Source organism: Pagrus pagrus (assembly GCF_965226575.1).
Source record: "Pagrus pagrus genome assembly, chromosome: 12".
Taxonomy (NCBI): domain Eukaryota; kingdom Metazoa; phylum Chordata; class Actinopteri; order Spariformes; family Sparidae; genus Pagrus; species Pagrus pagrus.
In genome coordinates this window covers 16125277-16269455 of record NC_140196.1, presented here as the reverse complement: position 1 = coordinate 16269455, position 144179 = coordinate 16125277, and the positions used below count along the sequence as shown (strand labels likewise).

Sequence of the window (144179 nt, the reverse complement as noted above, 5' to 3'; positions counted from 1 at the left end):
TCTAAAGGCAGAGGTATCGACCCAGGGCAAAGATAGGAAAAGATGTTTGAAAAAGATAGATCGACGTGGCTCACCTTCAAGTACTATTCTTGGCCTGATTATGATTATGAAAAATGTCTGACAGGTGAGCGTTGTTTTGTCTCACCTACAGGTCAGGCAGATAAAGAATAGCTGACTTCTCTAATGGAAATCTGTGCCAGCTCATGTGACACTCGTTGCACATAATTCTTAAAAGTGATTTTTGAATTAAGATCTTGGAGCAAATATACATTCCTTTTTACTTGATGTCTACAAAGCTGCCATGGTGAATTATAACTCTTACACAACTCTTGATACTTGTCTTAGCCTAGCAAACATTAAACTGAAGAACCTGTATTTATATTAAGCCTCTATGATGATTCAGTCAGTGGGAAACCACCATCATGCAAATTGAAAAATAGATTTTAGAAAAGAGTGTGAGTATGGAGGGACTGTGGTGACATCACACACTTTTATCACCCAGGAAGCTTCCCAGCTGTGACAGATAAAAGCCTTAACATCCAGTTTTCCACTTTTTTCCCCCCTAAAAGTCAAACTGCTCTTTAAATCACATGCTATGTGTTCTACTTTGAGAAAACAAATAAAATATTTATATTTCATATTTTTTCATTTCATGATGGCGCCCCTCTAACTTTGCATTCATTTGATGGAAACCGTTTGTTCTGCCTCTATGTAGACGGAGAACTTGAACGCTTGAGAACTGTGATGAAGCATAAAGGTGCAGTGGCAGCGCTATATCATAAGCAGACAGCAGCTTAAGTCGCTTTCTTATTTGAATTACAAAAACTGATTAAACATCTTGTCCTGCACCATTGCTTGTTGAACGACCAAACAAGCATTCACAGGGTAAGTTTACAAAAACAACCAAAAAACAATCTTGTGCTATAGTTTATATTCATGTGGTAGCAGTGATACCGAAGAGTAAGGACCACACCAGCAACTAGACTTTTTAAAGTGCCATGTTTTGTGGTGTCCATGTTTTCCTGAGCAGATGCACTGAGACACATTTAGATTAGAAGTTGGTGGTACTGACACTGAAATATCAACATCCTATTTGCATTGGATTGCAGCATCAGCCTTGCAGCTGCTGTCAATCATACCCTGACACAAACATGGCCCTTCAGCTAATGAGATACCCAAATAATTTGTTTTTTCTTTATGAGTGGTGATTATATTTTTGGTTGAGGTAGTCAGGTCATACAACAGCTGGGAGTCTCCATTGCAGGACAATATCAACTATAATCCTGTCTTTAAACATTATAGAATAGGTCAATCTTCCAGATTATGTTGTTACCTGACACTGACTGAATTGTTCTGACATTGTAAGCCCTATTTGACACATCAGGATATGCAAAATGGATTAGCTGAACCGTGGAAGCAATTGTGGTAACTGAACTATGAATAGTTCCCCGTTAAAAGGTCAGTCATGCCTCATTTAAGGAACATAATTGAATCATTTGCCTGGGGAATACATATTAATCTCTCATGAATGTCTAATTGATTTAATTTTAGACCATTAAAAATTAGAAAGTCAGAGCAACTTACATTTAGCTAAGATGTGCACATCTATACTGTACATTGCACAAAGGCACTAAATATATGCACACCCACATTGGCTGATCCTGAGACAATACAGTCGAAAAAAAACCAGGATAGTTGCTGAGTGACAGCTTTTAAAAATAGCTGACGTACACATCCACAGACACAGGCTTCTTCAATCTGTCCTAATGCAGAGCAGGCTGACAGCAAATTTGTCCCACCTAACCTGCTGCAGCAGCTAAGTGTAATGAAGGCGATGCCATCCCTGCTGTTAGCTCCTTAATGTCAAAGAAAATAAGGTTGACTGCCTGCAGTTGTAGCTTATTGCAGGTCACTGTCAACTTCTACTGCGTCCATGACTAATATGAAATTATGTTTCTTAGTTACATTAATGATGCTAACAATGTAGTGAATGAAACAAATCGGATGCTTAAAGAGAAAAATTGATCTGTCGACTCTGTTAAAGGAATTGCTCCACATTTCAGTGAATAAGCTTGGCAAGAGTAAATAATAAGATCAATACCATTCTTATGTCTGTGCATTAGAGGAGTGTGTAGGGTTAAAGGGCATATAGTGGTGAGGTTGCAGATTGCAACCCCTCGCCTTCTCTTTGGTAGCTGCTGAAAATGCCAAAAATGCAAAAGAGCCAGTGTTTTATCCATTCTGAGCTTCTGTAGAAACATGGTAGAAGAACATTGCAGACCCTGAAAGAGGACATGCTCCCTCTGTAGATGTAAAGTGCTCTTTCAAAGGTAATGAAAACACAAATATTCTTAGTTTCAGATTATTATACACTGATGAAAACATAATTATGAATATTGAATTCAATTTCTGCCAATATTATATTCCATCTCTGCCCTAAATCCTTCACAGTAAATCCTACACAAGTATGTAGTTGGAGCAAGGAGGTAGCTGATTAGCAGTGGGAAACATACACCTAAAAATCACAAGTTGTTGTTTTAATATTTCTATTTGTGTCTGGATTAAACGACATACAACATGTAATTAGTAATCTTTAGATTTGTCGGCAGGAAGGCTTTTGAACTTGTAAGAGAGCCAGTTTCAGTCTGTATGCTAATCTAAGATGAGCTAATCACTGCCAGCTCTACCTCCATCGCGGCCAGAGAAAGTGAACAAGCTAATCTCCTAAAAAACTGAAATCTTCCTTTGGCCCCTCTTCAACAATACTCACACAGCAAGACTGCATGATCATGAAAGACAATCACACTAACACAGATTCCCTTGCAAATAATAATACTGTACATTTAGCTGCTCTGGAACAAATCTGAGCAAGTTTGTCACAGACTGTCCAAGAGCTAACAAACCCCCTGGCAGAGCCAGAGATTTAATGAACGTGAAATATTATAAACATTAAAAAATTCATGTACAGCCAAATAGTAAGAGAGAAGGAGGCTGAGGAGGTGGATGGAGTTACATTTCTGAAAGCAGGCAGCAGTGAGGAAGCAGAACTCAGCATTCAGCTGAATGAGTACCATATGTTTATATTGAGAGATACACTGCAGGTCATGGACATGCATGATTCAAGGGCGTGTGGAACATGACTTTGAAATGACTTCCATGCCTGCCCGAACTACTGAACACATCACAGACAATGGTTGTAAGTGATTAAATAAAAAGCACCATATTTCTTTGATCATGCTCTTTTTCCCCACAACCCTGGAAGCTCTTTCCTTGAAGATCCAATCTGTTTTTACTATACCCACACCAAGGCCATGCCAGTCCTTCACACAGATCAATCTTTGAGGCTTGAGCAGTAGAAAGTTAATCCGGAAGAGGGGCCTGTTCGTCTATGCCTCGACATGCTCGGCTGTCAGTCAAAGATCTCGATGCACCTGTCCTGACAGCTGTAGAGGCTAACATCGCAAATGGCTCCTCCGGGACCTGTCCACCGTCATCCCTTTATCATCCATCGACCCCATAGTACCAAAATTACTGCGAAAGACTGAAAGCTGACCCAATATGTGACTGCTAATCTGTGTTAGATTTTACATTTATATTTTAGACTTTTATCTGACACGTGATTTGAGCAATTTACAATTCCATACTAAAAATGAGTCAGGGATATTGGATGTGCGTGGATATGCAATAAGTCAAATGAAATGTGTTATTTTTGGGCACCAAAAATATTAAATGTAATTTATTGCTGCTGTTCTTCTTGTCATTTATGATAGTGATGGTTTGACAAGCAGGGCTCTGGGTATTTGTAAATTAAAAAAAGGGTTTGCATAACTTTAATGTGGTAATTGTGCTTTTATGTGGAAAAACCACATCTGACAGATATCACTGTTCCAAGCATTTTTTATTTTAATGTATTTAAAGTGTGATGCACTAGTAGGGTGCTTTGGTGCATCCTACTGGTGATACATGGTTATAACGCATCTGACAAATTACTTTTACATATTTCACCAGCTGCCACTGATATAAAGATACGAAACATGAAGTGTGCCACCACTTATGTATGTGTAAGCATACAGTATATTCTGTATAGTATTACAACAGATGATCTGTTTCTTGACAGCTCTCTTCTTTTTTAAGAGGTTTAAATCCAATCCAGAGCAGCAAATATGAACTATGATTGGCCAGCTGTTTATGTCATAGCAGCGTTACTTTAATTATTCAGGCTATCCTCATCAGAAAAACCACACGGTCGACAGTGAAAGCAGCTTTTTACGATCCATAGTCACATTTCCTGTGAGGCGGCAACATCCAGTGTCTGTAGTGATTATCATGACAGCAAAGAAGGAAGTTCTTTGTTGATATAATATGTGTGAAACGTACAAATTGAATGTATTTGTGGTTTGCAAAAATATATAATGCCAACATTTTGTTCTGGCAACTGGGCTGTCAAATAGACTTGTTTAGCTGGGCATTTGAGTAGTCAATGAGTAGATGACAACCCTGCAATAGAGAGGGCCAAGGTCTCAGTTTGAAAAATAATGAACCAAGTTACTGTTTCTTCTGTATTCCTCAAGTCAAAGTACTAAGAGCAACATCAACTGAGCAGAACAACAAACAAATGTACTATATTAAGTGACTTTGTGTTTTAGTGGTATTGTCATGCGTGGGAAGAACATCACATTGTAAATCTGTAGCCAAACCGAAGCTAATAAAAAGGATGGATCGTCGTAACATGAGTCAATACAGAGTCAACAAGTCTGGGCTGTGACAGGTTTATTGAGCCCATTCATTCAGAGAGACGAACCCTTAGCTGCTGTGCACACAGATAAGGGATGATTGCAGAGGAGTGCAGCCAAATACAGAAATGCAAACCTGAGCAAGTGACATTCAAAATGAACACCATTGGTGTGGCGCATCGGTGTGAAGGACAAACACATCTCTTCAGCTGTATCTCTCTCCATCTATCTTTATCTATCGACACAGTCTCTGTTTCCATAAATTCAGAGATACCCTGCTTCTGTTTCCTCTACTTTATCTCCCACAATGAAATATCTGAGATGATCTCAGACAATAATTCCTGCCTCTGGGTTGAGTAATTCAGTTTGTTTATAGACAGTACAGAGTTTACAGTTGCTTTGATCACCCAAAGCAGCTTGAGGGGATGTGGCATTTATGCGTGTGTGTACTTTTTTTGTCAATATTTGCTGTTGGAAGCATTACAGAGGGATGTTGGAAAACATTTGTTGAAGTGTAAAGCATATTGGTTGTGTTGTGTCCTATTTTTAATGTTTGTTTTTTTTATTTGTTCAAGAAGTGTATTAGAGGCAGACTTGATTCCCACTGTGGCGACGCATGCATTAAAAGCTATGCACCGTTTTTTGCTCTGTGAGTAGATAATTGCTTCCAACTGTTATAATTCCATTAAAGTAAGGTCTCTGAAGAATCTTTGGACCAACACTTAATATAATCATTGTTTGTGCAAAGTGGATCAGCCTGCGGTTTCCATTTTAAAGCACTATTATTAGAGATTGTTGACAAGCTTGCTCAGAGAAGACGGTCCAAATTAGTGTTGAAAAATATTTTGTTGGGGTTGGTGTTAGGGTTAGGGTTTGGGGTAAGGGGGTTGGGGGTTAGGGATAGGGCCAAGCAATTCAAAGTTTAGGATTGCTGAAAAAGAACACTGTTCCTCTGAATATTACCACAATTATAAACACCATAAACCGAAAGGGATACCGTTAGAAGTAAATAATTTGCCAATACAGTGAGAGAGATTAGGAATGTAAAATGATAGCTACAGTTTGAAAGCATCTTAAACAACTGAACTCCAATCAATTAGCAACAACCACTGTACCTTGGTAACAATTTCACAGAAACCTGCAGAACTTGTCTCATTTCAAGCAAGGAAGAGGTCAAATTAGATTGTTGTGTTGAGGTTATCCTTCTCTAAAAAGTGAAGTAAACTGGACCAAAGAAATTATCATAAGAACATTTACCACTTAAAGGTTTTTGAACATTCGCTTAACATTTAAATCATAAATGTCATTGTGCCTTCATTAAATCCCACTTCCCTGACACATAGAAAAGATTAACACACATTTTATTGATCAAGTTGAGGGTCTGGGATCTAACAAATTAGACATATAATGAAGCAGATACTGAATGTGAGCGAGACTCAAAACAGTGGAATAGGAGGGCCCACAGGAGTTGTTTCAGGCCCCTTGTTAATTTAAGAAAAAACACCATTTAACAGCTTGTAAAAAAATCTTATAAAAGTTTTTTGTTTGTGTGTTTGTTCATCCTTTTAAGCAAAAGGTTGTCATATTAGGCACATTTGTGATATTGGGCTTTTTAAATAGAATCGACTTGACTATATGCCAAATCGAAATCTTGTCTAACTTAAGGGTTGCTTCTGCTTTGATTATTTGTACCTTTCTTGGTATACCAGTGCTCTTAAGACAGCAAAAAGAAGTTGGATGTAGAAAAACATTATGAAACTTCCACCCACGTCACATCTCATCACAGCTCTTTCAATTGCAGTTAAAATGGTATTGCATTTGTAATGGATTTTTCTGGGGTTATTGAAGTGTGTTGGAAGTTGCTAGCTACATTTTGGCAGCCTCACCTGAACCACTTCCAACTATTTAAATATTCAACTCTTTTGTGGTTTGATTTCTGTAAATGGGAACATTGAGGATCAAAGAGGGTGAAGAATGTCTGCTTTTTGGTAAAGATCCAGAGCAAAACGAGTCTGGGTGAGGAGGCTTTGGTTCATTTTCAAATTATTTTTTTTAAGTATCACAATGATGAAAGTACTATTTCCATGCTTACTCATCTGGAAAGAAACCCAATTATCAAGTCTGACATACAAAGGGAGGCCTACGATGGAGGCTAAATCTTGTCTTGTTATACTCTGGCTTTAAATGTAAAGTCTAAGTGTTCCCTGCCACCAATAGCTGTTAACTTTAATGACTTCAATCACCACAGTTGACTTGTTTTAGAGACACTCTGTGGCTCTATCTTGAACTCAAACTGTTTTCCACTGCCCTCGAACGTGCTTCGATTGCATAAGAGAACGCCTGATGGGATCGAAACTGAATTGATGTTTAAAAGCAACTTCTTTCCTCAGTTAGGTCTGAAATTGGCACAGGGACTGAAAGCTCCTTTTTAAAAAGTACCATTTCTCAGGACTGACATTTTGTCCTTTTTTTCCCTCTTTTTTTTTAACACAATGTCATCCATCTTAAAGTGGAAAGATCTGTTTCCCTGCCTTATTTCTTTCGTGGTTTTCCTGCAATGCCTGTCTTTGGCAGAATGTCTGAATCCCATTTTAACACACGTCGATAAGGCGATCTCCCACTCTTAAAGGATTAGCTCGCAGCTGTCAGGATGATTTGTAGCATCACATGCTATAATCAGAATAATCACAAATATGCTCTGTATTTCAGCGAAAAGGATATATCACACCTGCTTAACATATAATTTTATTCTAGTCCTTTTGTGTTAGCAAAGCTAGTCTGACAGCTACAATCATCCACACTGTTGGTCAGCAGATGTTAATGTTTGTACTGTAATAAGGATAAATAGGGGCTTCCAGTGGATGTTCATAAAAAGACCAGAGTAATTATGTTTCTCATTTGGGTGATGGCTAATGTCTCGCAAAGAAGAAGTGTGTGTTAAGTAGGACTTCTGAATCATTTCTATATTTCACATTCAGCTTTCTAAATTGGTCTGGGTTTATTTCCTCTAGCTTTTATTTGTTAATTTCAACAGCTGACAGGAAATACATTTCAACCCATGAAACACACTTCCAGTGAACGGGAATAGGTTGTTAACACCACATCACTGCAGTGGTGGAAGAAGTATTTGATCATTTATTTCAGTTAAAGCATCAATACTGCACTGGGAAAGAACTCCACTACAAGTAAAAGTCCTGCATTCAAAACCTTATCAAAAGTACTATATCTAGATGCTGTATTAATGTGTATGTTACATCTTACTGCTGTAGATGTTAAAGGATTAGCTCATTTTAACTGCTTTACATACTGTTTGGTAGTTTCAGCAATGCTTCATATTCTATCATCATATGTTTGTAGCATCGTTGTCCATTGAAAACAACATATCTCTAAAAATGTCAAGTTTTCATGAGCTCAGAACAACAGCCCTGTTTTCAGTGATGTATTTTCCACTAATCCAAGAGGGTTTATAAATTGTTTATTTGTCTTAAGAAGTAGGAGGATGTTCTCAACTTATAAAAGCACACTTAATCCTTCAGTTTATTGCAAACATTCAAATTTAAAGCCACTAAATTCAGCAAATAGTAACCAAAGCTGTCACACAAATGTGGGCTACTGGAATAAGGGAAACTAATTCTCTCAAGACATCTGAGGCATATCATGTTGTGTCAACTGAAAACTAGCAAACCCCCTGCTTATCTAATTGCGCTGATTTCTCTATTTAAAAGCAATTACTCACACTGTATTGTCGCCACTATTAACTATTCACCCTCGCCCCCACTGCGTTTATGTGCATGCTGGGATGTCTTTATTTATGAATCAATTGCTGCTGCATGTTGTGTAGTGTGTTGCTTTATATTTCATACTGTTATGTTGTATTTCTCCTGTAGGGACCATCCCCCAAGGTAGTGGTAGAGTTTGTTTATGTTTTTAGTCAAACTTTGTATGACGCACACAGCATCCAACTAATATTAAAACTGCTAAAGCTTAAGATGCAATACGATATAATTACAGAGCAGTATGTACTCCAGGTGATACGAGGTGTGAAAGCTGTTAAATAATTCAGAATTACTCAAACACATTAACTGTCTTGCTTCTTCACTTTAAAGCCCCAGAAAACTCGGTTTCAAACTGAATCGCTAAATATTTCAGGACTAAATAAGAAAGTTAAAGTTTTTGGGAAAAATATAAAAGATACAAGTTGTATAACTTGTATAAAATGCGAGAAAAACAAATTAATAAAAGTTTAAAACTGAACAAAAATATCTGTTGACTGTGCTAACTCCTCAGTCTGTTGTTTAAATGACATCGAGGCAGATTAATTAACTTAAATGTATGGATATTGTATTCAGTATACCTATTCATAGCAAATAGAGTTAAACAGCTGGCATTAATGAGAAATATTGCACGATTGTGCTACATTAAATTTGTACACTGTGGCCGATCAGTGGTAAGAAAACCAGGTTGATGATTGTCTCAGTGTACTGAAAGACAAGCATCTTGTTCTTATCAACCCTGATTTAAAATTAGAAAATTATGAGCACCTACTCACTGCAAGTACATGCTGTTTGATGCAGTGTTACGATTTGATTAGTGGTCCAGTTTTAGGTCGCTACTCTTTGGGGTTGTTGGACAGGAAAGATGATGATGGTACACTCTCTGGTCGAGAGCTGCTCCACATAAACATTGTTCATTGTTTGTCAGTGAGAGGTCTACAAGCACATAATAACTGAACAAGAGTGTTGCGCTAAAGCAAGCACACTAATAAAGAAGTAAAACATGAGTGAACAAGAGTTTGCCTCACTGAATTGAGATCACTAATGACAAGAAAACAGAATTTTGGCTGGTGGCAACGTTTGTGGGTTGGCAGGGCCGTGGTTCATTGAGCTCTAGTCAGAGGGAGCCCTTTGTAGGTGGTAGCGCTGGAACATGTTGGATGCACAGTATTTGTCTAATCTCCTGTCAGGATTTAACAGAACCCTGTGGTGAACCCACATTCCCAGCTGGGGCAGGGCCTTTCTGTTCAGTTTGTACTCTCTCTTCTCCTACCATTAGAGTCATGTCGGTTAGGTTAAGTCCCCTGAACTGGTGTTGGTTCCTATGACAGATTTAAAATAATAATACTACTAATACCTAGCAAGGTAGCTGTAAGGCTGCCTGTATGGTACTAAACTTGCAGATACAGTAATACCAGAATTATAGAATCCAGATGTAATGCCTCTCAATGCTTTAAGAAGCATCTCAGTAAATACACGGGCAACCAGTGCACTCTAGGGATCAATATCTCAGGAGATCCATACTGTATTACCTAAGGCATGGAGTTGCTGTTGCTACTTCTCTGACCTTTAGGATGCCTTCTGTCAGGCTGGCCTGCATTGATCTGACCTAGTGGAGAGTTTCAACACCGAGCCTTTCAGAGATTGAGCTGTGGGCGGTCAGTAGTCCTATAGTGGATATCCATATAGTACTGTGTCCATATACTGTAAGTTTGTATATTCAAGCATACTCCTGTCTACTGTATGTACATGTAGTGTAGGGACACATGGGCCAATGCTGATGATTGCCTTTGGGCATGCAGCAGAGCATGATTAAAAAAAGTCTCCAAGGTCATGACACACAGTGTGCAGTCACACCTCTGAGCCACAAAAAGGCTCCTGAATAAGTCAACATCCACATGAGTCAACAGACTGCAAAAGGTGTGAGTCTTGCCAAGGTAAATGTAGTCTGTATTAAACAGCAAAATCCTGTGATCAACACACCAATGTAGTGGGAGGATTTCACTTGTTTACATTCGTCAGTGTCTTATAAGCCACATCGCTCACCTCTAGGCATAGTTCACAATATTTTGACCTTGGAAGATGTGTTTTTGGACTAACTGCTACATTAAATTGCTTGGAAACAAATGTTTTACATATTGAAAGATTTAACTCCCTCATAAGAGTGAGAACAGAAGCATGCTTTGGTCAAATCTGGCTCCTTGAGAATTGTGTTTGCTTCATAATTAACTTCTATTCTTGGATTTCAGTGCATCTACAAAATGGTGTTTGAGAATCTCATTGTTCACAGAATTCGTATCCAATTCTTATCTTACCATCTCTTCACTGTGCATAAATAATCCTATTTTTAGCACAAGTACATTCTGATAAGGCGTGAGATGATTTAACTTGTCTCCACAGCTCATAAACTTGTTTGGTTTGACTTGAACATTTCTGGCATCAAGTGAGAAGCTAATCTTCTGTTTTCTTGTTGGGTTTTATTCACAAACATTTCATATCTCAGTTTTCATCCAGCTGCATTAAGAGATTAGTCAGCTATGAACAGGATGCCAATTGAAGGTGGGACTTTGTTAGCCTGGCTGCTGTTGGTTAATGCTATATAATGAGTGGGTTCATCACCTGTTATAAGAATTTGCACCAATTAATGCTTCCTCTTACATTTTATGATGGACAGTTTCTCGAAAAAAGAAGAACAAAACAATGTTACTGCTCTCTGTCCTTATTATATTAGCACATTATTATATATATTATACTAGCACTTCATTGATCTCCTCCAGGGCATTCATTAAAAAAAGAATTTGTATTCATTGCAAATGTAATGCATTCTAAATAGTAATAGATAAATACCAATACAATTTAGATGAGGAATACCATCACTTTTAAAGGTTACTGTAATCTGCTCCGAGAAAATTGGTTAACACGTTATTTGAATGGATATGTATTAGACTGAAGTGACACCTGTTCTTATGAATGTTGTCAGTGAGTGTCATTCTGTAAGTTATGTAACTTTTAATGCCAAGTTGACTTTATTTTATTTAACCAAAACAACATAACCTGTCATAAACAGGTTTGCCAATGACATAACAGCCAATGCCAAAACCATCCACATATGGCAGTTGCACTAAATAGTTTCTTTAAGTTTGATAATTAGGTATAATAATTGCTATGACATGTTTAAGACAAGTTAGTCTTGGTTCATGTCAAGTTGTCATAACAACCCAAACAATGTCAACTTTGCATTAACATGACACAACTGACTACATGACACTTATTAACATCGATCATTGACGTACATAATGACTCCCTCATGTTCTCGACAGGTGCCATGTCTGTCTGATGCAACACCCCTGCAAGTATATGAATGATTTTAGTACTTAGTTTAGTTTCTCTCCTAATGTATTTAAGTGTCAGAAGGAGTCAGTAGATGGTTTTGGATTTCCAGTCTTCACATTTAGTGAAGCCTTTTAGTGCAGATAATCTCCCATTTTAGGTAAAAGAAACAGCCCAATCACCAGAATAAAATGCTGGCAATAAATGTTTCTCCAAACCACTGATACGTTCCCTTTTTTGGATGTGTAAAGCTATGTACTAAATTGGAATTTCTAGAAAACATGACTCATCATGTTCACATTACATTTTTATGACTTTGCTTTTATATGGCGAGATGGAGGTAATTGTGGTGGAGTTACAGCTCAGAGGGCTTCCAAGCCAGTGACCACAGTTCTAGACTGTGATTCAACTTTTGTGTGACACCACTGGATATTTTTAAGGAAGGAAATCTCCAGCCTATTTGTGGTAACAAAAAGAAGTATTTTACCAAAGCATAAGCACAGGGCTGTCACAAGATAAAATTGAAAATGGTACCTAAATAACCACAAGCACCACAAATCTTCTCTGCCCTTCTTTGTTGGTATTTAACTTGTGCTAGTATTCTTGGGTAATAAAAAACATATCTTAGCTATACTTACAGATAAATTTTACAATAGTGTTAAGAGCTGCAGTTGTACTGATGTGCCTCGACATGGCCCTTGTTATTTCTTACACAATTAAATAAAAATACATTAACTTATTGTGTAACGGCTGCCAATGAAGTCCACCGTCAATATTGGTATGTATGCTTTCAAGCCTTATTAGACAGAGCAGCATTGTGACGCAGGCCAGTATACTCTGATGTTCTTCAACAGAATCCAGTCAAACTAAAGCCTGAAGCTTTTACGAGCTGTTGTCATGGAGTACAAAGTGATATTTATGGCTCAAAGATGCTGTCCTCCTCCTTATTGAAAGTTACCGTAAGATATCTGTTAATGTGATAAAAGTTCTGACACTGATGTAAAACAAGTAAAGGTAGTGCAGGGAATGTGGAGAAACCTTGGTCTCTTTGTCCTTTTAGAGGACAATGAAATAAGTCTTTTTTGGCAGAAAAACATTGTTGTCCTCAGTTCTATGGATTTAAAGTGACGCCACAATAAATCAAATCAATGCAATGCTTCTTCACATTCGAGGTATTTCAGTGTTTCTTTTTCGTTTGCAGAGCACAAATACACAGAGCACACTGACTTAATGAAAACAATACTTTTATTTTGGTTATGTATAACTTCTTATTTACACAAATGAATGTTTATTAAATTAATCTACTGCTGTCTGTATAAATGGATCTTTACCATTAATATAGCGAGAGAGGAGGGGAATGGGATGTTGTGCAGATACAAAATACACAGATATACAGTTACAGTAAAAATGCTATTAGGATAGCCAACATTCATGCACATGAGCTGTTATCCCGGGCTTACAGAACGTACTGCACTGTATAAGGCATACAAACTGTTGATGAAGTTACAAAAAAGCTGAGATCTCAAAGTACTAAGTAAAAGGCAAGCAGATGCTTAGTACTCGAAGACACCCCATGACCTGGATGACTGAGAATCTTCATAGACACAGAAAAGCCAAGTACAGTAACTACACAGGTGCATTATGGTTCACCACATTTCTCATTGTCTTGTACAAGGTCAAGTGCAAAAACTTTTGAAAGGAAAAGTACAAAGACAAATTGAAAGCTAAATGGAGGCAGTGAAAAGCAGGAATAAATTAGCAGATGATGATGAATAAGTGGCGAGGAAAGAATAGAAACAAAATGAACAATTAGTGAATACAGTCAAAATATGAATAAATTACGGGGCATGAATAAATGCAGTTCTAAATGAGAAAACCATCACAAATGTGAAGACTTCATTTCGGAAAAGCTTTTCTCTCTGAGAGAAAAAGGAGCTGCAGAAATTACTGGAAGTTCATTGTTCAGTGTTTCCAAAAGTTGCTCAGTAAAAGGGCCATTATTTAATTGAATGTGTAACGTGCAATCTGCTCTTAATGCACCAAATTTGTTTTAACGTTGTGCTGTCATTCATTTTCTTTTCTGGAGAAAGTGTCATATTTCCATATGGACAATATCTTAATTAAAACTCATGTGAAAAGAGGGAAAATGGTGATTAAATGTATTTAAAATGGCCAAAACTAATCAGATAAATTACATAAATAAATGACTTAAGATTAAGGTAAAAATATTACCCATTAATTAGTTGCTTATAAGCATGCACATTGGTACCATACTCTCTTAGGGGTAGACTGATTATCGGCCCTGGCTGAACATTGGAATGGATCACTTTTTTGTGTTAAACAGTTGACCTTTTTAATGTTTGTGACCTGTCTGTTTGATGAGTGTGTTGCTGCTTTTATGTAATTTTACAAAGTTAACATTTTTCTTGAATCATTTGGAAAATAAATATTTAATGTGTAATATTGTCGTCTTGTCAAATTCTATTTGTCATTAGTGGATAAAAATAAATGTACGGAGTGATTAGGTAACACCTGTTTTAGAGGCTATTTTGCGTGGATATGCATACAGGTGGGCACAAAAGTTTTGAAATCTACTGGAATAGACTGTATTTATCGAGTGTTATTCAGGAAGAATGGCTGTTCTTGTGGCACTACCACCTTTTAAGGCCCACACAGAGCGAATCATATTAAGATAGTAATTCATGTACTTCCTTAGTTACTATCATAAAGCTTTAATTAGGACGTTACTGAGGGAAAACGGCCTGTCAGTTTGCATGCTTATAAGCAACTAGTTAATGATTAATGTATTCCCTAATAAATAAGAAGTGTTGCCAAATAAATAAATAAATAGATAAATAAAATTCATGAGAACATTCAAGCGCAACCATCCATTTATCATGTTTTCACAATTTCTTTCACGTGTACAGTATGATCGTCTGCTTAAGAATCGTCCTCAGTTTTAATGATGTGGAAAAGTGTGACATTAAACAGCACCTGGTGGCCGTTGTTCCAGCCGTAGAGGGCGCGGTCCCTGGCGTTGTAGTCCAACATAGACATGTGGAAGTACTGGTTATGAAAGGGAATGTCTGTATACTCGTATGTGGAGGTTTTCGTGGAGTAAGCATAGTACACCTTGGCGCCGGTCAGGTGGGAGTTGGTGATGTAGAGTGTCCCACAGATCATAAAAGACTCGCCGGCATTCCTCTTTGAGTATTCTGTGTTCCATGTGTTCAGGATCTGGAGCGTGTCGGGGTTCAGCTGGCTGATGACGATGTTCCCGGCGTTCTGGTTGGTCGCGTACACCGCCCACAGGCCCAGCTCGTCTGCCATCAGGTCGATGTCAGAAAAGCCCCCCCAGGTGTAGGGGTAAACGTTGTGGAAGCCGGCCGACTCCAGAGCCCTCTGGGTGACCACGCGGCCCGTCTCGAAGCTGTACCTCACTATGATGTTGCTCTGCATCTTGTTGTAGTACAGAGAGCCATTGTACACCACGTGGTTGGTTCCGGCCCATTTGAAGGGCAGATTGTAGGTTCTCGACTCGACTCCTGCCACAAAGTCAGCGATGGATTTGAACTCTTTCACTATCTTGTTGTTTGTGTAGCTGTCCATGTACCACACCTGAGGAGAAATAAAGACATGCCTGTGATGTTTAGTCACAAGAACCTCGCCAGCTATAAAACTAATATAGTTAGTTATAGTTATAGTTCTCTTTCTGTGCTCTGAAATTATAAAAAAAAATCCCCTGTACAACAAAAGATATGAAAACACCTACATGATAATATATTCCTGAGAACAATATCGAAAACATGACATTCAAAGGGGATGTGAAAACAACCGGTGGCCACACATTTGTTCGGGGTCAAACTTTCACTGACTTTTATTCTCCTTTTGTTGGTACTGAAAAGGTCAAACCTTTTGACAGAGAGGGCGACTTTAACATTCTTCAGGATCAAGAAGAGGCTTTTTGGATTTAACAATCACAGAATACTGAGTGGGATGAATAGTTGTCTTGTCGTTTTTATAGTTATTCAACTTTGAACTTTGCAACAGAATTATCTTCAAATGCTTCATATCCTATTATGCAAGCCAATAAATTTGTATTGCAATTGTGTAAAAAAACAATACTACAGAAAACATTGATCCAAAAATATTTCTAAATGTAGAAACATGAACAAAACAGTCCATAAGTTACTTGAACTCTGTACATTTTTCCACTGCGCCGCCATGTTTAACACTGCCCGTAACTCCCCGTAAGCCTTTCGGTGGTAAAAATAATGAATGCTCCAGCTATTTTGGTTTTATTTTGGATCCATTAAACAGCAAATCTCCTGCAGCTATTTTGGTGCCACTGGCACAGGGTCAAATCACATAGGGTTGGAAATAACTAAAAGAGAGTGGGATAAAAAAGGGTTTTAGTATTTCTGAGTTTTTACAGGTCCCGATTGGTACAAAGTAAGATGTCCTGTCTTTGATTATAAAGCAGGTGTGTGTGCAAGATAAATACTGTCGGAGTATCGTAAATGTTCAATCCGTGCAGAAATACACACATATTCAGAAACTGTGCCTTCAAACAAGTTGTCAGGACTTCTGTAAGGTTGTGATATCACTGCTATACAGTCACTGCCTTTAGCCACAGCCCCAGCATGGCTGTGGTAGCAAAAACGCCGGCAGAGCTTATGTGGAAACACGGTGTGTCCCCTGCTCGGGACTGTGAGAGATGACCAATCAGAGCAGACTGGGCATTTTTAAAGAGACGGGCACTAAAACTGAGCGTTATGACAGAGAGTGAGTAGAGGGTCTGCAGCAATGGACAGCATGAGAAAAATAATGTGTAATATGAACAAAAGCATGTAAACATTTTCTAGTAGACTACCAAACCTGAAGATTAGCATAATATCAGACTTTTAGTAGGAAAGAGTTTTCTTATTTATTTAGTCTGATTTTGATATTGACTGAGGGGTTTAAGATCCACTGTGGAGATTTTGACCGCTGCTCAACAGCTGCTATGAAAGGCAATGTTTTGATAAGTAGACTGGGTGTCTTTTATGTTTTTATGTGTTTGTACGTGTTTTTTTCTGTTCACGTACAAGTAGTCGGCTGACACAATGCAAACTCCTGCTTCATGCTGCTACACTGAATGACAGTTGATAACACAGCAAAGTGTGTCAGTGTCAGCGTAAGGCAAAGGGAAAAAAGAAGATTGATACTTTTATAGCACACATGGACAAAGGAGGATGAAGGAGTTTTGAAAATGATGATGGAAAGTCAGGTAAGGTTTTGTAGTCCACAAAACATTTCTGGAGCTTCACAGCAAAACGGTGTTGGAGTGTTCGCCTTAACAACTAAAGTAGATGGGGACTTGACAACACTGGAAAAAAAACTTAAAAGGGCTCTTTACAGCTTGTCTGGTGTAATCCAAGTCTTCAGAAAGCCCTGATATCAGAAATTGATTTGATAAAAGATGACCATTTACACCATTGACGCACCATTGTCGAGCTCAAGCACCCACTTCAGACAGGTGCATGCTAACGCTATTAGCTTGGTAGTTAAAGAGAAGTTTTCAGTTTAAAAAGGGTGTAAATTACATCTTTTCAAGTCCCCGTTTACTTCAGCTGTTTTGGAGAATGCTGTTTCATGGAATACGAAACCTCACCCGACTTTCCATCGGCAGGGGGGTGAATAGATAATGACAGAATTTATATTTTTGGGTGAACTTATCCTTTAAGTCACAGTTTGCTGCATTTTTATTTTGAAATGTCTGTGTTGAAAGTGCAGCATCTTTCAAAGGCTATCCATTAATGTGTCTAGTGCTCATTGGATAATTGATAAAGCATCAGCCCATTTGTGGTGTATGTAAAGGCTGTGCTTTTACCTACTCTGCAACACACGCTGATGAAGGCCCTGTGGTAAAACACATTAGTGTTTTAAGTTTCAAGTTTTTCTTGTGAGTTTCATGTGTACCCACATTCAGATAAAATAATAAAACTGCCTCATGTACGTCAAAATGTTCAGCAAGAGACATCAAGTTCTAAGTTTGATCTCAGCCGTCAGGAGTACGAAAAAAAAGGCTTTAGATAGAAAAATGTTGTAATTTGACATCATCTATCCGCCCGGGACTACAGGAGGGAATCAGTTGCGTGTAACTCATTAAACCGCTTGCTGTTGCTTCAAAGGCTTGAAACATACAGCAAAGCAAATTAACTCCGCTCACCCTGTTGTTTTTGGGGGGCGCCTGTGGGTCGGTCATCCAGGCTCCGAATCTGGTCCCTGAAGTTTTCACTGTCAGCGGCCCAGTGATCTTCATTAGCTTGCCACATGCTGCGAAACACATCACACAGCTCCGGTCACACACAGCACAGAGTCCACATGATAAAGCCAAAGCAATGTTTTGATGGAAAAAAAACCCCTAAAAAAATGGATACAGTTCTATATTTGGACTGTTCTGTTCTGACCACATGCTATTATAGAAATACTGTGGATAACCGAAGAAACTGCCACAATCAGAGCTGGGTTAACATTTATCCAACATGGTTTAATATTTGAAGTACTTGAGCTGCACTTAATTCATCTTGCCAGACACTTTAATTGTGCCAAATGACAGCAGGCTATCACTTGCACGCAAGCTTGCAAGTTCCCTATTAAGTATTTAACTGCTATTTTACCAAATAAATCAAAGCTCGTGCACAATGAATGCTCAAGTAATCATCTCGAGCTCAGACAGATTTCCAGCCACATCCCATTAGCATTCACATGTTAGCTATTTACGTTGACACTTTGACAGGCGCCTTCTGTGTTGATAACCTGGCAGTCGGTAAATTGGAGTTTAGTCATGCAAACCTTTATAGGAGGCAAAGCTGCTCTGGAGGCAGAATTGATTTTATTAGATGAGTTAAATCAAAGTGGGTGGAGCAAAGAAAATTGTTCTTTGTATCTGCAAATAGAATCAAGCCACAACATTATTTCTGCCTCTTGTAGCAGTTCCACTCTGTCTTCCTGCTCTGTATCTAAAATGCCAATCTGCTGGTAGCTGCAAGAATTGTGCCCATGATCCCTGTACCGCTGCATAATCTAGGGTCACCAGGCCTGGATCAGCTTTTTCTGCGGTGGACTTACTGAGCTTGTTCATACAGTTGCGGAGCCGATTTTCCAGGTTTAAGACCCTCTGTTGCAGCTCCTCGTAGTCGTAGGCTCCCATTTCTTCCTGGATGCCCATCAACACGCCAGACAGGTTCCTGATCTCCTCTTTGAACTGGGAGATGAGCTTGGCGTCTGTCTTGTATTGCTCCAGGACGGGGATCAGCGGCTGCAGGGACTCCATTTTTCCCTTTAGCTCCTGGAAAACACAGAGAATACACTGCTGCAAAGATGGCTGTCTTAACAAATCTCTAAATCGGGCAGGAAGAGATCAGTTTTTTTTTTCGAATATAGCTGTTTCTGGGTTTTTCTCTAGGGCACAAAGATCTTTCACTCAGGCAGTAGACTGTATAAGATTCAGAAAAAAATGAAGCATATTACCTCCTCCCTTTGGCACTAGTTTTCACCTGTGTAAGAAAATAACGATTCTAAGACTCATATAGATGGGCACAGTGGTGGAAGGAGCTCAGATTGTTTGCTTAAAGGAAAGTTCACCCAAAAATGAAAGTTTTGAATGCAGGACTTTTACTTGAAATGGAGTATTTTCCCGATGCTATATTGCTACTTTTTATTTAAAGGAAAAATTCACCAGAGTACAAATTTCTTGGGGTGACAATAGATGACAGCATCGGCTGGAAAACTCACATAAATCATGTACAAGCCAAACTGTCAAGAAGCATTTCAGCACTGAGTAAAGCCAAACATGTTCTGGATCACAAATCTCTCCATTTTCTCTACTGTTCACTGGTTTACCGTATTTAAGTTATTGTGTGGAGGTTTGGGGCAACACATAATAAAATTCACTGCAATCACTCTCTATACTTCAGAAAAGAGTCATATGGTTGGTTCATAATGTTGGATATCGGGATCACACTAACTCATTCTTCTTACATTAAAGTCAGTTCTTGGGGTAAAACTGTAGAACAGTTTGAATGTGGAGTTGAAGAAGGGCTTTTAAATTCACTAGGTGGTTATGATGGTTATTGTACTTCTCACCCTGGTGGGGTGGTATCTGTGTCATCCTCAAGCTGGGGTCCTCTACCAGAGGATAAAAAATATGTATGTGTATATATGTATATGTGTGTATGTATATGCATGTATATATGTGTGTACAGTATAAATGTATGTATATGTATGTATGTGTATATATCTATATGTATGTATATATGTGTATGTATGTATATGTATATATGTAGAAATGTATGGTGAGGGGTAAGCAGGTGCTGGGAGTAGTACATATTTATAGAAGACAAAATAAATCAATATATAAGCTATAACGCATGAGATAAATGGTCGATAAATTAAATTATTGATTGATTTTTAAATTAACTTTTGGTCACCTCCATGCCGTTCAAAAGTCGAGTAAGGTTTTGGAATCCAGGAAACATTTCTGGAGCTTCACAGCAAAACAGCGTTGCAGCATTCGTTTAACTAAGCAGCTACTGTGAAGATTTTTGTCTGCATTTTCCAACAGTTTTTTAAATAGTTAAATGTAAGAATGAAATCAAAAATTAAATTAAATCAAAATAACCAAATTTGGAGATAAATGGTTTTCATTGGGTAGAGTAAGAAAAATTGCGATCTTAAAATTAAATAGTAACTGAAGCTCCCAGATAAATGTAGTGGGCTCAAAAGTGCGATATTTACCTTTACATAAATACAGTACTCACATAAAGGTACTCGGTTACATTACACCCCTGGATGGGCAGATAGATGTCAAAAATATAGATACTGCTATAAATGCATCTTCTTGTAGTCGTGGGTGGATGGTTGGTAAATACAAAGTCACCGTTCCTCTCTTATACACAAAATGTAGATTCCTGCACTTACATTGTATAATTGTGTTTATTTTGTTTTTCTTTTTAATATTTGTAGGAAAGATTGTCTGTGTAACACCTTAATGATAAGGAAGAGCAGAGCTCCTACTAAAGGAGCAGGGATACGCTCTCATAAGACCCAAACAAATCCCACTGATGGATGATAATAGTAATGATTATTATAGTAATTGCTCTTGTTATTATTGCTGTGCAATGTCAGTGTCATTATGTGGAAATCTCTCTTCTGAGTTCTCCTCCATGAATAACAATATTGAAGATACCTGCCAGGGTATTACTTTGTGTCATTCTGTTTTTCTTTTTATTCTCTTTACTGTGGATTCAATTCTAACATCAGAATCTATTTCTGTCAACCTAAAGAATCAGGTTTTTGACAAGAAGAGGCAGCCATAACCTCACATAACAGCTGAGATTATATGAGTGAAAACTACACATCATAACTCGGTGCTGTTTAACATATAGGTGTCGTCTATTACTGCTGTAAAAAGTTCACTATTCTTGTGGTTAACAAACGGATAATGGAAATGCTTCATGCAACTATCAGATCTTGTCACTCTCACTAGCTTTAAGAATCCATGTCGGATGCTGCTTTCACAGCCTGTCTAGCTTCTCAGACAGTTCCGTCCTTGGCTGGGCAGTGGTAGACCCGAATCGATCTCATCAGGAGTGAAAGTTTATCAATTCAGATGCTTCTCAGGTATCTTTAGAGGAGATAATTTTGCAGCCTTTCCCTGTGATGTTTCTTCCAAAGTTCAACATCAAACAAAAAATGTACCTGAAAGTTTTTGTTGACGAGCGTCTTCCTGTCCGATTCGATCTGTCGGAACTTTGACCGCAGCCCTTTGATCTGACTCTCCATCCTCATGATATACTGAAAGTCCCTCTGCGTCCGCAGGTTCAGCACCTCGATTGACTGCGACATGTTCTGCACCTTTTGAAAAGAATGAAACAGCGCAGCATTGATTTTTCCGTCCACCGACAGATTAAAATGTCCTCCGTGTTCAGCCGTTCGGTAGGCCTGCCATGCTCCAAACTTCCCAAGGAACAAATCAACACTTTGACCTCCAACGGGATTGTCTTTTAACCATCCATGTGTGAGCTGAATAGAGCTTTGAATGGATTTGACATGGACATGGGACTTATATTTTATCAGTTATTTGCCTGTTTTTTTAAATGTTTAAATGTTTAAATGAATCTGCTTGGTTTGAAAACATACTTCAGAGTCCACGTTTGACACAGAAACATTCCAGTGTCTCTCTCTGGTTCAACAAAAGCTCACTGGGTTTATGGGGCATGTGGACAAGAAGAAATGTGCTCCTTTCTCTCTCTTCTCTCTTTGGCTCTAATTGTAACTAACCAACACTAGTGAGGCACATCACTAGCAAAGTGGCATAACACTCACACATTGTGTTCTGCATACTTTTCTGGCTCGGGTAGAGGGATCCTGAAATGGCCTCATTGCAGCCCTGCGGCAGCTTAGTACATTAGTGTCAAAGGCCTCAATAACTGACAGAGAACACCCTTTGGCATATAACATTAAAATGTAGGCTAGAGAAATGTTCCCTTATATGGCATACTAATTGAGGAAAGTAACTCTAGCGCTGTGTTTTTTGTTTGTTTGTTGATAATGCATTAAATCACTGCTGTCACGGGAGAAAAAAAAAAAAATCATATGGAATTAGAAGTCATGTTTCTACTTAAACCCACAATGTTGGATGTTTTTGTATTAGATCAACTCAGAATGCAAACGAGGTGCTGAAAATTCAAGTCCTTGAAAAGATGATTTTCTGGTAATTGTTCACTTTTCCACAAGAGTCCTAATCAAATTCTTAAAGTGCTTGAAACATTAACAACGGCCTTGAATGTTTTTTTGGCAAAAAAAAAAAACAAGCAGCAACACAGTTAATAATAACAGTTCTGTTAAGGTGAGAAGGAGAGCGTTCTCATCTCTTACAAGCAACCATCCAGCTGATGTCATCCATGTAATAAATGCAGAAGTGGAAAACAGGGTTGTGGACCCGGCTGGTGCAATCTCTCAAGGGATTTGAGCAACAAAGAAGCATGAATAATGATATAAATCAATGAAGGCTGTATGGATTTAGGTGTGCTTACAGTAAAACGTGTGTGTTAAGAGGGCGCGTCTGTGTGCTGTCACGTAAACAGAAATGCGTGCGCATACCTTCTCCAGGAGCTGACGGAGCTGCCTGCCTTTGGCATCCCTGGAGCACAGATTCTGTTCAGGTGCCACCACTGTGCAGATGCAACGCCCATCTGCATCCTGAGCTGAGCTGTACACCTGCCACCCCTCCTTTGGCCGGATGGTCTGCATACAGAAACAACAGGCGCAGCGGTGAATACACAGCTCACACACCTCCAGACAGACGCACTAAATAAATTCAACTCTGATGATATCACTGCCATGAAACTGCGGCACACAGCGGTTATGTCTTCTTATTTCTTTCCTCACGGGTCGCCCATTCTTCTGCCTTATGCCCCCAATGCTTTGACACCAACCAATTCCACTGACTTATAAAAAGTCTGGCCTTTGAAAGTGCTTTTGCTGTAAGATATTCCTCCACATGGTCTCCAGTGAATTTCCTCTTCTACAATAAATAGCGTTTCCTGGCCTTGATGAATAACCCGAGTGCTGAAATTCCACTGTTTCTCTTCGCCAACGCCTTAACTGAAAGTCCTGCTGGGAGACGCAGATAAACCTGATTTGTGGGAGCTTTTCCCGCTCTTTATTACATTCAATATGCTCCGCAGCTCCTGAGTATAAAGCTTAAAGAATATAAAGTTATGCATCATAAGCCAATGCGGCATATTTTAATGCAGCACCATCAACTTATGTCAGAGTGTACACAGTAAAAGCTGGTTTTGCTCCGAATGGTGATCAAATTGTCCTGAAGTGCTGGAGAAGTTGATAGCCATCAGACAGGCAAATAGCATCCGTATTTGAACAACAGTGGTGTTTACTGTCAGCACGGGAAATTAACACAAGCCTCCAGCCAAACACTGGCCACCTTTGACTGCCGATGGTAAATCTGTCCACACTACCAGCATCTTTGGCCGGCAACCAGCTATTATTTGGATTGTGTTTTACATTCTAAAACTCAATCCGGCCGCAGAATAACATGTGAGACATGTGAACTTTGGCACGCGTCAGCTTTTTAACGCTTGTGGATTTAAAAGTTAAAAGTGCCCTGCTTTTAATAGTGCAGGCATCCTTTCCTTTTCTCCCATTCATCCTCCCCTGTCAGCCTGAACAGTTTAAAGAGTGTTTTGAATCAGCCATGAAAGATCACGTCCCCTCTGAGCAGGCGAAGACGTCACACCAAGGAGAGAGCTCAGTCTTTGACTCACCATTTTGTACTTACTGAGACACCGCTTTTTAGGTAAAACCTGAACATACCAGTATATGCTGTATCACTGCCATAAAAAGCCCTATTTTAAGATTGAAAAGGTTGCAGACAAAACAAGACACGAGGACGTCATCTTAGTCTCTAGGAAACCTGTGTTTAATGGGTAACACTCTAAATAGAGCCCGACTGATACTTGATTTCTGGGGCCGATGCCAATACCGATACCTGTGAGTTAAAACTTCTGATATCAATTTATTGGCTGATATAGACACATTTTTTGTAATTTCCATGTTGTTATGAAACGCTTGTGGCAAATGCATGTAATGGAGACAGGATATCTTAAAGTTAAACAATAAACTTGCACTGAAAAAGTAAATTTAATTGAAAATAATTAGAGCCCGACTGATACATCTGTTGGCCGATATTACCAGATATATCGGGTTTGGCGTATATGTGTCGATATTGGCCGCAATGAAAACTTTTTTGGTTTTAAAGAACACAATGCAGAAAAAGAAGCTATGGGTGATTTATGATTATACAATTTATTGTGAGGTTTCAGTGCACTGACGACATTTTAGACGTTAAAATATGTGTTTATCAGCTGATATATCCATATCTGAATTTTTTTACACCCTAATATCAGTATCGACATCAGCCCCAAAAACTGCACATCTGTCAGGCTCTAATAGTTATAATTCACCCCAAGCAACCTTTTCTGCATTTGTATCACTAAAAAAAGTTTTCTTGTCGACGCATATCGGAAACAACTAATCGATCAGTTGAGAAAAAAATTAGCAGATTAGTCGTTAGTTGAGGCCCAAATTTAATTTGTATGTTGTGATTCAGAATGTGTGTTACTTACATCTAGAGCTGAGCGACATGACATCAAAATAATACCACAATACTTTTAGGCCATATCGCGATAGACTATATATACCTCGATATTTTGAAATCTCCTCAAATGCTCTTCATAAATGTTGCAACAATATTGTATGGAAGACTATTGGTGCTTTCACAAACTACTAACACGATGAGATTTCTGATAAATAATCATCAGTAATGCGGATATCATGAGTAAGTGGGTAAAGGCGAGTATTAGAACAAGTAGAACAGTCTAAGTTCATAAAATGACATCACTTTACTGTAATACAGCCTTTAAAACTAGGAAAAGACAACACTTATGCCATATCATCTGAGACATATATGTAAGAATATATATAGTCTTGTTGTGTCTCGATAACGATATATACCGTATATACTGCCCAGCCCTACTTACGACTCTTGCTGTTTTAGTTTCTGAACATCTGACACCTCTGCCACATCAGCTTGTCTTATCTTGAAGTCAAAAAATAAAAAAATACATGTGCTGTGCTATCAATCTCCTGAGCTTTCATTCTTTCCCCCAGCACAACTCTCTTATGTTGCCGTTATCAGATTGTCAGAAAATTGTTTCAGGTATTATCAAAGCTCTGCAGCCCTGATCTTTGTCCACTGCTATTGGTTGCTGGTAAAGTTTGTGATCTTGAAATGAAAGCTGATTCTACCGATGCCCTGATGCTCAGACAGAAGCCACGAAAGTAGCAGATTATGTCAATCTGATCCTAATTATGTGCCACCTCTGAACTCTGAATGCCTGGTGTGCATTTCATGAAAACTACACTGAAAAGCAGCAGGAGAAAAAGTGGCAGTGCATTGAAATGTCTCGAGGTCATGTGTGGTACGTCGTAGTAGAAATGATTAGAGATGCTGGGTGACTGTCGCTGAAATCTGCCTCTCTCTCATGGCATCATAGCTGAAGGGGATAAAAGACTCCTAAAACGGAGCAACTTTCACTAATCTGTTAAAATGCTCTTTCTCCTCTGTCTCTTGAGTGACGCACATCCTCTCCCCTCTTCTCACTCTCACATTTCCTCATATTAAAATGAATCTGTAGCTCAGCCAAGCCAGATGCACTCTCCAACTCGGCTTTTTTTTTTTTCTTCCTGCGAGGAACTCTACACAAAGAGTTTTTCTCTCATTAAATAATCCAGACAGCTGCTTCCCCCTTTGTTCTCGCCGTTCATTTAGACTTTCTGACAGATCTCTCTACAGTTCCCAGAATTGACTTAGCCTGTAAACATTTCCTGCCTTTGTGGGCAAATGAGAAAGACTCATTCTGCAAACAATTTTCAATCATGGCAAGGTGATAGTATGTGAGGACACTGCTTTGCAATCAAGACACTGGCGCAGGGGATTGTACCCTGCACGGGTGGGATGGACCTAATCGACCATTGTTCTTGTCCAAATGGCTCGGTGATCTGCAAGCTGCTCCTCCTAATTTGCGATAATGCTCCCAAATGCATTCCCACTCCGGAAGCCTTAAAACCAGGCAGGATGAATCACATCACATTCTTTCAAACAAACAGAGAACGGTGCAGGTACACCAACAGAGAGAAGAAGCAAATTATTTGACAGGACTGCATCAAAAATGAATGAATCCTTTCAGTTAAAGTCAGTTTAACAGAGTGAGAGAGAGAGAATATGCCTGTATGAAGATGTTTAAGGCAGCTTCCTTCTGTCAGAGAGGGGATTCGGACATAAGTCACAGCAGCACTGTTTCTTTAATTTATGTATTTATTTTTTACAATGATTGAACTCTCTTAAAAAGTGAGTTATATGCCTGGCAGTCCTCCAGGATCAATATCAGTGCTATGAGGTTGATGTAAGCAATAAACATGAGTGCCGTGAGGGTTCCTCTCCCTCTACCGACACTTTGAATCCAGTATTTTAAACGCAGGTTCTTTAATTAGAATTTTTTTTTTTTACAAATACTTTTGCATATTCCTGTTGCTGGAAACACGCCTGGAAACTGAAATGACTCATTTCTCTGTTGCCGGTCACTCACCAACCATTGTGCAGTGCTCCACCCAAATTAAAGACAGCCCCCCCTCCCTCAAAATCAAACTGAACTTTACAACAATGACATTGAACGCCACACTCGGCTCAAGTTTATCCTATTCCTTGTCTTTGAGAGGTGAGACGGGAGGGCAGTGAACTCACCACTGAAGGGCAGTGTCCGAACAGCAGCAGGAACAGCAGCGGGTTCAGGACCACGGACAGCGACCACATTCTGCCGGCTGCTGCTTCGACGCTTTTTTTTTTTTTTTTTTTCCGGGAAGGAAACAACAATTCTCACGCAAGTTTTTCCGCCCGCGGGATCACGCCACCTCGTCCACTACGCGCTGGTGAAAAACCGCGGCTTCCTGGGAGGGAGGAGGGGGGCACATCCATCCACTCGTCCCCGTTACGCACGCCATGTGGGCAGCGGAGAGAAACCTCGTCACTGCAAAGAGGGGGAAAAAAAGTTTGTGGGCATGCATGCGGCGAAAATCCTCGCTGCTGTCAAGGATTTAGGGATCCTTCTTCTGCTTCTTCTGCTTCTTCTTCACGGATGTGACATCACCCAGCTGCCCCTCTCCACTTGTAATGAATCCAGCTTGTTGTGAGTGAGGACTGGAGGAGGAACCACCGGCAGCTGTGCGGGGACAAAAGTTGCAGCTGGCAGTATTCAGCAGGAAATAGCAGACAGAGGCGCGCGAGACCAGAGCCGCCGCCGCGGCTGCGTTTTTGTGCGGGAGTGCACGCGCACAGAGAGAGAGAGAGAGAGAGGGACAGAGAGAGAGAGAGCGCGAGGATACTATGATATCAAACGTTTACCTTTGGAGGCTTATCATTAATTAAATGTTCACCAAAACATTTAGCAGCTCGTGTGTTATATATATATTTAGCATGTGGTATATGTTATATGGAAGTTCATTTGTGCCTAGATAAAAAAAAAAGGAAAATAGTTAACTTTGATGTGAGATAAGAGTGATGGAAATAAATGATAAAAAATACCAAATGATAAGTCAACGTTAAACCAGTTAAAGTCCAGTGGCTGGAGCTCTGATTGGCTAGCAGCTAGTGTTAACAAGAGTCTGGCCAATCAGAGCTCTTGTTGTTGTTTTGTGGGCAGGATTTCGTAGGATTTTTTATTTTATTTTATTTTTTTGTTGTTGAAAGCATCCTGAGATGGGACGTAAATGTTAAACTGGACAGGTGAATTGTGAGATGGGGTATAATTGGCGGATACATAAATTAGAAAACAAAAAATGTTTTATCTAAAATTATATTTTAAAATGAATTTTGCGATTTAAAAAAATAATAATGAATGAATTCATCATTTAACCAATTTGACTCATAAAAGTGTGCTTATAAGTTTTGGGAAGCACTACTAGATAAAAGGTGGTATAAAACCTTTCGTGGCTCCAGAAGAAGCTGCATGTGATCTGATAAACTGGCTCAAGTGAAGTCACTTTGTGGTTAAGTAGCATTGTGGGTAATGAAGGCTACAGTGTTTGAAAGGCTAAAGAATGTGTGGAATAAGGGCCAGTGTCCACATAGCATCTTTTTTGGTCAAAAAAGCGTTGGCTGTGCCGTCAGGAGCGCTGAAACGAAGCGTTTGTGCGCTGAGGGAAAAAAAACACTGCACGTGCGTCTCGTCTCTATGACAACAATGGCTTGACAACAACCATGTTGGGTGCAAGACATAAAAAAGAAAAAGAGCCACGGTGACGTCACCAGCGCTTTTCTGAAGATTTTCAATTTTCTCTGGGCAGCCTCAGACACTCGCTCCCCATTGGGAACAACTGAAAAAGAAGATGCTGGCGCTCAGAAAAAAAACGCTATATGGGCAAGGTCCCTAAAACAGGTGATATCTCTGGTTCTGCTCTATGAATTTTATTTTTAAACTGTCAGTAATACATCTAACTGCGTCAGTGGAGAGCAATGCTAGGTGGTGCACTGCTTTTCAAAACCTGGTGCCTACATTTACCACAATGCCACTTAGCCACTGCGTGACATCACTGGTATTAGTACCCCTTAAGCCCTGTAAACACAATCTAACGAGAGAAATAAGCCTTTAAAGACAGATTACATACAACATAATCTCATATCTTCTTCTATTTTTCTATAATACAAGTTCTGACTTGGTATCTCATACCTACCTTGAGTGTTTTTTATGTTTGTCATTCCTGACATTGCACCTATTTTCTTCTTGAGAATCAGGGGTCATGCTTTACTCTGAACACTTTTGGAATATCTGCAGTACTAAAAGTATTTTTTTCTTTCCCTGGCGAGACTGTTTTCATGTATCTGACCATTCAAAGCCTACCTTGTTGTGGACTCATTTACTTGATTTTCCAGAAGAAACAGTACCTATAAAAACCACACACAGTAAAGTCTTTGGATAATCCAGAGCAAGAGGGGCACCACGTCTGGAAAGAGAGAGCCTGCAAAATAAATGTTTCAATGCTGTGACCACTACAAACAAAATCCCACTGGGATAGTGGCAGAAAACTCAGATGCACGTCTCGAGCCTTGACAAATCAAACCAAAGCTAAGCACACCTCTATAGCTTGTGATACTTTAGTATTATGAGCGAACCGACCCTTTAAACAGGAGGAACACGGCTGTTTACCAAGACCTCATTTCCATATAAGAATTTAAAATCTGTCATATTACTGAAACAAATGACACAAAGCTTTCTGTGGCGTTGTGCTGTTATAATGTTCCTCTCCGGACAAAGCCATTACTCACATACTCTCATATGACACAGTATTTTCTCTGCGTAAAATAATTGATACGAGAGGTATTAAATAATGTGTGGAACACTCATTCCGAATACGAATGGGGTTCACAGTTTGTGCAGGAAGCATTACACACAAGGCTGTTTATTCAGCTTTTGCGCTCAAGCTGTTTTACTCCAGTTGAGATTGATAGGAGACCACTGTTCAGTCTGAAAATCAACCTTCAGACTTTGTTGTTTTGAAGCAAGACTGAAAATATGTTTTGCCAAAAAATAATACTTCAGGTTCCTTTTTGTTTGACAGTTATCTAATTTCTCCTCACCATTTTTTTTCCACACAGTTGTTCACGAACACTTTCTGCAGCATTTGAAGAAGTGACTGTGATAAAACTACACAGCAATTTGAAAAAGAAGAAGAAGCAGTAAAACGTTACCTATAAAAACACTTTCAGAGTATGAGAGCCTTAAAAACATTTGTCATTTTATATATTGTGCTTTATAGAACAGATATCACCCTTTTCAAATGTGCATCTCTTCTGCTAACAAAGTTCTCGGTTGGTCTGGAGTATATTCCTTTCTTCACCTTGACTTGAACTCGAGCCATGGCTTCTGTACTTGGTCTGCCGTTCAGACCTTCCCCCGGAGGATGGACTCACCGGCTGCAGCAAGAGCATGTCCTTGACTGCACGAGTCACCTTCACCGCAGTGGGAAGCCTTTTCACTGTGGTATGCCAATCAATTTTTCCCCTTTTCTATGAAAAAGGACAGATTGTTCTTCTTGTCTTTGTTTAGACAGCAGAAAAGCAGCGCAGGCGACAAGAGGATGCAGAGTGCTGTCAGGTCACACATTTGGTCTCAGACATGGTTTGGGTGAGGCGGTCAGCTTTTCTTCACAGGCGTCTTCAGGCGATGCTAATGTAAGAGCACAGCTTGTGCAAACCTGAGGAGACCTGAGGGGTGGGGGTGTCTCCAGGCCCTCTCCAGATCAGCAGTCTGCAGCAGGTTGGGATGAGGTGATGGGCCGGGCAATGAAGCACTGTACTGCTGGAGTGTTTCCCAGTGAAACTGTTTGAACAGGGAATACTTAAGCTCAAGGAGTGCCTTTGACAGGAGAAGGAGACAGAAGTTTCTTGGCACACTTGAACAAAGGGTTTTTCGTATGCCATGACCTGCATTCCTGATGAGATTCTTTCCAGCAGTAACAGTGACTGCTGCCTGCTTTGTGGCTCAAGCCAGTTCAAATTGGTTATGACACGTGGTGAGCCCAGGGTATCTTTTGCAGTTCAGATGCACGTTCATAATTGCTACAAAGAATGAATATAGTGGAGTAGTGAGGATAATCGATTGACTACTGAAAAAAATGTTAATGCTGCAAACACAGCATGTATTGCGTCTGTAGGAATTCTGTCTGTCAAGAAAATATCAACCGAGAGAACAAGCAATTATCTTGCTACGAAAGAGACGGCAGTCAATACAGGCTGTTTCTACTGTTCCTCTCCAAATAGCTGAAAATTACATGGTGTTAGGCCATTTTTTAAACTAAGTCAGCTTTATCTGCCTTTTATCCAGGAGCCTCAGTCTACACTTGTTCTTTGTTGCTGTTTGGCTTTCCAATACAACAGAAGTTTTCTACACTTGCAGTCACTGTGCAGTTCTGCTGATGTAGTTGGAGCGTTTCAGATTTTCCTCCCATCTGTCCAGATATCAGAAACCAACAGCTCACACAGTCAGATTGTTTGTGTTTAAGAGTGTCGGGATAGAAGTTGTTGTTTGTTGTACACAGATTGTAGATCTCTGTGAGGGGAGTTTGGTACTTGTGATTGGGCTCATTAAATAAGATAAACTTGACTGGAGAAGTGGAGTAACCCTATATATATATATATATAAAAATAGGAAATAGTTGTCTTATTCTTACTGGCAACTATGAGATCATTTGTTAATATGTTGCTAATGCTACTTCCATACATCCTGTATTTTATTGTTTCCCTTTGGTTTTCAATAAATATATTATGTTGGTAATCAATAGATTGCAATATTTTCACTATTCTTAAAATTTAAATGCCAATGAATTTACGTTGAAGGTGCAGTTCAGCAGAAAGATGGCTGATTGTTGAGTCTCATTGTAAGATTGTAAAATACCAATGCCTTGTATTGGTTTATGATCGGTTGTTGATGTTCAGACCTAACTAATAACTAATTGCTGAGTCTCATTCCCATGTTGCACATGCATCGTACAACAAAGCGATGGTATTTGACGACCTGCGATTGATACTCAACAATCAACAATCTTTCTCCAGAATTGCACCTTTAATGAACCAAAGAAAAGTACACAGGAAAATCTTAATGCTTAAGGAGAAATGTGTAAGAATTTTAGTTTAAAACATTAAAAAATTTAATACAAATATTTCAAAATTACTGTATTATAATACCACTTTGTATGTAAGCACCACCACTTCCCTGTGCTCCAAGCTCCAAGTCTGGACAGAGTCATGCAAGACCACAAGCTGCGCGGCTAACTGAGCTAACTCGCTAACGGCAGCTACAATTAGCAACGGCTTGCTTTTACTCTGGTGAGGCGCTGTCCCCTTTTTGTTCGGAGTATGAATTCGACAGGTGGACAATTCTTACAAAATTACATCCACCAAATAGCGAACTTTCTCAAGTAGCTGCAATACCATGCTAATTAACTAAGCTAGCTACATCTGCTAGTTAATGTAATAGGACTGCCTGTGCACCCTATGATAGCCATACTGATGGTGAGGTCCAGACATATGCCAACTTGGCTATTTTACTCAATTCTGGATGTTACAAAGGTAGTAAAAAACACTTTCAAATTTGACTGCGTTTTGATTGCATACCTTATCACTGTGTGACCTCAAGTCAACATTTGCTAGGTAGTTAGTTTAGGTAACAATAAGCGTGCACATTCAAGCTGCCATTAGCATTAGTCGACATTAGTCATTGGAAATAAATATTTTACTAAACAAAATGAGCCAGGATGAACGGTATAATGCTATCAAGTTATACTTAAAAACAATACAAATGAAATATAGGTTTAATATGTGATTAAGAGACACCTATGCAGTACTTTCCTGTGGAGATAATGGCACAGTGAAAATCATCAATCTTCTACAGGAAAGTTAGAAATAGCTTCATGAACATGGAGATTTCTTAAGGGTAGATTTTGTAAAAATGCTATGTACAGTAAAAAGGGAATAAGTGTGCGGGATGGCTCTGTATATCTTTTGTTTGTTTGTTTTTTTAGTGCGTGGGCTTTTGGCTTTTGCAGTTTTTTTCCCATTTAAAACCACCCAAGTAAGACGAAACTCCGAATTGTCTCATTGCCTTAAATGTGATTGTCTGTCTCTCCATGTTAGTCCTCAGACACGCTGGAAACTTTCCAGGGTGCTTTCTTGTCCTCTGGCTTAATTCATGCTGTGGCAGGGTCCAGCTCTTCATGACCCTGGAAAGGATTAAATAGGGAGAGAATGAAAACTGTGAAGAGGAGAATTGAACAGTTCCAGCCAAAAAAATACCCTCCCCTCTACTTTCTTGGAAACTGCCTCTCATCAGATGTGACTGCAGCCCAGGGCAGCTCTGGAGTTTTGACAGAAATTTTTAGGCATGTTGACCAAAGTGGGCATCCCAACAGATCGGCTGTGACTGGCTAGGATTTAGGCATAGGTTTAGAGTGGATAGGTTTAAAGTAAACAAGCGGCCCCTTACCCCAGCAACACCCTCTTGTTGGACTGCAGCCTTATTTTCCTTTTTTTTTCTTTCCTTGTTTTGATTCTGCTACAGCCATTTTCACCCTAACAGCACAAACATGTTGTTCTGCCCTCAAAGATGAGAAACAGGTGGCCCTGTATTAATTTAAAAAAAACGAGGAGCGAAAAAGAAGACTGGCCGTCAGCACAAGGAAAATCGTCAGGCACACAAAGTTAATGATTACTCATCACCATATGTGCTTCTCCTGACCAAAACATGATGACAGCATTCAGGTTTAAGAAGAGCACACACACACACACACACACACACACACACACACACACACACACAGCCCTGCTAACAGGCAATGAATCACAAAGCAGAAGGAAAAACAGTTTTGGAATTTGTGCAGAAAGCCAAAAACAAAACAGACCTCACAAAAGTCAGATGTCCATTGAAACTGTGCTGACAAATAGGGAATGACGAGGCTTTGAAACAGGTTTGTTTTTGTGATTATTCCTCTGAGTCAGTGAATATTAAGAGATTTGTGTTGTTTAGATACATCTGATTGTGAGCATGATAGCTTGTGTAGACTAAGGTCTCTAATGATACTAATGCAGTGATGGAATGTAACTAAGTACATTTACTGTAAGACTGTCCTTAAATACAATTTTGAGTTTATACTTCACTTGAGTATTTCCATTTTGTATTTCTTTCTACTTCTACTCCATTTTGGACTTTTTACTCCACTACATTTATTCCATAACTTTAGTTACCCGTTTCTTTGCAGATGGCCTGCTGCATCAGAGCCAAGGTAGCACATTTCTAAACTAATTTATTTTATTGGCGAAAGATTAAAAAAGTACTGATTCTGATATACAGTATAATATGATATATATGAAAATGTATGAATAATTCCCCTTTACTTGTAGTTTTGATACTCTTGATACATTTACTATCATATATATAAATCAGATAAGACTTTTACTCAAGTACTGTTCATATGGGTGACTTTCACTTTTGCATAAGTAATATTTTTAGACACGATATCTTTACTTTTAATCAAATATGACTTTTGGGTACTTTTTACATCACTGTACGAACGACTGATCAGAGAATCATATTCGGACCAGGTGAGCTGAAACCATAGACTGTATAAAAAGTCGACGATGCTTCCTGGTCCAAAAAGTGAAGCCAATGCGGAAATGCCTTAAACCTGCATTCTTTCTAACGGCCAGCAGGGGGCGGTGCCACTGGATTAAAAAGTCAGTTTTTATGTAAGCTTATTAGAAAATGTTCTCACTTGATTTATTACCTCAGTAAACAGATTCCTAATGAGTTTATGGTCTCAATCACTAGTTTCGAGTCGTCTTCACTACAGCACGATGTACACGCGATGAAGCAGGGTTTGTTTTAGGGCGACAGTCTTGTGATCAACAAGTTGCTACCACGCCGTGTCTTCGAGGTCTGGTCAGATCTAATCAGTACACTCCTCAGCTTCTGGCTCCAAAAAACTAGATGATGATGACTGAAACCAGCAGACCTAGTTTTTTGAAGATGTATGATAAGCCTTAAGATATGACAAGCCCAATCTAAACTTTGTTTATTGATGTTGACAACAGCCTTTCTTTGATTCCAAAGCAGTTTCTTTGAAAAAGGCGGCATTCTCCTGTGAGGATCTCTGTCCAGGCAACTTGACTTTAGCCAAGCCACCATAAATATTTAATGGCTGCCAACAGTATGTTGTTACATTTGATGCTGTACTAACACTTTATTGCCGTATATAAAGCCTGCTATGATACGTTTATTGAGTTGTCGTGACCAGATTTTTACAGTGGAGTGTTAATTGAACAATTGATCATAAACTTTTAGAAATTGTTTGAACATGGGAACATGCCATTTCTAGTCTGAGGTATTCCTGTTGTTGTAGTTGCATCATTGTTGTCATAGATGAGTCGGACGTGAATGTTGAAGGCCAAAATCCTCTGCAGCTGGAGAAATGATCGGTAAGAATGACAATGAAAGCTTGCTCTGGCACAAAAACTTAATTGAGACCGATTTTAGGATTGCCTTTTCTTGCTAACACCATTAATTGAATATATATCGCATTCATCGTCACGACAGGAAGACATGCATAAGAAATAATCCAGCTTTCTTGTTGTACCCATTTTTGGACGTGAGCTAAAGTCATATTCACTGCTGCCAAACATCTATTTTGTAAAGTCTGTCCCATGGTTTACATCCTTCATTATCATAAATGTAATCCAATTTCCACACTCCCCACTGCTAAAATAACAAACCCCCTGGGAAGAAAAGATAATTACTGTCAATTTGCACTTGCTGTGGATTCTTCAGCAGCGCACATGCTATGTGAGCTATTATTATGTATGATTATGTAGCAGATTACACTTGTGATACCTGAAAGGAATTCATTAAGCTGTAAAGAATAAGAATGGACAAACATCTCGGCTGCATATCTGTATGTGGATGTATGGAACTGAAGTGATGAAAGCAGCATGTTGTTTCAGAAAAGTGAAAGTTTTGGAGGTTGTCAGGGTGGCCAGCACAGTTTTCTCTCATGACAGAACATCAACAATGTGATAATTGGGCAGAAAAAGCTTCATTTTTGAGGCAGGGGTGACACACTCCTTATTTTTCACTGCACTGGGAACAATTTAATGCCGACATGTGGTCTGACTATTTTTCGACCAAAGCCAGTGGTGCAGTTGGGAAGCCTGATCAGCCCGGGGGGTGTGTAGTCATTCAGCGATTGCAAGTCAGATGTCAGCATGCATTGTGTAATCACGCATTTTGGCTCAACACACTGGTTCTATGGACTCAATTTGCTATAATTACATATAATTATAATCTGTAAGTGAATGCAAACGATTGCAGTGTGCATTTGGCAAAGCACCAAACATTTATTTCAGTTGTACATAGGTTGTAAACATACTGTAATTACACAGGTTTGAAAGCGACTCTGAAGTCGATGCTATCATAGCTTTAAGCTAAAGAGACGGAGATGCAAACAGATCTTGATCAAAGTCAAATCTGAGTCAGAGAAATAAAAGTGGAAGAGATCACAGTGCCTGGGCTCGGCAGAATCAATCACATGAGCCCAAACACTTGGAACCACTAATCCTCCTAATCTTAAATTATCATGGCGAAGGAAGGTAAAACGTATAAGGCAGCGCAGAATCACAATGAGCACTAATCATTTCAATAGCCAACAATACAGACGTTCAACCCGACATTTTTCAGAATCCAGTTTTAATATTTTTGAATGAACAATTCAAGGCACATGAAAACATTTTGTCCATTGTTACAAAGAAGAAAATCGACAGGGCTTTTTCAGACGAACACAAAAAATGTTTTTTTTTCTACCACAAATGATGTTCAAACTCGATTGTGTCTTAAAGATTTAAACATGGTTGAAGAGCCAAATATGTCGACATTTTAAGGAACTGAGGTACAGTACAACATCTGGGTGAATAAAGTTTGGAAGAATAAGCCCTTTCTTACAGTATTTATATTACTATCTATATTTATTATGGCTTAATATCCTGATGGGCATACCAAATGGCATGTCATGATAAAAGACAAAATGCTTTTAGAGTTAGGTGTTATGTTCCAGTTTGGCTTGCTCTCATAAAAATCAAATATTGAAAGTTATATTATTTACAAAAGGATTATTTTATACTTACAAATTGGAATGTTTTCAAAGGACATTACATTTCTTAACAAATTTGTTTTTTAACACAAGTCAAATATATTCATTGGAATTAATTCTATATCGTTTATCAAATATTACTTAAACTTTAAGAGCTGGGGCACATGCAAGTTTTTAAGAGTGGATTCGGAAAGGAACAATATTGTACAAAATAATAATAATAATTACAGTTTTATCAAAAAGCACTTTTTGTAGCACCTTTGAGTGTTTTGTGATTCTGCACAAAAGCACCTCTGTGGTTGTATTCAGAGCAGCACCTGGAGCACCCAGAGAGGGAGGCGTGGTGGGAGGGGAAGGACAAGGGAGGATGGGGCTTGGGGTGAGTGGATCCTCTCTCTGTTGCTGAAAGTGCGCCACTGTCCGCCACGGCATCAAATGTCCTTTTCCTGATGTCACTCCCATCACTACATGTAAGTTAAAGTCATGTGATTCTGGCCCTACAAGGGCGAGGAGTAGTTTCCCCTGGTCAGCGCTTTCATGACAGGGCCTGGGGGCACTCTTCTTCTCCGGGCTTGAGTGGATCTTCTCGGCAACATAAGAAAACACAGGTTTTTTTTTGCTTCGCGGGGAGAGAAGGTAAAGGTTGTCGGATCTCAGCGTGTGGGTGTTAATGTGTACCCTCTGACCCTGTCCTTCAGCGGGGAGTCGGGGCGCGTTTAGCCGAGGAAACAGACGGGGCCGACCTCGAAGCCAAACCTCTGGTTGGATTCCCCAAAGTCATTCAGCATGACGTCGATGATGGGCAACTGGTCGATGCGGGGAGTGTTGATCTCCATCACCGTCTTTGAATAGCCCTGCTTCAGCTGCGAACACAAAGGGCACACAAGAAGACACCTTTAGTAAGGTGATGGATGTATGTTTTTTTTTTTTTTGAACAGATTGCTTTGTAGATACGCATGAATAGAGAGTAGATGAATTGATGGACAGACAGTAGAACAGTAAATGCTCCCTCAATTCTCCTCCTCTGTACCTGTATAAACATGTCTGACATTTCTCTACGACAGTCAACATATTTGCGAGGATTAATGGGATTTAGAAAAAAAAGTTGAATTGCAAACTGGAAGTTAGAAAATGAGTGTTTACCGAGCAGCCGTCCATCAGCGGCTTGATGAAGGGATTATTGTCGTAAGACATCTCCTCATCGTTGGAACCCAGGAAGCGCAGCGCCTTGTCGTAGTTGTCGGCCTTGGCGTCGTACCAGGCCACAGACTGGTGGCAAATGTAGGTAAAGTTCTGCCGTGCCGAGGAGCTCAGCAGCTTCAGGAAGGTCATCTGCACTGTGTTGATGGTGCTTTCTCCCATGTCGACGTAGTTCAACTGGGGACAGACAGATGGAGAGAATGACGCAGGGAATGAGACAAGGACAAACAGTTAAAGAAGGGGCACAGGGTAGGTAAATTTAAAAAGTTGGGAGTAAAAAAAAAAATGGAGGGAAGGAAAGATGAGGGGGTAAAAAGGAAATTAAGAAAAAGGGGTGAGAAAGGTAAGGGAGGGAGGGAGAGTGAATGAATACTACTGCCAAATTGGAAAAACTTATCTTAAAAGGATGTGAACGTCTGCTGGGAGGTAATGGGAAAGAAAATAAGTAAATAAAAAGTCATGCGAGTTGACTCACAATTTTGCCACGTTTAAATTCACTGAACCATGAACCTGGAGCCTCCTTGGGCCAGTTGGATATTCTAACCTATGACGAAAAACAAGCAAAAAGTTACAAGGTTAATCAGAGAATATGTCACAGTTGCAGTAGCTGTACACAGATCTTAGTTAAACAGCAGCAAACAGCTCCGTCTGTTTTTAACCTGGCTGAATTCATTGAAAATGGATCAATATTGTGGATTCAACGGTCTTTAAATTGCCATTACCATAAAACACTGTTTGATTCAGGTGTTAACATTTGCTCATTACTTACTCCCGTGGATTTCTTATCAGGGAAGATGCACGTTTCTCCGCCTGCTGTGAAGTTGCAGAACACTTTGATTGCGTCTCCTATGCAGCCCTGGTTTGGATCAATCCAGTATTCACCTGAGAGACAAACACAGTCATGACGCAGGAGCAAAGCAGTGGTGGTGTGAAGCACAGCTTTGGCCTTCTGCAGAGTGAATACTACTGCTGTTATTTAACGTTCGCAATAAACAAAACTGCGGCACTCGTCTACAGGGAGGTTAAAAACTGTTGTTTGTTTTCTCCTGGAGCGTTGCTTTAGAGCTGCAGCGTTTAGTCAATTTGCTGTTTCTATAATGCTGTTTTAATGATTCTGAGCACGGTTGCTGTTTTATTCCTTGGTTTTTAACTCGCAATGAGAATTGCCTTTCTTTGTTATTGTCCTTTTATTTTTTAAACCGGTCTTTGATTTTTGATTGTACTGTAACTGTTCTTGTTTTTAAAAGTGTTTTAGAATTGGATTTGGATTGGAGTATTTGATTTTAAAATAAAATTAAGCAGCAATTATTCAGAAAATCTAGGAATTGTAACAGAATTTTAAGCCAAAAAGCCAAAAAATTGATTGTTTCAGGTTTTAAAAGGTGGGAATCATCTTCTTTTCATTGTCTAACTAATTGCCATCTTTTTATTTGATTTGTTTTTACATTTTTCTGTTGGTTTTATGAATCTAGAAAATACTGTAGATTAACGATAATGAAAATGATCTCAAAAAAGGAGAATTTATATACATTTACCATACAACAAAATTAAATTAATTGCCATAATAAAAAAAAACATGGATGCCATGTAACATGCTATATTTTATTTAGTATTATTACCTAAAATCACATTTAATACCCTACAAATAGCAATGTCCTTCACTGCCTTGTCTTAGATTGATGCTCATGTGTTTCAAAAGGATAGTAAATGTAAATAAACAAAAAAAAAAATCATCAAATGCCTGCACATGAGGTGTTTTAATCCTGAGTAGCGCCTGCAGTCGTTCTTTTCATGCAGCCCCAGCAACCTCCAGAATTATGAGAGGGCAGCTTGTAAGTACGGTAGCTTGAGAAGTAAACATCACTTGCTGCTGCTTGTAAAGCTCGCTGTGAGCTCACGGTCACACTTGAAGGTGACTCAGATGAGTTTGTCAACATTTGTGTCAACTCCTCTCTCTCTTTCTGCAGGATTTTGGCAGCTTAACAGAAGGCGGACACCGCTTAAAGAGATTTTAGTGAGTAAATCAAACTAACCTTTAAAGTTTTTGCAGAAATTATACCCTTGGAAATGCCACTTTCGGTTCCGACTGAAGCAAAGTGTAAAATAATGTGCTGAAATGACGCCTGACATATACTGTTTGTTTCTGCAGACCAAATTCTACTGCTGATCAATTTTGTCTCATTGTTATCACTACGATAAACACTGTCTCCATCCTACCATCGGGGTAGTCAGGCTGGCTGAGGTGCAGGTCGTTGCAGGTCCTGGCAGGGTTGTCTTGGGTGCCCATGGGGAACTTCATGCGCTCGATGTCCTGTTTGAGGTTGTTGAGGGATCCAAAGACGTCTTCCATTCCCTCCATACCCACGCCATCGACGCCGTAGTCCGCCATCGCCTCGTCGCCCTGCATCTCAGCCTGCCGCCTGGTCTTTCTGGAAGACTGCTGCATGGGAAGTGGCTGGATGATGTCACCAGGTGGTCCCTGAAACACGGAGGTCAAGGTAAAGCACATTATATTGTTTTAAAATACATTTTCAAAGAATAACATGTATAACAAAATGCTCGAGTAGATCTGTCTAAATGAATGAAAATAAACAGGTAACTTACAGGTGGTCCAGGTGGTCCAATAATTCCGTTGTCTCCCTTCTGACCTTGTGTACCCTGATGGAAAACAAGGCATCGTTAACTAAATTAAGAAGGAACTAAGAATAAAACACTGAAAAGGATGAAAACACAACTTACAGTCGATCCCTTGGAACCCTTCTGTCCTTGAGGGCCCTGTTGAAAAAGAAATATTAAGAGATGAGCAACAGTCGTGATGCAACAAAGTGTAAAAGTGCTTGATTAATCAAGAAGAGACTGAACTTACAGAAATACCCGGTGGACCAGGAGGGCCGAGAGGACCTTGGGGACCAACGGTACCCTTATAACAGACAATAGATGACATCAGTCAGAATGCATTTAAATAGATGTCTTATTTAAGATATGACACTTGATGGATGTATTTGTCTAAAGTGTCTTGCAGTTAGAGTTGGGAGATAAGGTAGAAATATTGGCTGATATGCAAGTCATTTTTCAATAGTGATATCAAAGTCAAAGTCAGCTTTATTATCAAAACCATATGTACAGTACACAGGAATTGAAACTTCAGTGCTCTCTAAATGTAATCTCTAATGTAGCACTATATAGAAAATATACGCAAAACTAACGCAAAACTACGCAAAAACATAAAATAAGAAAACTGACACACATGTAAAAATAACTTAATTTGTCTTAGTTTATGTTTAAATGATGTGAGAATCATGAAATTATACACCAGAAATCGATATAATTTCAATAAACAGCAACACCCAGAAGCCCTTCTTACCATGATATGAGTATAAGTGAGATAAAATAATTTAAAAAAAGGTTCCCTTTCTCTTCCCTGTTTCTATATGGAAGTCTTTTGGGAATTTAAGCTGTAGGTCTGGAAAAGTCGCACTTTACACATACATTTATGCAGCACTATGATATATAAGATTCACGTTCCTATGGAGACAATGGAGAGCATATCTGCCTGACACAGAGACTGACTTACAGAATCACCCTTGCCACCTCCAGTGCCCTGAGGTCCAGGCAAACCTCTGTCTCCCTTCTCTCCGGGCTCACCAGGAGGCCCGATCAGACCAATCAGACCTGGATGACCCTGGAACAGGAAGAGAAGAAGATAAAGAACAAGTGAGACAAAAGCATATAAATAAACCCCGAGAGCAAAACAACATTTGTACTAATTATCCATTGGACAAAAAGTAATTTTTGTATCTGCTAAAGTTTTAATTTCTGTTCATTCATCATCTGCAGAAAATCAAGGCAGTTTTTCAAAGTGAAGTAAAAATGCAAATTCACCAGCAGGTTTATGCACCATGTCTGGCCAGCAGACCTCAGTACTGTCTTATTTCTGCCTATAAATAATTAGTGTGTTTATAGTGGTCGTCATATTTAACAATGGTGCTGTGTCTCGGCACCTGCTGCTGGGCAGAGTTATGACCATCTGCTTCTGACTGCTGCATGCTGGCATTAAACCAATGACCATTAGAAAGATGATATTATTGAACTTATACATATTCATCTGGTGCTTTAAATCACTGTGAAAGCTCCTCGCAAAGCAGGACCTTTCTTCACTCACTGGGGGAGTGCGAACAAAGAGATAGGAGGCAATAGGCCTAGATGTTTGCTCACTGTGGAAGCTTCAGATAAGGCGCGTACGCAGATATGAGAAATACACAATAAAGCCGTTTGAGATTAGCATCATAATAATGTCTTGCCTTCTCTCCCTTGGATCCAGAGTCACCCTTCATACCAGGAAGTCCAGGGGGTCCCTGTGGTGGGAAATAATCAGATTGTCAAGCATATTGTGAGAAGAATTCACAGTATATTACAGTGACAGCCATCGCAGATCTCTGCATTCATGGTGACTACTCTGTGTTTATCCTGTGGAGATATGTCCATGACTACTTTAAGCAATGTTTTAAGGGTGCAACCAATGATAAGTCTCACCATCATTTAATCGTTTTTTCCATAAAATATCCCTAAAATGTGAAAAATGTTGTACATAAAGCCCAAGGTGACGCCTTCAAATGTCATGTTTTATCTAACAAATAGTCCAAAAATCCAAAGCTATTCAGTCGACTATCATGTATGATAAAGAAAAGCATCAGATTCTCACATTTACGGAGCTGGAACCAGCAAAAGTTGGGCATTTTTTGCTTAAATAAATAAGTAAATGATTCATAAATTATCAAAATATTTATTATTATTTTCTACTATTACTTATCACACTAAAACTGGTGGATTGTACCACCTTGTCAGCACATTGTCTGATTTAATTAAAAAAACAAAAACTTTTTTTTCCACTGAGGAGGTGAGAAGACATGTCTTACAAGAGGTCCAGGAGGGCCGTCTTGGCCAGAAGCACCAGGAAGTCCTTGCTCACCCTGAAAAAAAAATAGTAACAAGGTTTGGTTAATAACATTAGAATAATAATATTGCATTTTAGGCATAGGCATTAGTCAGGTTATAATGTGGCATATAAAAGTGATATTTATGAACAAAATGTACTCACAACAGGGCCGGGGATTCCACGCAGTCCGTCAGGACCAGCCTTTCCAGCAAGCCCCTGAGGTCCAACAGGTCCAGTTTTACCAACAGGCCCCTCTGCTCCAGCTTCTCCCTGTAAAACATTAGCACAGTTAGTATTTCATCATCATGATCTATAGGGCTCTGTTTCTTACCAAAACACGTTGTATGTTTCCTTTAGTATTAACAAAAAAATGTATTCATTAATTTCCTCAAAATAACACTTAAAACAGATGTTTTTGGAGATTGTTTGCACTTTTGTACGGCCTTGTGCAGCTGATACAAAACACTTGAGACTCGTTCTTCAAAACATTGCTCCACAGTGCTATTCTTGGTCTGAAGTTCAACGTGGTATCTTAAAAACTGTCACTAAAAACTGACAACGAGACCTTTATCCAACTTCATAATTAAAGCAATCTTGTGTCTCGAAGTCACATTGTTTGATGATTTGCAATGTTATTCTTTCCACCAAACCTCAGATTGGGGATTCAAGGATTTGCAACATCCAAACAGATCAAATGTTACTAGATCTTATCTATTGTCTCTGAGCATGAACAGCAAGTTTCTATGTATTGAAGTTGCAGAGATGTCATATCGACTAGGCTCATCGGAGGAGGGGATTAAATTGTTCTGACAACCAATTAGGCCTGGATTTGACACTCTAGGATCAACATGCAGGCTTTGTCTTGTCTCCATCAAATCAACTCTAATCCTTTACCTCAATGTGAATGGAATGTGCACTTTGTATATATGTGTGTGTGTGTGTGTTTGAGAGATAGCGAACGACAAAGAACAAAGGGAAGAGCGAGGCTATGTCTGAGATTTGTCAGGTTTTTGTGCCTGTGCATTTCTTTGAACCAAATGATTTGGAGACAAAAAATGTCTTCAAGGCTTACAAAGACTCGTCAACTGTGCAAACACTCGCGTGTTGTTGATTTTAACAAAGCAATTAAACCTGCTGATAGTCTCAAGAAACCTCACTGCTTCTTCTGGGTTTGAATCAGTGTTAACCCTGCCCTTTAGAACTACTGGACAATTATCATCATAGACTTTTGATTCAATGTTGTTGTCCGACGGCCATTTATAGAAACATCGTAAAGGTTCGCTTTTTGTAGCTGTCTTTGTAAAGGTTCAGTGTTGTTTATCTTGCACAGGTGCATGAGGATGCACGTGTGTGCAGACGGCGTCACACTATTTCAACGATCTACAGGTGGTGGTAACACGCCAAAACATGCTGCAAAGTGCCAACAATGCAGAGCAGAAGACAGCAAGCTGCTAAACATGGATGTAAACAATACTGGATTTCAATCACTTAAAAAAGCAGCTTAGCAAATGTTTAAGAGGTATTAAATGAACTTAATACATTTGTTTAAACTCAAAGATACACACAGTGCATTATGGTAAAAAGAGAACTCAAACGGGCCCCTTTAATCGCTAACTGAAATTTCACTGCTGGTGAATTTACAAATTAATTCATAGCATTGAAATATCTTGGTTGTTTACACCTTATAATTATGGGAATTAGCTGGAGTATCAAGTATCAAACCCCATTTATTTTTTAGGTCTAAAATATGGTTTTGACTTAAAAGGCCTCTGAAACTCAAATTCTTTTGGTATTTATTCATTAAGAAAGATAAAATTGGCTTGTACACCGTACATCTCTTCAATATATTGTGTGTGACATCTATGAAGCAGGTGAAGGACATGGACAGAGCTAAAATTATAAATGATGGAACACTTTTTGGGCATGAAAAAATACTTTTAGAAATAATCTATAATAAAGTATTTAAAAAAATATATATTAGTTTTTATTCTAAGGCTCTGTAAGTGCAAGTTTTTTGAAAATGCACTTCAGTATTAATTATTGAGAAGATATCAAAATCCTTGAAAGCGCAGCTCCATTTAAATTAATTTTTTATTGGAAAGTTTATTCTCCAGACTGTGCATGTGTTATTGCACGCTGCCTTTGGACAAATATCACATTTTGGCAAATTCAGTCAGCCTGCTGAGCGCCGACTCTCAAGGGTAAGCTAGCAAGTAGAGTTAATTTAATAAGTGGACATGTGCCAATTGAAGACTCCCTGTAATAAGTACGAAATTACATCTTTCTTCTTAGGAAACTTCATAAAAATTATACTGACCTCTAAAATTAAGCATTATATTTAACTGTGAAAATCAGCTATTTGAATTAATGTGGTTTGAATTCTCTTCTTTTTAAAAGGTAATTTCAAAAATGTAATAAATCAATTAAGAAAATTCATGCGCCTTCTCTCAAATGTGTGAATTTGACATCTTAGTGTCTTAATTTCAACAATCCAACTTGAGTTACTGAATATTTTGACTTAGATCTTAAAATGACCAACTGAATTACCTTTCTGAACCAAAATAAATAAAAGAGCATGAACTCAGACATGGTTTTCCAAGTAAATTCTGTTCTGTTTATATTTTATATTAAGTATTCAGTTGCTTATAAAGTTTTAACTATGACATCTCTTTGCTTATTCAACCCTGATCCCAATACAAATATAATAACAATATTCAACTTTAATAGCTGATGCTAATGTTTGAAGTCAGACGGATGACAACTCACCTTGGATCCCTTTTCTCCTTGTCTGCCCTCCTGACCTGCTCGGCCGACAGGTCCCTGAGAACAACAACAACACATTTGCAATCATAGTTTAGTCCATGAATACTACAATTATACAAATGAATCATTGTAGTTAACAAACTAACTTAACTATAATCTCTCATGTCAAAACCTTTCACGTAAACCTTTTCAAAAGGACGCAGAATAGGTAATTATTCTCTAAAAGGGGAATTATCCAGCATTTGCTGACAAGCTGCAGTTTTATGTACATACTTATTGTTCAGCTGATGCACGCTCTGACCTTGAATCTTTTTGAAGAGAGAGGGTTATGCACGGCCAGACAACATCAGCGCGAGTAAATTGCCCTACATTCCAAACATACTGAGCTAAAAGCACATCAGCATTTTCACCAAACAGCCTCTGGTCAGAAGCTTGTAAGTGGGCTGTCATTTGCCATTAGAAACCATAATCAAATAGACCAAACAAAAGCCACCGGTCTTCAATGTAGGTTATGAGTCCTGGCAACTGTGTACGTGCATTAGTGAATGTGTGTTGTGTGTGTATGCGGGCATGTGTGTGTGTGTGCACCCGTGCGTGCATGTGTGCTAATGTAGTCAAGCAGCCACATGCATCAATGAGCACCAAACCTGAGTCAATTTCGAAGAGATATTGGGAGAGAGACTAACCCAGAATTACCTTGGTGGGGGATGAGAAATCATATCGCAAAGTCCATTAATATGGACATGGAACTGGGGTCTAATTTGTTCTGTAGCCTCTGTCACCTGGATGCTATCCCGAGGAATACAAATTGTGTGTAGAAAAAGTGCTTACCATACCAATGTTTTTAAAAAATGATCAGCTGCATTTTAATTCAAGCCACAGCATCGCAGAAAAAACATGCAAACCGGTGTGCCGGATGCCTAACAAGGAAGATTTCTGGCAGTGAGGCATCAACACAGGTATATATGTATATATATATATATATGTATTTTTTTTATTTGTTAGACATTTCTGATAATGCTACTGTGTCTACCCCAATAGTCATCTTCTGTCATGCAACGTGCCGGACTGTATGGTCTTCAGAAATGTTAAATTATATTTACAATTTTTGGAAATCAGGAAAACGGCAAAGTAGATTCAGCAAACAGATCCCAGATCCCTTACTCACTCATGACCCCTGTGACCAATGTATTGTTAAACTGTATTATTAGATTGTTAAAGGAAAACTCCACCAATTTTATACATTAAAGCATGTTCACAGGTCTTGGAGAGTATAAATGCACTTGTGAAAAAAGTAGTATAAAGCCTTTTGTGGCTCTCAAGGAAGCTGCATGTAATCTGAAACACTGCCTCTAGTGATGTCACTCAGTGGCTAAGTTGCATTGTGGGTAATGTAGGTGACAGTTTTTGAAAAGGAAAAAACAATGCGTGGAATTAAAAAGATGATATCTCTAGTCTGCTGTATCGATTATGTTCATTTGTTTTTAAATTGTCCAAATTGACTCCAACACTGTTACTGGACCAGTGAACTGCTTTTTAAAAGCTGGCACCTACATTACCCACAATGCAACTTAACCACTGAGTGACATCACTGGAGGAATTTCTGAGACAAAATGCCTTACACTACTTTATTTCACATGTGCAGGAGTACTCCCCAAGACCTGTAAACACTTTGTGTTAAAATGATGGTGTTACCCTTTAAAATTGATGCATCATTGCATGAGTAGCATTTTACTGTTGTAGTTGGTCAAAGCAAAGCAAGTTTATCGGTCTCATTTACAGTTATTAGGTATTTTGCATAGTGGTTGCTAACTGAGGGCTTGCACACCCTCCAGTGGGTCACAATAAAAATCGGAGGGGTTTTGAGATGATTAATGAGGAAGGACAGCAGAAAAAAAAAGTTCTGCTACACAAATTTGTTTCGAACATTTGGACTACTCTATACACTTCCCTTTTCTCTGGTGAAATATTGTATAAGTTTACCTCTTTTGACCTCATTCGGGGGTTGAGAACCAGAAGGACATAGTGACGTTTTGGGTGGATATCAGTAAACACTGTTTTTTGTAGGTCTTTAACCAAGAAGGTTAAGAACCAAAGGTTTAACATTCATTAATAAATGTAATTTTTTATATATGCCTGTGCTGTTTTTTTCCATGTAAAACCTTACAAGTGACTGCTAACTATAGCTGTCAAATACATGTATGGAGCAAAAAGTAAAATATTTCCTTTTGTATTGTTGTAAAGTAGAAGTAGACAGTAAACATAAAAAGACCTCTGTTTGCCTCAATATACAGAGATGTCTGCAGAGCTTGTTGATACTGATACTCTGGAGGGAAAGTTAGAGTTAATTGAGCATCAACTCTGCTGAAGTAAACAGAACAAAATTAATTCACTCCAAATATCGAAGTTTCTTCTCTCTCTTGCCATATTGCGCCAGCCTTTCATACCCAACATTAATGGCATGCTTTATTGCTAACCGTAAAACATTATTACAGTAAATGGAAGGCATCATAAAAAATGCTACGCTAGTGAAATGAAATAATATCAGCTCAAGTCTGGTGTGACAGAAAGGGCATGGAGTGCCAGAAATTAAAGTGACAAGTTAATTCCCTGACATTAGCAGCAGCAGCAGTCCCACTGCTTTCACATTACTGCAAGTCAAACTCACAATATGTCAATATTCTCTTACAGGATGATCTTTATCTGCAATTACTGCCTGCTGTAGAAACTCAGTTAACTAATGGGCACCACTTTCTGTCAAATATGTATAAATTAATTTAAAATCCAAATATATAATGCCATCATAAATGTGCTTCAATCCACAGTGGGAGCCTGTAAGAGCACTGTGGATCTATAAATAGAGAGCATCTCGAGAGCTTAGCAGAAGTATCATCTCATGCATCAATTTGGAAATATACTCACCCTTTTGCCAGGAGGTCCTGGTACTCCAGCTTCACCAGATGGACCTGAAGGGCCCTAAATCAGAGTAGAAAGTACACTTAACCCCACTGCACAAAAACTGAAGTGTTTTGTTACATAATGAGATAACTCTACTTTTATAAAAAGATATCCATGTTCACAGATATTCCATGTCGACAGAAGAGTTGGCATACACATTACAGAATCAATGTTGCTGTATCCCTGCACATCATTGTAAACATACAGTAGGGAATTATTTTTAGCTGCTGAATGTTGATATTTCTGATTTGTTTACTACGGATCATATAAGACTTACAGGCTGTCCAGCTTCTCCATCGTCTCCTTTGTCACCCGGTAAACCATCAATGCCCTAAACAAAATACAAAAATGACAACATTAGTTGGGACCATTTTATATCAAATAAAAAAATATATGTACAAACAATGACAAAATCCTTCCAAACAAAATGGGAAAATCAAGAATTACACATTAGAAAAATGCATACATTTTAATTGTTTTTGATTTAATTCCCACCGTTACTTGGATTTATTAAAATCTATCTGCTTGACTCGAGGATAAATGTTTAAGATCAGGGTATTGTGTGAAAGTTTTATTTATGTTAAAACATTTTTGAAAAGTTTGAACATTGTCGGAAACATTTGGGATAATGTATGTAGACAACTCAACAAAACAAATAACACAGGTCTAATTGTTTTAGGTATTTCATTATTTCTTAAATGCTAAACTGTGGGATAATTAACGCAACACAGTCACTGAATGGTATTATTTCCTAAAAGTAAACACAAGATCGATTGAGGGATAAATGTAGCACTTACACCAGCACCAGGCTCACCAGGGGGACCAGGGTCTCCTGGGAAGCCGACAGGACCCTGCAGGGAGACCGAGACAATAAGAGTGAGCTCGACTCAAATATTTGATATCGTGTCCACAACAACTCTGGCAGGCAGACAGCTCTACCGCGAAATGTGACACGGTGATTCTGTTGCTGACAGCTCTAATAATGCATCAGTCATGACTGTGTGTGTGGCAGTGGAGCTGACATACAGGGTTACCCTTGGGACCATCATCTCCAGGGGGTCCGCGGGCACCGGCGGGTCCAGCAGCTCCGGGTGGGCCAGTTTCTCCCTTCTCACCAGTCTCTCCTCTAGGGCCCTGAGGAGAAATACATCAGACTTGTCATTGTGACGACCACATGAGTGCCATCCACGGCACTTTGATGACAGAATGCTAAATGAGCCACAAGACATATGTGCCATCAAAACTGTCACTACAACTGGTTTCAAAGCATGCACCGAACTGTCTCAAAGTATGGCTCGTACAGCCTCATAAAAACACCAGGATGAAACCCTTAAGTGTACTTTTTTCATCATTTGCTCCAGAGTTTCTTTTTAAAATCATACTAAATGATCACACTAATTAGTTTTATCATTACAATACCATTTTTTACTCTTGTAATAGCTGCATCAGTGTCTTAGAGTGTTGGCTATGAGTCAGAGCAGCAGTTGGAGCATAATTACAAGCCCAGAATCGTTATTTGGCCCATTAGAGCAGAGCGCTTCTCTAGTCGATGCCAGTGTGGCACCTTTAAAATTGACCTCGATGTGACGTGCAACACTGCCTCTATCTGTCACTGTAAACAGATATGTGGCAGCAGATGGATACGTCAATACGACCTGATGGACTCAAGGAGGGTGACTGGCCCATACCCATTACTCAGGTGAGGCCGCCCTGGTCCACACAACCAATGTCTACCGCTTACCATGGACTCAATGGCACTGCTCTGATGCCTACTGGGGACACTTAATCATGATTTATACCACTGGAAAGTAAAAATGAGAGGTCTTTTTGCGGGCAAACAGTTTACTGCATCATGAAACGTTATATGGAAAGATGCCCAGGTTAAATCAATGTTAAATAAGTTATGAGAAAGTAAACTTCTAGTCATTTAACACTCTTTCTTTTTTTGTTTTTTTTTACATTAAACAACAAAATCTTTTTGTGAAGAACTCCCAGCTATTGTGATGCTCCTGTCACCCTGAATAAATCCTGAGATATTTTGACTTTTGCCTCTAATAGCAGACTCGTAGAGGAGGTTAGATTAATGACACCACCAACAGAGGAGGTGTTGAAATGTTGCTGAGCTAATTATCTGCTGAAAAGCCCTCAGGTTGCTGGCATTGCTGCACATCAGCCTACAGTAATATGGAGGTGAAATGCTAAGAGTGTAACAGCCCCCACTGCTGAAGTGTCAAATAGTAAACATAAGTTAATTAGCTTCACTCTCACATATTCACAGGCAGACACTTTACATACAGGATGAATTATATGACTGGATTGTGTATTGCCATGGATTTTGAGTGCTCTTAACAGTGAAAAAATCTTTTCTGAAATAAGATGAGGGGCACTTCAGCATGATACTGTACTTACCCCGATACCAGGCTCTCCAGGTGATCCCGGGTTGCCAGCTTCACCAGTTTCTCCCTGTTGGAACACAGTGAAAGTGAGCATCAATGTGTGAAAACAACCCAGATAGTGTTATCAGCCGACTAAGGTTGCCAGCTCAGTGCTGTTGTTTTTGTATCTTCTACATTGATGTCAAACACACAAAAAATATGCTTTACACGTTAGTATAATCAAAATCGCAGTTTCCTGCAGGAGCAGAAAGAGAAACTACTTTACTTATTTTGAGGCAAGACGTGCTCGTTCTTACCTTCTCACCAACACCTCCCATTGAACCAATGCTACCAGGAGGACCTTGTGCACCCTGTGGATGAATCAGAATAAGGACAGATAGGGATTATCCGAAGAATGCAGGAATTATGTAAGAAAAGTGTGCAGTTTATTGTTGAAAGTTGAAAAGTTAATAAAAACAAAGCACATAAAAGCAATCAAACTTACATTGGCTCCACTGGAACCCTGAGGACCTCTGGGGCCTGGAGGACCAGGTGGACCCTGTCAGCAAAGATGAAGGTAATCTTCAGTATACAGTAGTAAAACATGGCTTTCTTCTAATGCTGCTGATAGCAAACTTAATGCATGCTCTACCAAAATATATCCAAAAGAATCACATGTTGCTGTAATGTTTGTTTTCAGTGGTTATCAGAGCCTGAATCAATATAAGAGATATTCACCAAACATGTGCAGGGCTGCAACTAATGATTATTTTCATTATTGATTAATCTGCTGACGTCATGTCATCTGGGTTTTTGCGGTGTTCCCTCCTGTTTTCTTGTGCTCCTCACCAGCTTGATTTTCCCTCCACACTTGTCTTTCTTCTGTCTCATTAGCCCAGCCCTGTTCCCAGTGTTTTCCAGCCTATCAGCTCCTTCCCTGTTCCTAGTGTTTTTCCACTCATAACCCTCACCTGTTTCTCTGCCTCACTTTACCTGCACCTCATCTTGTCGTTAGTTTAGTTATGTGTATTTAGTGTATTTAAGTCCAGTCTGATCAGATGATTGAAAATGAAACATTATAAGATGATATACAAATACACAAAAACAATATATAAAACTAAATTAACACAGGAAGTTAGTTTGTCTAATAAACGACATGATAATAAAATAAGGCACGGGATACAATTGTAAAAATCAGAAAAGTGCAGAATACACATGGGTATCTTCAGTACAGTGCACTGCAGTCAGGACGGACCGCTGCAGTCATTTGTCATATACTGTACTGCCTGCTATTATTTTTTTTCTTTTGTAATAGTGTTTTGTCAAAAGAAAAGCAGCATTAGTAATCTTATAAAAGAAATGCAGATTTGATTATCTTCAGAAACATTGCTCTGACTTTCTACTTTTGTTCTGTTTGATGGCAACTTCTGTATTGGAAATGGGGTTGGGACTGACCACTGAGCCTGTGTATTACTCTTTGATACTTGAGCTAAGTATGTATAATACTCAGATATCTGCTCCGTGTACCAAAGCCACGATCCCAAAAGTTCACAATGTGATCAGTTGTTCACAGACAAGCTCAGGTCTTTCTCTGTTGCACTCGTGTGCTAGTGAGACTGTATGCCAGAAAATCAATCCCCCATACAGTATTTGCACATGATACTACTGAGCTTTCCCTTTAGAGCTCTACTGAGAGTGCTGTTAGTCTAACTATATTGAAAAATTAATAAATGTTAGTAGATAAAAACTGCATGGGAACAGAGCATACAACACTCTCACCAGCAGGAGTGTTTGTGTCAATACATCTTCCACAGACTTCAAAAGCATCTGTCAAGTGGCTTGTGGGGTTGCCAAACTCAGCCACCAGCCAAAACTTCAGAGCAATCAGCACAATTTCCCACCTCACTGGGTTGTACGTGAAAACAATGTGAATCGCAGTAACGGGGAAAGAGTCGCAGAAAAGAGCGAAACTCACCATCGCGCCCACGTCTCCGTTCTCTCCCTTCTCACCAGGAGGGCCGGGCAGACCCTGCAAAGAAGACAAACATCCTTCAGAACAAAGCAAAAAGGTCATGTGAGGCAGCACCTGACACAACACTGCATATTTAAAAGGAATCCACAGACAGGTGCATAAATACATTTTTTGCTGCTCATTAACAGGCAATTTCAGATGATGTGTATTGAATAGTGAGCTTGAGGAGGCGATGTGATGGAGCATGCATTAATACAAGCAGAACCCCTGAGTGTAAACACACAATTAGTCAAAAAGGACACCTATTGTAATTAAAGGGTATGGGAGGCTTGGGTATAATCAGGCTGTGTAAATTACAGGGTGGGAGCTCCATCCATCTACGTCCAAGGGAAGGTGGAAACAAAGGGGGCAGTGCAGGCGGTGTGTATTATCCAGTTTTGGGATTCAATCATGTTTGACTAAAACAGTTTAAACACAACTCAAGACGGTGTACTCTATCTGCAACTAAAATGAAGGAGCTCTCACTTTCTATTGTAGCTTATTGTCCATCTGCATAATTGCAGTTATCATTTGTTGTGCTAGTTAGGCGCCGATGATGGAGCATGCATAATCAATAGGTGGGTGGAAAGCAGCGGTAATGATAAGTTGCTGTAAAATCAGAGTGACATGGATATCAATCACTGTGATCACATATGTGTAGTTTCAGCCCATTTTGTTGATTTACTGTACCTTTGCGTCGGCAGAGAGGGCTAATTTATAACAGATTCTGACTGGGACTTTAGTCACAGTAATAAAGCATGAGGGTAGTGAGAATGGAAAAATAAATAAAGCATCAACTTATTTCATGTATAATGTTTGGAAGTGACGGGCTCGTGATTAATGCTGGACTTGCTCGGCTTCTTTATAAAATATATGTTGGAATGGATTAGAAGGCAGGAGAGAGGAGTTGTATTTTAAGTTAAATTACCCTGAACACACACATGCGCACACACAAACACACAAATCATCACACAACACAAATCAGAGCAAATCAATAATGTTTACTTATGATTTTCCACTCTAGCTTCAAACCATTAGGACGTTATCAAATCTGATATTTACAGTCCTCTGGGTCCACATCTTGACCTCTTAATCTGAAGAAATCAGTGAGGACTCCAATAACTCCGCGGCAAACACAGCCCCGAACGATGGAAGCCTTTCAAACCGAAAGCCATTCATTCCCCACAGTCAAAAATCATTAATGCTACAGATAATTGCATTGAAGAGCTGAGCTCGCAGTGGCGGCTGCCATCTATTGAAGGGCAGCTTAGCCAAACATAATTAAAAGAGTGGAGATGGAGTGCATTATGCCCAATTAAAAGCCAATTGCACTTAATAACAACGTTATCTGGCCCTATTGACCAGCAGGGCTTCGCTCTAATTTCATCCTCAGTAAGTCCTTGGATAATTGACTTTGAGATTTTCTAAAATGTCTGATTTCTTTATTCATTGCAGCCAAAGCAAGTTTCTTCAACTTCAGCTCACTGGCTTAAATGAGCCAGTCCTTTGCCCTTCTGCTCTTTTAGTTTTGATAGAAAGAGAGCTGAATACTGCAGAGTAGAATAGGGTCTTAATCTGAGTATTACTTCAGGAGAACTTTGTTTACTCCAAAGATCTGGCAAAAGCAAAGACATAATATACTGTATACTGCGAGACTACGTAACTTTTGCTGAACAGTGACCACAGGAGGCAGTTACAAGATAATATCAAATGCTAAAACATTACATTTCTTTATCATTCACACATTTATTTTTTGTATTTCATTTCATGTCACTATGTGAATGCAAATGTATGCACATTTATACAGTGCATGTTACAACCCTCATGAATAGATGTACAGTATATGTGTGTTCTGCACTGTCAACACAATAATTCAATTCTGATGATTTTTACATGTATTATAATGTCTCCTTCACTATTAATAAATGGTAAATTTACAGGCAATTAAGCTTTAGTTAATAGTTATTTCACTGTTAGCAAACAATTATATCCTTTATTAACCATTTATAATCAACTATAAATTTAACATTTATTAATGATGGTTATTATAAAGTGTTAACATCTGGTCAAAAAAAAAAAAGCTAAAAAATAGTGTAACATTTGTCAGAAGTCAGTGACAACAGTGATGACTCAGCAATATCTACCAAAAGGTTGCCAACATTAGCTACTGCATCAAAGAAGGGTGCAATTTATTAATTATTGTTTTATCTTTTCTTTTGGAAAAGGAAGAATGTGTTATTTTTTCTCTAAGTTAGCATCAGTTTAATACAGAAACGGGTTGCTACACTCTGTGCATGATTCCAAGAAAAACACTCTATGAATCATTGATCTACTACATTAAAAATAAGATAAATAGCCATGGATCAATGTGTGTTGAACTGGAAAATAAAACCGCAGGTCATTTATTGGTAAAAGCCTTCAAACACAGCTCTTCCCTGTAGACTTTAATATGCATAGTCCATGTTTGTGTAGGCAGGATGTACTGGTGGTTAGACCATTTTTAAGGTCACAGGTTTGTTACCAGACAAAGAAAATGTTTCCATCCTTGAACTAAACCCCTGACTGCACATGTTTTAGACATGAAGCCCAATTTCTCTAAATCCTCTGGGAAATGAATACTGTTTGTGTAATATGTCTATAATAAGGCATATGTGCAATAGATAAATGATTTTATACTGCAAATTGATAAAAATATCCGATCAAATACAGGCTGCCAGCTCTCTTATTTGGGCCTGGGAGCACTGCAGGGAAGCGGTTTACTGCATGATAATGATGGAGTCTGAGTGGAAAACCAACGGCGGTCCCCCCTCCACCATTAACGCGGCGGCAAAATGCCAAATGCAAAATGTTAGCGATGGTGATGGATTTTTTGCACTGTCTATTCTAAGAAAAGTCCTTGAGGGGGAAAAAAGCATTATTTGCCTCGGAGCAATACAAAGTGTTATTAGGAGCCGAGGCTGCATTAATAAATTATGTTCTGTTTTGATGTAATGTAAATGATGTAAGGAGAGATGAAATGTTGTCGGTTTAAGGGGTGTGGAGGAACTCACTCTGCTCGGGTTGGCTCTGACAGAAGGGAGAGCGATGTGCATACCTACTAGGCTGCGTTCAACGTGATCTGGTTGTCATGTGTTAGAGAATGAGCGAGAGGATCAACGTGTGTGTGTTTGCGTGTGTGTGTATGTATAAAAGATGCACATTTGATGCATCCTTACCTGCAGTCCAATAGGTCCTGGTAAACCGGGGAATCCTCTGGGTCCTTCGTCTCCTTTCTGGCCAAACATACCCTGCTGTCCTCTCGGTCCAGACTCACCATCGCTGCCCTGCAGGAGGTCAAAGTTCATGAAATCCAAACATCTTTATTCTGATCCCAATTAGCCGGAGCTTCAAGTCCACAAACACAAGTATCTATGAGAATTTCTCTTAAGGGATTTCTCTGCCCTCTTAATCCCTTTCAAGGTCATAGAGTGAATCCAAGCTCACATGGTAGAGGGTGGGTCGATGCCAATATTCAACCACAGATTAGGATAGACAGTTACAGCGATGCCTTTTCTGAAGGTCATTTTATGGTGATTTCATCCATCCATTAATTCTCCACAGCCACATATTCTCACTCATGGTCACTGGGGGGCTGGAGCTTTTCCCAGCATGCACCATGGACGGGTCAACAGACTATCTCAGGGCTAACGCATAACCAGACATTCTTGTGACCCGGTGAAGACTATTTGACCATTTTGAGGTAAATGCAAACACAAAACTAAAAAGTACAAAGGTAAGGAAACCGGTCTAGCCACTGATCCACCGTGCTGCTGGGCTACCTTGGGAAACAGCAGCCACATTACCAAAGCTCCTCACCAGGGAGGATACAGCACAGTTTAGCCACAGGGATATGGTAGAGAGAATATGTGAAAGATGCTGACTTCATCTGTGAAGTCAGAGGTGCACAGGGCTACAGAGGATGGAAAGGGGAGACTACAGGGGAAGGAGTGAAGTGCTGACAAACTGGGAGTTTTCAGTTCAAACGCATGTCAGCACTTGAAAGTGCTTGTGGAGCTCTCGCTGAGCCCTGGGACATGTAGGCAGCCTCAGGCACTGCTAGTGAATGCAGAGCAGTTTAGGAGGAAATGTTAGGTGATTACAGGTAGCCTGAGTACAGCTTTGAACTGAAGAGCCGGAGACAAGGTGGACTAAAGTTAACTTTCACCAAAACAAGTCAGAAATCTGAGTGAACCCAGCAGCTCCTCAGGGATAGCAGACCCAGAAATGTGTGGGGCCGTGGAGTGTTTGAACTTAAATGCTGTGTAATTTGTCATTCATTGTAAAACAATCTCAATCAGCGCGCCTGGAACGGCACAGTGGAGCTCTTTGCTCGATGGTATTGGATGAAACCACCAAAACAACATGGAGGAAAGTCTGGAACAGTATCGATATCGATAAAACATAAGAAAAGAGTAATGACTTGATAAGTACTTCCTTTGGAACATGAATTATTTATGATGTTTTTTGTGAGTTTGCGGTTTATTTACTGACAATCTTATTGGTTATTCTTCTTACATTATTTATGTTTAACATGTTCAAAACAAAAATCTGATCTAAACATAACCTAATAGTGCCCTGCTTTCATTCAAAGTGCATGACCTTGGTTGCATCTTGAAGACAATACTGGTGACTGAGCTGTTGTGAACCTTATTACGCAAAAAAAATTTGGATTGTTCACTTTCTCTACAAACACCTACATTTTCCCTGTATTGGGAGGTGTAGTAGATAATATAGTCAAAATAACAGCATTAGGACTTGCAAAAATAAAAAGGGCAGATAATGTTGAAACTACACAGCGCGAGTCAGGTCTCAGTTATGAAGATATGAATACACATGAGCAGACTGGCTCACCAGGATAAACAACTGTTAAATAATTTGTTATTCAGCTTGGGTGCGCTACCTGCTCGCGGCAATCCGTCTCTACAGGTCTATCGTAGCCCCCACAGAGCCCTGCAGATGCTGAATTTTTGCTAGAATGGTTGTTAAGGCCTGATAATTTACAGCAATGAGCTGTTAGTTGCCCTCGGGCCATCAGCTATTGTGGAAACGCGACTGTTCCTGTTGTGTTAATGAGATGGATGAGTGGAGATGTTCTGCAGCATACAAGGCAGTATTTTCAGCTAAACCTACTGCCACATGAGGTTTTACATGTAAATGATTGACGGGCTGGTGTATCATTATGGTTTGTGCAACTCTTTTTAGACTGGAAGGTCGCTAGTTTAATTCAATGGAAGAACTGCAAAACAATACAAATTCCAAATTGGTATCTGCAGGGTAATTGATGAGTAGCTGCATAAAAGCTTTTTTACCAAAGCCCAAGCTGTTAACAAATGTGATGAATAAACTTTTTGTGGGGTACCCTTGTGTAACATTAGAAGATAAACAGACAGGGATTCTTAGATGAATGAGGATTACTGACAAAGTTTTTTGGACAGCAAAGGCCAAAGTAAAAAAGTAATATGGCTTGCATAATGTATTTTCTTTTGTGTAATCTACATGTATCAGACATTTTGTCATTGTAATCTACATATTTGGAGATTTAGTTGGTCTGTTCTGTACATGCAACATCTATTGCATATCTATCCATCCTGGGAGAGGGCTCCATCTTTTGCTGTTCTTGAGTTGTTCTCTGTTTTTTTAAATTTTCTCTGCTAAAAGGGCTTTTTTGAGAGTGTTGTACAGATTGTAAATCCCCCAGAGGCAATAGCATTTGTGAATTATGGCCATATAAATAAAACTGATGTGACTTCCAATCAGGCTATCTTGTTGCAACACTGATCTCCAACTATGCAATTATGAACAGTCCATCTATGCTGATGGAAAGTCAGGTGAAGTTTTGCAGTCCACAAAACATCTAATGAGCTTCACAGGAAGCATTGCAGCATTCTCCTAAACAACTGAAGTCACTGGTGACTTTGTGTTTTAAAACATAAAAAAAAAACACTTAACACTGTCACAACTCATTTAACTGATTGGCATTCCATCAGCCAGAGATAGTGAAAGTAAAAAATAAAAAGTGGTATAGTTTACATATTGCATTAGAAAACTAACTACTAACTTCAAAATAACAGTTTCATGCTGCAGAAAGAGACATGATTCTGTCATGGGATAGTTTCAGAAGAACAACACTTAATCTTTTAAGGCATCTGAAATGTTGGAAGCAAATGATTTAAAAAAAATAATTCAATACAAAATTAGTATCTGCCAAATAACGGCTGGAAACCTTTGTAATACATCACGGAGGAAAAGTTGACATTAGATGAACAGAGAAAGCGATACTCACAGCTGGACCAGGAGCTCCAACGACACCCTGGAGACCACTTGGGCCTGGTGGACCCTAAAACCATAAGTGACAATAAGATATTGATGATTGTTTACTGGGATCCCCATTAATTATTGCCAAATAAAATACATATAGTAAACAATATCTGGACTTATACTTCACACAGAAAACAATAAAGATACAACATTAACTTTGCATCCAATGATACCATTACATTAAAACCATACAATATATATCTACAAAACAAACATTTACTACAATTTATGTTCTAATTGCAGTTTGACCTATTAGTACACACAATATGGACCTGTCATTGACCAACAGATCAATGGAAATGAAACCAAAACAATTGCATGCTTAGGCTGCTTATCTTCATACACACTGATAAACCTGAAGGAATAAAAATATATTACTATATTTGATTTATTCTAAGTGATCCTTGTGATGACTAAAATCAAACTCAATTGCAAAATACAACTGTAAAGATGAGAACAGGGCACACTGTATTTTTCATTGGAAACTAAGTAAGCATTTAGGAAACACAGCAGCACTTCATTTAATATTTTATATGCTGCAGACTGTTTGGGGCAAGATAACCTCCGATGAGTCATTGCAAAGTAACCTTTTATTCAATTTATTCAGCTCATAGGAGAATTCAGCAGCAGCAAAGATTAGTGTTCCTTGTTCAATTAGCATGGATTATCATTCAAAACTGTAATATAAAAAGAATTATATAAAAAGGTTATGTAGGGGGAAAAAAAGACTCACAAGTTCACCCTTGTCTCCTTTGCTTCCCTTCTGTCCAGGTCCACCAACTTCTCCCTGCAGTGTGACACAAACAGCAGAGCTCACATCTCTCCTCTCCATCTTAAAGGCTCTTGACTCCCATGTTTTGTTAGTTCAATATCTTTAAGTGTCACCTTTACCACGATCGAGCAGTAAATATTTCTCGGGAGATTCTAATTTGATTGGCCCACAAAGACCTTGGGCGAGTGTTTGCAATTAATTGATTGGCTCCCCGTCTAACCCCATTGGCACCATGATTGACAAAATGGTACGATGGGCGACGTGACTTGGATCGGAGAGGCATGATGGTTACAAATGTAAAGATGCATCTCTGTGGGTATGTGCTGGCCTGAGGGTAAACAGGTAAACGAGCGGCTACTTCACTACATGTATTTGTTTATCTGTTTGTGTTCAGAAATTTTTTTTTAATTTTAATTAATTTTTAATGCTTCCAGTTTATTAATGTTTTGTGTACTGAATGCAACAATCTCATGATAGTTTTTTTCACTGTAGGCTTTAGGCCAAACAGAATAACTGAAAAACATTTTGTTTATGTGCGGTTTGTGTATTAAGTGCTGTATTTTCTATATACAGCTTGTATGACATTAACTGTAGATGTTTATTGTGGCAGCAGTGCAGCAGTCTATGTATAACAGCCATTGTGTGTCACAGGTTATTACAACAATAGACAGAAATATAAAAGAAACAAAGTGAGTAGATAAGGAAAGAAATGCAAATAACATCCTCATCTTTCTAGAGACATTTTGAAGACACTGATAGTTTCAGTCATGCGTTGTATTTTTTTATGTCACCATTGTATTTCTTGTGTCACAGAAAAACTTTGCAGGTGAACTACATCGCTCTGATCTCATTATGAAAGAGCTGATGCTTACAGATGTTGAAGTAGAACTCTGGGGACGTCTCCATCTGTTTTACCTTTCACCGAGTGCAGAGTGTTCTTTTGTTTTAAACATAGCCAATTCCCTGAGGTTGATATTTAAATCAAGGATTACTAACAGCAGCATTTCAGTATATAAAATCTTTACTCCACCTTGTCGCCGTCCTCTCCAGGGGGACCCTGTGGACCAGCCGGGCCTGGAAGACCAACAGGACCTTGAATGCCGTCACGACCAGCAGGACCCATGGGACCTTTCTCTCCCTTAACATTCAAGACAAAGAAGTGTTGCAGCAGTCAAGTCAACGTTTTTCTCAAAGAAGTGTTTGATTGAGAAAGTGCGAGTTGGACAGAAGTACTCACAGGACCTCCTTTCTCTCCAGCAGGACCGGGTGGTCCTTGGGGACCGTTGCGTCCTGTCAGACCAATGGGACCTCCGGGGCCAGCAGCACCTCTCTCTCCAGGAGAACCCTGTCACCACAGAACAAAGACACATCAGTCATTGCTGCATCATGTTTTTAGCTCACTGGTGAGGCACATTTCCTGCAGAAAATGTGTGAAACAACGAAATGCTGCAAACAAGTGTGCTTGGTTCAAATGGAAGCACCGCATTATGACAGCTGTGCTTATTAAAGAGATTTTCACTTTCATTTTTGGGGTTTGTATTCACAGAAAAATACCGACATTCTTTAAACAGAGACTTATTTTATGTGCCCACAAACTCTACACAAAGACACTATTCACTGAAGAGTCCTTTTGCTACAAGCAAACAATAGAATACACAAAATGTAACCTTCTTATTTGATTACATTTTGATTTTACTGCTGCAACAAGCTGTACAGTAACTAACAACAACAATAAAATAACTAGGAACAATAGTAAGAGCCCACTTTCAGCCTCAAAGCTTCACTAGGATGAGCTGATGAACCAACTCTTATCTTACTAAAAGGATTCAGCTGCTTCCCTCTGCCAAGGCCTTATGGGAGGTCTCACCATTCTTTCCCACATCGGCGTGTCTTATTACCCTGCTCTTCACTACTCCCAGGTGGAGGCTCATTACAGTGTAGGTGGCCCAAATCACATAAACGGCAAATACGTCTTTGATCAGCAGGTCATTACGGCATCCTCCTACCCAGGAGAGGTCTGCGTTCAAATAAAACACGTGCATGTGTGCAAGCCAAAGATTCACCCTGATTCACTCACACTCACACACACACACACACACACACACACACACACACACACAGAATCGGCTGCTGATGTGAGCTGCCACCTGGCACTCATATGCCTGGCCCATTTCATAACAGACAGACACACACACACTCACACACACACACACACACACACACACACACACACACACACACACACACACACACACACACACACACACACACAGATCCAAACTGTCATCCCCAGTCTGCCAACATGCCCGCCAGGACACACAACACATACAGTTGCACACACAATTACACACACACACAAGTTTCTCTGACTCATATAACTTCATGCTTTCTTTCCACTTCCCTCATTTCACCATGTTTGTTGACAGTTAAAATGTTATTAAAAGTTTACTGGTGCGGGATGCAAGTCATCCATATCTTTCTCTATAATTTAAAACAAACAAACCAACAAGAACAACAGAACTACCATAGTATACTTATTTAAAATCACAATAAAAGTTTGTGACTCAACTTGTTGCAGTCATTCTATCTGTTTTTGCTCCTTTCTCGGTCTGCCTCAGACAACACACACAACCCTCTAAAAAGAGGATGAAATAGCAACATACACACACCACTCACAGACTTTCCCACAGCAGCTCAATCTCTGGCAGGAAATCGATGGAGGAAAATATCACATCTCTTGTGTGCGTGGGCATTGCACACCGGCCCTCTTTTTCAAGCAGTTTTTCAAACACCACCAAAAACTATCACATGTTTTCAGCCAATGGCTCACTTTCAAGCCAATTTAAGAAAACTATCTCATTCCGCAGTGGAAATGGCTTTACTCATTCAGAGAACACCCTCCTCCTCGCTTTCATCATCTTTTCATCCGTGCTCTGCATATCCGCTGTCATCTAATCTGGTGTTGCTCTGTCGCTGGCGAACAGGGGCAATTATCGGGAGCCTGCGTTTAACGCTTGAACAAAATGTCAGACAGTTCAAAGCTGCCTGTCAGTCAGCTTTCTGTACAGATTCACCACCGGAGCTCCCGAGGCTTTTCATTGCATATATCGCTAACTGAGGGGCTCAGAGACAAAGGCAGAGAAAAAGGGCCCCACTTATTTATGGATTACCCTGTCATTCCTTCTCCTTTTCTGGGTCCTAAACTATGTGAAAGCACAGTATTTATATACATATACAGTAGTATATAAAAGGATATCCTTTACTGAGATTAAAGGTGAATCAATTATGCAGAACATGCACTGTAAGTACACATAACACGGCGAAACATCCTAAGTGTATTAAGATTGATAATTAATTTAGTGAAAAGTTTAAAGTAGTTAAAAGGGTGCAAACAAGACTTCTTCTATCTTTGCCACAACAGTTGCTATAGCAACAAACTAAACATGAGAGAAAAACATCTCCGAGAGTCACATTACTGGGATTAAACTAGCTGTTGTTCAATTACGGCAATTCAGAAATGATAAGGCTGTGCTTCAAAGTGATCATGTTGTGTACTAGTTAGTTTCTCTCTGAGTTATTGTAAAAACACTATAAATCAAGCAGCAAATAGCATTTTATGAAACTATAATACACAAATTCATGAGCCTCTCATTTTAAAATGCTAAAAACGAATCTTTGTGAAAGTAAAATGCTGATAATAGAAGAAAATAGCAAAAGCAATTGTGTGACCATGGATGTGAATACTGTGTATCTTACAAGGCTTCACACAGTTTAAGATTCAACCTGTGTATTATCTGTTTTATTCAATAGCAGTAGGTGAAAGTGTTGTACAGGGTTTCTACAGGTTTCAACGAGTACATTTAAGACATTTAAGACCTACTTCATCACAAATAAATAAAATGGTAAAAAGGATTGTATTTATATAGTGCTTATCGAGTCTTGCGACCACTGAAACCCCTTCACTTGCAAAGTGACTGAATTTATCCACATTCACCACGGACATTAAACTGAACATTACTACACAGAACAAGATCGGGTGACAGCAGGCGTTTGCTGGTGGCTTTTGTGTGGCAGCTTCATGTTTTTCTGACTTTTAATAGGCTTAAACTGAACGCTAAATGCCCTGTGACAGATCTCATGGAGGTAGGACTTACCAATATTAGATTAGGTAACATTCACAGAAACTGTTTTTAACTTGTGACTTCTAGAAGTAGCTGTTTTTTTAAATAATAATAATAATAATAATAATAATAATAATAATTTTCCCACTCAAAACATCACGACACACTGGCTGGGTACACTTCGATAGATTCTGACCAGGCTGCACAGTTAGCTTGACATTTTAAGTGCTATATTTCAAATTATTGGTTGTGAGACTTTTTAAGACTTGTTAAGGACCTGCAGAAACCCTGCTTCTATTACTTTTGTAATCAATTTAACCAACTAAACAAATAAAACACAATTAAAAATGATAATAAATACTGAAATGTATTCATGTTGACCAACGTCTTTTTAACTATACTAGTCTTGATTTCAGTCACATCGCCCTGCTCCACTCTACCAACCTCTTAACTGTAGTTTACATTACACTGGAGAACGGAGCTCCGCACTGCAAGCTCAGCTTCGTTCTCCACAAGTCATTTTCACTGCAATCTCTGTGACAGGAGATGAGGTAACCATAGTAACAGGCTACTTACGATGGGGCCGGGGGGACCCTGAGGCCCTTCTCCTCCCTTTAAGCCACCTGGACCCTGAAAGAAGAGGACAGGAGAGGGTTAGATCTCGTTCACCCCAGTCCGCCACTCAATGCCATTTAAAGAGCAGTAATCACAGCTGTCAAATGGGCATTTAAATGTTACCGTGTGCGTGTGTGTGTGCGAGTGTGTACGTGTAGGTATGTGTGTATCGAGGGCTTAAATCCGCAACGACATACGGTAACTAGCAATTTGTGATCTGAATACAGTTCTAAAAAAGGGAGGACATCTTTTAAGTAGTTAGGTATCTCTTCTTTTTCGAAGATGGGTCCACTTTCTCTTCAGTAAACTTTTGTGAGGTCTACCTACAGTGTGCCTTCCAGATTGATGCACTGTACATGAAATCAAAGGGCAAATATGACATTTCTTTGAATTTGCGTTCATGATTGTCATGTGATTTGCTCTGAATTTACAGAGGCAGCAGGTCATCAAAGGGTTAGTCCACTCAAAATTAATTATAATAAAAAAAAAACATTGCAGATAGGTTTGGTTTTATTTTTCCAAGTTTAGCAACATAAATTTAAAGATTTCTTCTGTCACCCCAATGAAATTGAAGTGATTTTTTATTATGGTTCTCTTATGAGAGAAGCACATACTGTATTTCTTCTGAATTACTTGCTAGCAAAGAAATCCATATGAAGCCTGTTCAGAGCGAGGTCTATGGATTATCCAAGACGAAAGTGGTCGCTGTTCCTGGAGAGAACGGACCACAAATAAAATTCTATTTACATCCTTTGTATTGGGGTGGAGAAGGAAGTCGATGAAAAAATAATGAAAAATAACAGCTTGCACTACTCCAAAACTTAAACGACATACGATCTCTGTGTCAGCGCCGGAGCTTTGGTTCTTTGTGGAGACAGAAGTCCCAGAAACTTCTGAAACTTGAGCACATAAAACCAAAACTAGATGAGTAACAAAATAGGGAGAAAAAATAGGGAGAAATCAGGCAATAACAGATGCATTCTGTTAATGAGCTCGGCAGGCGGGAGTTTAGTTGTTGGATTTGTCTAAAAATCGGCAAACTCAGAAAATAAACAATGTAATAATGATGATAATTTAATGGTGCAGCTCAGAAATATTTATGAATAAATTTCAAAGATTTTCAAAATATTTAGTTTGGCTGCAGTACAACTTCTCCACAGAAAAATTGGCGATTCTTTAATAAATAATGATATAGCCTTATCAGTAGGCGTATCTATATTACTAATGCAAAAGGAGTCATTAAATGAGCTCTAAAGCAAATGGGATGAGGTTCTGGAGCCTGCAGTGGGCCACAAGATCAGGTATAGCCCATCTATCTCTGGACCCCCGTCATCTCCTCAAGATCCAAGCCCCTGAAAGGCAACGCCTGTGCTGCTGAATCATAGCACCAGGAGGCTGAGATTGCATATGGAAAACACAGTTCACCAGAGGCAGTAAAGACTTTCATTATAATAACTAATTTACAGGCTCCGACTGAGCCAGCAGGCACAGACGCTGCCAAGCAGGCCTCTCCAGCTCTTCGGCTTCCACATTTCACCATGGCTGGAATAATCTTTCTTTGCCGGACACACAAAAAGTTATTTATTGGCTCATATATTGCCACTGTGCCTTTCCTCAAGACTGAAAGACTGAAAGATTGGATGAAGAGCGTGTGTGTGTGTGTATGTGTGCGTATCGAAAAGAGAAGAATAAACTATTTGTGTTTGTGTGTCAGTAAACAGAATGAGATTAACTTTTATGTTCCTGCTCATACAACAGGTGCATGCATGTTTGTATCCTTGTCTTATTGGATGCCATCACTTTGAGAGACACTGGGAGGCTGTATTTGCTTGTGTAGTGAGTGTGCTGCCGTTATGAAGAGAAAGCCATCCCACTGCACACATGGGACAAACATAACGGTGGTAATAAGTCTGGGCAGTGCTGTCGTGTGCTGTCTTAATGGTCAGCCTTGAAATGAGCCTCAGCCTCAGTCCCTCAAGCTGATCCTCTAACAGCCTACCACTTTCACCTTGAACTTTTTCTCACACCCACACCCACTTCTTTTGAGAATTAATTTGGGTTACTCAGAGTGTATGTGATGTACTCACAAAGTCGTGGGTTTGAATCAGAATTAGAGGGCTTTGACTCATCGCCCAATTGAAAGCAAAACAGGAATTCCTTTCGGAGAAAGAATCTACCAGCGCAGCTAAAAATGTGGAATTATTGCAAAAATTATAGCTGACTAAAGATATATTTTGCAAGTTTAAATACTTTGTCAAAGCTGCATTGACAACAGACTACAACCTACTTCAACCTTGCTGAGATAAATGATGATAAAAAATGCAAATATTGTGTCTGGCTCACTCCTCTCTGTTACTTCTGAGTAAGCCAGTTCTGCACCTTTCAGTCTGGTCCATCGCCAAGCCTGACATTTGGTTTAACAGCAGGTAGTTAGCCTGGTAATTGGGGTTTGGAGTTAAATCCAACCGGGTGTGTGCTCGGGATGTGGGCTAAGAATACTTCTGTGTTCACACATGTGCATGTTTGCATGAGTGGGTGGTCTGTGTGTTACCATGGCCCCTGGAAGACCTCTTGCCCCCTGGAAGCCCCTCAGTCCAGCAGGTCCTGACTTTCCACCAGGACCTTGAGGACCTGGATCACCCTACAGATGGAAGAAAAAATAACATCCACTTAACTGACATCTGATATACCCTGAGGTAATCATTAAACACAGATTTGCTTTGGGTGAAGACAAAGAGCAGAGCAGAATATGGAGGGAGGAAAGTCAGAGAATTAAATTGATCTGCCTGACAAAAGCTGGAATTATTGCTTATTATGTGCAAACAACAGCAAGTGTTAAGAAGTAAAGGCAAAAAAGGAGAGATGTGCCAAGTTTTAATGAACAATATCGGAGGATAATGAAGTCTAGAATACACCAGATATCAAACAAAGCCATCTGATCTATTTTTTAAATTGCCGTACCATTGCACTTCAATTATCCTAAACATAACATTACTTGAGATTGTGAAACTGCTAAACTAGTAAGACACCCTGTCAGTTTCTCTTAAAACGTGTTCAATATTTAATCTTTTGAACCCATTCATTTTTTAACGATGACTGTTTTTTGTTACAGTGGAAATGCATGGTATGAAATCTTAAAGAGCTTCAAAAAGCATTTTAAAGACCATTTCTTATTCTGATGTTAGTTGTTAAAAGAGACAAGACAAAGAGTACATGTCAATAAACAGAAAAAGACTTCTACATCACGAAATAAACGTTGCATGACTTCAGATGTTATGAAAGTTTGATCTTCAATTACAAGATAACTGTGCAAAGTTGGCCACAACTTCAAGTAGTTTGTATTCCTCTTTATGATACTTTGTTATATTAAAATGCAATGGTTAGTACAAGTGTAGGACTAAAGAGGTGGTCAAAAACACCAAGCATGACGCATGGAGCTACTTTTGACTGGTGCATTTTGCATTTATAGCATACACACGCTCATTTACCTTTCCACCCTCTTTTCCAGCAGCTCCAGGTAGACCTTGCTCACCAGGTGGACCAGGAGAGCCTGGGTGTCCTCGCTCTCCGCTGGGTCCCGTCTCTCCAGTTGGGCCCTGTCAGACACAATGGAGACATATTAAGGTCAATGTGAAATAAAACCTGATTCCTAAAGGAGATATGATAACGATGATGACAGTAGTGGTGCATCAGATGTTAACGATATCTCACATTTGACACTGGTTAACAAATCATACTTTATTTTTCACATCCTTTTTGCTTTTTTCTAACTGTAAATTGAAGTCTTAATGAGGTGGAACAGTTGATATTCAGCCCCCGCTTCATTACTTGAAGACAAGAGAGCTCACTAAGAGTTCTTTATATAACCATTTGATGCAACTTGTGTACATTCTGTTGTACAGCTGTTGTGAAAGGTACATATTTAAATTTCAGTGCCTCATAGTTCTCAAAAAACAGAAACAGGATCAGTGAGGAGGTGCAATGTACTGTTTATCTACCTGTGGTCCAACCACCCCTCCGGGTCCTGGAGGTCCTGTCTTTCCTTGGAAGCCCTGGAGGGAGAAACAGAGATAAAGTTGACTGTACCCAGGGACTTGTATATAGTAGGTAGTGCCTACTTTGTGCTATACAGTATGAAAGGAATTTTTTTATTTTCCACTTCTTAAGAATAGTAAAAGTATCTTTATAACTCATTTGTCCTTATCAGTCTATAAGATTAACTTTTTAAGCAGGAAAGATCATTTCACATCCAAAACACCTCCCTTGTGTCAGGTATTTTCCTTCCAGTGGTGGAGGAAGTGCTCGTGTGCTTTATACATGTATACACGTATACATGTAGTTCATGTGTAAAATCTGAATGTACAAAAAATTGGGAATTAAAGTTCTCAAATAATTGTAGTGAAGTAAAAAGAACAATATTTTCCTATAAAGAGATATAAAATGCAAATACTTAATAGTACTATGTACCTCAAACGTACTTAGTTACTTTCCATCATTGTTTTCTACAAATGAATGTCTTAACCTGAAAGGCAGACGATTGCATCAGTATCAAAATGCGAAAATGACACTTGACTCCTGAAAATTACAAATTATTTACATTCTGAACAAATGATTTGATTTGATTTGTACTGTGAAGTTTTCCTAACCTATTGGCTCCTATTTCTCTAAGGGGTTGAATAACAGATGACATTTCTTGGATGGACATTTTTGCTGTAAGCATACTAAACCTGTAGAGCATTACTTACTCATCTAAGCTCAGCTGTGCTCAATTAAATTCACTCCAACTTTGCTGTCATTGAAATAAAGAACATGTACAACTGTATAACAGAACCGTTGGCTCTAAAACCAGCATAAAAAAGGTGTATGCTACTGTATCCTTTACTATCGCATCTAAAACTAATCTGTATACAACAAAGAGTGGATATCGTCAATAACCCTGATGACCAGTGACGTCAGAATCTGTCATCAAACAATCAATGATAAAGATTAGATGAGTGGCCATCAGCTGTTGTGATGATGTACTAAATCAGCACAGCTGTGCTGCAGTTCCCATATTCCATTTTCTGTTACTGGAGCTTCGCTTTAACCTGAAGAACACAATTTGTATGCTATTTCAGTGATCCTCCTCCTTGCCTTACTTTTATTCTACAACCTATCTGGGAGACTCAGTGAGGAGTGGGCGCTGATGCATGATGTTCAGGGTCACATGGCATGACATATTGCATTCGCAGACAAAACTACCCACTCACCGTCTCTCCCCTCTGTCCGGGATGGCCGGGCAGGCCATCTTTTCCTGGTGGGCCCTGGGGGGTGAACAGGTAGACATTTCATAAAAGACATCAGGTGGTAAGTGTGTATTAATATTTGAGAAGCTCATATGAAAAGTGTCAATGTGGACTTGTTGTGGACGGTGCTAACTTCCAGACACTTTGACAGCAGCTACTTACATTGGGTCCTTTAGGTCCGGGGAAACCGACGGGTCCCTGCGGTCCTTGAGGTCCCTTAAATGAAAAGAAAATGAACAGAGTGAGTAGAGAGAAGAATGGTAAGGAGCACAACACAACATCTAGATGGTCGTTTGTATTTCAGTTGATTTTAGTTGCCAAATCCAGCTTTCTTACTATGATTAGTGGGAAATCATTCAGCCACCTTTTTATTACAAATTTTAGTGATTTTATGTCAGTTTCAGCTACACAGAACTGGGTTTCTTCAGGTTAATTAAACATACATTTAGAAATAGTTAATTAAAGGCAGGTAACCAACAGCTACTGGAGGGCATATACAACTCTTGATTTATATCTGGTTTGAAAAATAGCCATAGTTCACTTTGAGTTAGGATTCAATGCACCCAAAGTACTTTTCTGTCACTGACTCAGTGCACAAACTTCAAAATTTCAAGAGGCACTGATCAAAAAAATGTGTGATACTCACCCTCTCTCCTGGCGGTCCTGGAGGTCCATCATTGCCTGAGGTGCCCTGAGGAGAAAGAGAAGGCGCAGGGAAAAGTTGTCATCTTTAGACAAAACTGTCAAAAAGTATGAAGTGTGAATAAAATGTATGCAAAACACTGACAGTGAGGTTATATAGCAAGCCTGCACATTTCTTTTTCTACATGAGTTGGCACCTAAGAGTTGTTTTAAATATGATTGATAGTTTTGTTTTTGTACATTTTTTATGTGATATTGACGAGCATGAGCAAAGTAACCTGTTCACTGCCATTGCTTTGGTTTGTTACAAAGCATTCCTACTACTGAATTTGTTCATTTTCACTTTCATGGTTACATGTTAAAAAACATTAATTATCATTGGCCACACCATCATAAATTCTAAAATGGCCCTGTCTCTCACCTTTGCACCTGGCTTCCCTGTTGGTCCTCTGGCACCGCGTCCGCCACGTGGACCCTATAGACATGGTATACAAAAACGATACAGTTATCTCTAGGGAAATAAAGAGGATTTTCGTTTTTTTGGTTCAATATAAGAAAACATAATGAAACAATAAGAACAAAGTAATTGTATAACGGGCAGGTAATCATCTGTGAAATTCAGTGCATATCCTCTTCAAAAGACGAGCTGATGAAGCCCGAACACAACTACACAAAGGAAGGGATTTTCATCTGAGCACAATAAATCATTTATGTGGAGGACTCGGGCTGAGTTGGCAGACAGATGAAATGCCTACCGTTGGGCCACGTTGCCCTCGTGGGCCTGCTTTGCCGGCGATTCCCTGAGAAAAGAAGAACATTAGCTTTAATTTGGGACGTAATCTTTCCTTGTGGTACTGTTTGATCTCTTTTTACAAGTTTAAGCTAAAGCAATTCTACAATAACAAATACACTCAGACAGGCACACATGCTGAAGGTGGTTTGAGAGAGGGACAAAATAGAACGATCTGAGCATCTTTGGACAAAAATAAATAATCAAATTGCTGCGGTAAGTGGTTACCCACAGGCACTTGACAGCTCGAACTACCTGTCAGTTGTAGCATGCCGGGGCAGGGGTGTCTGCCTCTCAGTGTCTGTCTGAGAGCAAAGACGAGCACGTCTAGTCAATAACAACCCACCCCGCCATTCTACATCCCTCATTGCTTCATGTGTAACCATCCTCAACCCGACCAATCTGCGGTCACACATCTTGTTTACAGTTTGTCCCTCATTTTCGTCTACCCTTGAATGCTAATTCCTGATTGCACTACAAGGCCAAACGTTTGTGAACACCTGTGTTCTCTTGCCATTTGGGTTTTCTTTTCATGATTTAGGCTCAGCTCCTTAGTCCATATTTCAAGCAGTTGTTTGCCTCCAACTTGGTGGTGAACATTCGGGAAAGTCAGAGTTGGATGTCGAAGAACTAGACCGAACAGACTCCTGACCTCTGCCCCATCTTTGGGGTGAACCGGAATGACCTTATTGCCTAATATTAGTGGCCGACCTCATTAGTACTCTTGTAGCTGCACTGTTGAGACATTTTAGGGATTCATTAGCAAACTTTAATGCTGACACAGTTGATTCCCAAACTGTGAAACTGTAAACATGACATCTATTACATGCTGGCCCATCCCTGGCATCTCTCCTCTGTTGCTCGTCCTGAGATTCTTCCAGTTTTTCCCCATTAAAGGTTTTTTTGGGGGAGTTTTTCCTTTACTGGACAGAAGGTCAAGGGATAGAAGGTGACTGTAAAGCTCCTTGAAGCCAATTTGTGATTTTTGGTGTGTGGCTATGTAAACAAAATGGAATTACTTGACTTAAACTGTGTACAATCATAGCATCATCATATACAGCATACTATTTATATCATTTGCCACTTTCAATGAACGACTCTAAAAAATCTTAGATTGAAACTGAATGACATTTCTGGCCTTTCTCAGTCAGGTCTAGCAGGAAATATCCTGGGAAGCAGACAAATATGCAGAGCTCATTTGCTCCAGCAGATGCGTCTGGTCCTTCTCCCATTCAGACAGATTTCCATCCAATCTGGTCCTTATTGGGCCAATCACAACCGTTTGTCTAATATCAAGCTGGTTTGATACAATGACGCTCCACATTTGAAAAGACACATGTCACACTGCTCTGATTGGTTGTAGGTCTATGCAATAGCGTCCAGTCTGCAGGACGGAAGAACAGAAGTTCAAAATGCCCGTCGTCACGTGATTCACGGTGACTTCAAATAGCTCCAGGAAGTTCTAAGTGGGTAATTTGAATGCATGAATACAGAGAGACAAAAGTACGATGTTTGTCAGTTCGTAGTTAATACTTGATTTATTCATTGATTGATTTACAGTACTGGGCTGCTCGTATTTGACGCTAAATTCCAGTAACTATTAAGAGGCTCCACAATCCGCCTTTGCTATTGTCTATTGGAGTAAACGGAGATGACGTGACTCTTCACTCAAGGACTCTGGTCCAGGCCAACAAAACTGAGATCAAACTGTCAAACGAGGCAGTGCTGATCAAATATGAATCAAGATTCTGCTACTGCATTGATTATTTCCCACATCAAATGTCTTCAGAAACACATGTTAGTGTTCGGTGTAGCTGTAATTTAAGAATTTGAGTTTGCCATTTTCTTCCAACTTGAAATTGGACCAAGGACTGAGCCAACTTGCAGGCGTCACGCAGCAATACGCCACACGTTTCATTGATCTGATTACTTAAAGGTCTAACCAAATTTTGTCCAGAGGCATTTTGGTCTCCACCTGTTGATTAAGCCCCTTGGAAATCAAAAGTGAATTGAGAACAACCAGACTAATATGCATTTGCAAATTAGGATACACTCGCCATCCTGTGTTTCAGTATTCCACTTAATCCATCCATCAAATCTACATTTCACTAATAGGACAGAGAATAATGAAAATTGTGGCTCACCCTTGCCCCCTTCTCGCCATTTGCTCCAGCAAATCCAGGGAAGCCAGTGGAACCCTATGAGACAAGTAAAAAAAAATGAGAGAGAAAAAAGGGAGTGACAGAAAGGGGGAATATGTTAGAGAGTTGAAGAGATAAAATAAGAGATGTCTGCCATAGTCCAGTAACAATGTGACGTGTGAGGTTGAAGACAAAACAGCACCATTCCATTTGGGCTTTACTGACCAAGGCTCATTAACAGAGAGAATGTGAAGACTTAACAGGAGTACCGCAAAGCTAGCCAGCCAATTGTTAGCACATGGCAGAAGTTTGTAGTTTGAGTTCCCACAGATTGATTAAACCCTTATTTTAATACTTAACAGCAGCTCAAAGACAAAGTTTCTCCCTCGCCACTTAAAGACTTTCTGACACACACAGAGGTGCTGGTGGGTTGTTAGCACAGTTAGGAAGCAAAACAGGAAGATAAAAAAGGCAGTGGGAGCAAATAAAGACAAAGGAAGGGGAAACAGGAGATCCCCCTTGATACCCATCAGCAATTTAGTTATTGGACTTTCGCAGGCTGTGCCCTCTGATAGTGGCGATGGTGCCAGTCAAACAAATACTGCGAGGGGGAAATCACTGTTGGATGAATAAAACTGAGCAGCGTACCAATACAGCCTCGCTTTGTGCAGCATTAGGTAGCTGAATATATATTAAACCAATTTAAGTTCAATATTTTTTTGTCTGAGCTGCTCGACAAGGTCATGTGCATGTCTAGAACTTACTCTGATGCAATGCACATCAGTAGTGCTCATTACCACTCACATGCATATGTATACCAGGCATTATACTGTTCAGTATAAGCAAGGGCACCACAACAAGGCAGCGTGGGCAGAATTGCAAGAGGTAAACAGCCCGACATCGTGGAGACAGCAGGAAGGGAGATCTATGCTGCTTAATTTGTTTTTCACAGAGGTGCAGTTATGGTAAACTGAAAGGAGAGCTGGTACTGGACAAGCCTGACTTGCGCCACAGAGATAAGACAGTCCACTGAAGCCTTTGCAAATGGCATCCAGAATTAACGGTGTGGGAAAGCTGTTAACAGAGAGTGATGGGGTGCAACAGCCAAAAACACAGCCAGTGGAGGGATTCGTGCACAGGCTGATTGAGGGGGATAAAAGCTGCAAACGGGCCAGGGCTTTGACCCTGAACCTACTCATGTAGACAATGTGACATTTTATAATGCTGATGTTGCTGTGCAATGTGCCAATCTCAAACAGTAAACGGAAGTGTATCTCTTAAATTGTATGAATCAATTAAGAGAAAAAGAAAAAGTTAACCTCCTGTAAAATATAAAGTATCTCTAAAATGTCCATTGAAGCATCCTCATTATAAGTTACTAAAAACAGCTTCCAACTTTGTTTGAACTTAGTGAGTGGGCATCACAAATCTGAAATAATGGATATCTCCCTTTTCTTTTTCGGAAAAAAAAAAAAAGAACCTCTTCAATCCAGGCTGTAGAGATGCCTTTGCCTTTCTACCATGCCTTTTTTGTCTCTCCAAAAATACTTTTGAAAATATTCAAAGAAGATCTGATCCTGAGCTCCAGTGGGAACCTTTGCTCAAAATGATTTATGGATACAAACAAAGGAATAGCCTTTGTGTTTTTGCTTTAGCCAAATACAATAACTACATATTTATAACACCGTTTTCACTAGTGACATGTTTTACTGGAGAGAAAAATATCCAGTAAATAGAAAAGTAAGACAATCGCTTGCATATTACTGGAAATAATATTGTAAATTGTAGAATTCTGTAATTCTATCTTATTTCTTCCCCCTCTCCACTTTATTTAATTTGTCCAAGCTTCGTATTAATTTGCATGCCACGCTCAGCTCAGATCCTGCTGACATTAACAGACAGACCTGGAGACTTGCCTATGTGGATGTTGTGAGAGTCGATGTATCTGACCCATCATATCAGTGCCAAGCTGTCAGTGCTGACAGCAGCGTGGAGGAAGCAGCTGCAGCAGCACATCTTGATTGCGGAGCTGTGGCCAAGACTGTTAGATAATGCTGGGAAGAGTCTAAGGAGAAAGGACAGCTGATGACTCCGGCAGGTGACCGTGCTACTTAGGCTTCTTGTGCCGAGGGTACAGTGAATGTCTGCTTGGGTTTGTCTTTATGTGAGTAAGGGTTAGTCAGCAAGTTAGTAGATTTTAGATGTGGATGTTGATCAGACAGACATGAATAGGAGGTTTGGTAGTGTGCACAGGCATATATAAACAAAAGCATAACAGCCTCATGATGAAAGGCAGAGTTTGTCCTTCAACTGTTCACATTACTGAGTAGGCAAACGTCTCCTCAGCTGAACTGGTCTTGACCAAGAGGGCGAACACCTACAGCTTGCCGTAAACTCTGACCTCCCAGTGGAGTGGGGGCTTACATGGGAAGAATTGCTCTGCATTGATCAGCAGAGTGCATTATTACTCTCATCACACACCTTCGAGCCTTGTCTGCCAGGGTACCCAGGCAATCCAGGGACTCCAAGTTTTCCCTAAAAAGAGGAAAAGAGAAAGAAAACACAGACGATGACTTCTCATTGTGCCACCAGAGACGTCGTCGTAGACTCTGCAGTAAAGTTCACAGAAGCATTGCAAAAAGCAATAAACGTATGACCATAAAGTTTTACATGTAGTTGGGGAAATTTTTTAATACCATGTTTATGAACATTACATCATCCGTGTAGAGGCCTTTTCTGCTTTTAATCCCAAATGTGAGGTCACTTTGGTCTATTTTGCTCATTTTAGACAGTGTTTGGTCATTAGGAAGCACACGAAATCTGATGTAACCACTTTGAAACTAAAGTCAAGTCCTGTATTCTTATTTAATTTTGAATTCAATACTTCTAACTCAGGTTATGGTAATTTATAGTTCTACTGTGCTGCTGCACTAATATTAAGCAAATCAGCATAGGGAAAAAGTAACATTCAAAGGGGAATGAAACTGAAAATGTATTTGTGGCAGGTGGGATTAGCTCATCGGTGTGGCAAATTATGACTTTCATCTTTCATCATCAAAATAACTGAAAAAATTACTAATTAACTTTGGAGCTTCAGTTTCCAGGCTCGTTTTACATAGTTTCTAATTATTTCAAGCGTTCACCATCCATGGTCTCATATATCAAATTTATTCTGACATTTATTCTAAAATGTCATTTTGGCTACGGAATGAATCGATCCAAGTCTATTTACTTTACAAAAAAGAGATCATTGATCAAAGCTCTGCTAAAGCAGTCATAAACTATCATTTCTTCTCAAAGGAATCACCTATATTTTAATCCTTTAATCTGAATGGAGAAGATCTCCTTGTAACCTTCAATACCTATTTGTCGGAGTGTTCGAGTGCTGAGTGTACTGCAGCACCATGAAGCAAGAAACACCATGGCAAGATCAAAGCTCTGTGGAGAAGTGTTGGCAACACAAAGCCAATTAAATGGGACTGTTGTAGAGCTGAAGAGGGGTGGAGCAAAATCTTATCAGGGCAGCTGTAAATCTATAGTGAACTACTCTCCTCAGACTGCTTTCTCTCCAGTTCATTAAAGACATCTATAAAAAAGAGAAATCTTGACCCCGCAACAGCGCGTAAACAGACCACATATGTTTACTTACATATGTATGTTGTTATTTTTTTTAATCACTAAAGCATTTTAATAGCATTTGTGTGTAATTATGGCATCCGATCGAACTTGAGCCTGAACTTCAGCACGTCAATAAAACACATCAATCAAATACGATACAGCACTTAGACATCACTCAAAATGAAAATCCAGTTTTATGATTGCAGGTATTGATTATTTACCTTCTCTCCAGCTAATCCCAGGGGACCAGATTCTCCGTTGGGTCCTGACTTGCCCTTGGGGCCCTCAGGGCCGTCCTCTCCTCTGGGTCCTAATACACCACCCTCACCCTTGATGCAAAGAGAACAAATGTAAACAGCGTGATTATTTTATCATTTTACCACCCCATCTCTTTCTGCAACTGCAAACATCAGTATTCTCTATGGAGATGATGATTCACCTTGTCGCCCTTGAGACCCATGTCACCTTTGAAGCCGGGGAATCCATCCTCTCCCTGAAGATGAAAGAGATAAAAAAGAGAGTTGAATGTTTTATTGAGTATCAAAGAGACAAAAGTGATACATTCCAGTAAAATGGTTCATATCTGAGATTCTTTGAATAGATGAAAAGAGGAATAAGTGACAAAAACATAGTGAAAGTTTATCATGACAGTCCTATTTCAATAATGGCAATCAAAAGTATAAGGGCTCGTTACGATAGTTTAACAGAGACACCTAGTGGCCACTTCATTGAAGCATTCAAATAAGAAGTTCTCAAGTTATTCCTCACTGTGTCTCTCTCGCGCTCTCTGTTCTTCTACTGACATCTGGTGGTTAAAATTCAGAATGCAGCTCTCAATCAGTTACCACTGCTTCATAACAGCTGTTTTCTCTTCATATTATATATAAACGCCAATTTTCTGACATGTTTTTGTAACGCATGAAACTACGAAGTAACTAAATCATAACACAATAAAATATGATAAGCATATAACCTAATGTTTCACTTGGGATTTAATGTAAGACAGAAGAATCAAAGTAGAAGAGCTTTCAACAACTTCAGTATTTCTAGGTCATCTCTGAAGAGCTTGCTGAAAATTGAGAGGAAAATCGATCCAGTGGCACTGTGATGGCAACAGGCTAAGTTCAACCAGAGCCTTCCAAGTAAACAATGGCAACAGATCCGTCTCCACTGAAACCTCCCTGCAAACAGCCTCATTCCCGTCTAATGTTCCACACTCCATTACAACTCAGTGGCATGAGGACTTAACTGCCAGCCTGATGGGCCTTTAAGAGTTTTTTCCACTTGCTGGATTCCAAGGAAGCCTCATTTGTGAGGGAATTACACAACTCTCCATTTTTATAGAGATGACAACTGTCAATCATGTTGAGAAAGAAGAAGAGACTGTTTACCTTTTCCCCTTTGCCACCTTTAAGACCTCTGATTCCCTCAGCACCCTGAAGAGAGAGGAAAATAGGATGAAATTCAGAGAAATTCAGGAAATTCATCACGGCAGGGTGGTATTGTATGACTAAGTTACTGCTTACTTTCACACCACGAGGCCCGGGGTAGCCGATGGATCCCATAGGACCAGGATGACCCTGAAAGATTGAAAAAAGTGTTATATCCATTTTTATATTGGGCTTTTTCGGCACTCATTGCAGCTTACACCATAGAACAATAAGGTGGCAATCAAAGAAAATAGCAAGATTATCCAATCACAGGAAGGAATGAGTGGTCCAATTTAGTGTGCTCTATTTTTGAGACAGTTTAGCAGATATTATCTAAATTGTGTGGTTATATTTAACCTCACCCTACTGGCACACTAAGCAGGCTAAACAAATGCTAAATCTAATTATTTGCCCAACCCAGCCTTTTCCCTGTGCAGTGACACATGATGATGATGAATCTTTGAGAACAACTGCAATTACATACTTTGCTAGAAAAATCCAAATTAACAACTTAACTACATCATACTTACAGCTGCTCCTTTCTCGCCTGCAGGACCTTCTTTTCCTGGGTGACCCTGTAAGAAAAAAAAAAGTCCAAAAGATTTAGCTGGATCATCATATTAGTTTGTGATTTTGAGTGAATGACGGTGGAGTCCAGTGTGCTACTCACAGGAGGGCCATCAGCACCAGCAAGGCCGGCCAGACCTTGTTTACCTTGAGGTCCCTACAAAGAGAAAGCAATAAATAAGAAGTTAAAAAGTCAGACAGACGGATGGATGGTAGACAGATGAGTGCACACCTCCCCACTGATAACAGAGTCATGGAGACTGATACAAGTTCAACTACTTGAAATATTATTAAAATTCCACAAAACCACAAGCAAACTACTTTCAGTTGGATAAGTATTTATGTAGGAGTAGTCCTATGGTAATATGCATGTTGTGTGTGTGAGTGCATGTCGGTGTGTGTGTCAGTCTTTGTGCGTATGTTTAAGCCTTTAGAGAAGCCAATAAAGGTCTATAGCCTCAAACAGCAGTGTATCTGCAGAATCACTTATGAGGTCTTAGCTGAAACATTCACTTATCGGTGCAGCAGAGCAGAGTTGTGGTAGGAGGACTGAAGGGGCTGAGTGGGTTCCCTCTTTACTTACTTTTTCACCAGGGGGCCCGATCGGACCTTGAGGACCAATGAGACCCTGAAAGACAATCGAGATAGGTCTGTTATTTTTTTAAAAAGTTCTTTTTTCAGTACATTTGCGGGAGAAGAACATGTGTTTTGTAAGTTTTGGAAAGTCTATACCTGTTTTTTATGATCTGCTGTGTTAGTAATTTGCTTATTTTGTAATGTGTTCATCTTCTTTCTTCTACAATTCCAGCCTTTTGTTTTTGCTGCTTGGCCACTTAATGCTGCTCATACAGATGTGTTCAGATGGGTTCATTCAGCTGTGCAAACCGAGGTTCAATCTTTTCTACTCTTATTTTCAAGTAACACATCTTGCAGACCCAATAAGGAATTAAAAAAAACTTATTAACAGTTAAAATAAGCGAGCTGTGTTATTTTTCTACGGGCCAATGCCTTTGCTGGAAGGCATCAATCCGCCTCTGGCCAGGTGTAACTAAAATGAAGTTATTTATCCAACCTGTATACCATGAGGACAGGTCCCTACTAATACTTTCCAGGGGAATGACGCCATCCTGTCCATGCTGTGAGCGTCAGCAAGGCTGAAAATCTTACCTGGCAGTGGTCATTTAGCCCTGGCTACAACATTGGGTGTACTGTTTTGTATTAAAGATGACTCCAAAGTGGAATATTTTTCACCGTGCCACCAACTAGACAACGTAATCGGGTTATAAGTGCTATCAAATCAGTACAATATGTCTCATCTCAGCAGGTCACAGAGGATGTTTTTCTTCTTCGAGGACACAGAGAACCAAATCTAATGAATATTTACAAAGTACTCTGCTCTATTTCAGTTTTAGTTTTGTGGAATGAGGCATGGAGAGAAAAAAGTAAGAGGAGGGAGAGCAAAAAAAAAATATGTGTGTGAATGTTTGATTAAGAAACCAGGAGTTCTTCCCATTGCACAATGGATAAGGCAATGAGGATGGAGCATGAAAAGGACAGAGAGGCAGAGAGCATGTGGAAGACTAGAGATGACAAGAGAGGGATGAAGAGACTGGGGGACACAACAGGACAGACGGACTGATCAGACAGGGAATGGAAAAAAGGAGATAAAAAGAGAAGGAGAGGAAAGATAAGAAACTTACATGAGGACCAGGCATACCCTGCTGCCCAGGAGGCCCTGGCTCTCCTTGTGGACCCTGGACAAAACAAAGAAAAAGAGGAGGGTACAATCAGTATTTCCAGTTGTTGTAAAATCCATTTTATTTTTTCAATTTTATGCTTTAAATCTTCAAAACTATTGAAAATTTAACACGATCGCCAAAGAATCCAGAGAATTTGGATGAACACAGCCAAAGATTGTATTGACTGTCAGTCACATGGCTCTGGGTTAGTTCAAAACTTTGCTTGAGCTTGCTTGGATATATTGATTGAATTGTTTTATCTAATCTATGTCAAGAATGTGAAACAACAAGGTGAAATTTTTGGGGAGAAATGTGATACACAGGCTTGTGAAGCAGAGCTGTCTGTGTTCTGCAAAGTTATGTGAAGTTCCTATGAAAGCCAACCAAATCTGATGGCTGGTCAGAATCTAAGTTTGGCTATGAATACAGTTTTCTCCAAATACATGCTGTGGGGCTGCACAACCATCTGGGTATGGATTAGGGCTAATAAGACTGACTGGAATGGTGGGTTGTTTGGTATCCCTGCAGAGATTTAGTGTGTCACAAACCAAACATATACAAAAACAGACAAGACCCTTGTGAGGCAATCTGCTCCAGCTGTTACAACAAACACTAAATACAAATGCTGGATTCAGTGAAGTTTAGGTTGCCTGACTGTGATTGTTAGCAGGACCTCGAGTGAAAAATGCAAAGTTGGGCATTCATTGAAGATCCAAATGCTGTCAGTAAAAACATTCAGGTTCTTCACTCGTAAAGGATGTCTTAAAAACATCCATATGTTAGGGCCATGTGTGAGTGCCAGAGGGCTTCATAAACGCTTAGCTCTACTACTGCGAATACTTTCAAGTGTTCTGCTTTGATTTTTAGAATATGCCGAGATCAATTTCAACTACATACTGGAGAAAGTAATGAAAAGCACAACATATTCCTCTTGTTTTGTGCCGCTTTAACAGTTTCTTCTTTCTTCAGCTCAGTGACTAAGTGACCACAGACAATGTGTGGGCTTGTCCAGCTGTCCTAACCAATGATCTGTTACCCTCATTGAGACATCCCGCTGAGACCCTCCAGGAAGCTGATTGTGAGATGGGACCACGCACAGACGGCCCTTTCTGTTTTCATCCCTCTTCATGGTGGCATTTTCAGTCTGCAGGCTTTGTAGTTAATGGAAAAAAAGTCTAACATAACAGCTATTATAAGACTATCCCCATCTACCATCTCTAATCAGCAAATGACCTATGACCTCCATTCTTGTGTTCACGTTACACAGGGGTGAAAGGTCACTGACCTTCAATCAGCCTCAGGCAGGCTAAATTATCTAATGATTGCTTAGGTGGTCTTGTGTGCAGGAACACTCCTTTTCTGACAATCTGATTTTATCCACACGCTGTCTGAAATATCAATTATGAGCAAAACCTAAATATTTCTCACCATGTTTCCTTTAGGACCAGCTTGGCCATCAAGTCCAGGAAGACCCTGAAGAGATCAAAATGTTATGATGAATCTCTTCAAAATACCTCAATATTTTACAATCACTTCATTGTTTTCAATTGTTTTTCTTTTTACTTATTTTTGAAGTGGCATTTTTTCCAGTGTGAAAATTGAGTGGTAAAGAAAATCTGCTTACACGCTGTCCTCCAGGACCTTGAGACCCTCTGGGGCCAAGCAAACCTCGGGGACCCTGCATGTCAACACAGAATAAAAATCAGGTTTAACTGCCAAGTCGGTTTTCACATACATGGATTTTCTTGGTATATTGGTGCGTAACAATAAACAGCATAAGAAAATAGGGTAGAGTATACATTTGATAAAAGATAAAAGCAAGTACTGCAAGTACTGTAAAGAAGCAAAAATAGAAAGTTGACCAAATCACATGAAGAAATAGTATAAAAACAATCAAAACAATTTGTACAATGAGACATTTTTTAAGTAAGACAAACAAAAGTTAAAGAAATTGTCATTCATGTTAATTTGTGTGGAAATGTTTTTAAAAATAGGCAGGAGATAAAAAAAAACCTAATGTAGTGAACGTCATGTGCACTAAAAATCTTTAAAACTGGTTTGACTTAAGTGTGTAAAATACTGACCCACTGTGGTCATATATGGTAACTGCAGGTGCATTTGAGGGAATGAGCACGGACGTGTTTTCTTATCTTAACAGCTTAAATCGTGCACTTAAAATCATTGTACTTACACATGCTCTTTCATCATATGGAAAGTGCAAGTGATGAAACACTCTGCAACTATTTCTTTAAAAGGGAAATGTTGGTTTGGGTATGACAGGGAGCAAGCATTTCTCATGCAACTCTATGGTCCATTTGAACTGAACTGGGCAGAATATGGCAATTTCTCATGGATAATGACAGAACAACACGTTTTCCCAGTTCTATTTTCTGATCTATTTTTCAGAGACATTCTGTCTTGGCAAGGTCAAGATTACAAACGGTACTTGCAGACAGGAATGTCGTTACAGTTGCGAGAAGAGAGGAGGGCGAGGCTGTGTGTTGAAATAATTGCCAAAATGAATGTAGCGGAAGGAATGAGGGGATTGGGCCTGTAGTAGCACAGGAAATGGCTAAAATCGGAGTCATATTCATCATATTCTTATCTTTGTCCTGAAGAAATAAGATGCAGTTTAACAATCCTGTCTAACCGTATCATCAGATAATAATAAATACACTTACACTCTCTCCAGCCACACCTCTCTGTCCAACCTGGCCATCTTCTCCCTATGGAGAGAAAGAGAAAGAGAGCATTATTAAGGAATGCAGGGTCATTTTGAAGACTGATGACAAGGTGGCTGATGTACTACTTACTCTTGGGCCATCCTCTCCTGGAGGTCCTGGAGCACCTGTAGAGCCATGTTCTCCCTGGAGAGAAAAGATCACAGGAAAGAAGTATCAACAAAGAGAGAGATGACCAGAGGCCAGGTTGTGTTCACTTTGTCTTAAAAGAGAGGCTGAAACAGAATCTGACTTCTTATTAAACTGCAAGAAATACGTACATTCGAGGGAGGTTTTGTATTTTAAATACAAATACTACAGTATATATCCTGATTTATCCTATATCCTGAGAAAGTCGCCTATCCACGTGGGGAGAAAAGTCAGTGTGCAGCAAAAGCTCCTAATTTTTACTTTGAAAAACTACGATATGGGTCAAAAATTCAGAAAATACGGAGAAATGATGCCTTTAATCTACAGTAAGCATGGGTCACCGCAATTGGCATGTACCTATATAGCTGCTCTCTATAAGCACTAGCCTACCTCTGCTGGCCCTGTAATTACTCAGTATAGGATAAGGCACGAGAGCCTGTCTAGAAATACCCTCTGTGATCTCTGTCCTCTCTACAAGGGCACGAATTCCACAAGCACTAGACTCAGCCCACCTCATTCGCCTCCAGGCCTGGTTAAACGCAGCCCAAGTGGTTCTGGAGTCGCTCCCGCCTTTCATAAGTGGGTCAAACGCCCTAATGAGTTCAGCTGGTTCAGAACTCATGTCTGTCAACACATGTCGGCACATGAGATGGATTGGACGTGGCCTTTGAACTACCAGTGCTGCTGTAAGGACAGGGCACGGTGCGGCAGTGCGACTATGATCAATGAGGATTTGGGTCCACAAATAAAAGACTGTAATATCTTATTTTTGGAGACGCATAGAAGTCTCTAATGATGTATGTTCTCTGACCTTGTTCAGTCACCAAAATCCAAAACTCTTGCTCCTCATACTTACTCTGTGTCCTTTTTCTCCAGGAAGACCAGGCAGGCCGTCGAAACCTCTGTCACCCTGCAACGGCACAGTGACAAGTGGTTAGTTTATCAATCACTTTAGCAGAGCAACAGACACCGATTGGTTTATTGGGTAACCTGGTGTGAGCTTTACCTTGGGCCCTGCCTCTCCGGGCATTCCTCGAGCACCATCAGCTCCGTTACGACCCTGGATGACACACAAATATCATGGAAAACACATTAGAAAAAAAATATTCAATTATCTTGAATGGCTCTAGAGAATAAACACAGGGACAATGTGATCATTTATCTAACTAGTTCAAAGTGAAATAAACACGGCTTTATGAATTTACACAGCACGCACAGACGATTATTGGGTGCAGCTGACTTATTTGAAATGAGGCCATGTTTGAAACTAGTCAGGCTCTTCTCTTTGGGCACTGTAGCTTTGATCCCTGCACACTTGTTGGCGTGACATATTAGAAATTTGGCAATTGAAACTTTATCTTCTGCTGCAACACGATAATGTTCTGGTGGAGATGAATCAATACAGCAATAAGCTGGTTGAGCATGGTTGGAAAGAACTTTTACCCTCTTTCCTGCTTTCCCTGATGGACCAGTTCCACCCTGAAGACCTCTGGGTCCCTAAAGGGAAAACATGATTTTTTAAAATTAAATAAAACAACACACATTGAAGACAATTTTAGAATTTTAAAAGTGAAAGAGATGCAGTAGTTAAACAAAATGAAAGTAGTTAAAGTACTCTTCTCACCTGTGGTCCAGAATCACCACTGTCACCTTTAAGTCCAGGAGAACCAGGACCTCCCTATCAAAAAATATAGGTCGTTCCATCATTTGTCTAGAAAACAATTATAATCCACACTCATTCATGTGTTTAAGAAAGACAGGTGTCTTTCTCTCAGGTGTATCTATATGAGGGAATAATGTCAAATCTGCTCACAGACAGACAGGAAGGAGTGAGGGTGGTGTTTGTATGAATGAGTGCATGTACATGTACTGAACAGGTATGCGTTAGGAAATGATAAATGCTTGGAGTCGATGCCTTCACAGGAAGAAATGCTGATCACCGAATGTGTTTTTCATAAACTGTGAAACGAATGGATGATACAGTAAGCCTATCAATGCTGTGTATGAGTCTGCGTGTCGAAGGTCTTCAAAATCTACTCACGACAGGACCAGATCTTCCCGTCATGCCCGCTGGCCCGGGTGGACCTCGCATAGCCAGCTGTGGATCAAACAGAAAAGAACCAATAAACCACCGGTCAGCTCACAATGTTGACACTCTTTCAGTTTCAGTTCTCTTTGTGGTCAGTTTATTAGCCTCAGGTGAAGTGACTCTAAGTCTGATGAAAAAAAAAAAAAAAACTGGATCTAACTCTTATAATAAATAATAATAATAATATTCTAATACTGCAAAACTCATTTTAAAAAATCCTACATTTAGTCCCTATAATAAAGCAGGAATTTGTGATTTTGAATTTGACACAGAATCCACTCAACTAACTGGGCTGAACACCAAAAGAAAAAAAAGGATAGAGAAAAGAAAACACTAATAATAAGCCACTCTTTTAGCCTCTGTATAGCCTGGAACCTTACAAAGTGCAAACTTCACTTTGTTCTTGTTCAGAGTTTACCACTCTGGTCTTTGTTCCTGTTCATGGTTGACCACAGGTTTGTACTGCCAGAAGAAGTTGTCTGGGATTTATTTGCAGTCTGATTACTGAATAAGTGAATTTGCTCATTTAAAAGGAAAGCAACTCAGGACTTGGGCTACTCTTAAGACCAAATCACACGCATTAGTTAGCGTATTTGTGGCTGCGTGCAAATAGGTCAAAGAGAATTCAACAACTGCTCCCTTCAATTCCCTTTACATTGTGACAAACTTACAACTCCTGCCATGTTTTTTTCTTTTTCCTGCCTCAGGCCAAACCTCTGGCATAAAACACAAATATAGAAAGGTGACAAGTGCTTTCAAGACATTACTAAACACCACTTCACCGGTTCTGACAGCCCTCCAGCTCCATAAGGCGTTGTGAATGTGTGAATATTCAGTGTTTGTGGAACGCTTAATGACTTCCATGTGTTCCACTATAGATCACACCTTACTTGTGGCCGCATAATTCAACCTGTTTTTCAACACTGCTATGGTTATCAGGACCCCTGAGTGAGTGTGAACATCTGGCGAGGCCTTTTATACTACCTAACCCAACACAGGTCCATATTTTGGAGTTGAGACAATTTATAGGATGAGTGGGACTTGTGAATAGTGATTCCCCCTTTGATTGTTTACTACACTTTCTGGGTCATTTCACCTTAATCCTACAGACCGGGATACCCGCTGACCCCAGATGTCTACTTTTTGTTACATATCACGTGGCTTTATTCATTCCGATCTTTCATGACTGTGTTGTTTTGTTTCCTGATAATTAATTTACTTACTGATATTGTTCAGAAATAAAGTAATATGTTATGAAGGGTGTTTCTTAAAGTACTTTATTCAGCAGTATTTTAAATATGTTGGCAGAATGAGGGTAAATTGTTTTCTTTTAAAACTTGGACTACAGTACTTGTTAATTAAAACCTCAATTTTGGATCTGAACTCCAGAACATTCAGTTTAAAGTTAACTAGAAGCTCATGAGAGTACACAGAGACACAGAAAATCATAGTGAAGTGTCTTCTATACTGGGAAAGATGGTCATATTAAGACCTGATACTTACCCTGGCCTGAGACAGGATGGCCTGAGCCTGAGCTTCCTGGGCTGAAACCACAGGTCCTTTGTGAGACTCACCGCCTGCACGGAACTGTCAACCACAAAAAAACACAATTAAAAACAAATTGACTTGTCTCTTTTCACAGAGTGGGACATCTTATGGTCTCCCCTGGCGTGTGTGTGTTCAAGTATTTTTTGTGAAACCTGTAAAGCTGTCACCATGCCACACACACACACACACACACACACACACACACACACACTTACACGTACATATGCTGGCATACAAGCAGAGGCAGCGCGCACACACACACACACACACACACAAATATGTGTCACCATGCATTCAAAGCCTCAGTCACTGGTTCCACTCCATTGCACTGGCTGACATTTACAAGGTAAGTGATTTGTAACCCAAAGAAAATAAGGTTGCGATCCCTTGGCCTACTGGTGATGCTATGAGGTAAACGTACTAAATGAAGCAAGTTCACGGGCGAGTGCCTGAGATGAAGAGTGTACAGTATGTGAGGGGAATAAGACAGACAGCCCAGTGGGTGCGTGGAAAGCAGGCAGAACTTACTGGAAGCATCAGAATGGTACCTGGAGGCCCAGGGACACCGTCGGAACCAGGAAGACCAGGACGCCCTGGAGGACCCTGAAGAATCAGAGGAGGGAGACAGAGTTTGTTCTTCTCTTAGTAAAAAAACCATCAGCTATTGTTGTGTTGTATACCCGTGTGTAACATTGCTCGGAGCAATTAATTGCTTGTGGTTAATAAGCAAGTCAAATATTTTCCCAAGGGATAACATGATTATTTGGCTTTTTCTCTATAATCCCCTGGAGGTGCTCTGCAAATTGAAAAGAGAAGAAAAGATAACAGTACTAACAAACAACAACTGCAGCAGTGCAGAGAATGAACAACTCATCCGTTCACAGAAAACGCCTTCTCTATCTATAACTATGAAATCAATGGGAAGGTACTTTGCTACACTGATGTTGCTTATTATGAATAGACAATTGACTAATACCACTGAGAGGAATAAGACAGGGGATTCAATCACAAGTAAAGGCAAAGACAGGATTTTCATGAAGCTGGCTTAGGGATATTGTCTGCAGGAGAGCACCAACTTTATAAGACCAGAAATCCAGCACCATGGCCATATTAGACCACAGTGCTCATTAGATTCATGAGAACAAAACTGTCCATTTGATGAAAAACGGAGAAAGTCCTGCTATTCTTAGATGTTTACCACCACTGGGTCAAAAAAAAGGCTCGCCTATGGGTGGCTCCAGAGAATAGGCAACATAAATTGCTGTAACATAATAATTAAAAAGGATGTATTTCTTTGCAGTGGCTATTTCTGGCTAAGCTTGTCAGACTAAGCTTAACTTTCATCATTCTAAAGGGCCCAGACTCAACAGACCTACATGAAAGAATTAGTGGCGACGAAGGCTGACTGTTGCATTGTCTCATATTGCCTGTGTCTTGGCCAAAAAGCTACATTTGAACACACCGCAGAGACTTCAGCTGACAGCCAACTACGTGAGAGGAAATACCTCTCTATTCCCACAGGCAGCAGTAGCCAAATTACAAACATCATTTTCTGACACCACTCTCACTGATAAACCTGCTTCTAATCAACAATATGTCTGATAAAAGCCGTCAACAAGGAACAACTAGCGCCAACGCTGCGGGACACCTCAACATTGGCCTATGGCCGAACGTTGGCCTGGTGTTTAACAGCCCTAACGCTCTACTCTATCAGGCTCACCTCACATTTGTCAGTTTGAGGCTGTGACTTATCAGCTTTCAGTTGTATTTCTCATTTGAATCTGCGCTCTCTCCGCCTCGGCTTTCAGACGAGATGTTTTTTTACTTAATGCTAATAGTAGCTTGCTAACATGCCTACCTTTGCATTTTTACAGGCTTAAGACTTTAAGAATGAAAAGCAAAAGGGTGTTGGTATTCTACGTTAGCACTGAGGTCAAAGCACAACTAAAGCGGAGGCTTAGTCTTGTCATGAACAAAAGCTTTGGACAGGTCATAAAGCATCTTTGGCAACAGATTAAGTCAGTGAGGCATCAAAGTCTTTAGGATTCATTCTCTGGGGACCATGGAAGTCTGTACTCAATGACATGGCAATCTATCCAAAACTCGAGATAATTCACCAAGACCAACTGAAATGCTTGGAGCAGCGTGTGGCTTAAAACTACTAAAACGCACTTGCATAAAAGTTTCTCTTACTGAATAATATGAATAGACAGTTGAATAACAATAAAAATATACTTTGTTTTAATAAAGACAAGAACTTATCTAAAAAGATCAATAGTAAGAAGTACCCAGTGTTTCAGGAGAAACCAGACTCTATTTAGCAGTCTTGTCATGTGCAGCAATCTCAGAATACTGGCTCAAATTGATGCCATGTGTTCCCATCTGTCTTTTCCCAGAAGTGGTAAATACTCTCCATCCATTGCTGTCATGGTAAGCGCAGCGACATCTAGTGTAAATGACTAGATGTCATGGCTGGGAAAGTGGTGTTTGGGTGAAAAGGAGGGAGACGGTGATTATGAGAGAAATGAGCCGATCAAACGTTGAGTCCAGGCGGATACTGCGCAACGGAAAACCACAAGACGACAGAAACGAGTTGCTTTTAATGCCGCTGTCAGTGCTCTGCAACACTGTTCTCATGGGAGGAAATAAAGGGAGGGGGGAAGGGGGGCGACTTTTGGACCAACAAAATATTTTCTGATCACCCTGTGGAACAATAAGATCTTTGTACAGGCAACGTCTGCTGGGCATGCTGGAGGGTTTTTTTGGGGGGAGCAATTAAAGGGTTAACCTCCAGAGACAGAAACGTAGATGTGTTAAAAGGGTGATGAAAGAGGGGTGCGGGGCATTCACCACATTTTGGAAAAAAACAGGCTGAGATCCAGCTTTCTAGAAGGGGACAGGCGCTTATTCTGAATCATCGCAATCAATCAAATAAATGGGTGGAATCCCACGGAGCTGGGAAAATTAAGGCCTCTACATATTTTAAAGCAAACTCCTTGAACTTCTCACAAGTTCTGTCACATACCATACCAACACAGCTGTTTCTCAGCACTTTGTTGGTAAATTGACAGTTTATGGGCATCTAATTTCCCTCTACCACTTCTTGCTAATCCCCCCTACTGCTGCAGTGGCAGCCTGCGTCCAATTGTGTTATTCATTTAATGGCATCCAGACTGTACTTGAAAACACACATGTATTGTAGGGGTGTTTATATGTTTGCTGACTCACATTATTCCACAAGTAAAATGAAAGGCTAAAGTTTCATTTCCATTTTAGTATCAATTATATCTGGAAAAATATGTGTTTTGGTTGATAAACAGCTTGAACTGATTGGTCGAAATATGTTTTATTTTATTGTCTTTCAGCCATATAAAACTAGTTGCTTAATTCGAATGTTCAACATGAGCAGAGAATGAGTGACAGAGTTTCTCAGAAACATCTGTAAACTGCTGTGAAATGAGGCCAGCTTTTACTCACCCTCTCACCGTGATCTCCTGGGGGACCTGGGGGACCCTGCAATCCTGGGGTACCAGGAACACCCTGAGATCACACACAGAGACACACATACACTTAGCATATTATATCCCACACTGCTGCTAACCAGCATTCCCACCACAGTCAGTCCAGTAATTCACATGCATAGGCCAACAAAGACAGAAGCAAAGACATGGGTTCAAAAAGAAATAAGCCTCAAAATAAAATACCCCCCCACCCCCCTTCTTTCTCCCTCTTGCTCTCGCACACACGCAGAGACACAGATGTACACACATTCATGCACAAATACACATTTTGACTGTCTCTCCCAACTCAAGCTTCACTGGCGATGAGGGCTGATGCTCTTTCCATAAAGACATTTTTTCCCTCTTTAGCTGTTCTCCATCTGTGAAAGGCAGACAGGAGTGAGGGAGAACGTGATACTCACTGCTTGGCCGGGGGCTCCTTGGGGTCCTTCAATAAGCATCCCCTGAAAAAGGAAAAGTGGATACAGTAGCATTATAGGGCAGCGTGTAAATCCACAGGCAGAAGAGAATGGGGAGAAAATGAGAGACAGAGGGTGCTTTGGTTTTTGAGGTTGAGGAGTTTACTTATAGCTACAAGCTCAAGACTTTAACAATTCTACAGCTATCTGATCTTCTGGTCTATAATGTATATGTGTGCGTGTGGTCAAGGATTTGGATGGGAGCCCTTTGGTGGTACAGAGGGTATGGGAGGAGGACGTTAACTGCATGCTATTTCAGTCAGTGTTTAGCCTGTAGTGGTAAATTGTTTAGGATGACTAAAAAAGCATATGTACTGTGGCATTTTGTTTACGCAGCGTTTTGTCTGCAGTCCTTAGAACAAAGTTGTTCGTTAAATCTCATCAGGAGGGAAGAAAGTCTTGCTGGTTTCACTCACTGCTTAGCAAAATAAACATGGCATTTAGTTCCAGTGGAAACTGAAATAAATTAACATATATAAACATGGATATAAATCAGATATGAAAGAGATTTTCTAAAGCACAGATAAAAGAAAACAGATTTCCTAGAAAATATTCAGAAATGTGACTCAGGACTTTTACAGATGTATAAATCTTTTAGGGACGCCAGTTGATAGGAAAATAATTTTGACACTAATTTTGAAATATGACACTTCTGTTGACTAAAAAAAAAGAGCAAAAATATATAAAGAATTCTGGCAAGCTAGACCAGACGGCTAAACAGCTAACAAAGTACATGGCTAGCTTGTTAGCTAACTAGACTGACAGACAGACAGACAGATGGATAGATAGAAGCAACGCTAAAGTACTAACTAATTATCGTTTACCTTAGACCCCACCTATCAAATTAGCTGTAACTCAATTCTTTCCTAGCTATTAAATTAGCTTTCGTTTCCAGGATAAACAACCACATGAATTTCACAGTAGAGTCCGTTCGCTAGCTAGCTATTTAGCAACTAGCTAGTGGTATATTATCTTAAAGTGTGAACATATTCTTTTTTTCTCTTATTTCCCCTATTCCTTAGGGGAATTTGTGAATGAGACTTTACAAATGTGAATGTTAGCTGTCTAACTTGTCGAGTAAGTTAGCCTAGCTTGGACAATCTGACTACCTGATAATAAAGTCGGGTTTTAAAAAAATTTTATTATTGGAATTAAAACACAGCAGTGTCAAACTTTACTTACTGGCTCAATGACAGCAGGTTCGCCCTTCTCTCCTTTTTCTCCCAGGTAGCTGTGACCTCCACTGACCTACAGACATGACACAAACCAGGTGAGCTTTTTCCACAGTAACAGGTCAGACATTTATATGTAAAGGCAGAGCAGCAATGGGACCAAAAATGGAAAAACCAAAGCCAGTGAGAAGCAGATGTCCTGTGCTGTTGGGTGTAGTTTGCCTAAAACACCAATGAAACAGCTTTAGAAAACACTGCAAAATGCTGACTAGTCAGCTGCATGCTTTAAAGGGTTTAGGTAGTTCTGAAGATGAAGAGCAGATTTTTTTATGCCTGCTGGAAAAATAAACCTCAAGAATAATTTTGCAAGAGGCTATAATTTAGACTTTGGTCTGACTCCTATTTATTAAGCTTCCTTAAAGCCAGGAACTGCCAAAGAAAAAAAAAAAAGCCCCCAACTGTGCGCAAATGCAAAAGGTCGTTACCTGACACTATCCATACAATGACTTCACATGAGAGGAATTCACAAACCACCTACACCAGTGTGTCCAGAAACCACTAGATTGTACAGTTTAGCCTGAAGGGGAAACTCATTTTTGAGAAAGTCATGAAACAGGGCTGTGGTGTCCTGAGACTGTAGAATGGATAGGACTAATAGAGCGGTTCAGATGAACCCAAAGCAGACAGATCTAGAGCCAACATCCAGACAGGGACAGTGTCACTTCCTGCCTCTGAAATCTGGATCCTGAGGCTAGGAAGGAGGCTGGAAACAAGCCACGATAGACACTGGCTCAGCAGATATTTCTGTCTGTTTTTTTGACATTGATCTAGATGGATTTGATGAGAAAACATTTGCAAAGATTTAGTTTGTCATCAGGTAATCCAAACAGATCTCTGGTGGGATAACCAGGGAGGAGCGTGTCAATAAACAGCAAAGGTCACTGAGGCCAAGAGGTTATGGGGGGTGTGTCTGCACTGACAGCTGGGTCCACATCTGTTTATCTGTAGGAGACTCAGATAGACAAGGTGTGTGTGTTTGTGCTTGCTTGTGTATTTGTGCATATGCATGCAGAATGCTCTAAGCTACAACCCGATACCATTAGAAACAATAAACAAAAAGGGCGCCCCAAACAACCCACCGAACGAATGCCACCAGCATCTTCTCTATCTTTCCACATTCCTGACCACCATTTCATACCCCTCCCCCCACCACCACTCCTAACCGCTCCAGCACTTACACTGATGTCGGTCTCCGCTGGAACACCAGGGCCAAACTCTTCCTCATATGTTGCAGATGTAGGCTTGGTGTCAGCGGTGCCATAATCGCCATAATCACCATATTCGTACGGCTTCTCTACAAACTCTTTGTGTTCATATTCCTTCAGGTCGTATTCTTTAAACTCATACACGTCAGTGGCCGGATCCACTTTCTCGTTGGGGTCCACTGGGGCAGCGGTTTCCACAGCAACAGTGGGGTCCACCCCGACCTGTTCCACACCGGTGATGTAATCATCCACTATTTCCCCATCATAGCTCTGCGATCAATCCAGGCATCGCAAAGAGGGGGCAGGGGTTGTTAAGACAGGAGGGAACATGGAGGTTTTTGGTTAGTGAAATGCAACCATGTGAACAGTTTCAATGATTCACATGTATTTGTAGAGCATGAATCACAGTTAAGACATTAGTATTTATCACTTAAATACACTGAAATTATTGGCGACCAACTAAGTGAAAATTAATCTTAGTTGTGCACACATTCATGTATCATATTTGGGACAGCATCCAAAACTCAACATATGTGAAACTCCACATATGTTTTGACAACAGCCACTGTTATTAATATTAACATATGTAATGATATTTTATATCAAGAATTTGTCTTTGCGAAGCAGTATGAATGTGAGATGTCCCAAACTATTGACACATTGATGTTTTAAAAATGTAAACAGTAAAATATGTCACAAGGAAAAACATATGGAGATATGGTGTGTGTAAAAAACTACACAGTGAAAAGTTTGAATGCATGTGTTAACACAAACAAGAACTTTCAAGCACCATTAAAAACCAGATGAAGTGAAAATGAAGAGCTGAACTTGTAAAAAGCACTTTGGTTTGAGAAGAAAAAAAGAAACACTAGCGAGGCTTTTACACGTCTGTGTTTGCACAGAATCTTAGGCACTAAGTAAAACATGATTGTACAGGAACAATTTCATCACTAGACATTCAATATTGTCTTTGTCTTGAGGGAGAATGCTGAGAAAATATCAAGGCTTCTAATGCAAAAAACAACTTGCATTCGATTGCAAAAACTCATAAAAGTGATTCACTTCATGGGATTTTATCATCAAGAGGTTTCTTGGGCAGAATAATTAGAGAGCAAATATTCCTTAAGAGTGCTTCCATGTTGTAAACAGTCAATAAATCAGGCATCTTTCTAACATACACAGGCCTAAAACTTCAAGTCACCAATCCATTTTGTTACATTGTGATTTTCTGGTAAATCACTCACTAAAGAATATTTAATCTTATTCCACAACTAGTCATCTGCCAAACCACAATCCAGGGCTAAATCTAGGTGTTTGTGATATTTTTAGCGACATGCTGAACCAGCGGAAAAATAGCAGTGCCTTCTAGCAGTGAAAGAGAAAGACACACAGTGCATGTTAAAAGCATCTATCAATAGTAGCGTGTCAGATCTAAGGACATTGTGACCTTATGGCGTTGTCTAAAAGTTGTGCAATCCATCACAGTTCTCAGTAATCAGACAAGTGTTTCAACATGGGACAGTGTACGTTCAGTTTCCGAGGTTAGCCTTCTGGTCTGTCATTGTAAATAAATGTGAAGCATCAAACCGACTGAAGCTTCGGTATCCACCTTAAGATACATCACAATGCAATCGGCAGACGTTTGGCTGGCGGAGCACACGGCCGTATTGTTTTAGTTTAACCCCCAAATGTTCCTCATTAAGTTGTGTTTAACGTGATGGTTTTGCACAAATTAAGACAGGATCTGCCAAATACAGGATATGGCAGAAACGTAGGGGATGCGTCTGTCTACTGATTTTCCATCGGTTACGGTTCATTAAATGACAAAGTTTTCCTGCAGAGGTCTTGATCCAGACTCCGTTTGATAGGGGCGGTTTCTCATGGAAATCAAGGAGCACGTTTTTTTTCTCTCAGCGAGGCCTTGCTGAGGTTGTTGGGTTTCAACCTCCAAAGGCGATCGTAAAAATATGTTTTGGTGTTTGTGATGCCCAAGCATTTTTGGAAATTTCATTTTTAAACCAGATGTCATTTAAACAGGAATGTAGATGTTAATTGGATGGATGATTGTTAAAAGTCAGTGATGCACAAAGAATCTTTCACTATAATAAAAAGTGCACCCCTCAGGGTTTCAACCAACCTCTCTGTGGTCAGAACCTTCCGGATTTTACAAAATGTAATAATAGTCTTTATACCAAATGATGTTGTCAGCTTACTACAAACTATCTACAGCTGTTACTTTACTATAAAAGACTTTGATTATCATTTCATATTGTATTTTACTGAGGCGCAGTTGAAAAGAAGTTACCTGGCCTTGCCCGGCAGTGTCAGTGGGAGTTTCAGGCTGATTTCCGTCCACTATGCTGTAGTCATACTCACCCGTGTAGTAGTCTCCACCCACATTTGTCTGAAATCAGGCAAGAACAGCACACAAGAAAAGCATTATATACTGTATCTGTGATGAGTAGAGTCAAGTTCAGGTTACATTCAAGAGTGTCTCGTATTTTGTTTCTTTCAAAAAACAAGGTGAATGTAAGGGTGATATGTTCTCTATATATTCAGGGATCTTTAAAACAAGTTTTGTAGTAGCCATAATATGTTTGAAATGTGTAATACACATTTAGCCACAAGTAAGATATAAAAAGAAGTTAAATAGTCAACTAAAGCTTTTGGAGGATGGCAAGATATACTGATAAAGCAGGAAGTGGGGGATAAAAAAAGGACAGCGAGAGGAGAAGAGAGAATTTAAGATGAAAATGAGGGACTAGAGATGGACAACAAGAGATGAGGTGCTTGTATATACGTCAATCATGGCAACAGTCATGATAACTGTATTAGTAAGGTGTTACCTCAGTCTTGGCTCCTTCAGTTGGGGGACTGTCAGTGGTTAACTCGCCTTCAATGTAGTCATAGATCTCACCATAATCATAGTTAGTGTACTGTAAGGAAAAAGGATGTAGGAGGGGATTAATTAGTACAATCATGTAAATAAGGCAGCAGGATGCCTGAAAGACATACTGTACATTATTTACATGGCATGTGAGTCAATTATTTTTAAACCATTAAAGATGCAATACATGAGGTAGCTGAGTCTCATTCACGACAAATCTCTGAACAATCAACAATCTTTCTTCAGATTTGCTTGTTGCACCTTTAACGTATTTTGTGTTGTCATGCTATTTTAAAAATAACATGGTCAAATGGTGAAAATATCACATCCATATAATAAAACTGAACAACTTTACATATGGATGACGGCAACAATCCCCGCTTCCCTTCCATCCAAACCTCATGAGCCTTACTGAAAGCTTCATGTGTGTAACCAAGAAAACAGCAATTAAGATTCTTGTTTGCTTCCAACAGGATGTCTGATGGTTAATGTACTGCCAGTAAAATGTATCTGCCTCTACCACTTAATTGTGTAAGCCAACAATGGCCCTGGGCTTTCATTAATGGGCTCTTTAAAACAGAAACCTTAAGCTGGGCTGACTCATCGCATGTTAGTCAATTATGGGGAACATGCAGAATACGGTAGCAGGGGGCAAAACCTTGATAGAAAAATATGGAGGGTGGTTAAACCAGTCTGTGACTTTAACATGTGTCGTCTTACTAATCTTTTAAACAGAATGTTTCTTTTAGGATCTCCAAAGCATTCCAGCAGGTCATAATGTGGTCTGTTTTGTCTATTATGTTGCGGTTTATTGACATGTGAGAATTAATTCGACCACCAAAGAGGAAACATCATAATAAACACCATGCAATGACATTAGACTTAAGTTATGTTACTTAAAAACAGTGGTTCACCAAACATTTTCTGGCACGCCTCCCTTCAGGAGCTGAAAAAAAGTTCACCCCATCAAATGGGGAAACAACTAATAAAAAAAGGATCCAAGCTGAGATTGAATGAAATAAAGGTCAGCAAGATAGCATCAGCAAACTCTTGTTTGTTTCTCCATAAATCATATTTATTCAACTTAGTTTAATAACTGCATACATTTCCCTGTGTCATCCACTACTTTAACTGAATTAGACATTTGAGGAAATACGCTTATTTAGTTTCTTCACAACAGTTAAATAAAAAAAATTGGTAGCACTTCTATCCTGTTAAGCCTGGACACAGTTAGCTTAGCTTAGCATAGAGACTGAAGCGGAGTGAAACCACCAGGCTGGCTCTAATTAAAGGGCAACAACGAGCATCTCTAAAGCTCACTTATGTGTTGTCTTAACACAAATCCGTACAAAAACTGCAGAGTAAAAATGTCAATTTGTGGTTTTACAGTTAGCCGTTCCCCCTGCTTTTAGTTTTTATGCTAAGCTAGGCCAATTGCCTCCTGTCTTCAGCCTCACAATAACCATACACATGAAAGTGGCACCGATCCACTCATCTAACTCTCTTTAAGAAAGCAAATAAGATTATTCCCCAAAATACACTAAACTGTTTCCTTAAATCATTAATGTCAGACAGGCATTTATTGGTGCTCATAGCCGATATAATACTAAGCAATTTAGCCACCTTAGCTCGTTGTAAAAACCTTAAGATTCCTGCTGATCTGCCTTTTTCTTTGAGTTCACCGTCACAAAAAAGCGAGGTAGATTAAGTTAACAGACCAGCCCCTGATATACATCGCTCTATCAGCAGCAGGAATAAATATTATTCCCTGGACGGCTGCTAAGCTCATAAAAATAATACAAGATCCACGGGCTGCTGCAATGCTGGCCAGGCGTCCGCTCAGTGGCCCAGAGAGAGCGAGAGGTCACACAAGAGTGAAGCTCTGGCCAGACCGACTGAGAGGAGAGAAGAGGAGGAGAGGGTCAGAGAAAAATACAGAAAAAGATTGAGAATGAAGGAAGGATTTATGGTGTTGAAGTGCCTGGCTGAGCCGAAGGCCTTCACCACAGACTCGGATGAAAGGCGTAAATACTGAAGAGTGCTCATAAAAAAAAAAAACACCCCTCTCCTCCTCTAGCATCACTCCCTCTTCCTCTTTTAACCCAGCTGCAGACATGTGGCTGACAACTGCAAAGGCTCCAGGTCAAGGAGCATCTTCAGAGGTTAAGGTTACAGCCACACTCAGCGCCTTTGTAGAATTATCAAAGTTTGGAGAAAAAAAATTCTCAGGGATAAAAGCTGAGACCTCAAACTACACAAACACTCTTAAGGTCTACTTGTACAGCAGTGTTTTGTCCTTTGGAGGAAGTATTTCTCAGTTCTACAGAGGGAAACCAGTTCTTGAAAATACTGAGTTGGAATGTAGGAAAAACATTCCTGTTACAACTGTACAGAACCCGACGATGAACAAACCAGATTTACAGCACTCTTGTATCCAAACTGCTCCCTGCTGTCTATTTAGAATTGACAAGCTCCTTGACTTGGCGCTGAAGATTAACTTGATGATGAAGCAATATTTTCCAGGACATGGTACCCACTGTACAGCCAATATTTTCAAATAGAACCGGCTTCTGATTTTTTCTTGAACCAGGGATCTCAAGTCCAGTTTTCCAGGTACTGGGAGTCTAGCTGGGGAAGGAAAAGCTTATATTTCCCTGGGAGTCTGGGCAGAGCCTGCAGAACTCGTTAGTGATATAAATCACGGGGCCACTCCAAAGTGGGCTCAGACTTCGTGGCAGGGAAAAAGGAAAAGTTTCCAGTGTGAGCTCATCAGTTATTTAGTGAAATACTGAAGGAAAATGTCAGCCGACAAAATGGCTTGAACTGGCAAAATAACACAAAATGAAGACAAGGAAGGAAAAATGAGGCTCGGACACAAAGCGCTGTATTTTAATTAAGATTTTTGGCTGAAGAGGCTACAAGTGATGTTGTGGAGCCAAGGGCAATAAAATTTGAATTTTCTGAGCGTGGGCTCCAAGTCAGCCATATATTTTGATATGTCAGCATGTTTCCAAGAGTATAAAACACAAATCTAAGAAACTGACAGATAAGAGTTGACACAGAAAGTCATACAAGTCAGTCTCTGTCAAACTTTTGCCTTGAGGAATGTTTGTAAAATGTTTTCACCCAATTTGTGGAAAATATGTTCAGCTTTTTGTCTTTTTTTCTGGCAGACAAAAGCTGCACTGGCTTCAACCAGGTCAAATGTTTTCTACTGTTACTATTAGCTGTCTCAGACCATTGTTTATATTACAGAAATGTCGGGGGTGGGGAAACAGAAAGCTGCTGCTTAGTCCCATCTGTGATTTTGATTCCCTGTGTTACACATGTCGTTATTTGAATGACGCGGTAATGTGTGGAGTGCTGAGGTTGCAGGCATACCACTTGCTTTTAGTTTTGACAGTCTTGTCTTTGCCATCATCACAACTGGACCCTTGAAAGACAGACAGCTACTACTAGCTAGACACCCTACTTTTGTTCATGATGGACAAATGAAACACAAAGTTTGCTGGCGCTGCCGAGCATTAACTTAAACAAAAAGTAGAGTCTGGTTGGACTCGGTGGTAACATTAGCAAGCTTGGCTAACTAGCTTTTACTTTCTGAGAAGGAGCTAGCTTGCTAGCATCCTAACATGTTAACTTCATTAGATATCTCTGCAAGACAGTACATAGACTTCTTGGACATGACGTCAGACTTTTATTTCTTTACATTCTGTTGATCATTTTAATACAATTTTAAATGTTTTAGTCTAAAAATTCTTACATATTGCACCTTTAATTTCCACCCCTCCATGCATCCTAACATATTCTCTTCCTTCATCTTCTTTCAGTAACAACACCCAAGTCTGGAGGCCTCTTTCCAAATTCCTGATATCATCCTCACTAAATCTCTTACTAACTCCAGCCCCCACACTCTCCCTCCCCACCCCCCCTCCTTTCATCGCGACAACTATCCCTCCCTCCTTCAAATCCAACTATCTCTCAAGCCCTCCCAACTTCCCCCTTCTCTCTCCCAGCTCTCTTGTCCTCCCTCCCACCAGTCAACAATCCTCTCATGTCTAATCCCAAATCCATCTCGCCCAGCCTTCTCCTCCCTCCCCTCCTTCCCCCTTCCAGATACTGACCTCGCCCTCAGGTTCCTGAGCCTGGGGGGTGTCGTGGTGGTTGGGGGTTTCACAGTCAGGGCTGTAGTGTTCACAGTAGTCATAGGCTGCCCTGGGGTCTGCCACTATCAGCAGCTGCTGGATGTCACCCTGGAAGAAGTGAAGAAGGAGAAGAAAAGCAGACTGTCAGCAGAAACCACAAAACATTTCACAGTCACGAATTGGGAAGTAAAGAGTTTTCTTTTATCCTCACTGTTTGTGAACATAACAAGCCTACTGGATAATTAACTACACTATAGGTTTATGTTATAGCCATCAGTTTTATTTATTTCAGCTAAGTTTCTGAGAAATTTTCCCAGTTTGGTTTGGCAAAAGACACCAAATACTGCTTTACCAAGGAGTCTTAGCCACTGTTGCTATTGAGGGGAAGCCAGTCAGAAATACAATCTGTAGCAAATGCAGAACATTCATTATTGCATTTGGGAACAAAATAAGGCACCAGTTGCATCAAAAATTGATCCAGCATAAAAAATTGGATGGATTTACACTTCTGAATGGAGTATAAGGTTTCCTGAACACATGGTTTGACTTTTGACTTTTTGATCGAGTATTTTCCGACAGTTACTAATCTTTTATACTGATGATTCACTTGAATTTCATGGCCATTCAAGCCTTGGAAGTGCTCCAACTGCCAATCAGCTGACAGTGTATGTGCAGGGAATGAACGTGACTTTTGTTTCCAGAGCCCTGAGGCCCAAAATAACTCCAAAGACCTCTCACATTGTCTATTTCTTTGTTTCTTTTACGATCCCAAATAGAAACCAAATGTTAACGTAAAAGCATGCACCTATTCCTCCACGTTTGATTGCCAAAGCTTTGCACCAATGTGGTGGTAATAAAATGTGACAATAAAACAACAAAGCAGATGTTGTGCAGTACCAGAGGCAGTAATCTCTCGACTATTAATTACATATCACTGTATGGAGTAAATCAAGACTTTAGGCGAGTCTGAAAGCTCTTAAAAAGGAGCTATTGTACAGTCCCCTCACTCAGCCATTAGGGACGGCAAGTCCCCTTACACAGCAGATAAATAACCAAGGTCTGTACTTATCTGAGGCCGTCTGTTTTTCATGAGCTTTTGGAAAAGGAAATTAGATCCCCGCTCCCTACCCTTCCATCAGCCAAAGGCTCTTTTTCCATGATCGTCGCCTTAGGAATTTCTAAACCAGGAACTGCTATGCCACTGATGTGGAGAATGTTATCTATACCAATCTAACATATGGGCACCTCAGCTGACCCCTTTATCCGAATCCACCTGGAATAAGCAACATGAGGGGAAATAAATAGGGAAAATTACTTGGAAAAAATAAGTGCTGTGTTGAGGTGAAAAAAGGCCACGGTCAGGGTGGCCGCTGTGAGAGGAAGCACATACATGCAGATTGCATTAAATTACAGGAGGCAACATCTGTACAAGCTTAGACCTCTGGAATAGATTAGGTGTTCACCGCCCCCTTGCTCCTATGATATGTCACCATTAAATCTCAACAGGGTATTGAGCAACCCAAACAACCAGAAGATACACACATGCTTATCTTTTACAGATGGACTAATGCATGAGCGCTGAGTAAGATTCACTCACTTGCAGATCCCATGAGAAAACATAAACAATGCATTTTATGTATATGCGTCATTTTAAGGATAAGACACTCGCTCTTAGCACAGACAAACAGACACAGCTAGACACATGCTTATGCTTTTTGATGACGCGTTAATACAGCTGTTAAAACAAGTTACCATTGAAATGCTGGAACAAGGTGATGTTAGAAGAGTCAGTGTAATGTTAAGTTAATTATAAAACCTAAATAAAGTTGACAACCACAGGGGAAATGTATTTGAATGAATTTGAACAAAAAATGGCCGCGTTTCCCAGATTCGTTAAGAAGCTCTTAAGTGCTAAGATCTTCTTAGGAGCGCTCTTAAGAACGCTGTGAAAGAAGGATGCGTTTCCCAGAGTCGCTCTTAGCTTAAGAAGATCTTTCACTAAGAAGGAAATGTAAGATCGAGCTGACCCACTCTTAACAGCCTTCTTAGCGACCAAATGCTCAGTGATCAAGCCGCGTCAGGGAAATTTATATCATCCACTTTGCGAAATAATAAAACAATGCTCAATGTTGAAATGCGCTCATAGCTGCGGACCACGGGCGCTAGAAAAAAAAAATAGAAAATGGTAGATGAAAAAAAAACCTTTTTATTGAATTACACGTTTAAGTTTTCCGCAACATCTGCATATATGAGTTTATAGTACTACACATAAAAAAAACAACAACCCTGTGGCATTTCACAGATATCAAGGGAACAGATTTAACAGAACAGTATTAAACTCAGCTGAACCTCATCCAGAGAGGCTTCACCTGCTACTCTACAGTATATAAATGCGTTGCCAAAGTCCGCGCGTGTGATAAACCACGGCTGCAATACAGCACATTCTCGCTGCGAACCAACAGCGTCGCCGTGCGCGAAGCTAGACGGTTTACATAAATGCATACGTGCGTCAGCACTTCTCCTCACTGGACGTGCTGTCAGACCGGGCTGTCCAGGCAAAGTACCGGCTGCCCCGTGCGGAGATCCAACGGCTGATCACTCTGTGCTGCACCTCCGGGCTGAGGCCAAAATTGCAGCGGGTTGCTCTCTGGATGTGTGGAGACACCAGAGTGATCAGCCGTTGGATCTCTTTGCCTGGACAGCCCGGTGTGACAGCACACACACACACACACACACACACACACACACACACACACACACATAAAGAGGAGGGTGATCGATCTGCCTGGCATTGATTGATTCAGCACAGCAGCAGCGCGGTGGACAGCTCCCACTAAGAGCTTCTTAAGAAGCTTCTTTGGCTGGATCTTAAGGTTCTCCTAAGAAGGCAGTTAAGAACGCATCTGGGAAACACCCGTATCTTAGCGCTCCTTCTTAGCCGAACCCTTCTTAAGAGCCTTCTTAAGTCCTTAAGAACGATCGAATCTGGGAAACGCGGCCAATGTCTGTCATCACAAATTTGTTTGAAAAAAAAAAAAAAAAAGATGGCCGTAGTTCCTCTGTGAAGTATTAAGTGGAGAATCTCAGTCAGTTTGGATCTTGGAGTTAAATGTAGCCCAGGTCTCATTCTCGAAGAAAAGTTCCTGGCACACTTGTTTCAACTTGTAACACCTCCTGATCAGTGTCAGTTTGTGTATCAGGTTTGCAGATGGCAAGCAATCCAGAATAACCGCCAAAAGAAGAAATGTAATTAAAAAACGGAAATAACTGAATAATAAAATCATTAAAATAATTTCAAAAGCAGACTGAAAAGGACTGAACATTTAATTTAATTGTTTCTCTTTCTTTCCTCAGCATCCACAGCGCCCTAATGAAAGTAACAGTCGCTTTTACAAAACATGTGTGACAAAAAGTTTGCCAGTTCGATTCCAAGACTGCAGAATAAATCTGGGTGGGGAGAGTGAAAGCAGCTCTTGAGCCAGGCATTTAATGTCCAACTGTGGCCAACAGATCAAACTGTGGTTGCACTGGGCAGCTTCCAGGTGTGAATGTGTGTAACAGAGTGTGGAGCAGGGCGTTTCTACAAGAGAGGATTCGAGCTCATTGAACCTACACTCGCACATTCACCCTGCACCCTTTGAACCTCCTATTATACTAAAAACAGCAATAACCAACAGAGGGTCTCAAATAATGACATTCAGTCATCAGTTATAATTAAGCACAAATGGACAAAAGTCAAAGCCAGGAACACGGAAGAAACAGAGACATATTGCATTTGGCCAGATCTCTGTCTGCTTCCTCCTCTCTGGGTGCATGGACAGTAATGCCTTTTTATGTTCATTCAGTCTCACTTAATTTTACTTTAAAGCTCTGTTTATATGTATATTTAGAAAGAAAATAAGGTGTATAAAGCAATAATGTAGTGGCTACAACAAGAAAATAAGCAGTGTCCAAAAACGTCATGACAAGAGACCACACACACTTAACCCATTTTTAAAGCCAGTCAGTGATTCAATCACTCCCATACTCCCCGATCGGCTTTTCCCTCACCATTCCCCCTCTCTTCTTTTACCCCGTCTGTCTCCTTCGTCTGCATCTCGGTGCTTTTGTTGATGTTATTGTCTGGATTGTCTTGCACATCTCTCTGGCATCTGTTGAGGTTCCTCCTCAGAATTCAAGGAATGATCTACAGTAATACCCTGGCTCTGTTCAGAGCTGGCACACACACAATGTTGGGATAAATCATCTACCTCGGCAACACTACAATGGATCCCATAATGGGTCTGTGTACAATGTATGTCTATCTACACGTTAACCTTCATCTCACACAGTAACAATGACCATTCAAAGAAGAAAAATCCATATATATATACAAGGACCAACGGACTGATCAAAGACAAGAGAAGAGCCTTCTTCTCGCCTACATTTCACCCACAGGCAACCAATCTTGAGAAAATGGCTGTTTTTTTGGTCTTGGAAATAAATGCACCACTGGTTTTTCCTCAACCACACATTTCACATAGCTAAGAAATCTAAAACAGCAGACAGACAACAATGGATTCTCCCTTCTCTGGACAAGGTAACCTTCTGCCGCTTCCAACGAACAACCCATTTAGTCATTTAGCCAAGTCACTTAAGGGAAACAACTGGCAGACTGATGATCATCTAATAGTGGGCAGTATTACAGTACAACCCCTCAGCAGACCATAAAATCTGTCCTCGGCATTGTGTTGCTAATAGGACGTCAAATCGGAGCTTCTGAATGCCACTCATACAGAAGTGGGCCTCTGATTAAGTGAGTAGTTGGATTATGAGCAAAGATTACCTCATGAATGTGCAACAAAACACATGACCGGCCTCAGAAATCAAGACACAAAACTTTGATTAGATGCAGATACTGTAGCTCCTGCTGGCACCAGATCAGACCTGACAGGAGACACGGGGGTTTTCCCATCCTGTATTTGTGGGACCAATTTGGAGGTATAAACAAAGCTGTATTTTGTGTTTGACTCCGGAAAATTAAGTCCATACTTGATTTAGAAACTTAATCAACATCAGAGTGTCAATTTCTGGAGGGTTACCAACCTAAACTTTGGCTTTCTTTTCAGGGCCAGAACACATTTTGCCCTGAATACAGGCAATCTGCACTGAAATACAAAATCCTTTGCTGGAGTTTCCAAAACTTAAAACCATCTATCATTTTACTTTATTCATGGTTCCAACACACGTCCCTTTGACTTAAAGCATTTGACTGGTAGACCTTTAATTTTGCAGAAAAAAACCTGGGATCTATGGAGGACTGAAACTGCCAAAATCAGAACTAAATAAAGTAATAAAAAGATTAATAAAATAAATGGCTTAAATTAATATGCCATTAAATACACCAAAGATAATATTGTAGGTATTCATTCGTTATAAAATGTGACATAAATCGACATATCTCCTTTAATTTACCTCTATATTTATGGACCTTTTACCATTACCATTTATTTATCCATGTATCTATTTGGGAGCTGCCTAAGCTCACTATGGGTCAATGCAATTTTTGATGCTTTAATGGCATATTAATTTAATCAATTCACTCACTCATTCATTCATTTGTGATTTTGGGAGATTTAGTCCTACCTATGAGGTAATGTCGGAATTTTAAGATTAGATTAGATTTTGCCAAATAAAGTGATTATACCAATCAATAAAAAAAATGTAACCTCCAGTTGGTTCATTAAGAAATTTATTGTTTAAATTATTTTTCGAACAAAAATGACAAATATTGTCTGGTTACAGTTTGTCATATGTGAGGATTTGCTTAATTTGTCTGTTTTAAATATATTTGGGTTGGTTGGACAAAACAAAGACATTTGAACAAATAATCTCTCTGGGAGGTTATATTAGGCTTTTTTGTACTTTTTCCAACAAAACAATCAATCAGAAAATAACTGGCAGATTATTCAATAACAAAAATAATCTGCTTGGCAGCCCTTTTCTACACTATGTACAAATAGTTTCCACTAAGTCACAGAACAACATGCAAGTACATCACTCGGTGGTTGAAAGGTTATTTTCTGTGGCTAGGTGCAGCAGGTCACTTTGCCTGTAGGAACAGCTGGATGGTATTAATACACCTGGAACACACATTTGGAAGTATGTATGAAGCATCTGCAGTTTGACCCAGAAACACAAATGCATACATGAAGGGGCTGGAGAACAAAAGAGTGGCATGGTCACAAATGATATGTTTGTGTTAGTAAGTTTTACTTGGCTTTCTACAATTTTTGAAAAATCAACTACATCAGGATTTTATCATGTCTTGAAGCATAACTGTGCGGGCTCTCAACAGGGAATGGAAGAACGGCAACTTGGTGTTAGATTTAAGATGACTATATGGGTGCATATTTTAGATCTTATTTTTCTGGATTTTATGTCCACACTCAGGATGATCCACAGACTTTGCAGTAAAAACCCTTCACCATAACGAGAAACAGTTCAAACAAAACCTTTAATGGTGTCATTGTGACCTTCGTGACACACTGAACTTACAGAGGCATCATCATCCAGATGTGGTCGTGCAGACTGGCTGCTCAGATCAACTGCTGCAGATGTGTTTGCTCGCAAAATGCATTTTGTGCAAACTTGCAGTATCTGTCTCAGCCATAACTCACTTCTGTATTCTCTTTATTTTATCTCCTTTAACCTCTGCACAAACTTGACACACGTTTAATAAAAAAGCCTTCTTTTCCAAACTCTGGGAGGGCATCACATCTTGAAAGAACAAATAGAGGAGATGGAATTTCAAAACTGTACAAGGACAACAATTAACCGAGAAGCAGAAGAGAGGAAAAATGCGTAATACTCTCCAGATTTCTCCCACTGTTTCATCAAATGCAGCCTTTGTGGTCAGCGGAGGGATAACGTTTCTTTTCAAGCACTGGGGGCATACAAATGTCTTGCACCCTTCGAATATTAAAACATTTTGCCTGCCAGTAGCTCAGAAAACTGTTGAACTGTTTGAACCATCTGCTTGCTTGTCTTCACTCTATCTCTCTTCTATCTCCCTCTCTCTCTTTTTTCCTACTGGTCTTTTCCATCAGCAAAAGTTTTTTGAGAAGCACCTTGGGTCAGTTACATCCTGACTGTGCTGGTGCCAGTTAGTGAGGGTCACAACTCAAGGGACTTAAAGATAACATACAAATACAGTTTGACCAAATTAGACGGAACTGTCATGCAGCAGGGCTTCATCACAGTTAGAAAAGTTAAAGAAGTGACAGACGACCCTCTCAGTCACAGTAACACTCGTACAAGTATGAATTAATTACTGTATTCCTATTACACAACCATAACCAAAACATTTTGTGACAAGTACTGGAGGGTGAAAAGGGACTGAGACAGATGAGAAACAGTCAGACTTTTCCTCTTGCCAACTCCATCATAAACAATGATTCACTTTAAGGCTTAGAGCCCATCAGAGTCTTGTTAGATTTCTCTGCCAAAGACTGTCCTGTGTGAGGGACAGCGCTCTGGAACAATCTACTCTGCAGTAATGACAGACATATAAACAAAGTATCATCGCCTCTCTTCTCCCCGATCATTCTCAAAGACATATAGACACACATTCTTATGCATGCGTGCACATAACGACACACACGTAAAAAGACACGCTTATCGTTTTAAGTCAGAGGAAAGGATTTGCATAAGAATGAGAGATGATTCAAATATCTTGTGGCTTTTATTTAAAAAAGAAAAAAAAAACAGAAGAAAGGGGGAAAAAAGGCATTTGGAGGCCCAGTCGGAGAGCATATCTTTTAAACAGCTGTGCAATCTGAGCCAAGACTAAGCACAAACTGATCATATTTTCCTCTAGCCTTCACTCTTCCCTATGCTTCCAGCTTTGACACCTGCTTATGCAATCTACTGAAGTAATGAAGCCATGTGCGCACTGCTCAAAGGAGTTTTTGTGATAAAGCTCACAGCCAACCTCAGTAATTAAACTGGGGAATGGCTCCAAAGCTGTGTAACTCAAGGTAGGTATGCTAAACAGCCACAATTTCTAAACCTGTTAGGTCGTGGATATTTTCTCATAGCTGTGAATCTTGAATTCTTCAGAAAGTAAATGTTTCCCTCTTGTTTGATCCATTCACATAGGTATGTTTAGTGTAAAGGGCCTTGAGATGGGTATTTTTATGTTTAAAGTAGTTAACTGGAATGCTTAGAGTTAGAGATGATCAGGGTAAGGTAAAGTTGTTTTTTTATGGTTAGGGTAAGAATCTGGAGTGGACTCCCATCTTTCCCTACAGCTACAGTGGGATCCTGTCAGGAGGTCATCAAAAACTCATCCTCTGGGCATCATGAATAATCATAACACATTTCATGGAAATCCAGCCATTAAAACTGAATTTTAAGACATGGTATCCTTGACCAAATTGCTCAAGGGAAAATTTTGATCTGAAGATGAAGGTTAAGGATTAAAAAGATCTTTGCGATCAATCCTTTGGAAAGTTGAACCTTGTTTTTTGACATTTGGGAAGTAGATTTATCACAAACCTTGTTTTTTTGTGTTGTTTCTCATATGTTTAAAAAATGTCCTGGTTGTAAAAAAATCCGATATTGACACATTAGCCGATACATTCACATTTTTTTAATAGATCTCGCAAATGTGGTTATCAAACACTTGTGAGAAAGAAGAAAAAAAGTTTTTATCTCAGCATATCACAGAACATACACGCCAAGACCGATATTTCTGTGATAGACCGATATCAGCCAACTTATATATCAGTCATCACTACTTTTTACATTTCTGTTTAGGTACGGATTAAACGAAGGAGATGCAATGTGTTAAATACTGAGCTTTAGGCGTGTAGACAAAGTTAATTCTAATTAGGCTAATTGGTTCATGGGTAAAGCACCGTACTTGATGCACAGACATAAGAGTGGTGTCAATCCTTTCACCTACCTCCGGGCGTTTTCAAAAATATGTCAGTATTCTTTTACAGTAAGCTGGCCAGTAGCCATCTAGATGTTTTACTTCCACCAGCTGTTTTAATTTAAGCCATACTTTTGGCGCATCTTTATAAGATTTAAACATACATTCTTTTAAATATAAGACCTTGAAGGATCTGGACTCAATAACGTGATTGTGTACAGTAGATGTTTCACATTTTCACACTGTGTTTAGTAGATAATACAGCCTGCAGGGTTCCAAAGGTTTCCATAGCCTCCAAGGTATACTGATTGTACGATACCTTCAACAGCTGTACAATGTATGCCAAACTTTAATCTCATAAGAAACCAATCCAATCCAAGCCATGGTTTATATCTTCATTACAAACCTGTTTTGATCCATAGGAATTTATAGTAATCAGCCAAAACCCTTGTGGCCAGTAATAATTCTCCCATTAACAATGCAGTGTGCCGACAAGTAGCCAGTTTGCAATCAACAAATCTGGTGTTATTAAACCTGAAGTGGAAATAATTACAGTTTAAGATATGGCTGCATTTCTAGCTCAGCCACCACAGAATTTCTATTGTGTTATACGCTAATTAAAACCACCTTGCAACGTGCGAAGAGTCTCAACTGTTGGAACAAAAGGAATCATTTTCTCTTCTCCAGGAGAACAATTCAAATTACTCTGCAATTCAACACCATTTAGCGTAATATAAGTTCAAACAAAGAGCCCTCACAAAAGCCAAATAGCTGGCCATAAATCAGCATCAAAAACAGAAAAGGCTTGGTGAATGTGCTAGGCTACTTTTATCCTCTCCACTCAACGCTTAATTACCTTAATTACAATCCCAACTCTAATCACTGTGGCTTTCACTCAAATGTTCTTAACTGTTGGTAATGTTTTTAAACTAATTTACTATGATTGTGCACAGTGAAATGGTAATGTCAAATGTGCATAAATTATTGCTGTAAATTGGATTGACTCTTCTTATCACTTAAACTTGTCTATATATGTTTAATCCCAATATTTAGCAATGTGATCCGCTTGCCAAAAACCATCATTGGAGAAGTGTGGGTTCCCATTTTCTGTGGAAACTCGTCTCTGACCTGGAGGCAAACATTTTGCAGGCTGTTCTACTTAGCGAGCATTCCTCATACAGACATCAAAGAGAGGCTATTGTCTTTGGAGCTAGCATTCAGCTCACATTTTCCACCCAGCTCACAGCTACCTGTGCTAAACCTGGTAGCTTGAACCTCCATTTTATAATCACTGCCTCAGTCACCTTAAACTGAGGTTCAAATTTTGATTCTGAGCTCTGATTGTCACAGTTATTGAGCAAACAAAGCAATATAACTTCACAGGTAGCTCCAAAACACACTGTCCAATATGAACAACTGAAACATATTAGACCTCGGGCTTTCTTTTATTAAGTCAAATATTCCCACAAATGAAACCAGTGTTGAGAGGAAAAAAAACACTTTGAACAACACACTGTGCAAATAGCCTTTCCACAGACATCGCTCATGGCTCTTGCCAAGTGCACAAAGCCAATATTGTTGTTCTGGCCAATAAAATTCACCATTTACTGTATGCAGAAGTTAATGAAAGACAATGTCTGGCCTTAAAGCATTTGGACTTAAAGTCTTAGATACTAAAATTGTACCCTTTCACAATGGTACCTAAGATTCACAATCTGCTTTCAATTACATTCATTCTTAACCAGTATAGAGAACTCACTGGCATCTATGTAAGCTTTCCAAACAGCCTGAAAACACAATTACTTCAATCTAGTGGTGAATGTCTCCATTTTATTTGTGAAAGACACTCGTGTAGATAATGGAAACACTGGATGAAACCAGATTCTTACACGGATTTTAACGCCAGAGGTGTGTACAAAGACTAGATAATCATAATGATAAATTAGTCATTGGCACATACTTAAGTCCTCTTCACCAAAGGAGGAGGAAAAACGTAGGGAAACAATTACAGAATAGTTCACGATTTTGGGGAAACACACTTATTGGCTCTGTTGCTTTTAGATGAGAAAATAGGTACGGTGCTGGAGCCAGGAGGCAATGAGTCTGGGTTAGCATAAAGACAGGACACAGGGGCAAATGACTTGATTCTCTTAAAAGTTAATAAATATGGCAAACAACACATTTAATGTTCACTACTTATCAAGATGCATCTCATTTGTTCAATCTCTACATAAACAGAAGTGTAAAAATGGTTTCACAACTAATTTAAGGCAAGCTGGCTGTTTATGTCAGTGCTAACCGCCTCCTGGCTCTGCTAATGTAACGTTAGCTTAATAGTTAAATCACAAACATGAGAGTGGTGTCCATCTCCCTATCTCGCTCTCGACTAAACATTTCTTTAAACCAATTGATACCATAATAAACAACGCAGCTAGCAACACAGCTTACTATTCCAGTTGAATAGTGATTCACCATGGCCACCTTACCTCAAAGACTTCCTCATCCAGGATTCTGGTGCCAAAGACAGTAATGCCCTCTGTGTTGATGACAGCCTGGTCGCTTCTGCCGAGCGGCCTCGTCAGCTTCTTCTTACAGTCCACGATGATGGTGACAGCCTTCTTCTCCACGCTGATAGCTACACGATGCCATCTGTGCAATGAGGAAGCAAAGGAGGTCAGAAACGATGAAACACAGAATGACACTTCATAAATTTGCAAGAAAACTGCCTCAATCTATGAAGTCGACGGACGCGCCGCCGCGTCCAAATCACACGACCGATTTAAGATGACGTAGCAGCAAGACGCAGTGTGAGTCTCCGTTCCAACTTGTGTCGAAAGTGCGGACTTCAAACTATACACCAGTTTAGATTTTGTTGATAGACCAAGTAAAACCAGACTTATGATAAATAATTCATGCCAGGCTTTTTCCTGAATACTGTTGTCACGTTTGGTGCAGGAAGAAAAGGTAAAAACGGGCTACTCTCAGGAAAGTGCTCGCAAGTCAAAGTGCTTTCAAGCAAAAAAACATGGCTAAGCCTATTTTTCCTATTGGTGGAAACTTGCACCACATCAACCAATCAAAAATGGCATTTGGTTGCTGAGGAACAGGGGAAATAAAAGTTGTCGTAGTAGCAAAAGAGAGACAGTGATATCGAGCAGCTAGCGATCGTGAGTTTTGATATTTGAGAGATTTGTGACATTTAGCGTGTTTGGAGAGTATAGTTAGTGCGTAGTGTAGTGTGTAGTGTAGTGTGTTTAGTGTAGTCATTTTTTCGTTTTGTGTTTCAAAACAATGAGGCGACTACTGAAAGTGGAGCGGGCCGTGCAGCTCTTCTTGAGCTGGAAGGAGCTGAGGGGGACACGGAGCCAGTCTGATCCAGAGAGTGAGGACTTTGACGATGAAGTGGGTGATAATCTTTTGTTTTGGTGACACCCTGGAAGTGTCAGGCCTGTGATGTGCCTCTCTGTCTTGTCGTGGACAGGAACGGTTGTTCAGAGTGGCACAAATAATTTGTGTGGCATCTTATTGTGACACCTGGTTGTTATTTAAATGGTTGTAAATAGTTGTACAAAAAACGACTGAGGCATTGCATGCATTTTAATGTAAATAGTTGTATATAACTTTGTAAATTTCAAAAAACTTATGTACAGATTTAGCAAACAACAATTTGTATTTGCATTCTTAGTTATAAAAATGGTTCGTTAAACATGTTTGTGGTTTTCACAGTAAAAAATCAAACCTTTTCCCACTCGGATTTTATGTTTTTTGTGTGATTTTAGGTCCAGTATGTTAATACAGTATGTCAAAATGAAAAAATAACTGTAAAGTCACACATGCTGAAAAAAATGACACCAAACAAAGCAAGGTAAACAGTTTTTAAGGTGAAATATAAAGGCAAAATTTAAAAGTAGTCAAAAAAGGCCAATTATACCCTGGACCTCAGAGGGTTAAAAGGAATAGTTAGACGAGATGTATAAGACTGATACTACTCTTATATTTGTACGCTAAATATAAAGCTTCAGCCAGCAGCTGATTGGCATGGAGTGGTATCAGCTTTCACATCTAACTCTTGTGTATTTCCAACATGTCAGACTATTCCTTTGAATATCTACAAGTTCCATACTTTTGAAGGGAACTATCCCATATTTAGATTGGGTGATACAGTATGTATGATAAGCCTCATCAGACCAGGGAAGTAAAGAAAGATCATTGGTTTGGCATGCTGTAAACACAGAGGCAGCTTTGTTTCATTTAGAATTTAGAGGGCACATTTCAACTGTGTCAAAATGTATAAATTTCACATTACCGCAAGCTACCTATATAGCAAAATGATGAAAGCAATGATTGCACTGTACTGTACTGTACTGTACTGTATGTACACTTTAATGTTTTGGGTTTTTTTTTCTGATATAATTCACTACAGACAAACAGCGGCACATGAAATCATTTCAAGGCATTTCTGTTAGCATTTGTGCAAATGATTGATGACAACTTATAACAATGATTTGTATTGGCGTCATTGGACAGCTATGCAATTTATGAAGACCCTGCTCATTACTGCATATCAGTATACCACTGCTGTAAATAATCAGGAAAAGAAAAGGCTGTCATCAAGTTGCTGCCAGCAATTTATTTGTCATTACTGTCTGACTTGTTCCATATGGCTCTAAAGACTTAGCAAACATAAGAAGATAAATCTTCAGAGCTGTGTGTCAATTTACCATGCTAGAAAAGTTAACTATGTCCCGAGAGCTTGAGAAAATAAGTTTAGCAGATTGGTCTTGTTTAGCATGAATATAATCTATAAATCTAGATAAAGGGCTTTTCTTTTCAAGCCAAGAGCAAGTCACACAAGCTTCGCAACAGATTTGAAATCAGCACTCCAAATGGGACACAGTCAAGCAAAGAACCAGGGGACCCAAAAAATCTACCACCCACATCTGACCTCCAACGTGTTCAAGCCCTCTTGAGAGGCAGTCATTCACTTACTTGCCGTCAGCAAGGTTGATGGAGCGGAACAGGGGGTACTCCTCCGGGGCAGGCTTGCCATGCTGGTCCTCATACAGGAAGACGGGGCCACGGCCCACCTCCACGCCGAGCTGCTGGATGCCTTGCTGGTTATACACGGACAGCAGGAAGGACTGGAGGCCAGCCTTGGGCTTGATGGTAAACAGGATGGAGAAATCTTCTGGGAAGACTCCCCCTGAAGGTGGAATATGCAGCAGGCATATATAGGTTGGTATGTTAGTTGAGACCAACGGATAAGTTGTAAGAAAATCTGGTAAACGCACATTTTCTGTCAGAGGTTTTACAGCATTGTTCTGCTTCAGACTCATGTAATTACACACATGGGAACTTCCCAGTACAACCACAGTATTTTAATTAAATTCAATTAAATAACTCTTGTGGGAATGTTGGGCCAGACAAGTTTTCTTCATTTCAGAGGATGTTGAGAGAAGGTTTATTGCCCACCTTCCTTTTTTAAGTTATGGTTGACACTTTGGTAAAAATGCTTATTCTTATTCCACTTTCTCGTGTGTGCAGTGAATATGAGGCTACCACCAGCAACCAGAACATTTAGTCCAACACATAACCAATGTAGAAACACAATGCTTCCTTTTTACACTTTGTCTTTTCTACAGATTCATATTTAGCGTAGTGTTAAGATGAGAGTGGTATTGACCTTTTCATCTGACCCTCCAAAAATGCAAAGCCTCCTTTCTCTCCAAAAGAAAAAGAAAATGATTTTGACATCAATTACCACGGCAAAGGCTTCACAGTGTTAAAGCATTCAGTTCAGCCGTAGTTTCAACATTTAGTTTGCAGAGATTATGAAGTCACTCGTTGGTCTTTGAGGAGAAATCTGCATTAAATGTAAAGCGGAAATGGAAAGCAGACTCCATTTCACCTTATGCCCTATCTTTTATAAGTCTATCTTCCAACGATCTCCTTACAAGAGCAACTGTATTGTGAAGACCAAATTGAATAATGGCAAGTTTATTAGCAGTCTAACTTTCTCTCCTCACATTAAACCCCAGCGTCTAGACAACTGGACCAGGAGCAGTGTTTATGAAGGAAGCTGAAAGAGACCTTGGCATCTCCTGAAAGGACTCAACAGCGGTGATGTAGCCACATTAATTTTACGAGGGCTGTAAATACTCAAACAAATGTCATATTTTTAAAACCATAATAGCTCGGTTCAATGACAAAATAACTAATCCCAATCAAATAAAAGTCCAATTATTCTGACTGAGGACATTTTGACACTCTGCTTCCAACGTCTCACCTCTCAAGCTTCATTATATTCTTCAAATTTCCATTTCTAAAATTGTAAGGTGTGCTCACAGTTGAAGCCAACAATCACAGAAGTTATGCTCTTATACCTCACACTATTTTGAACCTTTTTTTTATTTTCATTCTTTGAAATCAAGCCAAGTTGAAAAACACCTAACACGTACTGCACAGACTGGGACAATTTATTTAACAGTACTCAGTCACTAATACATTTCTGTACATTTTCTTGCCAAGTTAGTTATGACTAAGCAAGCAACTGGGGTCTCTTTCTACACTTTGCCAAAGTAATAAAGAATTAACAGGCCTCCAATGGATGTGAACTTTATTGAAAGATTATAATGCATTGTATTTGTGATTAATTACTTACTTTAGGTTTCATATTTCAGCTGGAAATAATCAACTGACAAGATTGGAAATTGGGAAATATCAAATTCACATATATCAACAGCTCATTGGTTTTTCTACAACCCATCAGTAATGCCGTAAGTCTCACCATCTACTGTTCATTACTCAATCTTCGGATTAGCTGATGAGTAGCAATTAGCGTAAGAAAGTAGCAAGCCAAATGGTTTTACAGTCAAATAGCAGTTAGTGTTTCTTTGAACGGACTCCTTCGTAATAAAATAAATATGGCTCTATTACAGACCAACAGCCAGGCAGCAGACTTTGAGTCAGGCATTGTGCATTCACTATGAAAACCTTTGCTAGATTTCACTAGATGAGCCAAACACAGCAAACCCGAGTCTGCCAGCAATCAAACTCGAGAGCTTTATTGACAAGATCAGTCTGTACGACATCAAAAGAAATATTTCTCTCATTGATTTGCTGCAATAAATTGTGGGTTTCCCCAAAAATATCAAATAACATAACTTGAGTGTTGCTCTCCTTACTTGAGTCATATGTTTACTTGACATTTCATACAGTGTGTGTTGAGTGACTCTCATCCCCTATGGGCTCTTGTGGCCAACCGGAACGCCAACATTCATGGGCATCTTGTTGAAAACAATTGCTGAAAGTCTGCACTGCATTTTTAGAAGACAGGTGTTTGTAGTGAAGGGTTTCATTTCATGACATTACTGAATCATTTTTGCTATTTCACTGTGAAACTGAAGAAGTTTCCATTTTGAGATGTAAGTGGTTCAGGACAGTAAACAAAGGCATCAGATTCATTTTCATCTAAACAATCATTTTGTTTGAGTGGGCATAAAATTTTAAGCAATGCTAGTGGCCTTGTTCAATGGATGATAAAGCAGATCTGTCAGTTTACGACCAAATATCTGCAAAACGTATGACATTCCCATCAGCCTCAGTTGTACTTTGTTTTTACATTTGTTTTGCGCTGATTAGCAAATGACGACATGCTAAAATGCTATACTAAGATGGTGGACATGATAAACATTAAACCTAGGGCTGGGCGATACGGCCAAAACTGTTATCACAATATGTTTTTTGTATTGATCGATGTCGATATACAGTATATTTAACAATAATAATGTTGAATTGACAGCTTTAAGAGTATTTTCCTCAGGACAGAACCCAAAACAAACCAGAAGGTTAATTATCGTTTATTAAATACAATTATTTATTGTAGAATTGTCCGAATGAATAGGTGACAAACATTCAACAGAACCAACCAACCAAATGGCTTTCTGTTAAACACTGGATAAATAAAATGATGAACATGTTCAACAAATTGCTTGTTTCAAACGTGTCTCAAACATTTTGGAGGTAGTATACTGAACTGAACATTGATTAAAGAAAATAAAATAAAATAAAAAGGTAAATTTTGAGGATGGTTTTGCTACTGTATTCTTTGAATATTGCACATTATTGAGCTTGCAGGTAGTTGTTCAGTTCAGCTTTAATGCCTCCTGTTCTGTAAGACCTGATGTGGTTCGGACGTGCGACCAGACCACATATTCAATCGTGCTTACAGGCATCATATCTTTATAGATACAGTAGGCTACGTAACTGCGCTGGTTCTGTCTTTATGTCGCTTCGGTTTCTGCTCATATGGGGTAGCTAATGGTTGAAAAAGCAGCAGCACCTGTTGGTTGAACTGAAGTTAGTAGCAGCAGTGGGGCCGGGCTGGTGGCTACTTGAGGGCAGGCTGACGCTAGCATGATAGCGCTAACTCATACTTCAGAGTACTGTTTGGGTCGGTACCTTTTGAGATGATGGAGGAGGTTGGTGGTGTTTCTAGTTCTGCTGAGGACTGGTCGCCGATACATTTTGCACCTAATGGTGGTCTGTCCTTTGTCAGACTTCAGGTAGCCGAACTATTTTCAAATAACCGAAGTGGTATGACCTTTCTTCGGTACAATTTCTTCGTCTTTGTCAGTTTCCTCGGACTCGGTATCGCTTGGGTGAATAGTCTTTTGTCGGCTGGACACACAGGTGGTCACCGTCACCCTGAGTTGTGAGTGGGAGGGGCCGGAAACATGCATCAACCACATGCATCTGTTTCTCTGCGGTGTGATTGGCTGTTGATGCAGCGTTGTCTAGGTAAAGGAAAACTGACTCAAAAATAACGGAAATATCGGAAATAAATGTCATAAATTTATCATCGTTATCATGGAAAATTTTACCATAAAAATGATCGAGATCGTACGGAAGCCCGAAAGTACGGAAGCCCTAAAGGGCCATGCATTCACACATTTTATCTCCTCCGTTTTCCCGTGATAACGAGGTCATTTCATTTGTTTTCTCGAGATCAAGAGTTATTATCTCGAAATAACAACGCCATTTTCCCGAGATAACGGGATAATTTTCTCTAGATCTCGAGATAACGAAACTGTGTTTTCCCGAGATAACGATATAATTCATTCTTGAGAAAACAAAACTATATTATAGTATTTTAAATCATTGCAGGAAACATCATTCAGTTCAGCAATGTCAGAGGAGGAGCATATCGATCACAGTGTCACATATCTTTTCCATCAAGGCTGAAATAGCATTATGCCTGCTGTTACAGATAAAATACACATTAGTGTGCTTAATCTAAAAAGACGGTTAGCAAGGCTTCAGTTAACTGTATATCGGCGGCGCAATTCTAAATGAGCCTGATGTTGTTGTTAACTACATAGCTGACCAGTTACGAGGTCCCGGCGTCTCCATAATCTCAGGCCTATCATATCACAGTCATTATCTCGAGATCTCGAAATAATTATATTGTTATCTCGGGGGGAAAATTTTTTCGTTATCTTGAGATCTCGAGAAAATTATCCTGTTATCTCGGGGAAAGGGCAGTTGTTATTTCAAGATAATAACTCCAGATCTCGAGTAAAATGTATGTTAAATGAAATGAACTCGTTATCATGGGAAAACGGAGGAAATAAAATTTAGGGCCATGCATTCGTACATTTTATTTCCACCGTTTTCCCGTGATAACGAGTTCATTTCATTTGTTTTTCTCGCGATCTCGAGTTATTATCTCGAAATAACAACTGCCGTTTTCCCGAGATAACGGGATCATTTTCACGAGATCTCGAGATAATGAAACTTTGTTTTCCCGAGATAACAAAAAAAACGGCAGTTGTTATTTCGAGATAATAACTCGAGATCTCAAGAAAACAAATGAAATTATCTCCTCCTCCATTGCTTCCGTCAGATCGTTTTCTTGCCCAGCCCTAATTAAACCTGCTTAACAACAGCATATTAACGTTGTCATTGTGAGCATGTTAGCATGTTAACATTAGCATTTATCTTACAGCATTGCTTAAGTACAGGCTCACAAAAATGCTAGCATGACCGTAGGCTTAGCCCCATTTAGAGGCTGGGTAGTTTGTTTTACAGTGAGATTGTGTACATTTTCCTGTGTAAATCCTGTTTTTGCAAGATTCAGTTTCCTTTAATCAAATGAAATTTGCCCAAATGAAATTCAGATGTCAGATAAAAGTGTATATTCAAAGTTTTCAGGAAATGACAGAGGCAATAAATCTCCCGAACTGCAGTTGGCAAGTGATCCTCATAAAACGGTTGCACTCACCAATATTGCAATTTTAGCATATGCAGTTTACTTACATCCAGTTCTAATTTTGATTTTCGTTACATCAACTTTCTACTACAACTTGAGAGACCAAAATGCAGATAGCCTGTAAGAGGTAAAAGTGAGATTACCTGGGAAGAGCTGCTTGGTTGGAGCGCTGATCTGAGCCGTTTTTCCCACTCGGTAAGCAGTGTCGGGTTGGGAACCTCTCCGGACTGAGCAGAAGCCTGTTGTTTTCCGTACTCCTTCAGGAGAGCTCTGGAAGTCTAGAGCCTTCAGTACATCCACTGGCTCAGCTGTGGAGCAGAATGAAGAATTGATTATAGTAGCCAGCAAAATCCCCATAAAAAAAGAAAATTTTAGGTTGTACAGTCAAACAGCTTGGCTCCCATCTGAAAAGACGTTTTTGTGGGTTTTGTATTTTGAATTCATGTTACTATCAAAAGTAGATGTGAAGATGTGTTTAGCTATGAAGACATGACTTTCCTAAACATAAAACAGGTTGTAAATGTGATGTTGTTTGCACTCGTCTCTGAAATCCTAAAGAAAAATGATCTGTCTGCTGAAAACACAGGCAGGAATTAAGTCACTGCTTTAATTAAACTTAACATACAATATAATATAAAAATAATGAATACTTAATACATGTACATATAAATAAATGTGAAACAATTAACATGATGTATGAGAGTATAGAAGAAAGTGCTCTTTATTGGAATGTATTATGAGTGTACATGTTGTAAAAACTGCATTTAATTTTACAGTACACTGTAAGCATATTTCACCAGTTAACAGAAAACCTAATAGAGGCTGGCATTTTGATGATAAGTCAACATTACACCCCCTTGCCTGTGCAGTAACTGTTGGCCAAACCTGTCAGTTTGAGCAGTTGTTCGTTTACGAGCTACCTTGGCAGAGGAGCAGTAAAAATGTTAGGAACCATTCAGCAGACATAATTGGCCCCCTCCTCGCCTCCACTGTTACCCCCACAGCCAAAAGCCGCAGCATCTATGGGGCTGATAAAACTCATTGCTGTTGATCGCTGGGCCTCTGGAATAAGGAGAGCGCAGAGGGGGGCGGCTTTACAAGCTTCTCGACACTACAAGAGTTTTTTCTATCAATGGACTTGGAACTCAGAGTTAAACTGCTGTGCAGTGCATCTGTAAACACTTCCTCGTTTCTTCTATCTTCTGCAATTCTCTGACTCTACCTACATTCCTGAGACTTTTACTCTCTACTCTCAGTGTCTTTCTTTGTATCTGCTTTTCTCTTAAACCACTTCCTTGCCACTCCCCGAGGCCCCTCATCAGTTACAGTGTGATTATTAGGAAGCCTAATAGGGTATGTTTTTAGGGTATGTATAAACAGGAGTGTTGACGCACAGCAATGTGTCATTCCTGATTTAACGCACGACTGCCTGAGGCCGCATTGGCTTCAAAATACATGCAGTAAGAGGAGGCTGATAATTCCAGGTCATTTTGGATGTTTTAATGGATAAAAGTGAATGTAAATATAAAATTGAGAAAAGTAATTGTTTTGACAAATTGGCGCTGCAGCTCTCACAGTAGGTTAGTACCTGTAGCAGTGTCAACTTAAAGGGCAAGTCCACCAATGTGACTCATTAAGTGTGTTTACAGGTTTTGGGGAGTACTACTGCATATGTGAAAAAAGTAGTATAAAGCCTTTTGTGAAGGCTGCATTTAATCTGATAAATTGCCTCCAGTAATGTCACTCAGTAGCACCGTTGCATTGTGGGTAGTGTAGGCAGTAGGCACCAGGTTTTCTTTCTTTGACAAGAAGGAAGGGTACATGAAATTAAAAATGATGATGTCTCTGGTTCTACTGTATTGATTTGCTCGGTCATTTAGGTCAGTTGACATACTGTACATACCAAGTGCTCTCTAGTGGTCAACTATTTTGAATGATCTCAAAACAAGTATCGGTAAGCTAATATCAGCCAATATATCAGCCTTGCCAATTCATCAGTCTACCTCCAGCGTGCAAAGGCAGCCTTTATGTATTTCAGACCTGAAGAGTTTGTGTAACTTTCGCTGAACACCAGCCACTGAGGCCAGAAGTCACAACCACAGGATAATCGAGTAGAGAACAAATATGATGACAGAGGTGACTCATTAATTACACAGCACCTTTTTTGTAAAGGTTGGGAACATTAGCCACCATAAGCTACTGGTCATACCAGATCAAATAAGGCTACAGCAGCAGAACCCTTGAGTTAGAGAAACAAGCAGGGGGCTTTCTCACTGCTTATGAATTCCAGCCCCCCCACGACCATGCAAAGGATAAGCAGTTACGGATAATGGAGGATGGATTTGTGAGAGGAAGAACGGGTCGTGTCTTCTCTCAAAAGTTGCCTAATCTCACTTTTAATAAGCAGTCATGAATAAAACTATGATTTATCACTTCTAATCCATGTTGCTCAGGGTTTTTCTAATTAAAGTTGATGTTTCGATCGCTTATAATGCTGCCATTTACTCAAAAAAAGAAAAAAAAGAAAATAAGGATCAAACACTTTCTCACGATAACTATTGGAACATTTGCTGCCTTGTGGTTTAATGACATTCACCACATGAAATAACATCTCTATACTTTTGTACAGTTAATGCAGCAAAGTAAAAACAAAGACTTTAAGCCGCACATTAATACTACCGATGTATTGGCTTGATGAAAATGTAATATTACAACAAAAAAGGGAATATTAATAGCTACGAGAGGTCCAGTGCAGAAAAAAAGGAATAAAAGTTACATCTCCTTGCCAAACCAAACTCGGTGCAACCCAACTATTAAAATGCTACTTGTTTAACTGTTACCAAAACCACAGCAGAGAAAACCGGCCCAATCGTGTCCAGACATCACATGACTCATTTGCGTCTGTGCGTCTTGCGAGTCAAGAAACAGGATGTGTCCTCTACAAAAGGCCCAGTGATGATAAACAAAGTCTAAATGGTCAGCTGGTGGATAAAGCCTTTAAGGAATGGCAGATAACAGGCTTAATGTGAAATCTCCCTTCCCTGACAAAAAAATAAAATAAAAAAAACTGAGATCCATGTGTTTGATATTGGTTTGAAAACATTGTGGGAAAATGATTTCAAGGGATCAGACAGACAGCTTCCTTGAAATTCACATCACAGGAAATCTCCTCATCTGCCTTATAATACCACATAAAACTGTGCGAAGCGGGAAGAGGATTTTGTGCAGAGATATAGGCACTGAGAATATTATTTAAAGGAATATGATGTGAAGGAAGTGTGTTAAAACCCTTTATCCTGATGAGTGGAAGTATCAATGTTCCTTCTTTTGAGTACTTTTACCAAATATTTCAAATCAATCTATTGTGAAAGCTAAAGTAATTGTATTATAAAAACCTACGGCTGTTTACACTTTCTCCAAGTCATGTGGCACGTGAAGCCAGGAAGTGCTGATTGTGCAGTTCCTATTCGCTTTTAGTGACCGGGGGGGGGGGGGTCTGATGGGTGGAGCTACAAGTCCACATGCTGAACCCATTATGGCACCGGCACCACTCCCTGTACCCCCCTAACTAAAACATACATGAGACTAAAATGAGAAGGCCCCATCCCCGTAGCTACTTCTCCTGTGACCAGAAAAATAACAGCTTGAGTGGTGAATCAAACCCTCTTGATTTGAGCACAAGCTCAGGGATCGTGTCTCGAGTTTTAGCTCGTTTGAGATTGTGCAGATCTGCTCTTTAAGTGATGGAAAGGACTGGAGTTGTTTATGCTGATATGGGTCCAGATCACCTGAGGTTCATGATTTTAAGAGTGTAGACGTCAAGCAAGCAGCAAAAAAAAAAAGATTTCTAATAAATTCAGCCATCCGGTGATCAACCGAGGGAGAGATGGAGTAAAAGATGCTTTATGACTTTCTCGGCACAAAAACAGTTTAACAGACACAGGGTTCGTATTGTGCTTAATACTACCAGACTGACTCCTGACTCGCTCACAGACAGAATAAAATACAAATGTGAGGTACCAAACGCCAAGTTTTAAACCTCACACCAAATGCCTCATAAAAAAGAAAATAGTCTGTGGCTCTTCTGAATATTGTCCCAAGTACAGAGCTACTGGTTTTTGAAAAAAAAAAAAAAAGGGAAAAAAGAAAGCTTGGACTAAAGGTCTCTTTGTGAGTTTCAGAATGCCTTTCTGCGTTACTGCATACCTCAAGGCCTCATATATTCCAGATGTGCTGAATTGGCCAGGAACCCCCACCTCCCCACACCCGCACCCCGACTCTTCAGCCCCTCTCCTTCTACAACCATCGCTTCACAGAAGCCCTGAAAAACAGGCAGTATCCCAAAACCATTAAAAACTTCAAATGAATAGGCATAGCGTCTTGAAAGCGTTTCAGCGCTACATTACTTTGAGACAGCATGCTATACCCTCAACGCATCTTTAAAATAAAAAAGGCTCCCATCCTTTTAAAAAGGAATAAACCATATTCTAATGATAAGGATGAAAACCACAAGAGAGAGAAGACAGCTCTCTTGCGTTGAAGGTACCAGACTAGCCACAGTCTCAGTCGGAGGGGTAATTTGTCAGTCTCTCTGATTTTTAATGACACATCTTCCTGGCTGCTGTCGGGGACTTGATATACTATCTGCCATGTTAACAAGCTACAAACATGACAAAGGAGTGTGATTTCCCCCGAGGCGGTGAGGCATGTAGTGACGGGAGAAACCTGTTAAAATCATTACAGCAATTTCTCCAGCAGACCCTCATGCATTAAAATACCATTTTCAGCTGTATAGGAAAACTTTCCAGCACTCAAAGTCTCATAACTCATCAGAGCCATACAGCTTGATGTTTAAGTTTAGACTTATGATTAACTTTTAAGTCCGTGACATTCTGACTTAATGTCTCTGTGGCCCCGCGGTCGTGCAGCAGCATCTTTTCTGTGTCACTGCCATCTACTGAGAGTTGGCAGCATAGGCAGCAATTAAAGTACATTGGAGAGCCTGTAAATGTTTGCTAGCAGATCGTGCAATTATGGTTAGTTTAAATATCAGTCAGAGTGAAGAAAGATGGCAATGGGCAAGTCGTGCCACTGTGGTATTTGCTTTCATGATCGTTGGATTGTCTCTGCAATTTGCCCTCCACTGAGTGATTTCTGTATGTATCATTGGGCTTGTACAGTCATAATAATGGATGGTGATGGTTCAAACTGGGTGGGACTTAAGACAGGAAATGTCTAGACAGGAAGCAATATATTACACAAATGAGCAGCTATTGTATATTAGCCTTTGATTCAAATGTTAATAAAATCATAAAAATTTCAACTTTTTTAAGTCACTTTATTTCTGTCAGTATTATGAGTCTGATACAATAAGGCAAGCATTTCAAAGGTTGCAAAATATCTGATCTGGTGTCAAGACCACAAATATTTAAAAGCAACATGCCTCCAAACAGACGCACGACTTTTACAGGTTGACCCTGGTTGAAGCTGCAGTACAGTACTGACGTCTCTATGACTTCAGAGACAAAGGAACTATAAAGAAGTGGTTAATGTGACCCACATATGTGCTTTTAAAGCAAAGAAAAATACTCCAGATTTTCTTTTTTCTTTTTTCCATCAACGCCCCTTCTTGGATTTAGAGGGAGCCCAGATAATGTGGAAAGATGGTGATCCTTCAGGCCAGAATATGAATTTCACTTCCATAATTCCACAATGTTGTGCCCAGTGAATTATATAAACTCTCTGAATATTTATAACAAAACCTAGAAGTTGAAAGTTACACTGTGCTCACTGTGTTACAGTAAACTCTGCTGACAGCTGTCAGACTGTGACATGAGTAAAGCAAATGAGGGCTTATTAGTCAGACTAAGGAACATCTTGTGCTAATTTTATGCCTTTTCTGAATTTTATTTAACCATTAGGCTCTTACTTAAGTTTTAACTCAATGTTTTATATGTGGGCTGCTAGTTAGATCACCAAATGTCGTGCGTAAAAGTTGTGCGTAAAACCAAAGTGAGTCTAAAATTAAACCGTGTAAGTTTAAATTAGAGCATTCACCGCTAATAAGCGGCATAATTGCTCACTGGTCATTTTAAGGGCACACCTTTTACCACCCGGGTGTTTGTGCCAACACAGTCAGCCTCTCCTCGCTGACCACACCTGGATGGCAGACTTTGCCTCGAGGAAACTGAGAGAGAGGAGCATCTCCATCGGGTTGTGCCAAGAATAATTTCACATCGAGATGAATCCGACACGAATTTGGACGCGTTGAAACTTTGTAGGCAGCCTATGTAGTTACAGTTTAAGATAAGTTTCAAAGGTAACAATTTTAAAGTCATCAAGAAAACCTGGACACACCGCTGTGATGACACAGTGAAGCCTTTTAAAAGTTAGTGGATGGATGCAGGTGCAGTCATATGATAATTGTTTAACTGGGGTCACTCAACAATAAACTTTAGAATAAATCATCATGAGATAAATTACCTGGAATATAAACACACGCACACACACTAAGTGTCATCATCATATGTTCTGTTGGATAAGGTTTGTACAACTTAATAAGTTTGGCAGAGTGCGTAATGGTGACTTTTCTATGGCCGGGCTCTGGCTACCACCTCAGCCTACTATCGCTATGGGCTGCTCTCCAGCCCACAGGACGCTCTCGAGCTGTCCGGGATGCCCTGGACTTGGCACAGTGACTGCGTCGTCTAGAAACATGCGGCTTCTTACCTGCTCTGACACCGGCAGCTTGTAGAATTACAATTAATGTGACCGCGGCGGTTAGCGATGAATCCCATAGCCACCTTTTCGTTTTCCACCTGGTGGTCCACCTTTGCATCTCCATGGTGAGCGCCCGCGGTTGTACAGAAAACGGGCGACTTTGAAAAAAAAAAATCAAACTCGGTCCCTTCCACAGTCCACAAAAATGTGCTTATACTACAACGCCATGTGTGTGAGTATAAGGATGCCTTTCACAGCCAGACTGGGCCCTTCAGATCCGCTCCCCCTCAAGCCCAGCTCTCAGACTGATGGTAAAGGGCTTTCATGAAAAAAAGCGCAAGGCACTCTGTTCCCCGGGAGTTGCGCACCGTCAGGAGGCTGGACCAACGCCGGAACACTGAACCTGAACCGACTGCGAGATACTGACACTGGAAAATCCTCCGTTCATCAAATCACCAGTCGGGAAAGTTGTCTCGGGACCCGCCCCCTGAGCTTTGGATGAGGTCTGAGCAGCATCAAGCGGAGCATCACTGCACCCCGGTGCAGCCTAATTACAGGGTTCACTGCTGTATCCCTGACGGATACTAGATGCACTCTTAAACACTTTTCTTTTTACTTAAGGTCAGAGATTTAAAGGAATATGACACAACAGATTGCCTGGACTTTCCCATTAAGATGTAAGCTTATGAGAAAGAGCATGGAGCAGCAGGAGTGAAGGCATCACAGCAAATGCAAATGAGGCGGTGGGGTGGAGCTGTTATTTCAGACGTTTCCTGAAAGAATGTGAAAAGAGCTTGAATAGCATCTGCATTGGCCAACGGCTAATATAAAAGCCTCAGTGGCCAAAATTAAATGTTTTCCAGACTTTAGGAGTTTCCTCAAGGAGGCCTTAGACTCTTTTTTTTGGACAGCAGGGCTCCTGAGGCCTGAAATTAATTAATGGTTAAAGATGGCTGGAACAATGAATGGAAGCACAGGTGGTAGCTATAGAGTCCTCCCCTCGATTTGGTTTTCCTCGTGCACCGATGAAAAGATTGCTCTCACACAAACACAAATCACATTTCGGAAAAATTTGTCAGTGTTTACGTGTTTTATCGCAAGACAGAAATTAGAACCACAGGTTTAGCAGATAATACGTATGCTGACGTCACGATTCGGTTAAGCGGCATGCAGATGTGGCGAATTAAAAACCAATAGTTTGGATAATGTAGCTACAATAGGGATTAAGAATACAGATGAATGGATACTTGCCTGGACTCCCTTTCAAGATACGGTCAAACCCTGTTGTGTTTGTAGGCGACGTGTGGCTTTGATTAGTTGTTCGACTCCAGGGTATACACAACTAGTGGTCTGATTTATAAGGGTCATGCAATTTTTAAACATTTATTTAACCGGGGTAATTTGCTGAGCATTTTTATGTTTCAACTCATCTGGTTGCTGTAAAACCACAGTTTTTGTACTCTGCTGGATAAGAAAAATTGTCATGCCAATGGGCACTTTGGCAGCGTGAATTGGGAGTTGAAAGTGTTTTCAGTTTTATAGCCAACAGCTCTCTCTGAAGCTGACACTATCGGAAGTAAAAACTGCATGATGAAGACAATCGTACAATATCAGTGGGTTAAACAAGGGTGTACAGCCACTCTGTCAGCTCTGTGAGGTTGTACCATGGATGTACAATAAGAAACGGATACAGGCTCTGAGGTGACACCCCTTTCGCTTGTGTGAAAGTTGCTCTGTGGCGCATTAAGCCAAAAAAAGTTCGACTCCACTGGGTAAAATTACCAAATTCTTCCACATAGCTTCCGTATTGTGGGGCTGACACACCAGTGTGTACACACCAGAGACTTCTGCTGGCTTTTAAATGGGCCGCTGTAAAATGGTTTAATCATTTCGGTCTTCGAGACTTTCCAAATGTTATCAGACCAAATGTATGAAATTCTGATAGTGAAACATGTCATTTCATAGGGGTTAAGACGCTCCTTGTGGGCCTCTGTGCATCACCTGTTGTTGTAATTACATAGTTTGGCCAGCAAGTCAGTTTGACTTTAAAGCCTGGCACTCTTGGGCCACCCAGTGGTGCCTCATCACACTGACAATGCTAACAAGCTGATCCTCCGAGGAACATGAAAGTCTGCACAAAATCCAATCATTATTGTTGAGATATTGGAGTCTGGACCAAAATGATGGAAATACTGACAGATCATCATTTCCACACTAGAGTGTCACTAAAAATGCAAAACAAGACAAACATACAGGACCAATTGATTGAAATTTGACAGGTAGTGTCCAAAAGTGTGGATAACATCAAAATGTAGTGCTGAATAAAACTGCCAGACATGACAACAGTGTCCTCTATGTTAGCCTGATTGAACGTATCTACAGTATGTCCCAGGATACGTCGAGGGAAAACCCCTTAACTGTGAACAGGTTACATCAGAGGAAGTGAGTGGGCTCCTCTGGCTACTGTAGCCTTTAACAGATTATTCATCTTCGCAAGAACCCCATTTGAAATGTACAGGATATGTCTTTAAACACACAGTGTGAGGAGATGAATCAGGCACTACCTCTGAATGACTTCTCGACTGTTCGCACTATAGATTGTACAACAGAGTCCAGCGAAAAATCACCAGAAAACTTTTTTTTTCTAGAAAAAAGGCATCTCTGAAACTAACTTTGGACACACTTGCTGATAGCTATTTGAATATGGCACCATACTTAAAACTCACAATATCTTTTGTTTAATACAACACGTGCACTTATTTTAAAATACTTTCAGGTTATGTTGTTCATATGATCAGTTTTGTGAGTGCATGGTGACTATGATTGGTTACCAATCTCAAACTAATTTATTTATCATACTCCCCATTAACACCAGCACCACAGTCAATTATTTTTTTGTAGTAAATGTGTGAAACTATAGGTCTTTTAAGCTGTTTACAAGTATCTCTGATCCCCTCTCACCGAAACCATCCTGTTTAACATGAACCAGCTGAAAGAATAATAACACTTGAAATCTTGAAAGTGTGTGTTTAGAGGTCTGTTTGCCTGCGAATACATTTATTTAGAAGTTTTTCTCGTTTGTTTCAGGATGTTGTTTTGGTGGATGAGTTTGGCCACAGGCTCACGGCACATAAACAAGGGACGGATTTAAAACAACTCGCACTTTGAATGAAAGCAGTTTTATATGTAGAGCAGCGTTTATACACGCAAAACTGTTTGACCTGAGAACTTTGCGCTTTCGAAGCTGTGTTGTGTTGTGCATTGTTGCCACTACTGTGCAAGCATTGCATACTGAATCTCTCTTTATAAACGTTATTCTCCTCATCAGTCTCATCTCAGCAGCTTCGGACCACCACATGTGGTTGTCCGAAATTTTTTGTTTCGCTTATCATTGATCATAAGGTAAGTCAGCCCATTTCGACAGAGATTTCACTATTAGCATGCTGCAGCCAGGTGTAGGTTAATTGTCTCCTGTTCAGGTTACGTCCAACCCCTGTGCTAGATGTGATAACACCAGACTAGATAGCCTCACCTGCCGCTATGGGTCAATATTTTAGGTGGGATAAAATGAGCCCTGTGACTAATTTTGTGTTGTTGAGCAGTCTGAACTGTTTACATTATTTCTCTATGACTCCCTGTGATGACCTCGTGCTCACTCAGCAGTAAAAACACTTTCTTGAAAGCAGCCTAGCTGTGCACATTGGTTTTCTGGCAGATGGTTGGCTTTTTTTCTTTGTCATTTTGTTTCAAGTTCTTTGGCAGAAAATGTTAGAACCTCTTGTTCGTGTTGCCTCCAAGGACTGTGGCGCAAAATGTTTGGTTTGACTTGTCGAGCCCTCCTCTGTTGGCAGAAGACATCTGTACAAGTGAAACTAAAGTCTACAGTTTTTCTTTCAAACACGACTCGGACAGCCGACAAGATATGCTTACCAGTCCAGTGGCTCCATATAGATTCTTGTTTCTGGGACAGTCTACAATTTTCAAGAAGACTTGTCTTTAAAAGCTGCCCTCTTTGTAGTTGAAAGCGTATGATTACAACTGATGCATTTACTGCCAATGTGTACCAAGAAGACATTGTATAATTATTCTATAATAAGTCCTTACTCCTTACATGGTTCAGCCCAGAGCAGCTATAAAAACAAAAATGTCTTGAAAATGTTGCCCAGAGGCTGTTTTTTTCTATTGGAAGCAGCTTTTAATCTAAATGCTTTCAAGTTTCAGAATAAAATTCTTCTGCTGCTTTCCAGAAACAGTAGACAGACACGCCTCTGCAGAATTACAGTTGCTTGAGTTTTGGCATTTTGCTTTAAGAATAAATGTTCCCTCTAGACTGTATTTATGTATGTCTGTACATTTATTGTGGTTTGTGATGCGTATGAAACACAGTGTATAGAAAATGTCTTCTAACTAAATGTACAGCAGCATTTTCTCATGACACTCATTCTCAAACGTCATGATGACTTTCTTCATTTGCTTCCTCTGCACAGCAGCCAGCAACCCTGACGCACATGCAGCAGGCGATAAAAGTTACCTCACCTAGATGACAGGGATTCCTTAAACACATTTCTCTAGTTGTTGTGATTGTTCCCTTCATCACTAAACTTCTGCAGTAAGAACAAAGTTTCAATCAGTTCCTGTGAATTCAGATGTCCTCCAACAGATCACAAGTAGACGTAACCTCAAGAGATTCCTCGTTACTATAAATTATCCAAATAGAGGGCCGTGTGGCTGACTCGGGGTGCAGAGAGATGGATACTAGACGCTGCAGACCACATAACTACTGAGTGGAATGTGTGTTTGTCTGGGCATGATTATAATAGGTGCATGTGGTACCCAGACAGCCTCACCTAGAAGGAGATTGCTAGAACGTGGGAAGGGGTGCTTTCACTTTCCAAATTTTGTTAGGTCACCTAGTTTACGCTGCAAAGTCATTGCTTGCCATACTGCACACTGAGACAGCGCACAGAGGAGAAAAGAAACAGCCGACACAACAACAGAGGAGTTTGCATCATGGGCACCTTTTTTTAATCATAAAATAAACAGATGAAGAACAAACAAATTCATTGAACAATCAGCCAAATATGTCCTTTACATTTGATATAATTCCACCACTAAGCAAATTAGACATATTTAAAACAGAATATTCGAATGCTGGTTTCTTTTCTACATAGTATGCACACTTTCTTTGTTTGAGTTTTTAGGCTTACAGTAATAGAAGAACATGTGTACAAGTGTAAGTGTAAATGACTGCAACTTAATGTATGAGTCTATTGAACAATTCAAGAAATAATAACAAGACTAAGAGTTTACAGTCATGCTTGTGACTCCAGGTTAGGCTCTATTTAGACGCTGCAAAATGTACTTGTACCTAAATGCTCGTACCACAGCTGCCAGTGACTCCCAAAGGGACATAAGCTGCCATATCTGGCCATTGGAGAGCGCCAGCAACAGGCATACGAGACCTTCGTCAGGGTTAAAGTTGTGAAACGGTTGCAGCTTGATAAGGTTTATGCACTAAAACTACTTGGTTAGAAACAGTCCCAAAGCAGTTAGAACAGTCCCAAAGTCATAATATGTCATGATATGTGAACTGTTTGTCAGTAGGCTTCATTTTGAAAGTCCAACCGGACCTTGTATATTATGTATTGACCCCCTGACGCGAGAGGAAATATAAGAAGTTATTACAGTTCAGTCTGCTTGTACCAAATTTCATCACAATCCACTTTTCACTAAAACCCAAATGTCAACCCTCATGGTTTCACATGAGGAAAAAGTCAGGGAACAAAGTCAGCGGGATTCATCCTCTGGGGACCATGAAAATCTGTTCTAAATGTCAAGAGTATATGGATGCAATAGTTAGTGAGATATTGCAGTTGGAACAAAAGAGGTGGACCATTGCCATTACTGGAGCCATGGCGCTAGTGTTGGAAATATAAACAGATTAAGAGATACTACACTAGATCTGGGTGTTACAAACAGCTAAAGAGAGAACAAACGCTGTACACATTAGCTGAAATAATAAACTGAGAGCTGAGAATGTATAAACCAAACTTGACAGGAACAAACTGCATGGTGAAAGGTGCAATTTCTCGATAGCTGGACAGGGGCAGGTCTTTAAAGTTAAAAAGAGAGAGATCAGATATCACCTCGCTCAACCTCCAACTGTACCAGAGGAGGGACATGGATAATAAGAGGCCATCCTATTTTCATGTTTCTTGTCAGGCCTGTGTGATGAATGCTTTTCCTCTCAGCGGTGAACTGAGTGTTATGGTGAGTTAAGTGGAGAGGTCTGTGATAATCCAAACATGCCCCAAGCATCTCGTATTTCATGAGCCGAAGTCTCCCTGAGCCCTGTCTCCAGCCGTCAGCAGTAAAAACTGATAGCGGAGAGAGACCGACTGACACTGAAGGAGGAGGCTTGCAAACACAGCTAGGCACAGACAACCGCTGAACTGTGTTCTGTTATCATACTTTTATGGTGGGGGTAAAACCCAATTGACGTACCAACTCTGGGTGAGCTAGAAAAACAAATAATTGAGATAAAGTTTAAAAGAGACCGGAAAGACACAACAAAAGATGAGAGAAAGGAGCGAAGACAAAGCAGAGAACTTGGCAGATGAAGACACATGGCTTGTGCACTGAAGACACTTGAACTCATGAACCTTAATGGAGTTACAGGCCATGAATGTTCCTCATTACTCTGGTTTGTTGTGGTCAGCATAAATCTCTGTGTCATCTTTGATGCTCTGCATAAAAACGTGTAACTTTTTCACTCTGACATTTGTACAATAGCAACGAGACTATGAGACTATTGTCACAAACATTCTTGTGTGTGCAGATGATGATCAATCATTAAAGAGTGATGGCGTCTGGGAATTGGGCAACATTCGAGGTACTAAACAGTAGATCATAAAATTTGTTAAATCATCACATGTGAATGCAGCTCAGCAATGTTCAGTGTTCTGCAAAGCTGCAGTTTATGTGTATTTCTTACATTCAATCAAATACCTACATGTCGTAACAATTATCAACAACTCGATCTGTTATTGTTTTGGGTTTTATGACCTGCAGCTTTGTTGTATGGATCAATCTCACAGTTCTCAACGACTCAGCAATACACATAGACTGCAACTATAGTTAGCAACTAGCTGTTAACAGTTAGCAGTTAGCTGGTGAAGTTAACTGCTAACTGAATAAGTGAAGTGAAGTCAAACACTTAGAGGCTCAGATCATTTCCCCGGTTGTTGGTCTCAGACTGCATTCATGTGCTCCTTGGATGGAGCTTCGGTGTGTTCATGTGCGTCAAGTTGATGTTTTGCATTTTAACGCTGAGATCGTTTAAAACATATATTGAGAGCTGTTTCCGGTATTTGATTGACAAGAAAGAGCAAAGGAAATGGATCATGCAAGCCATGAAATATATTTCACAAAAATGAATGTTACCATCAACCCGATGTTTACGTTCGTCTGGCTTGTACAACTCGTGCACCAACATTTTCTTTGCATTTCCGAGTTGTTGCTCTAACTTAAGGGGGCGTTCCCAGGAATTTTCCCGGTCGTTAATACGGTTTTCCGATTATTCCGACACCATCAGTCACTGACTTTGTATAAAGATTGAGGACATGACAGCTCTTGATTGCCCCCTGGTGGCTGGCTGCGGTTTAAGCCATAAATCCCACCCTCTCCCATTTAGCAGTACACATTAAATCTTTTTTTTTTAATAAGATGACCTCTGCCATTTTAGTTTATTATTATCACGCTGATGTATACGTTGAAAAAAGGGGGGTGAAAGGTCAAGACTGGATTCGATTGAGCCAGGTAATTGATACTGTGGCTCCACCGCCAAATCAATACTGTACCAACTCTTGCTCAAAACAGCGATTACAGAAACTGTCCTGTAAAGTTGTTCAAGGTTGGTGGGAATGTTTTAACATTCAGGGAGAAGGTTTTTCTTTCCACTGTTTTTCTGAGAACTGTCCAGAAACTCAGGCAGGGGTGAGAGTTTATGCCTGAGTTAAAGCCATTTTTCTTAAAGTTTAGTGACTAAGCAAATGTCTGCTGGCTAACTTTTTATTGCAACAGGTATATTCCTTCTGACATCTTAATGAGTGGGTACGCAAGCAGGGTTTCCAGTAATAAAAATAGTCACTGGGGAGACTCCTTTTCCAACCAGCCATACCCTTTTAAGATAACAGGTCCACACAAATGCATATAGGCATATTTACTGAGCCCAGCTGTGTGCTGAGCTGCAGTTCAGTATTTGGCTAATTTGAGCTTGTTTTAAGCCGTCCTGGAAGCTGTTTGAACACATACTGTTATGAGCCAGTAACAATTGGAGTTCCAGGTTTCCTCTAAAATTAGGCTGAAAACCTGCCTTGGCTTGTCATTCTCATGAATGGATAGCCTTGATTTTTATTGTGTGAATAAATAAGGGGAAGGTATGATGCAAGTGAATGAAACCAAGAGTACAAACACAGCTTTAACTCATAAATCAAGCATCTGAATATCAGCTAACATCAGCTCAACTGGCACAATGTGGACTATTTATCAAGCAATTGGAGCATTTTTTAACTGTAAGTCAAGACATGGTTTGCTCCAGATGAAGACAAGAGAAAAAGCACTGATTACAACTAGATGACAGGTTGTTGAGAAACTATTAATAATGTGCTTTGTTGTAGCTAATTGTTTACTCACTCATCCTGCCGGCATTTAAAACCCGACCTGGCTGTTTTTCGGTTGACCACTTCCCCACTGATAAAACAAAAAAACTACTGGATGGATTGCCAATGATGTTTGTATATATGTCCATTGTCACCAGAGGATATTCCAACTGACTCTTCCTCTGATGCTATCCACAGGTATAAGTTGTTACTCATCCAGTAAAATATCTCAAACATGTCCTGGATGGCTTGCCATAACATTTTCTACAAACATTCATGGTTCCCAGATGTTGAACCCTGACTTTGGAGATCCCCTGACTTCACCCATCATCCTTTGACACCATGAGATTGGCTTGAGATAGGTAGCCAAGAAAATAGACACAGACTTTCATGTTCCCCATGGGATTAATTGTAGTAACTTTGGTGATTCCATTAGTTGTTGTTTTCGACTGAGAATTGACCATATTTGGACAAGAGGGTGGAGCCTGGGGGTATATACTAATTGGATCAGACTGAGAACTTGTGGACACGTCGTGGTAGTGACTTGTCATTCCACAAGGTAGCCACGCCCTAAACCATGCCCTGCCTTATTGTCTATTTAACTCTAAATGGGACTATGATTTACTGAATGATCGTCATGCTTTATTGAAGAAGACTTGAAATGTGAATTGTGACCGGAAACTGTTCACCGAGTTAATAAATCTACACTAATAAAGTGTGAAGTAGGGTCATGGAATTGGACATCTTTTTGACACAAGTGGAGTTGCCCCCTGCTGGTCATTAGAAATAATACAGGCATTATCCTCACTTTTCAGACTGGGAAGCTCTGTCCATATTTTATCAAATCTGTGGCCTAACTGCACTTTGAAAAGAAGTTGAATAAGAATAAAATCAAATAAAATAGAAAAAAATGTGGCTTGTAATGAAAGCCAAGGATTGGATCTGGTATGTAAATAAGGCCTTGAAGAGTCATGCATTTAAATTGTGTTTTGGACTCCAAATCATACACCCTGGATTACATGTTTTCCTGCTTAGTCACATCTTGAAGGAATGTCAAATGCTACAAGTTTAAGGAAAATGTTGCAGATGATGGAAAATGATACTTGCACTTTTTATGATCCATGGTCAAAGCTGCTCTTACAATCTTGCTGTTGCTCTCATTTGTTCATTTAATCTTTGCTTACTTGTAATGTGTTACACATGAATATGCATGACTAATAAAATCTATCAAATAAACTGATGAAAATGATAAAATGCTCTGCAACTGAGGCCAAAAGATTGAGATACGTTGCACTGGGGATTTGTTGCACTGAAAGAGGTTTGTGGCCAGCAGACAATGTCACCATACCTCAAAACGAAAAGTGGCTACAATACAAACCACATTGATTCCTTGATTACGCCTGTGTGTGCTCCCATGGAAGACCAAAGGCACAACTGTGGCTGGAGATATGGAAAAACAGATGAAGTAGATTATAGAGTACTGCACTCATATCACCCAAATCACTGAGAATATGAATGGGCCAATATGTTCCACTTGCAATGAGGCCCTGACTGTATCTTCCATTGATGGCACCGTAACAATGCTTTGCTTGAATAAAGTATCATAAAATTTGGTCGATGAGTAATTTTGGTAGATAGCCTGCACTGACCTGATTCGTCTCTGTGGCCAGGAGCTTTCAAACATTCCCTCCATTCTGTTGCCAGTATTTTAGCTGACAGTTACAGTGGAAAAGGTAGGAGCAGTAGCAGCGGTAGCTCACTGTTTTCCATGTTCATCACCTCCCACAGTGTATGGATTGGGTGGTTTCCAACTTGGTGGTTTTGGGTTACAGTCACCTCCAGCTGGACAGAGCGTTATTTCCACGGTGCTGGGAAGCTGCGGTGCCTATGCGTCCCTCCGCAAGCTTTTGCAACACGCCAATCAAAAGCAAGATCAGTCTTAAAGGCAGCACTGGGGTGGAAAAGTAGTGGAAAAAGGGTTTTTATAGGTTTATTGTTCTTTGAGCATTGGATAATTCAGTAAGTCTGTTATTTTTGCCTATATTTGTTTTTATTTTGGGAAATTGGCACTATTAAAAATATGTCAAAAACGTCAACTATGTTCACAACCCCTTCGTTAACATTGTCTGTGTGCCATTTGGTGCTGAACAGTGATCAAGCTTTTTTGGCTGAAAAAAATCATTAGTGCATGTTGCTGAAAACAATGCCGATGAGAGTCAACCAAAACAATCAGCTTAAAGATGCTAAAAGGGGAACTGCAGAATTGGCTTATAATTCTCTGTGGGTTCATCACTTCTAAAACAACACCTTTCATACATAAATAATCGTGTGCTCCATTGTTAATGTAGAAATACTGATTGTCAATGTTTAAAGAAATTCATTTATAACTGTATTTCAACCCATCAGCTATTGTAACTTCTAAATTCTGCTCTTGATAAAAGCGGCTGGCACCAACCAGAAGCCTTTTTTCTAGGTCCAACATCTGGCTGTCAAAGAATGCCAAATCCTGGCTATAAAGGAAAGGAAGCTGCTAGGTGGACCTGCAATAACATAAAAGACCATTATGAACATATTTGAGTGAAGTTGATCCATTGCCTTTTCCAGCGGAGCTACTGAGACTTCTTTGAGTAAGACTCAAACACAGAGGTGGCAGAGCAGCTGGGTTTACATGTGTAGTAATGGCTGTCTTTTAGTCTCCGATGCGTAATGCCATAATATGTCAGTGATGCTGCAGATCAGTGGAGCCCCGATTGCTGAAATAAAAGTGCTTAGTGTTTGACTACATATGATTGAGGTTGGAGGGGATGGGTGTATGCTCATGTATACACGTGCATGCTTGCTGCCTGTGCACCAGCGTAAAGCCGATAGGGAGAGCAGCATGTCTGGAATCATTTAAACAGAGTGAGAACACATTCCTGCATGTGGAATCATTCCTCCCAATAGGAGTGTCATTGTTTCCAAAGACAGCTTTGCTTTCACCATGATTCAGGTAGCATTTTCCCCCTTACACTTCTTATTTTTCCTGTCAGCTATACAGATCTTTACAAATATGTTGGGAGTGAATCCAGGAAGAAGTTGTGGCTGTTTTGATCTAAGAATTTTGATTTCAATGACCCAGTTTGGGGAACCTGAGACAGAAATACAACAATGTGTTAATTTCTTTTGTACATCATTGATACATGTTTTCAAATACATTTTGTGAAGAGCATGCAGAGTGAGGGACATACAGGAAAAAGAGTAACAGCACTGTAATTAATGGAGAAGGCACAAACAGATCCATCTGAAGTTATCTGAAGAACAAGGCTGCTTTTTTAATTGTCAACAAATCCTATAAAAGCACCCAAACCAAAAAATGTGTTGTGCAATATCTGACTGTGACACTCAAACACTCTGGTCCCTATTACATTTTTGAAAACATAATTTCATCCCTTTTTATCCAAGACTCTGTAATTTCTTAAAACAGCTGCTTAACAGCTGAGTAAGTACAGTGTTGAATTTGTTGGGGACTATTTTCAGCTGAGGATTAATACACGTTCAGTGCTCCCGGACTATTTACAGCAGCAGCAGAACGGTGCATGTAGAGAATGACTCAAAATAAACTAAAGCACCTATGTTTATCAGAATGAATAAACATGTCAGCCAGTGCAACAGCGTGGCTCAGTGGCACAGAGGATTAAGAGATATCAATCTTTTTCCACACAGATCAATGCTTTTAGGATCAACTTATTGTTGGTTTTATTCATGATGTGTTGTCAATAATAGAAGCTAGAGAATATTACATATCCTTCATTTCAGTAAGAGTTCTTGGTCATTCATTTTTAACATCTATAAAACTGACATTTTCATTTAATATCGCATGCCAATGCTTCATAATGTGCTGAATCAAAATCACAGAATATTATCATCGTATTGTTACAGTTGACTGCCCAATGAAGCCAAGAGCAGTGACCCAAGCTTGCTTCACCACTTACTTCTATTCTGACACAGGAGCAGACAGCCCATCCTCATCAGGAAAACTATACCCTGTACGTAGACTGACTGTGAAAGGAGCTTATTCAGCCCATATTACACATCTCTTTTTAGATGGTGACCTCTAGTGGCCATAGTAATGACTACAGCAGCAAAAGAGGGAAAAGCCTGCACAGGGAGGTGGTCAGGGGATGAACGGTCGGTTTAAACAAGCTCAGGACTTTCACCCAAGAGACCACTGTGTTATTTTAACTTACTAATGAAGTAAAATCATGTCATGTACATAATTAAGTTACATAGTTAACTTGATTATTTGAACCCAAACCACTTTGTTTTCCTAAACCTTACCAAGTAATTTTAGTCCCCAAACCTAACCAAACTGCGAGCGTACGTCAAAGGTCTGGTATACAGCAATATTCATATTGTTTTAGGAAAAGTGATGTATGTCGTTTTTCACTGGCAGTCGACCTATTCAGTTGTTTAGGTTTGAGGATGTATTGGGAGCAGACTGTACTTACTGTATACTCGGAACGAACCCTTTTTAAAAGCTAAATCTTATTTATTACAAGACATGTTTGTAAATTTATAGGAATTGTTTCCATTCGTGGGCCAGATGAAGATGATGCTGAACTGCTTTTAAGACACCACAGTGTGCATGAGCTTGTCCTCCTTGAACCCCATGATGGTCTATCATGTGCAATCATTGAGCGCCATGATTTTAACCAATAAAAGGTTTTGAAAAAATCTGACTTTAATTTAAAACCCTGAAATAAATTCTCTTGAAACTCAAAGCTACTTTGAAGCCTGAAAACCTGATGCACCGCTTTGTGGCCCGGTGTCTGAGAGCTGTAGTACCCGGGCAGTGACTCATGCCAGTCAAATGTATGGCTCTCCTTGTGGTGGCACGGGCGGCCAGCCACATAGTTCCCTGTGGTGAAGGCCACTGCAGAGAGCAGCACTGGAATAGACGTTTATTACTGGCCACCAAGTCAAGCCCTGCTCAGCAAATTGATACCTTGGAACAAATATAACATAGAAAATCACATATACGCATAAACTGTGAAGTGTATGCACACCCATGCACGACTACTCTCGTGGAGGGAGATGGACACACACAACACAGACATACGCACACACACTTAAAGTTAAAGGCTATACTTTGACAGTTCCTGTTTAGGTGTAAGTGGGTGAGAAATGTGGGCACATTGTTCCGTCTCTAAGAAAAGCTGCAGTAGTTCACTGAGGAGAGGAGCCCAAAATAACACTTGAGATTGAGGGTTGGATAAGGAAAGGGTCCTTCGCACACAAAACAAAAGGGACAGAAGTGATATGTGTGTGAAGGAATCTTCTGCTTTCATATGAAATATGACATGATTCATCCTGGAAAAACTTTGTTTGTTAGCGAGAAGAAGAAATTCCAGAGTTTCATAGAAAGCGCACACTCCTGTGACAAACGTGACAAGTGGCCCCCGTCAGCCAGCGATCATCTCAGTGTAATTGAAACCATGATGTCACATCAATGCCTTATAGCTGCTGCTGTGCAACAGAAACCACTGTTACCCACATTTGCCAATACTGGGTGGTTTTGTCAGACAAGCTCCAGATATGTGCTACGCTAATGGTCTGGGCTTAGGTTTGGCTCCAGACGTTTGGCCGAAGCTCGATCACACTCAATAAAGAAGCAAATACAACTGACTGACAGACCACTTTTATTGCACCACTCAGTACTTCACACAACGTGCAAGTCCTGATAAGTTGAATCTGATCTGATTTGTGATAGGGAATTTTGTGCAACACATCCCTGAAAACGACCTTGACTGTAAACGCTGCCCGATGATTTGACTCATAAAAATGTTTCAGTAAAGTTATTTGAGTTTTGGCTTGAGGCAGTATAGTGTTGATGAGGTTTTAACACAGCCAGCATCATTTATTTTTAGTGTCTTTGCTGAGAGGACTGCAGTAGTAAGTAAAGTATGTAGAGTTTTAAATATGAAACGTTACTTAAAGTGTCAACAGCAAAGTGTAAAACTCATTACACAGACAGAGTGTGCCCTCTTGGGTTATGTTTCTATACAATATTACATTTTTGGCTATTCATTACTGGTACATTTAGAGCATTGTAATGGAGATCAGGAGTCCTATTACATTAAATGGTTCATTGTAAGTTCCAGATTGGGGGGGACTGCCCATCCTTTCTTGGGTAAAAGAATCTTCATAAGTTGCTTAGTATTTGTGAAGCATTTTAAATTTCATCTTTAAGTTAACAGCTAACTTAACAACTAATTGGGAAAATAGCAGAACTCACCTCTTCCTGGTTCCCCCTCAGCAAAAGACAAAACACCTGCTCAAGAGCTCCAGGATTAAACCATTCAGAGGAGGGAGGGGGAGTAGAGATGGAAACAAAACTGATTTATGAGATTAGTTGGGTGGTATGTGTTTTTAGTTAAGTGATAGGATTCATATTTATGTATATGAGCATTAATATTTGTATTTTTCAGTTGTATGGTTGTTGTTATTTTGTAAATATTTATTATTCTTACGTTGTGGTCCCACCTGTCTGGTTTGCTTCACCTAATTACCTGCAGCAGGGAGGGGCATTTAAAGCAGTTAGTCGCTTTCGCTGGTTATTGGTGTGTTGGTGTAACGTGGCAGACGTAAGTCAATAAATGCCAAAGGGGTGTGTTGCATTTTACCTCTGTGTGTCATGTTTCTCTGTCAGAAGACATAAAGCCACCCTCTGTCCATCCGACAGGTGTTGTGTTTGAGAAATTGGGGGTATTAAAGGATTTTAATGTAGTAGTACATATTGTGTTTTGAAGGGTGATTGACACTAAACACATCACACCACAAATGAGACTAGAAGGCCCTGCAGTTGTATAGATTTTCAGAAAGCCGTAGATCATTTTTATAAACCTAATCTGATCATTTGTACATGAAATATGAATCTACGGATCAAAAGCACAATATTTGTCCCTGAATAGTGGAGCAGAGGTGTATAGCAGCCCAAAATTTAAGTAGGCTACATCTAAATTGTACTTAGGTATAATAATTGAGGAAATGTGCTTAGTTATCTTCCACCTCTGGAGGACTGTAAGCATGCAATCATTATTGCTGTATTTCAGATTTCAAGCCAGCCAAGCAAAATGAAATTGAAAGTGAAATTGAAACTAAGAGAAAGAGAGAGAAACTGAGTGAGCTCAGGCAAAAGCTCTCCCCTCTGTAAACTTTAAAAGTCAATAAACTTGCTGCCCACTTCCAGGCTGCATTGATGGAGTCACTGGGCACAAGATTACTTACTTTTCCTCCTCCTGCTTGACGAGGTGAGCTTAATTCGGAACGAAGGGGTTTTTCTAATTGTCGGTTTGTTTGCTGAGCAATTTGGCTTTCATTCAGCTAATCCTTAGAGGAGACCCCAAGTGCTGCAAATGCACTCACAGGGCAAAAGCAGGGTGTTTATGATGTGTGATGGTCCTCTGCGATTGTGGTGTGTTTAGGGATGGGCAGATAATGGACAGAAAATAGACGCCCGGGGACAGGTTGGACGGGGTGAATCTCATTCAGCTGCAAACTCTCACAACTGTGGAGGTTTTAATTTGATTTGGCTGGAAGTGGATTTTTCCAGAATGCCTCGTGGAAGTCCTCCAAAATTAACTTCCTGGATATTCTACAGGGCCTCTATGTCTACATCCATTCTCATACCCAAATGGTGCTCTGGCCAACTTTAGGGTGGTGGTGTGTATTCGTCGGGGTGGAAATCCATATTGAGAAATAAGAAACAGCAGTGAGACAGTTGAAGAAGCTACAAGCAAGAAAAACAGTGAGAGGTTGCTTTTTTTTTCTGTTGCAATAATCAGATATGAAAATTAGATGGCAGTATCAGGGTTAGACAAACAGTGGGAGTGAGAAAAACATGAAGTGATTGTGTATTGTGGCAGTGATTGGGAAGCTGGGTGACGGGAACCCCCCAAGCTGTCAAAAGATCAACGAGTTTTGCGTGATGATTCAGAGAAGGGGGAAGCAGTGTAACTTAGTTTCAAGATGTGCTTATTTTTTTCTCTATCCTTTACTTTGGTTAATTACTAAATATTTTTACTTCTTCAGGACCTTGTTCTTTAAGCGTGGTTTATAATCCAGACAAACTTTTTATTCTAGTTTAGTTCTGTTCGGAGCAACTGGATGAAGTTAACTTGAGTAACAGTGTGCTCTTATTTTGAAATA

At 39.8% G+C, this 144179-nt stretch overlaps 2 protein-coding genes across 2 annotated transcripts; both read right to left on the bottom strand.

The window, feature by feature from the left end:
- Positions 1-13063: 13063 nt before the first annotated feature.
- Positions 13064-27747, bottom strand: LOC311267017 (noelin-3-like). Its single transcript, XM_084369804.1, has 6 exons — positions 27207-27747; positions 22985-23128; positions 21581-21736; positions 18950-19169; positions 18048-18154; positions 13064-15454 (listed from the first exon to the last, which is right to left on the bottom strand). The coding sequence occupies exons 1-6, from the start codon at positions 27273-27275 to the stop codon at positions 14777-14779; spliced, it is 1374 nt and encodes a 457-aa protein (XP_084225930.1). The 5' UTR covers positions 27276-27747; the 3' UTR covers positions 13064-14776.
- An 8622-nt stretch (positions 27748-36369) lies between these two features.
- On the bottom strand, positions 36370-127740 carry col11a1b (collagen, type XI, alpha 1b). Its single transcript, XM_084369844.1, has 67 exons — positions 127342-127740; positions 120756-120920; positions 115332-115545; positions 112829-112991; positions 101405-101533; positions 97240-97329; positions 96699-96797; positions 94367-94663; positions 93139-93204; positions 91900-91941; positions 91455-91517; positions 88506-88580; positions 87933-88016; positions 86382-86438; positions 85965-86018; positions 85784-85837; positions 85347-85400; positions 85197-85250; positions 84284-84337; positions 84152-84196; positions 83095-83148; positions 82899-82943; positions 81432-81485; positions 80315-80359; positions 79835-79888; positions 79695-79739; positions 79261-79314; positions 79126-79170; positions 78174-78227; positions 77956-78063; positions 76598-76651; positions 74120-74173; positions 71941-71985; positions 71607-71660; positions 71190-71234; positions 70706-70759; positions 70508-70561; positions 69257-69310; positions 68747-68854; positions 67810-67899; positions 65220-65273; positions 61760-61867; positions 61553-61660; positions 60484-60537; positions 59716-59769; positions 56609-56716; positions 53358-53411; positions 51888-51941; positions 51700-51753; positions 51417-51470; positions 50034-50141; positions 49805-49858; positions 49285-49338; positions 48972-49025; positions 46053-46106; positions 43449-43556; positions 43267-43320; positions 42652-42705; positions 41925-42032; positions 41217-41270; positions 41090-41125; positions 40955-41008; positions 40568-40829; positions 39120-39232; positions 38826-38894; positions 38294-38527; positions 36370-38013 (listed from the first exon to the last, which is right to left on the bottom strand). The coding sequence occupies exons 1-67, from the start codon at positions 127454-127456 to the stop codon at positions 37867-37869; spliced, it is 5463 nt and encodes a 1820-aa protein (XP_084225970.1). The 5' UTR covers positions 127457-127740; the 3' UTR covers positions 36370-37866.
- Between the last annotated feature and the right edge of the window lie 16439 nt (positions 127741-144179).

What these genes read in the sequence shown, in the direction of transcription:
- col11a1b (XM_084369844.1), bottom strand. Translation starts at nt 127,456, where the DNA reads ATGGAGATGCAAAGGTGGACCACCAGGTGGAAAACGAAAAGGTGGCTA. An exon ending in TGGATGAGGAAGTCTTTGAG is followed by an intron (nt 101,534 to 112,828) that starts GTAAGGTGGCCA and finishes CACTTCTTCCAG; the next exon opens with GGTGACATCCAGCAGCTGCT. An exon ending in AAGGTGGCAAAGGGGAAAAG is followed by an intron (nt 78,228 to 79,125) that starts GTAAACAGTCTC and finishes TTTCATCTTCAG; the next exon opens with GGAGAGGATGGATTCCCCGG.
- LOC311267017 (XM_084369804.1), bottom strand. Translation starts at nt 27,275, where the DNA reads ATGTGGTCGCTGTCCGTGGTCCTGAACCCGCTGCTGTTCCTGCTGCTG. An exon ending in TCGGACACTGCCCTTCAGTG is followed by an intron (nt 23,129 to 27,206) that starts GTGAGTTCACTG and finishes TTCTGTATGCAG; the next exon opens with ACCATCCGGCCAAAGGAGGG. An exon ending in TCCGTCAGCTCCTGGAGAAG is followed by an intron (nt 21,737 to 22,984) that starts GTATGCGCACGC and finishes TCTTTTCAAAAG; the next exon opens with GTGCAGAACATGTCGCAGTC.